Here is a 144,179-nt window from a genome sequence, read left to right on the forward strand (position 1 = left end):
TCCTGGCATTTTTTATTGTTCATATTATGTTTCTATTTTATTAATTTGTTCTTATAGCCAATGATTTACATCATATTTTTAGTTTTGATATGTTCATATGAAATGAGTAGAACTGACTTTTTCACTTATGGACTACAACTTTAAAAGCAAATGCAATCTTCAGCACATTCTTTTTTAATTGGAAGTACTGGTGACAGGTCATGTTTCCTTAGAGATCTGTTGCCTGCATACACAAGGATTCTTAGGCATAAATACCGACAATTAATAAGGTTAATTACATCAGTACAAATAGAGAAACAATACAAACAATGAATCGTAATGATTTTCCTCATATACAATGAAGACATATTTATGAATACATATTCACATTTCATGATTACATGAATAACACATGCTTATTGCAATAAACTATAAATATCAGTAAAACAAAGGAGAAAATAATAGAATATTTTACCCTAATATACCCATAATTTACATTGATGATCATATTTTTGTTGATCACTTCCAGTATGTGTGTATATTGTATACAAGTTAGGTGTGTAATATCTGTGTTTTTATAACAGATATATATTTTTAAAGATTTTACTTACGTATGTATTTGAGAGAGAGAGAGCATGAGCAATTAGGGAGAGAGGCAGAGAAGAGAGAATCTTTTTTTTTTAAAGATTTTATTTATTTATTTATTTGACAGAGAGAGATCACAAGTAGGCAGAGAGGCAGGCAGAGAGAGAGGGGGGAGACAGGCTGCCCGCTGAGCAGAGAGCCCGATGTGGGACTCGATCCCAGCACCCTGAGATCATGACCTGAGCCAAAGGCAGTGGCCTAACCCACTGAGCCACCCAGGCGCCCCGAGAAGAGAGAATCTTAAACAGATTCCAATCCTAGTGCTGAGGCTCATGCGGGGCTTGATCCCACCACTGGGAGTTCACAACTCAAGTGAAGCCATAATCCAGTGTTCAACCAATTGAGCCACCCAGGTGCCCCTATAGTAGATATATTTTATAAAATTTTATTCCTTTTCCCTAATTTTCCCATCACACTATCCTCTCTAGAAAAGTATATTGAACATACATTCCCATAACTTTCTCACCTCTTTTTATTACAGGCAAATATTTTATTTTATTTTTTTTAAGATTTATTTATTTGACAGAGAGAGATCTCAAGTAGGCAGAGAGGCAGGCAAAGAGAGAGAGAGGAGGAACAGGCTCCCTGCTGAGCAGAGAGCCTGATGCGGGATTTGATCTAAGGACTCTGAGATCATGACTTAAGCCAAAGGCAGAGGTTTAACCCACTGAGCCACCCAGGCAACCCACAGGCAAATATTTTAATAACAATATTTACTTTTATCAAATCATAAAACTGTATTACATAGAAATGGTTAATCTGGTAGTAGCATAAATTGTGTTTAATATTGATTGGTATTAGTGCACCAATAGTTTATAAAACTATGTTTCCAGTGAAAGGTGCATTTTTCTTTAATAATTTTTTGTAGAGTCATTGCAAGAGATACATATTTATTTATTTTAATGTTTGTTGTCGAGCCAGTTCTTAAAGCAAAAGCAACTCTCAAAAGCAACTCTGCGGAAATGAATGATATGATTTTCCGTAAGTGAAGCAACAAAGCCCATATTACAACTAAGTTCATTACATTGAATCTTGTCAAAAGTTCTTACTGAGAGAGGAAAATAAAACATGAGAAAACTATGAAATTACCAATGGAATGACTTGTTATTTGATAAAATGTGCACAAATATATGATTTGACACATTAGAACATTACAAGTAATTTTTAATTTAGAAAAAAATTACCATTGTATAGACAGATATTAGAAATTAATATAAATATCTGTTGAAATCTCAACACCAATACATAAAGAATCAATTCCTGCAAGTATCACATTTTTAATGAAGTGAATTATTTACGTAGCAATCTTCTCAATGCCTTTATGACTTCCTTGTTCCTTAGACTGTATATGAGGGGATTAAACATGGGAGTCACAATAGTGTAGAAAAGAGAAAGCACTTTGTCAGTCCCTGCTGAGTGACTGGTTTTGGGTCTTAAATAGGTAATAATGGCTGATCCAAAGAACAACACCACAACCATAAGATGCGATGAACAGGTGGAGAAGGCTTTGGCCTGACTTGTGGCTGATGGCAATTTAAGGATTGTGGAGATGATTTTGCCATAGGAAATAAGTATCAAAAGAAAGGGAGCCGTGGCAATCAACACAGCAACTATGTAGACCATCATTTCATTCACAAATGTGTCCCCACAAGCAAGCTTGAGTATTGGGGGGATGTCACAGAAGAAGTGGTCAATTAAATTAGAGCCACAAAAGGGCAGAGAAAAAATCTGGAATGTCTGCCCTATCTGGACTGGAATTCCACTGACCCAAGAGCCAGCCACCAGCTGGATGCAAAATTTGTGGTTCATGACTAGAGGGTAGTGCAGAGGGTTACAAATGGCCACATAGCGGTCATAGGCCATCACTGTCAGAAGAAGGCACTCTGTGGCTCCCAACACAAGAACACAGCACATCTGTGTAGCACAAGCAACTAAAGAAATTGTTCTTCTCTGGGTCCAAAGGTTCATAAGCATTCTGGGGAGAGTAACAGAAACATAACAGATTTCCAAAAAGGAAAAATTGCCGAGGAAAAAGTACATAGGGGTCTGGAGAGCAGGATCCAATTTTGTTATTAGAAATATGATGCCATTACTCATCACAATAACAATATAGGTGACTAGGAAAATTCCAAATAGAAGCCACTGGAGATGGGGAACATCAGCAAAGTCCAAGAGAACAAATTCTATCAATTCAGTCAGATTTTCTTCTTGTGATTTTCCTTGGTGTTTCATCTGCGGAAAGGGTCAATTGAGCATGTACTTTATTTTACTTTAATGCATCAGTACCTATTCTCTAAATTGTATTAGAGTATCTACATTGGTTTTCATAATCACTGTAATTGTTTCTAATTTAATAATATTACTATTCGTGTAATTCTCACTTTCTCAGTTTGGATCCTGTGGATTATCACTGTACACACTCCCTTGAAATTTCCTTTAAGATCATCCCATATACTTTCTGAATACAGCCCAGGATAAACCAAACTCTGCCTTGCTCAGCACAGACACTGGAAACATTGGCAATCACTGAAAACAGATCTCCTGCTATGCCATATGATCCCATTCTTAATTACATTCCTTGATGATGCTATTGTACTTTCCTATGGTTTCCTCTACCACACTTCTGTAGAACTACATCAGACTTTGTCTTCCCCATATATTTTCAACTGCCTAATTGAACTCTTCAATATCCTCTTATCACTTTATTTCTTGCTCATTTATTTTCTTATTATACAGTTAATATCATTAGGAAATTTACAAAAAAATAGAGGAGTATTTTATCACACATAGGGAAATAAAGCAATGTTTTTGGTAGGATACCAAATGGGGACTATAAAACAGTTTCATTCAGGAGAATTTGCCTGGGAGCATGGATACAGATACAAATAATAAAAAGGGTGACCCTGGGAAAACAAGGATAGCCTGGAGTGTGTTCTTTCCTTGTGGGTATGTGTGTGGGTGTGGGGGTGGGGAGGTATGGGTCTGTGTGCTGTGTGATCTCCACTATCTCTTTTGTTCCTCAAAAAACACTTGACAAACAGTTTCTAAACTCACTTCTCAGAGATAAGAATATTGAGACTTACTAATGATAGATAATGTGATCATGTATACATAGGTGTTATGATTACAAGTCAGTGCTTCTTTTCTAAATATTTTATTTATTTATTTGAGATAGAGAGAGAATCAGGAGAGGGGCAGAGGGAGAGGGAGAGAAAGAATCCCAAACATATTGTGCCAGGCTCAGATTCTGATGTGGAAATCAATCTCACAACCCTGAGATCATGACCTGAGCCAAAACCAAGAGTCAGATGCTAAACCAGCTGAAGCACCCAGGTGCACCAGTGGCTTATTTATTTATTTTTTTTTAGTTGGACTTGAGTTTAAATCCTAACTTCATGATTTATTATCTGTGTGACATTAAGCCATCATTTCGATTTTTTAAAGTTGCTTTCTTATTTGTGATAATTAAATGAGATAATATTGGTAAAATTACCTATCAATTTTGTTCTGGTTTATTATTAGTTATGGTCTTATAACTATAATTAATATGCTATGAGTATGGTAATATGTTCTTAAGTCCTTAGTCTTAAGGTCGTAACACATTGTTTAGCAAAATTGTATTTAATACAATTATTGCATTACTTGTTGGTCATCATGTCTATTTTTTCATTCTTTCCTTTCATCAAGCCCAGGACGAAGGTAAGGTGAGTGAGACAGCTCAGGTACAAAATTGAGAGGCACTCACTCATTCTCAGAGCTGAATCTGTGTTGTTGAATCCTGAGAGTGAATGAATCCTTAGATATTGTATCCTTGGAATTTCTTGGCTCAAGGTCAGTCGCAGGTCTGCCTTTCATTTCTCCATTCTGGTGGGTTTGGACTTTGTCCCCCAAACAGCATACTATAATGTCATGTATATGGAATTCACTGCCAAGATGGGCTGGATTTAAATCAAGGTTTCACCACCTGATAGTTCTATGACCTCATGAGAGATGCTTAATCTCCTCATGCTATAGTTCACCCAACTACAAAACTGGCTAAATACTGTGCTGACACTTAGGATGTTTATATTAATGTATTCATTTCACACATGTAAAACAATTTGAAGTCCTGGTACTCATACAAGTCTCTCTAAAGGTAGCTGTTATCATTGTTATTAAAAACTAAAACTTATTCTTCTGAATTGTACTCTCTGTTCTAAGCAGCATGAAAAAATTCTCTAATTTACTTTTTCTTTGCATCAAGTGATTAATCTGGAAATGGAATGAGACCTCAAAGCAATCATCAGAATGTCATAAAAAATGTCACGTTCTGCAGACATGAATTCTCCACCAATAGTTTTGTATATATTATTATCTCTATTCTGTGAACCTAAGTCCTGTAGTACCTATCACTGTTCAGCAAAGATTGCTGCAGTTTGGTTAATTCCTTTAGTAAGCCTTTCTTTATACTATTAGTGTAGGACCTGGGAAGTAAAGACCGTGGCTGTTTTCCCAGTTAGGATCACTTATGGGGGTTAGAAAATGGCTACACGTAAGATCGTGCCAAGTATTTGATTCTGAAGTTGAGTAAAGCAGCAGACACGTTTTAAATAAAACCATATTCTAGAAGAAGGAAAGGAAAAGTGAAGGGGGGGGGAATCAGAGGAGGAGATGAATCATGAGAGGCTGTGGACTCTTTGAGGGGATGGGTGAGCCTGGTGGTGGGCATTATAGAGGGCACGTATTGCCTGGAGCACTAGAAGTGATGGATAAACAATGAATCTTGGAACACTGAATCAAAAACTAAGGATGTATTTTATGGTGATTAACAACACAATAAAAATTAAAATAAAAAAACAAAAAAATCATATTCTTAAAGGGGAGAAATGGATTAATATACAAAAGAATAAAATTCCAATCTTTATGTAGCTCTATTACAAATGGCATTTATTTAATATAAATGATTTCATGTTTATTATGAAGAAAATTACCATGCTAAATAAAATATAATTTTTAGTTGTACAAACTCAGCATTTTGGTGATGAAATCATTGATATATAACATGAAATAGTAAGATTTGTGTATGTATTTCTCAAGAGTGGAGCAAAGCAGAAAGAGCAGAGGTTTGCTCCATGAGCTCTCACAATATTATACTAGTTTCTTTCTTACAAATATTTAAGTTCTTATTAATAAAGGGAAATAACACTTAATGTTGTGGGGTGCCTGGGTGGCTCAGTGGGTTAAGCCTCTGCCTTCAGCTCAGGTCATGATCTCAGGGTCCTCGGATCAAGCCCTGCATTGGGCTCTCTGCTCAGCAGTGAGCCTGCTTCCCCTTCTCTCTGCCTGCCTCTCTGCCTGCTTGTGATCTCTCTCTCTTTCTGTCAAATAAATAAATAAAATCTTAAAAAGAAAAAAAAAACTTAATGTTGTAAGAGTTTTCTTTAAACCCAAGAAAAAACTACATTATGTGAAAAACTACAAATGATGTGAAAAACTACAAATGATTAAGAGAAGGTAAAACAGCACTCTACTTCAACTAAATATTGGAAGCCACACAAGCTTCAGTTATATTTATATATTTGGTATATATTAGCAACTTAAACCTTAAATTAATTTAAAAACAATATTGAATTTAAAACTGTTATTCTTTATCTTGCAAGTCCTTAATTCTATCACTTGTTTTCTTTAAAATAAATGTTCTTTGGGTTCCCCAATGGTTGTAACATGATTTCATGGATTACTGTGCTTTAAATCTCTTATTACATTATCAAGTTGAATACATAAATATAACACTTATTTTTTACAGTGTATTGGTGCAAAATGAAATTTCCAATAATATTACATATACCTAGAAAATTACTTCAGTTATTACAGTTTTCAGTATTTTTAAATGACTTAATCCCATTATTTATTAACATTATTTCATTGTAAATTTTATTTAATAAAATCAGAAACATATAGAAGTCACTGTAACAAAATGATATATGTGTTACTTTGTGTTAAATGCAAGTTTTAAATTTAAAAATATCATCTAAGCCTAGTATCAGTATAAATTAGTTTGTATTTACCTTTCTTCTTTGGGTTGTTGCTGATTTTTTTCACTATAGAGGATTTAATGGTTTCGTTACTGTATTTGAAAATCACTTGTGTCATCAAAGATATGTGAACCACCTTTATAATAATCTGTTCTTTCCAAACATGAACTGTTCTTTAAATGACAGTTATTTAACTCTACCTCAGGGATCTTTTCCACCTGACAAATTTAGATTCTAATTAGAAGTATCACTATGGCATCTCTGATGTGTTGTATTTTAATTTTTCCACATAGTTCTTAGCCTTCCCAGAATACTTTCTCTTCAGCCCCTATATGGACTAGAGCTGACAGCATATTTCATTTCTTAGGCATGGAACAGAGCACTGAACACTACTATCTGAGACCATCCAAAATTGACACACATCTGATTCTTACCTTATCTATTCTATTATAAATGCTCCATTGGGAGTCTGTTCCTATCAGACCAAGATGTCAAATTTGTTTTTCTTATGTTCTCCTCTGTGATAGGTTCCTTGATCACTAGTTAGAGCTGGCCTATGTAACCATTGTGTTAAATGTTCTGATGAAAAATGCTATTTTTATGCACAAAACTATTATACTATTGGTTTCTTCATGGTCACCTGCACAACTTGAGACTTAGATGTTGAGTGAATTACACATGGTTCAAAAATCTAAAATTTTAAGCTAAGGCTAATCTGAAAAGTGGAAATGTTCCCTTCCTTTGGCAGGCATATCAATCTTTTCCCAATTTCCTTTTACATCTTTAAGGTGTGAATATTTTCAAGCTTTACTTAGGGTAAAATGAGAATCTGAAATAAATCTAGCTGAGATCATGGGAAAGATTCAGAGCAAAGAGTCTGTGAATTCTAAGCTTCAATTCTAGGAAAGGCAATTTTGTTCCAACAGATTGTTTAAGAATCATGGTTTGGGAACAATTTCTCACGTCAAACATAGGATGTTGCTTCCAGTTGTTTAGTAAATAGTGATTTCTATGAGTTTAGGATTAGGAAAGGAAACTATTTCAGAGAGAGAACTCCAATAGCAATGTGGTAACAGGAAATGATGAGGAAATTGACCTGGGATCCATCAGTAGCATGTGCCCCAGATCATGGAAGGCGATGAGGAGGAGGGCAGCAGATCTCACAAAGGAGCCAAATGAGAGCTCAGCGAGGGACTGAGAACCCAACCAGGCTGGAGCTACAAGGATGTGTGTCCAAGATGTATCTCTGCTGAGAACTTCAAAGCCGCAAAATCAGAAGGTGTAATACCAGGCATGGGTACAGAGGTCTTCTGATGATATAAAATAGAATATTGAGAAAAAAAAAACAAAACGAAACTCAAAAACAAATGAGTATTTGTCACTCAATAAAGATAGCCTACTAAATTGGTGAAATACAGACATTTAAAGTACATGCTCTTGCAACAATTGGCCAGCCAGTTTCCAGACAACAGGAAAGAACAATGAACTTTTGTGAAGAGCATATATTATTAAAAACTTTAGTGACTGAAGTGATGAAAGCATTCTAAAGAAAAGGTCTTTTTTGTCTGTTTGTTTTTTAATCAATTAATTAATTAATTTATTTATTTATTTATTTTCAGCATGACAGTATTCATTGTTTTTGCAGTGCTCCATGCAATCCATGCCCTTTCTAATACCCACCACCTGGTTCCCCCAACCTCCCACCAATTGTGGAGTAATGAAAGTTTGTGGCTCACAATTAAGAAGGAAGGACACAAAATTTGAAAAAAAAAAAAAAAAAGGGATGTGTCAAAATAAATAATTCGGCATGATAAACGAAATAAGCCACCAAAGTAAAGTCAAATAGAATGGATACAATGGGAAAAATAATTATAAATAATATCTTGGGGAACCTGTGTAGTTCGATTCATTAAGCTTTCAGCTCAGGTCATAGTCCCAGGGTCCTAGGATCCAACCCCACACTGGGCTCCCTGCTTAGAGAGGAGTCAGCTTCTCCCTCTCCCTATGCACTCTCACAAATAAATATATAAATAAATCTTAAAAAATGATATCTCAAATGAAGTGGTCTTGGCTTGTTCTTTAATATAAAAAAAAAGGCCAAAATATAAATAGAAAAATGTACTAAACCTAATAGTGCAATTGTTGAGTCATAGGGTAGCTCTATTTTTAACTTATTGAGGAACATCCATACCATTTTCCTGAATGGCTGCACCAGTTTGCATTCCCGCCAACAGTGTAAGAGGGTTCCCCTTTCTCCACATCTTCGCCAACATTTGTTGTTTCCTCTCCTGTTAATTTTTGCTCTTCTGACTGGCATAAGGTGGTGTCTCACTGTGGTTTTGATTTGTATATTTCCCTGATGCCAAGTGATGTGGAGCATTTTTTTTTTCACATGTCCGTTGGTTATTTGTATGTCTTCTTTGAATAAATGTCTGTTCATGTCTTCTGCCCTTTTCTTAACTACATTATTTATTTTTGAGATGTTAAGTTTTAGTTCTTGATAGATTTTACAGACTAGTCCTTCACCTTACATGTCATTTGCAAATATTTTCTCCCAACCATAATTTCCCTTTTAGTTTTATTGACTGTTTCTTTGCTGTGCAGAAGCTTTTTGTCTTGATGAAGGCCCAATAGTTCATTTTTGTTTTGTTTCCCTTGCCTTGCTATTTAGGTCTTTTATCCATTTTGAGTTTCTCTTTGTGCATGGTATAAGAGAATGATCCAGTTTAATTCTTCTGCATGTGGCTGTCCACATGCACCTATGTACCCAGCACCATTTATTGAAGAGACTGTCCTGTTTCCACTGGATATTCTCTCCTGCCTTGTCAAAATTCAGTTGACCATGGATTTAAGGGTCCACTTCTGGGTTTTCTATTCTGTTGCACTGATCTATTTGTCTGTTTTTATGCCAGTACCATGTTGTCTTGGTTAATCACAGCCTTGTAATATAACTTGAACTCTGGCATTGTGAAGCCACTAGCTTTGGTTTTCTTTTTCTTTCTTTCTTTCATTATTATGTTCAGTTAGCCAACATATAGTACCTCATTAGTTTTTCATGTAGTGTTTAAAGATCCATTAGTTGCATATAACACCTAGTACTCATAACAACATGTGCCAATGTTCATAAAGGCAATGTCCATAATAACCAAACTGTGGAAAGAACCAAGATGTCCATTGACACATGAATGGATAAAGAAGATGTGGTATTTATACCATGGAATATTACTTAGCCATGAGAAAGGATGAGTACTTAGCATTTACATTGACATGGCTGGAACTGGAGAGTATTATGCTGAGCAAAATAAGCCAATCAGAGAAAAACAATCATCATGTGGTTTCACTCATATGTGGAATATAAGAAATAGTGTGGAGGATCTTAGGAAAAGGGAGGAAAAACTGAATGGGAAGAAATCGGAGAGGGAGACAAATCATGAGAGACTTTTAACTATAAGAAACAAACCGGTTGCTGGAGAGGAGGTGGGGTATGGAGTAATTGGGTGATGGGCATTAAAAAGGGCACATGATGTGATGAGTGTGATGAGCACTGGGTGTTATAGACAACTGATAAATTATTGAACCCTATATCTGAAACTAATGGTGTACTATATGTTGTCTAATTGAATTTAAATTAAGAAAAAAAAGGAAAGGAAAAGTGTACTAAATAGATTAAGAATTCACAGAAAAGAGAAGAAGAGCATTCCTTAAATAGGGACATAAATTCCTTTGTTTTGTTTTGTTCAACTTTTTTTTTTTTTCCTGATTGGTGTGATTATGATATTGTGACCTCAATAAGAAATACGTATTGATCTCTGGCCCTGACTGCTGACACCGTGCTCCTGGAACTCTTGTTATTTCCTAAGTGATGAGCACACTTGGAGCACCTTTTGTTTTAATATTTGGTCTTTGACCCTGGTTCCTTACCCTGCTCCTGAAACTCCTATAATTTCTTGGGCAGTAGGAGTGTCTTTTGTTCTAATGAGGCAACCTCGGGTGGGGTACTGGATGACTTTTGCATGAGGACTGATTGATCAACAGAAGAACCAAGCCATGATTAGAAACTTAGAATTTTCAGCTCTCCTTACCTCCATTTTCTTTAGAAGAGAGAGGGGCTGAAAACAGAGTTAATGGCCTGCCTTGCCTATGTGATGAAGCCTCTTTAAACATTCCTAAAGCTGGGGCTCAGAGAGCTCTCAGTGGGGTAAAGATATCCATGTGTCCAAAGAGTGACAGATCCCACTGCATGAGGACAGAAGTTCAGACATTCGGGAGCCTCCTGACCTCACCCTATGTAAGCATCTTTTCATCTGGCTATTGATCTGTACATAAAATGTATCTCCATTCAAATTCCAGCATTTGATATCCTAGCATCAAAGAGCAACACTGAATCCAAAGGCGTATATATGCTAACTCCTAAACAGACCAGCATTGTTAATATATATTAGTAGGTTTGAATTTCACAGTGTTCCAAAGTAAGTGAAGAATATTAATACACAATCATATTGACATAAAATAATTCACACTTTCTGGTGCCTGGGTGGCTCAGTGGGTTAAGCCCTTGCCTTTGGCTTGGGGCATGATCTCAAGGTCCTGAGATCGAGCCCCACATTGGGCTCTCTGCTCAGCAGGGAGTCTGCTTCCCTCTCTCTCTCTGCCTACTTGTGATTCCACTCTCTATCAAATAAATAAATAAAATCTTTTAAAAATAATTCATACTTTCTCTTCTATATTTAGTTATAGCTTCTTTTTCCTCCCTCAGTAGAACAGTGTATCTACATTATATATATATTATATATATGTAATATATGATATAAATATATACAAATGCATATATAACCATATATATGCAAGAAACTTTTGTTTTGGGACACCTGGGTGGCTCAGTCAGTTAAGCATCTGCCTTTAGCTCAGGCCACCATCCCAGAATCCTGGGATTGAGTCCCATGTTTGGCTCCTTGCTCAGTTGGGAGCCTGTTTCTCCTTCCCCTGCTGCTTCCCTTGCAGGTGCTCTCTGGATCCCTCTGACAAATAAATAAACAAAATCTTATTTTTCTTTTTTAGTGTATGAGATTATGGATTGCTAACCTTCGTTGTCTTACAAAAATAGTTATGTTTTATGCATGCATTTACTTTCTCACATGTCAGGAAAGCTTGGAAATTCTTCAGCGAAGGGGATTTAAAATATTGTCTTGACAGGCTGGTTTATATTATATGGTGTAGATGTACTCCACTATCTCAGTATGTTTCAACTGAGAGCACCTTCCCTTTGCTTCTTGTTTCCTTTTGCACTATAAAAAAAACAAACAAACAAACAAAAAAAAACCCAACCAAACAAAAAAAAACAAACAGAAAAAACCTCTTATAAACACTCTTGAATGAACACATTTAATAAAAATTCTTAAACAAATACAGGTAATAATTATTCTTGGAAAATATTATTTCTATAAGATGAGTTTTCATTGATTTTTTTTTAAGATTTTTATTTATTTATTTGACAGACAGAGATCACAAGTAGGCAGGGAGAGAGGAAGGGAAGCAGGCTTCCTGCTGAGCGGAGAGCCCGCCATAAAGCTTGATCCCAGGATCCCAGGATCATGACCTGAGCTGAAGGCAGAGGCTTTAACCCACTGAGCCACCGAGGCATCCTTCATTGATATGGTTTTTAAAATAAAAGGACGAGTACTTTAATTTTTTCATTCAAAAGAAAAAAATGCCAAATTACTTCCCAAAAAGGGTACAGAATTTATTCCAGAGGATTCAAATAGAAGCAATTCAATGAAAAGACTACTTACATGGTGCATTACTTTCCTAGATCTACTGTAACAAAATACCACCAACTGAAGAACTTAAAACAACAAAAATTGAATCTCTTATAGTTTTAGAATCCAGAGTCCAATATCACAGTGTTAGCAGTCTCTCCTCATTCCCTCTACAAGATCTAAGGGAGATTCATTCTTTGTTTCTTCCAGCTCTTGGAGGTTCTTGATCTCTTTTTGGTTCTTGGCTGCATCACTCCCATTTCTGCCTCCACCTTCACATGTCGTTCTTCTCGATGACTCTATTTTTTAAGCTGTGTTTACCTTTCTGTCTCATAAGGCCACTGGTCAAGGAATATAGTGCCCACCTTAAATCAGGATGATCTCATTTCCTTGACTTGATTACATCTACAAAGTCCTTTTTCTCTTCTTTTCTTTTCTTTTTTTTTTTTTTTCAGATACGGCACATTTGCAGATTGTAAATAGACATTTATTTTAGAAGGACCAACATTTCAATGTGTTACACATCCATTTGGATAGTTTATAGTGAAAACTTCAGAATCTTGTAATACTAAATAGATATTATCAATGAAAAACCTGAAGCTACAAGGGGGAGGGAATGATGTCACCAGAATAAAGGGAAAATTATCAGGATTTGCAATCTTAAAGCAACATGGACAATGACAAGAGATAGAAGGACAAATGCAAAGAAAATACTGATTCTCCTGCTTCCACCATCTTGGCTGCTGCTGGATTTTGTCACTGACTAAATTCAATCACAAGTACAAAGAATGGCAGCAAATATATTTGAAGGAAAGGGAAGGTTAAAAAAAAATGATCATAGCACATGACCCTAAACCTTCCTTATAAAACACACTGAGTTAGCTATTATTGTATTGTTCAGGCAATTTCGTAACTCACTAGTTCACAGTAGAGAACAGATGGATCTTCAAATTAGATTGCTGCAATGAGATAAATGGTGCTTTGATTTACAGAGCCCTTAACTTAATCCTGTAAAACTAAATTTTCTTAATATAATGTGAGGTTGCTATGATGACATTAATGATCATTATTGAGAAATAAAACTAGAAGACCTTTTTTTCTATTGTCTCTACATGATGAACAACATAAGAAAATTCCATAATTGCATGTATTTGAGTCACATTAATAACTTTGTTAGTAGTTTTCTCAATGCTACCATGATGTCTTTGTTCCTCAGCGTATATATAATGGGATTCAATGTTGGGATCAAAACGGTATAGAAAAGAGAGATCAATTTTCCAACTCCTTCAGACTGATTTGGTCTGGGTCGTAAATAAGTGATGGTAGCCGTTCCATAGAATAAGACTACAACTATCAGGTGAGAGGAGCAGGTGGAGAAGGCTTTAGCTCTCCCTTTGGCTGATGACAATTTCAGAATGCTGGATATAATTTTGCCATAGGAGAAAACGATCAACATAAATGGAACCATGATGAAGACCACTGCAACTACATAGATTGCTATCTCATTCACAAATGTGTCTCCGCAAGCAAGTTTGAGTACTGGGGGAATGTCACAGAAGAAATGATTAATTACGTTAGACCCACAAAAGGGCAAAGAGAAAATCTGGCATGTTTGCCCAATTACAACTGGAGCTGTACTGACCCATGACACAGTCACCAGCTGAACACAGACCTTGTGGTTCATGACTAGAGTATAATGCAGAGGGTTACAGATGGCCACATAGCGGTCATAGGCCATCACTGTCAGGAGAAGACACTCTGAACCTCCAAACATAAGGACAAAACACATTTGCGCAGCACAGGCAAAGAAAGAAATATTTCCTTTCTTGGTCAATAGGTCCATGAGCATTCTTGGGATAGTGACTGTTACATAACAGATTTCTAAGAAGGAAAAATTGCTGAGAAAAAAATACATGGGGGTCTGGAGAGCAGAGTCAATTTTTATTATCAATATAATGATGCTATTGCACATAAGAATAGTTAGGTAGATGACTAAAAATACTCCAAAAAGAATCCATTGGATATTGGGAATATCAGAAAACCCCAAGAGAACAAATTCCACAATGGCAGTTATATTCAAAATTTCTGTTTTTAATTTGTTCTCCATCTGCAGATATAGTAAATTCAAGATGGTTAATTCACCTTTTTCTTTTTTTAGAGAAAGAGAGAGTGCAAGTAGGGTTGGGAGGGGGGAAGGGAGAGAAGAGAGAGAAAGAGAATCTCAACCAAGCTCTGCATCCAGAGTAGAGCCTGACACATGGTTCTATCTCATGACCCTGAGATTATGACCGGAGTCAAAATCAAGGGTCAGAAGCTCAACTGACTGAGTCACCCAAGTGCCCCAATTCACTAACACTTTTGAACCACATTTTTCTCTACTGTTACCTGGAGTAGACGGATGAATGTATTTATGCAATCTCAAATTATTTCCATTACTTTGCTCTATTTCTAGGAAATGATATGTAAAACCTCAGAAATGAACTGATGTGCAGTTAAAATCAATTCAAGAAAAAAATCCTGGGCGCCTGAGTGGCTCAGTGGGTTAAGCCGCTGCCTTCGGCTCAGGTCGTGATCTCAGGGTCCTGGGACGGGGGGCTCTCTGCTCAGTGGGGAGCCTGCTTCCTCCTTTCTCTCTGCCTGCCTCTCTGCCTGCTTGTGATCTCTGTCTGTCAAATAAATAAATAAAATCTTTAAAAAAAAAAAAGAAAAAACTCCTAATATATAGGTCTTATACTTGCATGTAATAATACTAAAGATACTGAGAAGTGTGCATTGTTATTTACAGCATATTGTGCAGGAATAATCTGTAGTTATTTCACCCCTATTAAAAGTGGAACTATTTTTCTACTGTTTTTGTCTGAGTTCATCTTATTTTTCTGTATTGGTTGACTTATTCCATCTTCTTTCAATTCAAATATTTTCTCTTAAACTTTTGTCTCATTCTTATTCAAAATGAGTTTTAAATCTTCCTATTTATCTTCCAATTAGAATCACTTTTTTAAGCCAATCCTTTGTTCCTGAGGGAATAAATATATGCAATATTATTGTTCTACTTTATGTACCTCTCCATCACTTTTGCTAAATATTGAAAGCATAATCTCATCATACTGTTCAATAACCTTCCTTATTAACACATCCTGTGCAACGCATGATAAATATCAAGTAAGCTTTAATCCAATCCAAAAAAAATGATCCATTCAGTGCAATCTTTTTCCATATATTGCTCCTTACCTATGTAAGGTTCCAGTGCAATCAAATGCAACTCCCTTTCTTTATATTCCTTTTTTAAAAATTTAAGCTATTAAAGTGTAACTTTCATTAAACCTAATTATTATTTATTCTGAACATGCAAATGGTCAGAGCATAAGAATGGGACTAACACACACACACACACTCTCTTTCTATCCTACTTCACTTAATAATGCCATCTAATATTAGGCAGTCCCCAAATCCACTATTTCTGTCTCCACCTTATATCTTTATCAGCTGACATTTTTGCCTTATACTTTGATAAATAAAACTGAGCAAAAAATTTTTAAAAAATAAATAAATAAATTTTAAAAACTGAGCAAATTCTCTCATACTTTCCCATTTTCATTAGAACTAGTTTTCAAAATTACCTTAACTGAATATTTTTATTACAAATATAATAATGATTATTATTTTACATATATCCAATTTTACTTTACCATTAAAAAAGGTAAGAACTATATGGATCATGTTAAGTAATGGGAAGTACAGTGCAGGCTGCCCCAAATTATGCCACAATGCTATAATGATTATTTTGTATTGAAGTTACTTAAGAAACAGCCAGTACAAGAAAAGCACTCTGACAACCTCTCCTTTTGTCTCCAGAAAGCAGGAAATAAATTTTCCATATAAAAGGACCTGTAGCATGATATAGAGAGACATTCCTATCTTCAGAGATAGGCAACTCAGGGTGGAAGAAACCTATTTAAACAAACCTTATTACTTTTACTGATTACTACCCCAGCCCAAATTCTGTTTGGAATCCTTTTGTCTAAGATGCATAAAAGCAACACAATCACTTCTTTAGGTCTCAATTTATTTATTGGGCTTCTGTGGACACAAAATTAATTTTTTTTTTCTCTTCTGTTTGTCTCATGTCAGTTTCTCTTAGACCAGCTAGAAGAACCTTGAGGGATATAGAAAATTATTTCCTCCCCAAGAGTAGGTAACTCATTTTCAGATAAAGATCTCAAAATGTTATGCTTTTCTATTTTGTTCTTTGTATCTTGAGCCTCAATTTTAGAAGTACCCTTAAATAAAATAGTCTAGCAGCACAATTATAGCTTACCTTTATGAATTTGCATGAAGCTATCTATGTGAGTGTAGGTGTTTTGTAACCAATAAAATTTTTATGTTCTTCTTTCGTGTCAGTAATTCACTGTAATTCTACAGTACTCTACCTGGCTTCAAACATTAGCTGCTTATAAATAGGAAGTCGTCATGCTCATCCTAGGGGACATCTTCTCTCGTGTATCATTTTGATTTCCAGAAGACTGCCTCTGTTGAGCAATCATTTGAGTTTATTTTATAAAACTTTCTCTGTAGATGACCTGTCCTTCTCTTCAGGTTCTTCTTGCAAAAAGCTTCCCCACTATGGGGCTGGGGGAGTCCCTAGGGGGAGAAAATGTGTCACTTTGTTGTCTAGTATTACTTTCAGGAAAATAGTTTAATTTTTTTGTGTTTGTTTTTAGATCCTTAATAATTAGTATGGGTTTGCTTTTCTTACTTTCATTCTGTAATTCATCCTGGTCTAGATCCTCCACAACCTTAGAAAAATGTGTTACATGTTTTATCACATGAGCATGGTATTGGTTCCTGAATATATTAGGCAGTAAGATCCATTTTCAGAAGAAGAGAGGTCTGTTCCTAGATTAAATTTTGTGGAAATTGAAGCATGCCATGTCTGCTGACAAAAATCTAGATGGTTTAAAAAAAAAATCTAGATGGTTTTAAGTTACGTCATCTTCTCAGGCATCAGGGAAAATATCCAGCTGATTTAAAATGTAAACTACCTCAGAAATAAGCATTTAAAAATATTTAAGAAAGAAAGAGAGAGAAAGAAACTTTCCTGTCAAAATTGTTTTCCTACTTAGGCTACTTCTAGCTAGGTATGGAGATAAAATTATCATGCCTAAAGTTGCAATATCTACTTCTATTTGCAATTACATTTGTTTCTTCCTTTTGGGGGTTCTTTGGCTATTTGTGAAAATTCTGTGCTTCCATTTGTCAAAATGGTACATTTTTATTTGTCCAGATAGTATATTTTCAAAACTGCCTTTCCTTTCTGTATTTTAAGGCTGCTTCTCTTCACTATAGCATGCTTCCTATACATTGGTTCTCTAGACTCCTTATTGTCACTGATTTGATATTGATTTGATATTTGATATTGCTGAGGGACTTCCTTCATGTTTATATGCAAATGGGAACTTCATTCATGATTTGCCTTGAATAAGATGTCAGTTACTTACAGGCTGGGACATATTGAATGCCCATCCCCCATTGGAGTAGACTGATCTAATACCTATCCTATCCTTAAGACCAAAAATTGAGTGTTTCTTTATTCAATTAAGTATCAACATTACCAGAAAATAGTAATAATAATTTAAAAAGTGAAACAGTGTGTTAGATGTACCAGTTTCTTAACAAAATAGAGAACATCTTTCATTTTTACTACAGTACAATTTTGTGACCAATAATTAAGAAACTATGGTTTCTTTCATCTAATAATCATGTTGTACTCTAGTTTGCAATTCCTCTTCCCAATGGGAGCCATTAAATCAGTAAGAATCCCCAAATATTGTCTTCTAATATTACCTAAAAGGACATATACACTATGTTTATGGTTTATTTTGTTCACTGATAGACTTCAATCAAGTTGAATATAATTGTGTTGTTCATTTTGATAGATCTCTGCTTTTCCTGTTACAATTTTGATTTGATAAGTGTTTGTTCTCATGAAGGTTGCTAAAATAAACATTTCTATAGGGTTCCCAGCACCCATGTGTATGTAATTCTGCTGGATTCGTACCTAAGAGGAGAATTCTGTAGATGAAGGCAGATTACTCTAAATGGGGTAACGACTCACATGCTAGCATCAGAAGAGTTTCTATGGCTCGGCATACTATGATCAGTTTTCTTGTTTTACTTTTATCATTTTATTTTATTTTTTTTATCATGATAAATATACTCTTTCATCCCAATCCCCTGTTTCACACATCCCCCACCTACCACCCCTCTGGTAATCATTGGTTTGCTCTTTATTAGTTAAAAGTCTGTTTCTTAATTTGTCTCTATCTCTATTTTCCCCCTCTTATTTGTTTTGTTTCTTAAATTTTACCTATTAGTGATATCATATGATATTTGTCTTTCTCTGACTGTCTTATTCCACTTAGCATTGTACTCTCTAGCTCCATCCATGTCATTGCAAATGGTAAGATTTCATTCTTCTTGATGGCTGAGTAATATGCCATTGTATATTTATACCACATCTTCTTTATCCAGTAGTCAGCCAATGCACATTTGGGCTCTTTCGACAATTTGACTATTACAAATAATACTACTAGAAATATAGGGGTACATGTGCCTCTTTGAATCAGTATTTTGCTCTCTTTTGGATATATACCTAGTAGTGTAATTGCTGGGTCATAGCATAGTCCTATTTTCATTAAAGCTTTATTATGTTGCATTTCATATTTAGGTTTGCAAACTATCTGGAATTTTTTTTTATAAATGTGAGGTATGGGTTTATTTTTAAAAAATACATTCACTTCTAATTAAATTAGTACAATTTATAAAAACTCATCTTTTCTATATTACTCTGTGGTTTTTATATATTCAAGTGAGTCCAAGAGCTTGGTATGTACTGGGCTCTATATTTTGTGCCACTGATCTCTTTATCTATTGTTGAACTCTTTCCTCTGGTCTGAATTCCCAGTTTACAATGTCCTGATGCCCAGCAGAGTGAGTGCTCCCTCTCTACCTCTCTCCAGCAGTGGTTTGGCTATTGCTGGCTATCTTCATTTCCACAACAGTTTTAGAATCAGGTTGGTACATTACAAACACACATCTTGCACACATACAGATGGGATTTTTTTGTATTGTATTGAATTTGTGGTTCATACTGAGGAAAACTGACACCTGAAAATTATTATTAATATTTTCAATTATTGAAAAATATTGAGTTTTAATCCATGAACATGTCCTTGCAATCCATTTACTTTACTTCTCTAAAACTTTCCTCAAATTATATTATAGTTTACTGGGTAGACTTCCTGCATGTTTTTTTTTTAAACTAGATTTCTCTTAAGAATTTGATATAATCAATCCTATTTACATAGTGCTTTAATGTTAACTTATGTTTGCTTCTTTTGTGTGGAAATACATTGACTTTATTTATTGATTATACATTCAGCACATATATAGGATTAATTTATTAACTCTAGTAATTTCAATGTAGATTCTGGAATATTTCTACATCTACATTTATATATGTTGCCAATAATTACTTTAATACTTATCTTTCCAATTCTCACATTATTTCTTTGTCACTACAGAATCTAGTATTGCCAGTAAAATGATGAATACAAACTGTAAGACACAATCTTTTTCTTGGTCTCAATTGCAGAATGTCATATGTCAAAGAGAAATCAGGCTGACTATAGAAAAAAAAAAAAAAGCAGATTGTAAAAGTTGCATTGCCGTCTTACCAATTTCTAAATATCCATAATCAAAGAGCTTTTTTTGTTTTAGTCTTTCCTTTGGTGTTCTCAAAATCATAACAAAGAAAATTCAGTTTGATGAATGGTAAAATGTCTCATAAAAGTATAATCATGTAGATATTTAGCAAATATTCTCCAAAGGCTTACCATATTTACAATCGAATAATTTCATGAGAAGAAAAAAAAAAGACCGTTACATAAAAGGAAAAGTATCAAAGACATTCACTAGACCATCTTTTAATTGCAAGTTCCTGAAATAAAGTCCATTTGCTCTAAGAAAAAAAAATAAAATAAAGACTATAATTTTTAGGTGGAAAAAAAGTATATGGCAACAATTACTAGATAAGAAAAATTACATTTTTCAGTAAAACGTAACAAGTAGTTACTAGTAATATTGAAGGAGAAGTAGAGTGGTGGCCTGAATATGGAATTGGCTGGATACTTAGTTTCTTAATTTCTTAATTGGCATGACCACCTTGTGGATATAATCCTGATATTAGAGTCCAGCAAAAAACAACAAGTTCAACAATGAGTACAGGTAATTATTGTATAGTTAGGTAGGAAAACAAAATGAATACTAATTTTTGATTGCACAATGGCAGAATTAAATAAGAAAACTGACAATGAGTTCAAATCAGCAACTAATACATTAAACTTCAAGGCAACAATTTCCTCAAGGCTATCATGACATCCTTATTTCTCAGAGTGTATATCATGGGATTAAACATTGGGGTGACGATGGTATAGAAAAGAGAGAGAAACTTGTCTGTTTTGGAGGAATGTTTAGCTTTGGGCCGTAAATATGTAATAATTGCAGATCCAAAAAACATGGCCACAATTATGACATGAGATGAGCAGGTGGAGAAAGCTTTGGTTCGTCCTGTTGCTGATGGCAACCTCAGGATGGTAGAGATGATTTTACTGTAGGAACCAAGAATCAATAGAAAAGGGATCATAACAAAGAGCATAGCAACTGTGAAGACTAACATCTCATTTAGGAAAGTGTCCCCACAAGCCAGACTGAGTAGCGGGGGAATGTCACAGAAGAAGTGATTGATTTGGTTGGACCCACAATATGGCAGAGAGAAAATCTGGCATGTCTGTCCTATCTCGACCAGAACGCCCGTGATCCAGCAGGCTGCCACCAGCTGGACACAGACCTTGTGGTTCATGACGAGAGGGTAGTGCAGAGGGTTACAAATGGCAATGTAGCGGTCATAGGCCATCACCATCAGAAGGAGGCACTCTACGTTTCCAAGCATAAGCACAAAACTCATTTGTGTTGCACAGGCAAACAAAGAGATACTTCTTTTTTGAGTCCAAAGATTTGTGAGCATTCTGGGAAGAGTGGCAGATACAAAACAGACTTCCAAGAAGGAAAAATTACTAAGGAAAAAATACATGGGAGTCTGGAGAGCCTGGTCAACCCTGGTTATGAACACAATAATGCCATTTCCCATCAGAATGATCATGTAGACAAAGAAGAATATTATGAAAAGAAACATTTGAAGATTGGGATAATCAGAAAATCCCAAAAGAATAAATTCCGTCATTGAAGTGAGATTTACTTCTGCTGGGTATTTTTCCATCTGTGAAAACAATAAAATTAGCCAGTTATCTTTTGAGGGCTGTTTTCCAGTTTTTTGTTTGTTTGTTTGTTTTGTTTTATTTATTTATTTATTTTAATTTCTATGGACTAAAGGGACTTGGGGGAATTAGCACATACAATTTCTATTGTTTACTAATTTCCAACTTTTTACATCCTGGGCTCTAAGAACACAACTGAAGTATAATGGAGAATACATGCTAAATTCTAAATATATCAATGTATTTGATATTTAAGGTTAGGTTTGGATTTGGAAGAAAGTGATATGTTCTAGAATTATTAATTTTGAATTTTTGTATGTTTGTGTGTAGACCAAATTAGTCCATTTTTTTCTTCATATCAACAAGCAGAATTCTGAGGCAGAAACTTTTACATCACATTTTCTCATTGGTATATTACTATCATATTTCAAGTTATTATTTTTTTCTTGTAATTTCTCCACTCTTCCAAGTATAAGGCATGCCTTTCTTTCCACACGGTACAGTTGTAACTGTTACTATTCATGTATGCATGTTATTTGAAACCATCTGGTTTCATTTATTTATCAAAATAAATAGTCTTCAGGTATCACAATGCAAGGTCTTTTATTTATCTTACTCAAAGATGCAGTAAATGTTTTAGTGTTTTTTGAGCTATTGATTACTTAATTAATAATGATAATATTAAAGGAATTACATTGATGATATGGTTTCCAAAACTCTGCCTAGTAAATTTATCTTTCAGTGACTTGCTATCTGCCATTGGCCATTTTCATCTAACAATTTTCATTTTAATAATATTTCAGAGGTGAAAAACATAAAAATCATAATGGAATGCTATAAAATATTTTAAAATATCATTATTAGTTTCCAGAAATACCAAAGACAGAGAATATATATTTTAACCAGAGAGTGAGCAAGTGTATTTTGATCATGAGTAATTAATTAATAAAACTTACAGAGACTCAATAATCTCATATATTGAGATATAGGTGGACAATATAGAAATTTAAACAAGAAAGACAATTACATTATACCATCAAACAATATCTGAGAAAACAAAGGACAAAAGTAATTTTAACTAAGGGACCATTGTGTTAGCCAAGAGCGTGCAATAAGATCTCTCATATATTCTAAAATGATCTTGAATTCTATGTTGGTGTCTTCATGGTATATTATAGGTGGAAGTACTTAAGCTCAAACAGTTGTATGACTAACTTAAAAACCCTTCTATTTGGGTCCCAAGATTCATGAGCATTCTGGGTAATGAATACATAGCAGATTTCCAAGAAGGAAAAGAAAATTCAAAGATTTTATTACGAAAAACTTAAAAACCAAAATCTGCATGGTAACCTGGACAATGGGGCCCAGTTCTTCATTTTTTAGAAATAATGGCACCATTGTCCATCAGCATAAGGATATAGACAACTAAATCCTGTGGATTATCACTGTAAAATCTCCCCTGAAAGTTCCTTGAGGGTCATTCCGTTACACTTTCTGAAAACAACCTAGGATAAAGAAACTATATTCCATTCAGCAGAGGCTCTGGAATGTTGGCTGTTGTGGAATCAGACTCTAAGCTTTGCCATATGACCTTACTTTCTTAATTGACTGCATTTTTTGACAATCCTATTATACTTTTCCATGCAGTTTTTTGTTTAGTAACACTTCTTTTTTTTTTAGATTTTATTTATTTATTTGACAGAGAAAGAGATCGCAAGTAGGCAGAAAGGCATGTGGAGGTGGGGGAAGCAGGCTCCCCGATGAGCAGAGAGCCTGATGTGGGATTTCATCCCAGGACTCTGAGATCAGGACCTGAGCTGGAGGCAGAGGTTTAACCCACTGAGCCACCCTGGTGCCCCCAGTAGCACTTTTTCATAAAGTGTCTTTTCACATATATTTTCAGCCGCCAATTTCAGTCCTTCATTCCTCTGTCTTCACTTGTTGACCTTGAGCTTAAATGCCCCTATTATTAGGCTCAAATTATTAGATTCCTTTAATTGTTAGAACTGTTATCATCTCATGAAAATATCTTTTAGAAGGCTTATCGGTGGAAAACATAAGAGGGTTTTATTCAAAAATATTAACTAGAGAACACTGATTCAGATAAAAAACACTAAAGGCGATCGAACTTGGGGAAACAAGGATAGCCAGAAATGTGTTCACTACCAGTGGTCTGTACATGCGTGGGTGCGGGGAGAAAAGATGTCTACGTCTGGTTTAACCCTGTACAATATGCACCCTCCATTGCCTTTGTTGGTCCTCCAAACATACTCCCTCAACACCATTTCTAAACTCACCATTCTTTAAAGATAAGGATATGGGGCCTCACAAAATGTGGGTCCTTGACCAGTTGCACATGTTCATAACTGCAAACTAGTGGGTTTTTTTTTTTTTTCATCTTTGAATCCTTTTTCCAGGATTTATCATTTGTGTAATGTTAAATAATCATTTAAACTTTCTAAATTTTGCTTCTTCATTTGTGAGATATGAATGGGAGATTATTGATAACATTATTAGCTATCAAATTTAAGCTGATTACTTATTATCTGGGATTAAATAATTACAATTAGGATTATATTTTGTTCTTTGTATTCTCCAGTGTCACAGTTCATTGCCAGCAGAATTTCATGTCATAGAGTTATTGCATCCTCTTGTGGGTGATCACTCTTTTCCACTCTTCCCTTTCTCAGGGCCAGACTGGTGAGGAGAAGGAGGCTCTGGAGAGTGATTTTAAGGGGGAAAGGGGGGAAATCATGCTCACGTCTGCTCTCGGGCCTGTATCTCCGTTTGAGTCCCTCCTTGACTGTTGCGCGCCCATGTCTTTTGGCTGACCGCAAGGTCCACCCAGCCTGTCCCTCATCTCTCCATCTCTCCATCTTGATGCAATTGGACATGTTTCATGAAACTTAGCACCTGTGCAATGTCATAGGTGAGGAGTACAGTCCTCCACTGGTGGACGGAACTGAAGCCAGGCCACTCCACTGCTAGTTTGTGACCTGGTGCAAGTTACTCTGTTCTCTCAGTCAAAAGTGATCCTGCTGTTGTTCCAATGCTTTGTGTCATTATGTGAATTAAATCATTTAATATACGCAAAAAGACTGGAAGAAGCCTTGGCATGTATAAAAGTTAACACATGTGGTAGTTATGACCATTATAACTAAAAAATAGGTTTTATTCTTCTGCATTATACTCAGAGTTCTACACAACTTGAAAAATGCTCTGTAAATAACTTTTCTTTGTGTCACACAATTATTAGAGAAATGCAGTGAGATTTTAAAGTGATCACCAAATGTTATAGAAATCCCAAACAATTGGGGTGCGTGGGTGGCTCAGTAGGTTAAAGCCTCTGCCTTCGGCTCAGGTCATAATCTCAGGGTCCTGGGATCAAGTCCCACGTTGGGCTCTCTGCTCCACAGGGAGCCTGCTTCCTCCTCTCTCTCTCTCTGCCTGCCTCTCTGCCTACTTGTGATTTCTCTCTCTCTGTCAAATAAATATAATCTTTAAAAATAAATAAATAAAATAAAATAAAAAATTTTTAAAAAAGAAATCCCAAACAATTAAACACTCACGTCACAAATTCTCCTGAATTCTCTGCCAATATGTAGCGTTTTTAAACTCTTAACCTTGCCTACAGGATGCATAACTGTTCAAGATTTAGTGCTGCAATTTGCTAAATTCCTTTTGTTGTCCTTTCTTTCACCAACACTAAATTATCTGATAGGAAGGATTGTGATCCCTTTCCTATTAGAGATACATACAGATCAAAAAAAAAAAAAAAAAAAAGAAAGAAAGAAAGAAAGAAAAAGAAATACAATATATGTATCAAGATGCTCAATATTTGATTCTACAATGAACCGAAGATGTAGATACTATTTAAGAATCTTCACTCTTAAAAGGGATAAAAGAATTAAAGCAAGAAAGAACAAGAGTCTAATGTTTGTGCATCACTTTAAAGCATGGCAGCATTTGGTTTAAATAATTTCACTCTAATTATTTCAATGTAACAGCCTCCAGTGCTGAATAAAATATAATTTCTAGTTGGACAAACCCTACGTTTTCACACTTAAATCATCAAGGTAAAACATGAACCATGTAAGATTTGCATATGCTACTCTCATGAGGCAACAGAGTAGAAAGAGCAAATTTTTACTTTGTGTCTCTCACAAAATTATCTATATTATTCTCCTTTCCTATAAATGTTTAATTATTTACTCATCAAGAAAAAAATAAAAATGTTCTCATATAGCTATTTTTTAAATTCAAGCTTCTAGTCTCTAGAAATATCCAAATGATTGAGGGACTGGGCAATATTACTCTAAATCAGTTTGATATTTACCATATTAACATCTCTACTGACTTTACTTATGTTTGTATATTTACTATTGATGAGCAAATGAAACTCTGTAATTAATTATAAGATCATTTTTTCTTTATTTTGAAGAATAAAATATTCCTTGAATTCACATAAAATTATGATTGTACTAGCTGAATTATTTTATTTTAAAATCTTTTAGTATAATGTCGTCAAGACTAAAATTATGAAATAAATATGTATTCATTACCAGATCTTGGCTCAAAATTAAGTTTGACCCTATTATGTGTTTACCATACTTAACAGAAGACGTATCAGTTATTCAAGTTTTGAGTATTTCAAAGAGATTTAATATCAGTATTTAATTATTATTTAACTATAAATTCTATTTAATATCAGAAATATGTAGGACTTGCTTTAATATGACACATTTGCTATATATATTAAATCTTAATTTTTAAAATTAAACATATTATAAGTGAAGCTTCCAGCAGTATGAAATAGTTCATATTTACCTTTCTTAGTAGGGATGATGCTGATTTTTTCTCACTGTAGAGGATTTAAATATTCATATTACTTTAGATGATATCACTTAGTCCATCAAAGACATTCAACTATAAATTGTCCTGTTCTTTCCAAAAATAAAGTGCTCTTTAAATAAAAGGTAGTCATCTTTACACTGTGGGTTCTCTCCAACCAGAAATGCTTAACTCTCTAATTACAAGTATCATTTTGTCATTCTGTGATTTGTTACATTTTTTTCCAGATAGCTCTCACTCACTCTACCCAGAATATTTTCTCTTTAGCCTCTCCATGGAATAATGCACACAGTGTGTCTTATTTGTTACTATGAATAGAGTACTGAGCAATATCTACTCTACTGCCATAGAGTAGAAAAATAGAAAAAGATTCCAATACGAATGAGAATTTATAATTCAATAAAGCTCACCTACCAAATTGGCAAGACGTGGACATTTAAAATACATGTTACTGGGACAGCATGGAAAGCTTTGAAGAAAATTGATATACATCCAATTCATCCACTGTTATGAATACTCCATATAGAGCTTCTGTTTCTGTTAGACTCATTCCCATCACTTTCCTAAATCATTTCTTTTCTTACTATTCTCTATATTCAGGGTTCTGCCTGTGTAATAGTTGTAAATGTCCTGATGACAAATACTATTTTAACCTGTTCTTTTCTTGACTTCTTCATGAGCACCAAGGCAGCCTGAGAGCTAGCTGTTGGATGTATTATATCTAGTTTAAAAAACTAATTTGGGGGGATGCCTGGATGGCTCAGTCTATTAAGCTCTCAGCCTTTGGCTCAGGTCATGATTCTGGAGTCCCAGGATAAAACCCCACATTGGGATCCCTGCTCAATGGAGTGTGCTTCTCCCTCTGCCCCTCCCTCGGCTCCTTCTCCCTCTCTCTCTCTCTCTCATAAATAAAGATAATCTTAAAAAATATTTTTGGAACCAATATGACCTTTGGTAGGGGAAAATTCTTTTTCATACAGCATTTTGTCATCTGCCTCTCATTTTATTTCCAGTCTGGACCCACTTGTTTTTTTAAAGATTTTATTTATTTATTTGACAGACAGAAATTACAAACAGGGAAAGAGATGGGCAGAGAGAGAGAGGTGGGGGAGGCAGACTCCCCACTGAACAGATCAATGCGGGGCTTGATCCCAGGAACCTGGGATCATGACCTGAGCCAAAGGCAGAGGCTTTAACTCACTGAGCCACCCAGGCACCCCCTGAACTCACTTTTAAGTAGAAATACTACCAAACAACATGTAGGATAATTATTATTATTATTTTTTTTCCCAGCTGTGTGGGAAAGATGCCAGGCAAAGCATGTCTCTAAGCTTCAATTCTGGAAAAGACAATGACTTCCAACACTTAGATTGTTTAAAAATCATGGCTTGGGTTCAATTCCTCAAAAATAGGATGTTGCTTCTTGTTATTTAATAAATCGTGATTTCTACAAGTTTATGATGAGAAAGAGAAAATATTTCCAAGAGAGAGAACTCCTATGGTAATGTGATAACAGAGAGTGATTAGGAAAACTAATTATGAAATATTAGGAACACATGCAGGGGAACATGGAAGGCAGGGAGGAGGAGGGCGACAGGTTTCACAGGGAAGACAGACATGACAGAGCTCAGGAAGTGAGTGAGAGGAGGGCCAGGCAGGTGTTACTGAGAATGTACATCCAACAAGTAGCTCTGCTGAAGCGTTCGAAGCCTCATAATACTAGTACCAGGTGTGGGTATGGAGATCTTCTGATGCCATAGAGTAGAGAGATAGAAAAAGATTCCAATACGAATGAGAATTTATAATTCAATAAAGCTCACCTACCAAATTGGCAAGACGTGGACATTTAAAATACATGTTACTGGGACAGCATGGAAAGCTTTGAAGAAAAAATACAGATTTTCAGTAAAACGTCATACTACAGTAAGGAAATCTGAGCCAAAGGTTTAAATATTTTAGAAGATAAGATAATGAAAGAATTCTAAGTTTTTATAATTTTTAAAGTTTTTGTAATATCGAAGCACAGAAAGATTATGTAGCTTTGGCTCAAGATTAAAAATGCAGGACATAAAAATTGAACAAAAAAGAAAGCAACTACATAAAAATAAGTAATTCTATGTGGTAGAAACAAAGATGAACCAAAAATAAAATCAAAATACTATTGATAATGTTGATAAATGTAATATCTCAGGTAAGGTGTTATTTGCCATTACAAATAACATCTTCTTACATATCAAGAATTCCAAAAAGAAAGAAATAGGGGGGAAAAAAAAGAAGGAAGAAATGAAGGAAGGAAGGAACTAAAGGAAAGAAGGAAGGAAAGAAAAGAAGGAAAACAGGTCAAGTAAATGAAGTAAAACTTTATAGAAAGGGGAGGGAAATCATCCTTTCAACATATGAAAGAATACTCAATTTCATTCAAGAAAAAGGAATACAGTTTTAAAGGACACAGATATTTAGTTTGTAAGAAACCCTAGGGCACTTGTCCAATGTAATTGCTTGGAAAGCAATATATACTAATGGTGAGTGTGCACAAGCCCTGGGGGGTGGGATGGACACCATCACTTATTCCTTGAACAATACAACTTGAACAGGTATGAATTTGTGCAGTTTTGTCTTTGGAAACATTGTAAGCAATTCTGCTGGATACATACCTAAGAGTAAGTGTATCTAGATGAAGGCAAACTTCTTCAAATTGGAGAACCCATGTTTTAATATCCTTTTATTTATTTTTCTTTCAATTCCTTCAAATTATTTTATAGTTTATTGGATAGACTTTCCACACATTTTTATTAGAATTTTAATATTCAAGTATTTGACATATTTGATCTTATTTGCACAGTGGTTTTTGTACATTTTAAATATCTAATTATGTTTGCTTCTTTTCATAAAAACACATTGATTTTTATTTATTGTCTGTATTCAGCAAACATGTTAAAATCACTTATAAACTATAATAATTTCATTGAAGATTCTGGATTGTGTCCTGTGCATACATACATTTATGTCCTATGACAATTGTAGTGAGTATAAAAATTTTTACTCTGCCTTTCTTCACCTTTTACACCCGCACTTAATTATTTTTTTTCTTTTTTAAAGACTTAATCACATGTAGGATTCTACTGTCTAGATGAAAGTGTCATTGGTGAGATAAATGAGATGCATAATGCCAGTTACAATGGGAAAATGTTTTGTAATCTTTGATTACCCAAAATAAATTAAACATCACTAAATACTGCAAATACAGTTGTTATGCACATGATTGTATTTGATTTATTTTATTATTGTATATAATCTTAACAATGTGTTTCTTTTAATTTAACTGGTTTTCCCCAATAGAATATAAGTTACACAAAACTGGATTTTTGTCAAGCCATTTTGTACATTGTAGATTAGATGCATCACCATCTGAGTACCCCTGAGTGACCACAGTCAGTGCAACATGAGATAGAATGATCATCACCAGCTGTCCCCTGCCTTAATTGCTAACCTCTACATTTATGAGATGCAATAAAGTGATAATACTCTAAGTTAAAAAGTCTGTGTTTTTTTTGTTGTTGTTGTTTTTTTTTTTTTTTTAATGCAGCAATGGAGTACTGGAACAGAGGCATTCCATAACTTATAAAACCAACTTCCTTGGTGAATTTTCTTCCATTATTTCTCTAGATTGGCACCATATATAGACATTTGATCATCAGTTACTATTAACATTCTGAGCTCTGAAATCATGGTCTTAATTCATTGGTATTGTATTTGTAAAATGATATTGGAACCATATCTATCTATCTATCTATCTATTTATTTATTTTTTGTTTATTATTTTTTATTATTTTTTTTCAGCATAACAGTATTCATTGTTTTTGCACCACACCCAGTGCTCCATACAATCCGTGCCCTCTCCAATACCCACCACCTGGTTCCCCCAACCTCCCACCCCTCACTCCTTCAAAATGCTCAGATTGTTTTTCAGAGTCCACAGTTTCTCATGGTTCACCTCCCCTTCCAATTTCCCTCAACTCCCTTCTCCTCTCTAACTCCCCATGTCCTCCATGCTATTTGTTATGCTCCACAAATAAGTGAAACCATATGATAATTGACTCTCTCTGCTTGACTTATTTCACTCAGCATAATCTCTTCCAGTCCCATCCATGTTGCTACAAAAGTTGGGTATTTATCCTTTCTGATGGAGGCATAATACTCCATAGTGTATATGGACCACATCTTCCTTATCCATTCGTCCGTTGAAGGGCATCTTGGTTCTTTCTACAGTTTGGTGATCGTGGCCATTGCTGCTCTAAACATTGGGGTACAGATGGCCCTTCTTTTCACTACATCTGTATCTTTGGGGTAAATACCCAGTAGTGCAATTGCAGGGTCATAGGGAAGTTCTATTTTTAATTTCTTGAGGAATCTCCACACTGTTCTCCAAAGTGGCTGCACCAACTTGCATTCCTACATTTTGGGACTTCATCAGGATCAAAAGCTTTTGCACAGCAAAGGAAACAGTCAACAAAACAAAGAGGCAACCCACAGAGAGACAACCCATATCTTCTCCCAAGAAGATATTTGCAAATGACAGTACAGACAAAAGATTGATATCCAGGATCTATAAAGAACTCCTCAAACTCAACACACACAAAACAGATAATCATATCAAAAAATGGGCAGAAGATATGAATAGACACTTCTCCAATGAAGACATACAAATGGCTATCACACACATGAAAAAATGTTCATCATCACTAGCCATCAGGGAGATTCAAATTAAAACCACATTGAGATGCCACCTTACACCAGTTAGAATGGCCAAAATTAACAAGACAGGAAACAACATGTGTTGGAGGGGATGTGGAGAAAGGGGAACCCTCTTACACTGTTGTTAGGAATGTAAGTTGGTGCAGCATCTTTGGAGAACAGTATAGAGATTCCTCAAGAAATTAAAAATAGAGCTTCCTTATGACCCTGCAGTTGATGTATTTTTTGAAACAAATATAAAGTACATGACAGAGGGGGAAGGAACAAGGATATCCACAATAATTTTTCTTAGGGAAATAGTATTGGGACATAAACTATTAAATAAGAAAGACGAATTACCAGTGCATTTTTTGTTGTGGAGAAAAGACTAGCTCACTAAATATGAGATTTGATGAAAAAAATTAGTTTCTATGGGCAGCAGAAATACTGTGAATATATCAGAAATCCAGCACAAAGCTACAATCTCAGGTATGAGTAAGGATAATGGCTGTACACAGTTTTCCCATTCACTAGTTGATGGAGATTTAGATCATTTCTAGCATTGGAATAAATTGAATAAAGCTGTTATAAATATTGCAATAAGGACTTTGTGTGAACTATGTTTTCTTTTGTCTTGGGTGTGATGTTAAAGCACACAAAATAAAAATCTGCAGTGGCTTGTAGATCAACTAGCTAACTAATAAAATAAATTTGAAGTTGATTTATGATCCCCAAATGGCATATACTCAATGGCTGGCTGATAATTAATTTTTCCACTTAATAAATTTCCCAAATTTTAAATATAGTCATTTATTTCTATTATCTTCATTCTCACTGTTACCTCCCATCAAACAAATTAAAGCAATTTTCTAATTTATAGCTCTAGTGACCTAAGTATAATGGAAGCATTATACTGGAAGCAGTATATGGAAGCAGTTCCCCTACTATGTTCCCTGGAATACAATCATTCAATTCTTAATTCAACAGTGAGTTGACTAGAATTTTCTATCTCAGATCTATATTTAAAATGTAGAATCTAGTTTGACGTTTAAGGTCATAGCTTTTAAAATATTTTATAAGTGATAAAAATCCTTTCCTCTTACCTGTGGAAGTGAACTGCTCACTTGGCTAAGGTACTCTATAAATATTAGGCTTTTGGACTTGTATGCAAGGTTCTCAAGCTTTTCTTGAAGTCCACAACAATGCCTCGAGGACAAAACACAATCGTTCTCTTTTTATTGTTTATTTTTCTTTTATTTTCATATGATTGAGTTATTAGGATCTTTATATCTTCTGGATGTATACAGATATATACTCGCTCTTTATCAGGTAGCTGTCTAGCAAATGTTTTGTACAAGTATGTGGCTGGCTCATTCCCAGGACAGTATCTTTTACTAAGCTAAGATTTTAATTACAATGGACAGTTTATCATTTTTTCTTTTCCTTTGATTCCTTTTGTGTTTCATATACAGAGTTGTGGCTAACCCATGGTCACACAAATATCTTTTCCTCTCTCTACAAATGTTATAAATAAAGTTTTATATTAAGGTCTAAGATCCATTTTGAGATGAGGTTTTTTTATATGGTGCAAGGAATGAGTCACTGTCTCCTTTTTTATGGTGTAAGGTTATTCTTCATATCCAAAATGATTTTTTTTAAGATTATTTATTTATTTATTTGACAGAGAGAGATCACAGGTAGGCAGAGAGGCAGGCAGAGAGAGAGAGAGAGAGGAGGAAGCAGGCTCCCTGCTGAGCAGAGAGCCCTATGCAGAACTCGATCCCAGGACCCCGAGATCATGACCTGAGCCGAAGGCAGCGGCTTAACCCACTGAGCCACCCAGGCGCCCCAAAATGATTTTTTTAAGACTATCTTTCTCCATGGATTTCCTTAGAAACTGTCAAAAGTTAATTTATTATATTCTGTGAATGAAATTTTGAAGACCTAACTTTTCACCCATGCCATACTCTTTATTATTTTAGCTTTGTAGTAAATCTTGATGAACTCATGTGAATCCTTCTACCACTATTGTACTATTTCAAAATTGTTTTGACTACCTTAGTTCCTTTGAAATTATACATGAATTACCCTGTCAACTTCTGCAGAAATGGTTGTTAATTTTAATTAGTGTTACATTGAATGTGTGGATAATTTGGAATTGCATTTAATGAATAGATCCTTTGTTCATAATTGGACTGGCTACAAATACCATCTTCTCAGCTGGGATGCCTATAAAGTTTTTCTTCATTCCTTCATATCTTCCTCCCTCTCTTCTTTTCTCCCTCCTTTCTTTCTTTTCTTCTCTTTGCTTTGTTTTCCTTCTTTCTTTTTTTTTCTTTTCTTTCCTTTTCTTTCTTCCTCCTTTTCTTACTTCATTCTTTTCTTCCTTCCTCCCTTCTTTCCTTCTTCTTTGTCTTCCTTTCTTTCTTCTCTCTCTCCCTCTTTCTTTTTTCCTCCCTTTCTCCCTTTCTTTCTTTCTCTCTTTCTTCTTTTTCACCCAGATTCTATGTTCAACATTCTTTAACTACTAATTTAGAATTTCTGAGTGTACAGTTCAGGCATCCATGTATTGTTTACAATTTAAAAAAAAATAAATACATAAGTAGTTACTAATATATAGATTAGTATATGGGATCCCAATGACAACACAAAACCATATACAATGCAAACCATTTCACATTTATCTCTGCCAGATCTCTAATATTCTAATGTCGTACTATATAAAATATAAAATGGTCTTTACGGTGCACCATATCTCCTGTCCATACTTTCTATTCATATATTTATATCCTATATCCTCTGTTATACTTTCAATGAACTTAACTTCATCTCTTGTACCACTTAGATATATAGCCCTTTAAAAGTTAAGTAAGTATATTAAGCTTTATTAAGTGATTTTGAAGAGTGTTCTAGGTTACACTTTTCATATTTCATTATGTACATGCTTACAGAATTTTGAAAGAATTAAACAGGTGTTATTCCCAGGAAGAGGAAGCTGGATTTTCAGAGAATTAAGTCATCAACCCAATGGTACATACTTATTTAATATCAGAATCAAGATACATTGTGCTGCATTAGATTTCTATTCCAGCCTTATGCATATTTTTTTTTTCCATTAAGGATCAGGTTATTCCAGAAGCCAAAGTGCACCATGTAACCATTTTTCTCATGTAGTTAATTACTCCAGAACTAGTCACTTACTCATTATGGAAAAGAATTAAGTCATCTTGTTACTTCTCTGTCCCAGAAGAGAACTACTGTGTTTTGTCCTCGGGGCATTGTTGTGGACTTCAAGAAAAGCTTGAGAACCTTGCATACAAGTCCAAAAGCCTAATATTTATAGAGTACCTTAGCCAAGTGAGCAGTTCACTTCCACAGGTAAGAGGAAAGGATTTTTATCACTTATAAAATATTTTAAAAGCTATGACCTTAAACGTCAAACTAGATTCTACATTTTAAATATAGATCTGAGATAGAAAATTCTAGTCAACTCACTGTTGAATTAAGAATTGAATGATTGTATTCCAGGGAACATAGTAGGGGAACTGCTTCCATATACTGCTTCCAGTATAATGCTTCCATTATACTTAGGTCACTAGAGCTATAAATTAGAAAATTGCTTTAATTTGTTTGATGGGAGGTAACAGTGAGAATGAAGATAATAGAAATAAATGACTATATTTAAAATTTGGGAAATTTATTAAGTGGAAAAATTAATTATCAGCAAGCCATTGAGTATATGCCATTTGGGGATCATAAATCAACTTCAAATTTATTTTATTAGTTAGCTAGTTGATCTACAAGCCACTGCAGATTTTTATTTTGTGTGCTTTAACATCACAGTGTACTCAAGCTTGCTGATTTCTTAAAGAAATTCAAATACACGTAGATGTTATATTGTATTGATTCTAGGGGATAGCATTTCCGGAATTAGAACATGTCACAATGAGTCTGCAAAATGGACAAGTGGAAGTAGCTTAAAATGTGTGACCAAGACTCCTAGACTTTAATCCTCCTTCTATTAGTAATTTATTGTGTGGGTTACATTAATTTACGATTCTCACTGGTCCATAGTGTTCTCATCTATAAAAGGATCCAAATTATTTACTTTGTAGGTTGTATTAGATGAAATACACAAAATCACTAACCTCTCTTGACCACTTTATAATTTGTGGTAGTTGCCATCATAGTTTGGTTTCTTCTCAAGCTTAGTGGTTATGGTAGAGTTCTCATGGGTGTCCATACGGTCTGTTTCTAACTGTGTTAGGGCTGAGGAACTCATTTGACTTTAGTTTGGGATCTATATTTTTGCCTTTCAAGCTTCTGTCTCAAAGCAAAATCAGCTAGATAAAAACAATGAGTTTTAATTTCTTTAAATATTTGACAGAAAGTCCTGTTTAAAGAGCCATCTTGGATGAAATAAATGAACCTCATATTTTGTGTCTACATAATTTCTCTAATGGGGCATTATTTAGCGTAACATTTACCTTCATTCATAAACTACCTTCCTGTCCTACACATATGATCAGATATCAAGAGTTATGGGAAATTATTATGGATAAAATGATGAGGAGGATTTAAATAAACATACCATTATTTTATTGAAATGCCCAAAGTCATGCAGTGACCTAGATGCATTTTTAAGATATATGATACCATAGAATATTGGGATCCACTGGATTTAGTCTCATGAGAATGGTATTTTAATATGTAAGTGTCATATAACACACATATGACTAATAAAAGAAGAAACACTTGGGATCTTTCATTGCTCAATGCTTGGATGATAAATTGATTTTATAACTCCCTATTTATTTTGCTGTAGTTAAATAAAATCTGGAAGTAATATATCATATGTATGTATCCCTCACATATAACAATCCCTTTACTAAAACATATTTCAGTGCATGTCATATAAAGCACTCTGCAATCCCATGATATTCACGTAGCTGAACAAGAAACGCGCAAAAATTTTGGTCCATCTTACTTATTCTTTGGTTAGGACGATAAAGTTAGTATTCCCCGGTCATATTAGGTGTAAGTCCGAGATTTAAATACAAAGTTTTAGACTCGAAGTGTAATGTTCTTTATCTTCCACAGGTGTGCTACCTGAGACACATCAGTTAAGTAAAGATTAGAATTATACTGAGGCTGGAATTTCCCATATGTATGCCAGTCCACATGTATTTTCTTAATGGATTCCTTAAGTAGACCACCTATTAGTCCAGTTTTTAAAATTTGCTTGTATATTTTCATTTCTTTTCACTCTGCTTCTTTCTATCTGCTTGATTCCCATTTTGTATCTGATTCTTCTTAGTAAGTGTTTTTGTATGCAATACATAAATTCTGGAAAGAGAAAGAGAAAACAAAAAACTTGTTTAAATATAAATGTATATTTTGATGGTTAAACAAACAATACATTAATACGTTTTAATGTTTCTAGTTGATGGTTTTATAAGTTATTTCATTCACATAACCATTTATACTAAGCTACATTTTTTTTTAAAAAGCATTTATGTGTGCATGTGTTCTCATGAGTAAAGTATGAATTATCTGAATTGACACAGATGTCAATATTTACCTTAATTACCTTTTATTGCTCTGTAATTCTCTGAGGATCAGATAAACTTTTTTTTTGGGGGGGGGTTGGTAATCTCATATTTAAAAAGCTATTTGTTCTATATATTTAGAAAAATTTCCACATGAATCTGGGAGAAATTTTTGAGAGAAAATAAAGAAATGTGGATTTCTTCTCTTTCTAATAATAGTTTTAAGCTGATTTGCTCATTCTATCCTTGATGTACGGTGTCTCAATATTACAAAAATAAACTATGTTTCATGTTAGGAATATAAATCATTGCTACTCACTGAATTCAACGCAGTCTATGCACTACAGATTTTCCACTCCTTTATAAATACTGGTCTTTGACATACTGAGGAAAAACAGGATTCACCATGCTAGAGTCTTGTTTCTAAATATGGTAGGTCCAATATTTAATTATGTTTCAGAGTTGGAGGCTTTCAGTTCAGATACTAGTGACACCTCAACATTGTTTGTTATACACTTTCCTTTCTTCATGCTCCACTGAGTAAAAGACAGTCTGACAGCACAGAAAGAGCAATAATCATTACACTATGTTGTGCTTATGTAAGGATTTTATTGTTTTAGTGATCACTTCTATAAGCAGTTTTATTGTCTATTACCAGTTGAAATTTATTTTATAGTAAATATAGAAAGTCTATAAGCAACTGTAACCTAGAAGAGGAGTGACCATGAATTATCTTTCATAGAAACGTATCTGAAAACATACCCAAGGACTTTTCAGGGATGATGACTATATGTGCAGAGAAAAATCTTGAATTAATACTAAGTTAAAATTTGAAAAACAATAACAGTAAAATAAACAGTGACAATAATAAACAGGTCAAGCAAGGGCAACTTACTGTTGTGTGTTTTAAGAAATGAGAAGAAAACAAACACACAAAAAAAAACAGTGCTCTGTTCTTATTTGCAAACAAGGTCCTTCTAGTTTCATAAGGTCTTTGGTTCTGTTAATTACTGTTCTCAAGAAATGCTAATGAAATGACACAATAGCCAGGAAAACAGACATAAAACAGTTTGGTTGGAAAAGGCCGCCCCATATGATAAGTTGAAAAATAAGTCTCTTTTCTTAGCAATCTGGAAAACTTAGAAATTAAATAATTTTCACACTGATTTTTCATGTAAACCCAATCCAATCTTGTGATGTAAGTGTATTTGCTCTCATTTCACCAATTACAGACATTAAGGAAAGGCATTCCATGCACCATGGAATAGCTAGGATTAGGACTCAGATGTCTATTTTCTATTACATATTTTTGTATTCAAAAACTCCTATATTTAAGTGTCTTTCTGAATGTGAAGATGATGTAATATGAAAACAAGAGGTATTAAATTTAATGGAAAATAAACTGGAAGTTAAATCAAGTAAGGTGCCACTATTTTTCAAATAGCAAATTTGGCCAACAATGAAATCAAATAATGTATTTAATCTGTTCATACAGGGTAATGCATCCACTTGGACCACATGTTTTCATCTCTGTCTATCCCTCCAGGACCAAAGGTATCCACACGTCCTTGTAAGAGATGGTTATGAGGATATGACTGAGTAGATTATATATTCAAAGAAAATTGTTTTTAAAACCTATAAATAAAAATCGAAATGTCGGCCGTGCCGTCAGATTTACATTTTTACAGGATTCAGATGGAAAATGTGACTCAAGTCACCACGTTTATTTTGATGGGCTTCACAGATGATTTTAAGCTGCAAGTTTTCCTATTTTTACTATTTCTAGCAATCTATCTTTTCACTCTGGTAGGAAATTTGGGAATGGTTATACTAGTCATTGGGGATTCGCGGCTCCACAACCCCATGTACTATTTTCTGAGTGTGTTATCATTTCTGGATGCCTGCTATTCCTCAGCTGTTACCCCCAAAATGTTAGTCAATTTCTTATCAGAGGATAAAACCATTTCATTTCTTGGATGTGCAGCAGAGATGTTTCTCTTTATTACTTTCGGGACCACGGAATGCTTTATTTTAGCTGCAATGGCATATGATCGCTACGAGGCAATCTACAGCCCTCTCCTGTATTCTGTTAGAATGTCCCCCAGAGTCTACGTGCCCCTCATAATTTCCTGCTATGTTGCTGGTATCCTGCATGGTACTTTACACACTGTGGCTACTTTTACTCTATCCTTCTGTGCATCCAATGAAATTAAGCACGTCTTTTGTGACATCCCTCCTCTCCTGGCCATTTCTTGTTCTGACACCCACATCAACCAGCTTCTGGTCTTCTACTTTGCCGGAACTATTGAGATATCCACAATCGTGATAGTCCTGGTCTCTTATGGTTTCATTCTGTTGGCCATTCTGAGGATGCATTCTGCTGAAGGGAGGAGGAAAGTCTTCTCTACATGTGGCTCTCACCTAACTGGGGTGTCAATTTTTCATGGTACAGTTCTCTTCATGTACGTGAGACCTAATTCCAGCTATGCCTTGGATCATGATATGATAGTATCAGTATTTTACACAATTGTGATTCCCATGCTGAATCCCATCATCTATAGTTTGAGGAACAAAGACGTGAAAGACGCAATGAAAAGAGTATTTGGTAAAAACTGGTTTGCCCATAAAGTATGCTTTTCACGGTAAGCATCAAATTGAAAGAAATTAAGACTGATCTAATTGTCTTCATATCAAAACACTATGAATAATTTCTTTTGTTTTCATTTATTGGTGTCTTTCTATTCATAATGGACATTTTTAAGTAAAGATCAGAGTCAACTCATTGCCAATGGAGTTTTTACACATGCAGAAATTGTGTCATCCTTTTGCTTCTCTGGACTGAATAAAGGGAAACCCATCTAAGATGGAGTGAGGAGGCCAGGAAGAGGAGCATTACACCCTACCACTTGTGGTCAGCAACAGAACAAATGGGAAGAGATGGATCTTGTATTCCCAGCAGAAAGAATTTCACACTTTACTAATCCTAGCAAGAGAAAGAGAGGTTTCCTCCTCCCCTGCAACAGCCCAGCCGGTGAGAGACTGTCACACCCAGCCAATGCAAAACCACTGTTCTTGGAAATCTCAATTTAATCCAATAGACTTTTGCTTATAACAATCCTTCCCAGCTCCCCACTTCCTCTATAAAAGAAGAACTCCTCTCTTTTGTTATCTGGAATTGCCAATGTTTTTACATAGCCTGCATAGCCCAAAGTGCAATTCTCTGCTACTCTTGAATAAACCCATTTTATAAAGTAATCAGCTGTTTTATTTTTATGGTTAGCTCTCCTTAATTATATATGCACATAAACATGCATGCATATAAAATATCATGCTGATGCTGGTAGTACTGGTTTGCTAGGGCCACCATCACAAAGGTACCACAGAGAGGTTGCTTAAACAACAAATTTTTTATTTTCTTTCTCTTCTGGATACGAGAAGCCTAAGATCAAGGTGATGCCAGGGTTGATTTCTCCTAAGACCTCCCTTCTACATTTGTAGATGGTAGTCTTCATTCTTTGTCTTTAAGTGATCTTTTTTTCTCATGTCAGCATCTTAATCTCTTCTTCTTACAAGGTAAATAGTCATATTGGATACAACATCATTTGAAGCTAATTACTCCTCAAAGACCCTGTCTCCATATACAGTTATATTATGAAGTATTAGGGGATAAGATTTCAACGTACATTTATTAGGTTTATTTACAGGCACATACACACATACATACTCATTGAGACACATATGCATGTCAACTTTACATTAGGTTATATAGTATTATCTTTCATCTCCATATAACTCAGATTGGATAGGCACCCATAGTTGCAATTGTAACTAAACATTATACTTTTATCTGACTAACTTGAGCAAATATCACTTCATTCATAGCAAAACCACCACTCACATAATCCCAATTCACTTTTCAAGGAGTCATTCGCATCTGATTCCAGATCAAACACTCTGTTCTAACCTTGAATCTGTGTGTTGGCAGCAATCTGATCCCAGCCTGACTCTGGGTCCACAGAGAGTGTGTTCAAGTGCCTGTGACATTATCATATTCTTTTTTTTTTTTTAATTTTATTTATTTATTTATTTTACAGACAGAAATCACAAGTAGGCAGAGAGGCAAGCAGAGAGAGAGAGGAAGGGGAGCAGGCTCCAGGCTGAGCAGAGAACCTGATGTGGGGCTCGATCCCAGGGTCCTGGGGTCATGACCTGAGCTGAAGGCAGAGGCTTAACCCACTGAGCCACCCAGGCGCGCCTGACATTACCGTATTCTTTGTGAGAATGTATTTCTCCCACCTTTATTATTTCATTCAGAGGATGGACATTGAATGCACTTTTACTTCTACATAGAACACAGAAACCAGGCTTTAGCATTAATCAAAATTATACTTAACCTCAAGAATAACAAAAGACATGAATAATTCAGGGTGAGATATAACCAGATGACAGACTTGGGTCTTGACACAACTAAACCTCAACCCATCTTGACAGGTATCTCTACATGCTTGGTTCAGACTCAGCTTTGGCCCTTCTCCACCACGCCAGCATGCCACTACAGATGGCACCACTCCTCAGGGCCTGGGCCTGAGAACCAAGGCACAGAAGACAGTCTCTTCCATACACACCTTTAGCTCTGCTTTTGAAAGGCCTTATTTGCTCTGTAAGGATATATCACCTCCAAAGTTGATTAGAGACACACCTCGGAGACAATGTGGATTTACTTCCAGACCACTGTAATGAAGAGAATATCACAATTAAGCAAGTCAAATGAGTTTTTTTTTTTTTTGAGAGGGGGGAGAGTTCAGTCCTATAAAAGTTATATTTGTACTATACTGTAGCTTGAGTGTGCAATATCATTTGTCTAAAAAACAATGTTCATACCTCAAGTTAAAAATACTTTATTTCTAAAAAAATATGAACCATCATCTCAACTTTCAACAAGTTATAATCTTTTTGCTGGTGGAGGGTCTCGCCTCTGTGTTGACAGCTGCTGACTGATCAGGATAGTGGGTGATGAAGGAGGGGCGGCGGCTGTGGCAGTATCTTAAAATAAGACAACAATGAAGTTTGCTGCATTGATTGACTCTTCCTTTCATGACGGATTTCTCTGTAGCAGGTGATGCTGTTTGGTAGCATTTTACCCACAGTGGAAGTTTCCAAATTGGAGTTAATTCTCACAAAAACCTGCTGCTGCTTTATCACTAAAGTTCATGTACTATTCTAAATTCCTTGTTGTCAATTCAACAATCTTTACAGCTTCAACAGGAGTAGCTTCCATTTCAAAAGACCACATTCTTTGTTCATCCACACAAAGCATTTCCTCATTCGTTAGTTTGATCATGAGTTTGTTGCGATTTAATGACATGTTCACTCACGCTGCCCTTCTAATTCTGCCTCTCTTGCTATTTCCACCACAGGTGCGTTCCTTCCTTCACTAAAGTCTTGAATCCTGGTACTTCCTTCACTAAAGGCACTGGGAATGGTGAATCTTTTCTAGAAGGCTTTTCAGTTTATTTTGTCCAGATCCATCAGAGCAATCACGATGTATGGCAACTTTATCTTTACAAACCACATTTCTTAAATAATAAAACTTGAAAGTTGTCGTTCCTACCTGACCCATGAGCTGCAGAACGGATGTTGTGTTAGCAGGCACAAGAACAACATTAATCTTGCCCATCTCTGTCAGAGCTCCTGGGTGATCAGATGCATTGACAATGAGCAGTCTTTTCTTTCTGAATAGTAGGTCTCAACTGTGGGCTTAAAGTATTCAGTAAAAACCATGTTATAAATAGATGTGCTGTCATCTAGGCTTTGTTGTTCCATTTAAAGAGAGGCAAAGTAGATTTAGCATGATTCTTAAGGATCCTAGGACTTTCAGAAGGGTAAAGAGGATTGGCTCAACTTAAAGTCACCAGCTACATTCACCCCGAACAAGAAAGGCAGTCTGCCCTTTGAAGCTTGGAAGCCAGGCATTGACTTCTCTCTAGCCATGAAAGTCCTAGATGGCATCTTCTTTCAATGGAAGGCTGATTCATCTACATTGAAAATCTGTTGTTGGGGAGCCTGGGTGGCTCAGTGGGTTAAAGCCTCTGCCTTCGGCTCAGGTCATGATCCCAGGGTCCTGGGATTGAGCCCCGCATCAGGCTCTCTGCTCAGCAGGAAGCCTACTTCCTCCTCTCTCTCTGCCTGCCTCTCTGCCTACTTGTGATCTCCGTATTTCAAATAAGTAAATAAAATTAAAAAAAGAAAGAAAGAAAGAAAGAGAATCTGTTGTTGAGTGAGGTCACGGTCATTAACATCATAGCTAGATCTTGTGGATAACTTGCTGCAGCTTCTCTCTCAGCAGCTACCTCTTCACCTTTCACTTTGATGTTATGGAGACATTTTCTTTCTTAGGTCTCATGAACAAGCCTCTACTAGATTCAGACTTTCCTTCTGCAGCTTCACTTTTCTCAGCCTTCGCAGAATTGAAGAGAGTCAGGGTCTAGCTCTGGGTAAGGGAGTGTTACAGCTGCTTTGATCATCTATCCCGAAAACTCAAACTTTCTCCACATTGGGAGGAAGGCTCTTTCACTTTTTTATCATTTATTTGTATGTTCGCCAGAGAAACACTTTTAATTTCCTTCAAGGACTTTTCTTCTGAATTTACAACTCAGCTGTTTGGTGCGAGACGCCTACCCGTCAGCCTATTTTGGCATTGACCATGCCTTCCTCACTGAACTTAATCATTGCTAGCTTGTTATTTAAAGTGAGAGTTGGGTGACTCCATCTTTCAACTGAATACTTAGAGGCCATTGTAGGGTTTTTAATTGACATAATTTCAATATTGCTGTTTCAGGGGATAGGGAGGCCTGAAAGGAGGATGAGAAACAGGGGAACAGCTGGTCAGTGAAGCAGTCTGAGCACACACAACATTTATTTGATGAAGTTCACTGTCTTATAGGCATACAGTTCACAGCATCCCCCCAAATTACAAATGTAACATCAAAGATCAGATCACAGAGCCCCATAACATTTGTAATAATGGTGAAAAAAAAGTTTAAATATTGCAAGAGTTACTAAATATGATACAGAGACATGAAGTGGACAAAGGCTATTGGAAAAATGGCTCCAAAAGGCTTTCTCAGTACAGGGTGGCCACAAACCTTCAACTGGTATAAAGGCAGTGCCTTGAGAAGCCCAACAAAGCAAAGGACCTAAAGAGAGGTGTGCCTGTACAGGAGCTTGGTAGGACACCATGTCCAGAGAGTTCCCGACTCCACTCCAGAAACATGTTTTAAATGTTGCCTTCACAAGAGGTATTCCAAAGATAAATGACCACAACCTCCTGACCTGCTTTGACATATTCCATCAGAAAATTTTAAAGGCCTTCCTCAGTTCAAATGCTTCAGATTAGTACTACTTGCTCTGTGGAGTCAGCTGAGATAAAAAATGCCTATAAGTTAATGTTCTGTCTGCCCCAAAATTTGGCAGTATTTTGCAGCTAAAGAGCTCATCCTCACCTGGGACTCCTCTCTGGTCAGGCTGGTCTCCTCATTCAGGAATTCAGGCTGAAGCTAGAAACCCCACCTTTCTCCCTGGCATTCATAGGACTAGGGACATCCTCCAGACCCCACAAGGGTTTTGCTCTTTTCAATAGCTTTTCTAGAATATTCCTATTTCTTTCATCCTTCTCAGACTGGTATTCCATACGTAGTGTCTAATACAACAACATGGTAAAGCCACACATTTTAGAAAGAAATGAAATTCTAATGTTCATATATTGACTGAATGCAAAGTTTAGAATACCAGCCCTGTGCACCCCGATACCCATCCTTTCTTCTGCAGCTACAAACATTTTGCAGAATTTTAATATTCCAAACACGATAGACAACTCCAATCTTATTGGGGGAGGAGGCAGTTCTAGAGTTGACATTGATAAAAAATAAAAATGAAAGGTCCTCTGATATTTTTTTTGTTTTGGTAGCACTTTCACATGGAAGTTAAGAACATCTCTAAGATCTATTTTCTTAGGATATGTTTCTCTCTTTCTCAGAGATAACGTTTTTTGTTACAATTGAACACTATTATGACCTTGATAATTATTTCTTAATATATGTGGGTTTTTTTTTTCATTTTTCTATTTTAAGTTGAGGTTTTATGCCAGGGAAAATTGCAGAGAAGTTGTGTTATATGTACTCTCTCTTCCTTCTACAGGACTCTGATGATAAATGTAGCAGGGGGAAGCAGAAGGTAGAGGGGAGTAAAGGTACTCTTTATTTTGAAAAGAATATGATGGGAATCCTGGTGGGAGTACCCAAGGGCCTAGAATCATTGGTGCCAGAAGTTTACAAAATTCAGGATCATGTAGAAGAAATGGTTGTGGAATGGTATTGTTTTATAAAATTTTGTTTCTTTCTTTTTTTATCTTTTTAAAAGATTGTATTTATTTATCTAAGAGAAAGTGAGAGGCGAGCGAGATCACAGAGGGAGAGGAAGAGGGAGAAACAGACCCCCCACTGAGCAGAGAGCCAGATGCGGGGCTGGATCCTAGGACTCTGAGATCATGACCTGAGCCAAAGGCAGATGCTTAACTAACTAAGCCACTCAGGCACCCCAGATTTTGTTTCTTTAATGTTCAAATTTACTCTTTCCTGTCTTTCTGCACAGTTATTTCTTTGTCATTAAGACACTATAGAATTTATTTTAAAAAAAGGAAAAGAGGGGTACCTGGGTGGCTCAGTCCCTAAAGTGGCTGCCTTCAGCACAGTCATAATCCCCAGAGTCCTGGGATTGAGTCCTGCTTGGGGCTCCCTGCTCAGTGGAGAGCCTCCTCTGAGAAAGAAAGAAAGAAAGAAAGAGAGAGAGAGAGAGAGAGAGAGAGAAAGAAAGAAAGAAAGAAAGAAAGAAAGAGAGAGAGAGAGAGAGAGAAAGAAAGAGAGAGAGAGAAAGAAAGAGAGAAAGAAGGGAAATTGCTGATTTCTCTTTCAAGAAGGGAGGAAGAGGTAAGACAAGTAACTTACACAGCCCAGAACAAACATTCTACAAAAAATTTGTTTCAATGACTCAAATACTTTTATCTGCCCCCACTTGTGTCCTCTATATACATTTACAATCTATATATCTATATTGAATTTACAACCAAGTCTCCTAATTAACATAATAAAATTATAGGGGATTAGCTAGTATTGTAGACTAAGACTGGATTCTGGAACAGAGAGATAATGTGCCCCCCTTTTTCATATGTGAATTTAGTTTTAGGGAATTCGCTGATGAATCACCAATAAAAATCAATTCTGTAACACATCAACCCTACTCACTGCTGTGAGATTCATATCCTTCCTTTCTTTATGTGACGCCACATGATGATTCTAATGCAATTGTTGTTCATAAGCAGATAAAATATCAGTAGTTTAGCCTTTGTTATTAATCATCCTTTCAATCTAACAAAGTTAATTAGATGTTTGTTATTTTTCATATAGTATGTCAGGGCTGGAGATATAAAAATGAATAATCCTAAAAAAGAGCAACAATAGCAACTTTTAATAACCTCTATGTGTTATTTTCACTATTTCAATACCGGAAATTAAATTTAAAATTCATTTAATATTTAAAAATAACAGCCAAATTTATTTCACAGGAGATAAAAAGAATGATAGCACTTATATAAAAGAATTAAGAGTTGTAGCAAAAATTAGAGAAGCACCAGCATGAGTATATGGGGACTGTGATAAATAAGAAACAAGTTTTATAAAGTTATGTTTTTGAGTTATAGTACAATCCATTTCCAAGTCATAGTACAATCCATTTCAGTAGGAATTTTTTGAGTGCCACCATAACATCTTTGTTTCTCAGACAATATATCATGGGGTTGAAGGTTGGCGTCACAATGGTGTAAAAAAGAGAAAGAAACTTGTCTGTTCCTGTTAAATTACTGGACTTGGGGCTCAAGTACGTTGTGGTGGCTGATCCAAAGAACAAAAGCACAACCATGAGATGTGAGGAACAAGTGGAGAATGCCTTGGCTCGCCCAGCGGCTGATGGCAACTTCAGGATGGTTGAGATTATTTTCCCATAAGATCCAAGAATCAACATAAAAGGAATAGTGACCACTAGAAGAGCAATGGCATAAACCAACATCTCAATCATAAAAGTATCCCCACAGGCAAGCTTAAGTACTGGAGGTATGTCACAGAAGAAGTGATTCAAATGATTAGACCTGCAGAAGGGTAGAGAGAAGATCAGGTAGGTGAACCCTATGTGTACTGGAATTCCAGTGACCCAGCAGCTAACTGCCAGTTGGATGCAGAGCCTGTTGTTCATGATGAGAGGGTAGTGTAAGGGGTTGCAAATAGCAACATACCTGTCGTAAGCCATTGTGGTCAGAATGAGGCACTCAGTGAATCCAAACACCAGAAAGAAATACATTTGAGTAGCACAGGCCAGAACGGAAATACTTCTATTTGGTCTCCAAAGATCTGTTAATAATCTGGGGGCAGTGTCTGACACATAGCATATTTCCAAGAAAGAAAAGTTCCTAAGGAAAAAGTACATGGGAGTCTGGAGGGAGGGATCGACCTTGGTTATTATGATGATGAGGCTATTTCCCATCAGAATAATCACATACATGATCAAAAACACTCCAAAAAGAAATTCTTGGAGGTCAGGAACATCAGAAAAGCCAAGCAGGATGAAATCCATTAATGGAGTCTGATTCCCTTGCAGAGGATTTTGTTCTGTGGATTCCATCTATAAACAAAATGATTTTGAGGCTTAGAATTCACTTCAATTGCTGGGCTCAGTTGCAGAATGGGACATATTAAATAGACGATTTCAAATCCACTGACAAAGGATAGATATTCAGCTTTTTTGCTTTTTTTTTTTGTTGTTTTGAATTTTTGATAATAAATTTCAAACATAATACCCTAATTCCAGTAGATAAAAACAGAAAGTAATCAACTCTAATCTTCCTGCTAATATTAATAGTATATTAATAACAAAACAAAAGCAAAAATGTCAAATATCCTATTCTCCTGTGTTAGTTAATACAGGACATACTCTAATGAGAAACGTGTCTCCTTCCTTGTCAATCAGGTATCTAATGCACTTGTATGTTTTTCTACCTATCATCTTTTTTATTTTTTAATTAACCTATAATGTATTATTTGTTTCAGGGCTACAGGCCTGTGATTCATCAGTTTTACACAATTCACAGCACTCACCATAGCACATACCCTCCACAATGTCCATCACCCAATCACGTCATCCCTCCCACCCCCAAATCCTCCAGCAACCCTCATTTTGTTTCCTAAGTTGAAGAGTCTCTTACAGTTTGCCTCCCTCTCTGGTTTCACCTTGTTTCATTTTTCCTCTCTTTTCCTGTGATCCTCTGCCTTATTTCTAAAATTCCACATATCAGTGGGATCATATGATAATTGTCTTTCTCTGAGTGACTTAATTTGCTTAGCATAATAGCCTCTAGTTCCATCCACATTGTTGCAACCAAAAATTTGATTATTTTATGTTTGGTTTGATGTTTCCCCTGTGACCTGCATCTCATATAACCACAGGTCAAGGTGGTCAGTAAGAATGCATAGCCAGGCCCAGCTCAGACCAGCATGGGATGTTCATTATCTGGGAAAGAGACTGAGACTCTGATCAGGAAAACAGGGAATATTGTCCAGTGTCCATGATAGAAAACCATTTCATTTAAGATATCATACACTGTTATATTAGAAATCATGCATGATGCATCATAGCAAGTCATATGTTTAGAATATAAAATAAATTATGTAAGATTTAGAATGTAAAATTAATTATCTAAGATTTGACTATAATATGTCCTTAAACCTACCATGGCCCCCCAAATCTTAGTAACTCTGCTTATATTCTAAATGGTATGACTTTGGGGATGCCTGGGTGGCCCAGTCGGTTGAGCGTCTGCCTTTGGCTCAGGTCATGATCCCAGGGTCCTGGGATCAAGTCCCACGTTGGGGTCCTTATTCAGCAGGGAGCCTGCCTCTCCCTCTGCCTGCTACTTCCCCTGCCCTTTCCTTCTCTCCCTCTCAATCTCTCTCTCTCTCTCCCTCTCTATTTCTCTGGCAAATAAATACATATATTTTTTTAAAGATTTTATTTATTTATTTGACAGACAGAGATCACAGGTAGGTAGAGAGGCAGGCAGAGAGAGAGAGAAAGAGAAGCAGGCTCTCTGCTGAGCAGAGAGCCCCATGCAGGGCTTGATCCCAAGACCCTGAGATCATGACCTGAGCTGAAGGCAGAGGCTTTAACCCACTGAGCCACCCAGGTGCCCCAATAAATAAATCTTTAAAAAAAATAAATGGTATGACTTTAGTAACAATTAGATAAGTTTAGGGTCTTTATAGGATAATTAAATAAGGAAAAGGAAAAATAAATTAGGCAAGAGAATTTGATCTTAGGGTTCATATACCTGATGCCAGACAAAATGGACATCCATTTTTGTGTACCCTTTCTTATCTCTGAGTTGCTGAATATATATAATACATATTATTGATATACACTATATTATTCATTTAAATATGTATTATGAACATGCCAATTGATATACATTTTGTATTATGAATATAAAATATCCAGTTGACCCTTGAGCAATGAATGCACCAATCCCTCTCCAGGCAGTCAAAAGTCTGCATATAACTTTTGACTCCCTCAAAATTTAATTGCTAACATCAATAATCGATTCACTCATTTTTTGTATATGTTTTATATGTTATATGTATCATCTACTGCATTCATGCAATGAAGACAGAGAAAAGAAAATGTTGCCAAGAAAATCATAAGGAAGAGAAAACAGTTATGGTGTGTACTGTAAATATCTGAGTAGAGTGGACCAATGACCTTCAAGCCCGTGTTGTTCAAGGGCCAAGTGTGTTCTAAATACCTACAGTTGACTAACCACCAGGAATCACAGGCCTAAAGGCAGAGTAGGTAGATCCCAGCCAGCTCTTTCAAGAATCAAACATTTTTCGTCCGCCTAAGTTAGGTCTCTGCCACGCAGTGCACCTTAGACCCCATATTCCTTTTTGTGACCTCCATCTAATCTTCATTAAGGCTAACCTTTTTCACAGATTGTCACATACTCTGAAACCCAGATTGCCATGGGTTTTGAAGTCTCTTTGTCAGTTTCCCAGGGTCCAAATTTGCCTTCCTTCCTCCACCGTATGGCTGCCCTTTCTTTTAAGACCTGATTCCTTTCACCTGTGACAGATCCCAGATGACCAAAATAGTATGCAATGCCTACTTTATATTTCCTTCTTCTCACTGATCCTAAATGTGTGGTTTATTAAGGATAAATACTGAGCGTCTTCACTACAAAGTAGACTAAGGACACTAATGACAAATAAATGAGCTCAATTTCCATCTTTACAGAGTTTACAGATGGCTGGGAAAGTGCATGGTCTATGAAGAGAGAATTACAAGGTGTTCTGGGAGCACCAGTCAATTTCTTATGAATATGGTATCTAATCTAGTACTTCATTAGATTTTAAGGTATCAGAGAAATCATTTTGTGATTTTTCACTTTTAAGTAAAAATAGTAAAGCATATCCCAGGAACAAAAAGGTCCTCGTGTGCTCCTCAGTTTCATATCCCAATAGCTAATCAATTTCTTGCATGGGTGAATGGTTTTTAAATATTTCTTCACAGGTAATGGCAAAACGAAGTTTTCCTACTGATCTCAGCAGTCATGTTGCATCCAACTAGATTCAAATTCACTGACCAAACAATCTCATGTTAAGTGACTTACAACAGAAATTAGGTATATTCTGGCAATATGTCCTTAGTTATATGACCAGAGTTCATTTTTCCTTGTTGGAAAGTATATGCTATAAAGATAACATGAAACCCAGGGAGCTGTCTTGAGGACTAAGCAGCTTGGATTGTATTAATCACTTTACTTAGACTCTATTACAAGTATCCTCCTCACTGTGTTTATCATTATGACTTAAATTTATATATTTTTTTCTTCTTTTGAATTTTGCTCGTCTTCCAACTTCTCTGGAGTAGAGCTTTCTTAATCCGGGGAGGAGAGGTTGTATGGGGTAGTATTTTACAGGAAAACTAAGATTCACAGTAGACTCTTCTATGCTGGATAGATGCTAACATAGAAATATTAGTAAATAAAGAGTTGAAGTTTTAAAATCGCAAAAGGCCATTCATTGTTAATAAAGAGAAGAGATCAATTTCAGAAAAGAAAGTAGCCAGAAAAAGTTATTGCTGAGGATGCTTTCATATATTAAATGGGATTTGAGTTAAGCTTTGAAATTTAATTTTGCTTATACATCTATAACAAAGCCTACTTTTCTTATTTGCTGAAAGTACAATGAAAAAGTACTGATGAGAGGGGGAAAAAAAAAACCTGAAAATAAAAGTCTAGTAAATTAAAGTGGGTTTCCCCCAGATATTGCTGCTAGTTAGTAAGAATGGGAATAGCTGTGGACAGTAGAGAGACCTGATTTTTTGAAATTCTTTTTATTATTGTGAGGTTTTGAACATTTATTATGTGTTAACCACCCTGTTAATGACTTTCCCCGTATTAGCTCATGTATTACATTCTGAATGAAGTAGGTACTGTTATTACTCCCATTTTGCATAAAGAAGGAGAGGCATACAGGGATTAAGTTAATGTGCCCAATGTCAGGAAGCTAGGATGTGACCTGACTTCAGACTCAGCCATGTAATGTCAGGGTCCATTTTCTTTTCTTTTCTTCCCTTCTTGTCTTTCTTTTCCCTTCTTTCCGTTTTTTTTTTCTTTTCTTTTCTCTTCTTTGCTTTTCTATGTGTTTATTATGATCAGTGATCCAGCATATAGACCATCATTAGTTTTTGATGTGGTGTTCAATGGTCCATTTTCTTAATCAAAACTTAATGGGCTTCATAGAACGGTGTGGTTGGTGACAGATTGTAGCTACACTTGTGATGAGCACAGAACAATGTATAGAGTTGTTGAATCACTATGTGGTGCATTTATAATTAATGTAATTTGTGTGTTTGTGTATCAACTGTATTAAAAAAAAACCTCAGTGGGTATATTTATTAATATATTTTTTTATTAAACAGGGTAAAATAATTAAAGCTTACCTTTTTAGTGGTGCCTGGGTGGCTCAGTGGGTTAAAGCCTCTGCCTTCGACTTGGGTCATGATCCCAGGGTCCTGGGATCGAGCCCCACATTTAGCTCTCTGCTCCAAGGAGAGCCTGCTTCCTTCTCTCTGCCTACCTCCCTGCCTACTTGTGATCTCTCTCTCTGTCAAATAAACAAACAAAATATTAAAAAAAAAATAAAGCCTACCTTTTTGTTTTATGAAAGAAACACTGTGTCACTCTTTTATAGAGACTGTGGTCTTATCTGATGTGACTTTTGGTTTTGAATAATTCAAGGAAAAAATTTCCAGCCATCCTTGTTTTTTTGTGAAACTTATACTTTACTTAGCTTGGTCAGTGGAGCTCTGGTAGAAAATAGCTCCTTATTCATTGAAGAACATCTTCTCTCCATGACATGTTGAATTTTTAAGCTCAACAATCTGTCGAGTAGTAACTTAGAGAGCAACCCAGGTTGTCTCTGATTGGATCAGTGCTGCCTTGAAGGTGTTGTCCCTATGGATATGATCTGTGGAACAGTAGCCTCCTGGCCACTCCTCTCTACTTTTCTCCCTAGCCTCTTCATCTTTGGAGAATAGAATAATTCCCCTACAAGGACATTCAAAGACTTAAAGTTGGTTTATATTTATGCACAAAATCTCAGAATACTAAGTTCAAAATTATTAAAATGCCATTTCTTAAACTCAAATAATGTGAGTGAAATTATCTAGATTCCATGCATCATCTAAATTGTTTACACGTGAAGGTCCTCTCTCTGCACATGCTATAGGTGGAATTTTTTAGTTACATAAAAACACATAAGAAAAAAAAAGTGAATTTTGACAAGAAGACTCATACACTGAATTTCAAGTTTTTCTATATTGTGAAGCTGAAGATGGGAAAATGATATCATGAGGGCTTTAATGCTATTAGGAGAGAAAGATAAATTTTTTTGTTGCTATAGTTTTCAACTTTACTATGTTAGAAATGGTGGCTTTACTTCTGTTTTTGTTTGAACTGTTTTGGCCAGCAAAAATAATTGCTCCAGTTGGCAGAAGTTGAACATTTGCCAGCATGAAAAAGCACTATTTAAAATAATGTTTAGCGGGTGCAGCTGGGTGGCTCAGAGGTTAAAGCCTCTGCCTTCAGCTCAGGTCATGATCCCAGGGTCCTGGGATCGAGCCCCACGTCGGGCTCTCTGCTTGGCAGGGAGCCTGCTTCCTCCTCTCTCTCTGCCTGCCTCTCTGCCTACTGTGATCTCTGTCTGTCAAATAAATAAATAAAAAAAAATTTTTAAATAATGTTTAGCGTAGCATAACATATTTTCTTAGTTTAAAACACAGGTGACAACAACATTTACATTTGTAAAATGTACACAAATGCCCTGGAATCAAGGATCTAAGGACAAGAAGAGAAGGAATTCAGAAATAAAAATGATATGGGTCATGTGTCATGGGATATGACACACTAGAGGAACACAGGTTTGGTAGTCTAGAGAGTACAAAGTTTTCTGTGCTTCATGTAGTGAATAGCACAACACCTTACGTGGTTAGATACTTATGAATGCTTCCATACATAAAGAAAAGCTGAATGTGTAGCTAATTATTTTGATAACATCAGTTTTTATAGAGTAAATTCTCCTCACATTGTTTCTAACCTTTGCTTGATATATAGAGCTCTAAAAATTGATTTAACATTTTTTAGTATATTCTTTGCTTTATTAAAGACATGGTGATTCACAGAGGTCCTTGTCCCCCATTATAGAAGTCCTCTGTAGTCCTTTTATTTCTTCTTTTTTTAATTGAAAACAAATAGATCACTTATTAATATCATTCATCATCACATGGATCCGTATATTTTTAATGCTATGGACAGAAAGCTAATTTAGTACTCATCACTAGAAATATCTTCATATATGTATTATTGGTATGAAAGATTTCCTATAAGCCAAATTGGTGACAAATAAGACAAATGTAAAACATTGCATTTTTTTTTTGATGGTGGTGGAATGTCAAATTTCACCATTGAAGAATTAGGGATATTTTCACATCAAATACATTATGCTCTGTGCATCTGAACAGATCAATAGTAGATAGCTACTTCATATAGGTCTCATATGAAGTTATCAGCCTATAGTAGGGGATAAATTTAACACACATACATTTTTTAAAGGGAAACATAAAAATTAAGAAATAAGAAAAGAATGTATGTTACAATTTTGTTTGCATGTTAGAAAAAAAACTCACTGACCATAGCCACTTAAAAATAAAACTTGTGTCTTGTCACTCTGCTTCTAATATCTGTTGGTACCATTTTATGAGCCTATGTAGGGTGTCTGTATTGGACCCTACCAGTGAAGGTTAAAGTTTGTGACTGCAATCAGCTGTAGAAATATCTTTAGCATTTGCTTCTTAAATATGACGTTCCTTTTGACTATTCTCACCAAATCTAGCATTTAGGATAATTCTGACACACAGTTCTCTTCTGCAATACATGATTTGGGCATGATAATGTTATGATGTGTGAAATCTAACCTCAATCTTTATTTTGCATGTTTTTAATGCTGCTTTTTCTGTTTCCAAACTAAATAAACCTTCTGTTTCCATATCCTCTCCAAATCTGTAACTTCTTTTTATCTAGCTGTTTCTCTCATCAGTATATAAATGAATTTGACACACTCTCAGCACAACCTTAGCTAATAAGTTATATTTTGTTAATTTTACTTTATAACACATGGTTAAAATGTTCATACAACTTCAGGAGGTTGAGGGTTTGGAGCCCAGTTTGGAAACTCAGCTTTTGACATAAATCTTTATCCAGTTGATCTTCTATTTGCAAAAACTCACCATGACCTGGTCCATATTCACTACCTTCCTCTTTAGGGAAGATCTGGGTGTAAAATTTTGTTAAGTTACTGAAATACATCAAGAATTCTTCTGAGACTTTGGAAGGGTACATGGACATACACAATGTTGTCACATTTAAGATTAAAATCACTGGATGCATGGGTGCCTCAGTGAGTTAAGCCTCTGCCTTCAGCTCAGGTCATGATCCCAGGGTCCGGGGATCCAGCCCCACATTGGGCTCTCTGCTCAGCGGGAAGCCTGCTTCCTCCTCTCTCTCTCTGCCTGCCTCTCTGCCTAATTGTGATCTCTGTCTGTCAAATAAATAAATAAAATCTTTAAAAAAAAAAAGATTAAAATCACAAAATTTAAAGAGAACCTTAAAGATAGTACACACCAATTCTCCAGTCAAAATAGTAAATTATAGGGATGCCTGGGTAGCTCAGTGAATTAAGCCTCTGTCTTTGGCTCAGGTCATATTCTCAGTGTCCTGCATTGAGCTCTCTGCTCAGCTGGAAGCCTGCTCCTCCCCTCTCTCTGCCTGCCTCTCTGCCTACTTGTGATCTCTCTGTCAAACAAATAAATATTTTTTTTTAATAGTAAATTATACCTAAGTTGAACAACAATGACCACACTTCTTCTTTCTGTCGCAACACATTCTATTTGATGTTTTCTATGTTTTCAATAAACGTACTTGTTTTAAGATTGTTTCTATAAAGCTGTATATTTCCATGAATTTATACATTTTCTTCTTTTTTAATTTTAAGATTTATTTATTTGTTTGGTGGGGAGGGGCAGAGAGAGAGGGAGAATCTCAAGCAGACTCTTCACTGAGTGTGGAGCCAGATGTTGGTCTCGATCTCATGTCCCTGAGATCATGACTTGAGCTGAAATCAAGAGTCAGAAGCTCAGTAGACTGAGTTACCCAGGTGTCCCAAAGCTATAAATTTTCAATACAGCTCTTTGTACATCTTTTCTATAGATTACATCTTCTCACATCAGCTCAATGAGTTTTTTAAAAAATATTTTCCCGTTCACCCAGCATTTTGGCATTATCTTCTTGACAAAATTTTACTTATCTCTATCCTCTGTAGGCTTATTATGAGTTAACAAAGTACCTTTTATTTTAGCAGTGTGAAATTAAATGAATTATTACTTCACTTGTTTCAGCACCTAGCCTTTACTTAATTATTGTTTACAAATGTATACCTGCCATTTTTACTGGATTAATGGAAATTATATCGTCCATGTTAAATTACGCTTAACAAAATAAATCCAAAATTATTCTTATACATAATATAAAACTGCACAGTTTTTTTTTTTTTTTTGCCCACATGCAGTATTTCAATAACAATAACTTTTCTTCTTTTGGTTGTTTATTTAGACCTATATGATTCTTGAATACTTATTCTTCATTATTTCCAACTTGTCTGCTCACTCAATAAAATAATTGGAAATCTCAGTGGTTTCACAGGTTAAATTTATTTTGAGTTAATGAAAATAAACCATTCTTGGTACATTTTTCACATAAATGTGTTGTACACTAGACAAAAAAATTATGATAATTAAAAATAGTTTTAGTAGTTTATGGGTTAAAGAAATAATCAGAATTTACATAAGAAACCCGTATTTAAGTAATTAAAAAGCAGACAAGACAATTAAGTGCGTATAACCCCCCAAATATAAAGTATTTGTAGACTCTGTGAATAAGAAAAAATAAGTGTAAAAAAGCTGCATTAGAGAGCAGAGAACATGACCTAAAATAGGATGTGTCTAAAAATCAAATCTCAGGATAACTGGATTTTCTCTCCCAAACATTCTTTCAATTATTAAATTTTACTTGAAAATATAACATCTAGTGGAAGGGATATATTATTGCCATTTACTTATGAAATATCTTGGTCTTAGTATATGATCCCACCAAATACTGGGGACAGGGAATGTGGAATGAATCTAGCCAGTGAGCAGCCAGTTGGTGCAGAAGATTGTAGGCAAGCTACTCAGAGGATGGACAAATGATCTCAGAGAACAAACTGTCATTCTGTTGCCAGATGTCCAGGCCAGGCAACCACTCAGAACCTGTGAGTGAGAGTAAAGCTCACAGGTGCGTAGACAACACTCATGACATCACAAACACCTGTCTGGGCAATTGAGAGATATCTATAAGAGGAAATCCATAAGCTTATTATAAAGAATATATGTCAGATTCATCCAATGAAAGTTGACCTACCTCCTATGGAACTATGCACTGATTAAACTCGGCAGCAGTTGAATGCATGTGTATGTAACTTGGTCCTATGTGTCAGCCCAAGAGAATGGAAGGGAAAGAAAGGTTAAACATTTTGAAGACCAGACAAGGGAATATGAGAGTTTTAACTGGTGCATTCTAATGAGATGATACCTTTACTGATATCCCATTTTGTACAAGCTCACATTTCTTTATTAATAAATATATGTATATGCAGAGATTGGTATGGGGGAAGAATATGGTGAGTTGATAGCTGCAATTAAAACTGTAGTCCTGAAATATGATTTAAGCCTCTCCCCGCTAAGATAATTCAATAAATTAAAATGTAAATCTATTTTAAATTCAAATTGTTTTACACATAAGTGATACATAACAATCTCTTACAAACCACAAATGGTGAAATAAAGATGCAGAAGAAAAATAAGTGAACAATTATAAATACTTTATATAGTTAGTTTAGTGTGATATTAGGACTTTTGATACTAAATACTGTGTCTCTTTCATTCTCTAACCAATATTTCATTAGAAATAATTTGAGAAAACCAAGCAAAAATAGACAATAATTACATGAAATCCCTGAGTCCATATATAAGACTGGTGAATCATTTGTACATAATGGGTCCCTGCACTCGAGAATTAAGAGAAAGCAATTACTTAGAAATATCCTAATGAAAACTGTAGGATTCAATCAACTTAGAAAATTCATTTAACACCTAGTTCAGAAAATTTACCAAGCATATCAGAGAAAGGAAGGGAACCTTGTCCTGGTAGTTACATTCCATAAAGCTTTCTTCACTTCCTTATTCCTGAGGCTGTAGATCAGAGGATTCAGCATGGGGATCACCACCGTGTAGAACACAGAAGCCACTTTGTCCTGATCCAGGGAGTAGCTGGAACTAGGTCTCAGATAGGTATAGATGGCAGTGGCATAGAACAGAGTTATAGCTGTCAGGTGGGACCCACAGGTTGAGAGGGCTGTGCGCCTCCCTTCCCCTGAATGCATACGGAAGATAGAAAAGAGAACGTAGGAGTAGGAAGTGAGGATGACCAGCAAAGCCCCAACCATATTCACACCGGCAAATGTGGAAAAGATGCTTTCATTCAGGTGTGTGTCTGAACATGAGAGCCTAAAAAGTGGAGGGCTGTCACAGAAGAAATGATGGATGACATTGGAACTGCAGAATGACAAGCTGCTCACATAACTTGTGTTAACCATGGAGTTCAAGAATCCTGCTGTAAAAGCCCCTGCTGCCATTTTGAGGCAGACAGTCCTGGACATGACCAGGGAGTAAAGTAGAGGGTTGCATATGGCCACATAACGGTCATAAGCCATTAACCCGAACAGGATGCACTCAGTTGTGGCCAAGGCAATGAAAAAGTAGAGTTGCAGAAAGCAGCCAGCAAAGGAGATGGTTTTCTCCTCTGATAACAGATCCACCAGCATCTTAGGGGTGATCGTGGAGGAGTAACTAACATCCACAAAGGACAGGTTAGCCAGGAAGAAATACATGGGTGTGTGAAGTCGGGAATCAATCCTGATTAAGAGGATCATCCCAACATTCCCCAGAACTGTAAGTGTGTAAATTACCAGAAAAAGCAAAAAGAGGACAATCTGTAGCTCCATCGTGTCTGCTAATCCCAACAGGATGAACTCGGTCGGTGAAGAGTGGTTTCTTCTGGTCATTAGTTGCACATATAGTATGCTTAAACTTGCATTAGGTGTAAATATTTTCCTTTCCTAAGTTTATAAGAAATAGAAATGTTAATGAGGTCATTCACCCATGGGGGAAAATCACAAAATAGGATAATACAAATCAGTAAATTGAGTGATGGAGGAAGAGTTAATTGGGCGATAAATAAACCAGCCTTTAAATTTAATGAACAAGTGTCTGAACTGAATCAAGATTGGAGAATCTCTCAACTCACTAGTGCAGGACCACACACTCCCATTCAGTTTCCCAAAAGCTACTTACATGATTCTATTGTCTCGGTACAATCTATGTCCAAATGAAAGGATAAAAATATCCTTGCTGACATCACTCTCATTCACTGAGCAGGTATGTGAGTTTAGCTCTATTTTTTTTTTTTCCTTTCCATTTATCCTCAAAACCACTCTGAATATTCTTCAACTCTAAAATTCATGCATTCCTTTCCAGAAATCACTCGTGAGTACTTTAAGCAGCCACCATACTGACCAATTCTAATAATCAGTATTTAGACTCCTATTATATATTTTAAAAATGATTTTCTTATGTTTTAAAAGTCATCCAAAAATCTGTTCTGATTACAAAGTTCACTTCCAAATAACATCCTTAGCAGGAGACATGCAACCTGTCCAACTCAGTGAGTTACAGTACAAAATCCTGTTCACTTTCTTCCCAGTGTCTTACCTGGGGAGTCTAGGATTTTCTTTTTTTATGAGATGTTCTCCAATCCAATGGAGTTTACAGAAAAAGGAAGAAAATTTCATTTTTAAAAGTAAATTAAATACAGTAGGCATTCAATTTACTTTTTTGTAAACATTTGAAATGGCTTGTGAGTAAATACACATTGCCACACTTTTATTTTGTTTTCATAAGGATGAATGAATAACCATGGGACTAGATTATAGGTAATTGTGAGTCAGACCTCTAGAGATAGACACTCCAGTCTCAAAAGTACACAGTATATGATCACAGGTAGATATATGGAATCAAACATTATATGGGGCTTGCATCACAAAGTAATTCCTGATCTCTTTGTTACTTTAAAAAAGTCTTAAGGGAAGTAAAAAAAAATAAGTAATAATACTTATAATTGGTTGTTGATACTGCTTCTCCCTTTCTATTTTTAGCTTATCCCAAATGGATACAAAATCCAGTACCAGGGTCGCCTGGGTGGCTCAGTGGGTTAAGCCTCTGCCTTCAGCTCTGGACATGATCCCGGGATCCTGGGATTGAGCCCAACATCGGGCTCTCTGCTCAGCAGGGAGCCTGCTTCCCTTCCTCTCTTTCTGCCTGCCTCTCTGTCTACTTGTGATCTCTCTCTGTCAAATAAATAAAGCAAAATCTTTATTTAAAAAAAGAAGAAAAAGAAGAAGAAAATCCAGTACCAAATTATTTTTCTTCCTTTGTTATTTTAGTAATTGAAAAAACATTCTTTCTGTTTCCTTTTGTGTGAAATTGCGTTTTTGCGTGTGTGTGTGTGTGTGTGTGTGTGCATGGACACACACACAATCCTTTGAGTAAGTGTATCTCTCCATTCAACTCTCTCTTGAGTGAAATTAATGAGAAGTAGAAACTACCTTAAGTGCACAATATTTAAGGAAATACTAAACCCTGGGCAAATAAAACAATGGATAAGAAAATGAACTCATGTTTTTATGATTTCAGAATTGTGTTAGATTTTGAAAATATTGCCTATGATTCTGTACCTAGAAGGGGATGAAATGACAGATTTTCCAGAATTACATACAAGGAAATCTAGGTGAAAAAAACTCATATGGGGGTTCATATGCATGGAGAGCCTATTTGCATTGATAACTCAAAACATATAGCTTTTTTCCATTTAAATCTTCAGTTAATTCTCCCTGCCAGTCTTTGAGGTTGACATTATTATTTTATGCATTTTGCAGCTGAAATTTTAGATAATTAAGTGACTTTTCAATAGACAAACTGTTAGAAAGTGGGAGAATCACTGGAACACAATCTTATCAGAAGAAAATAATACCGAGATACCTAATTTCCTTGACCCGTCCCCTTTTATCCTAATCACTTATATACACATACATGTTAATGTGAGTGTGTATGCACATCTTCTATTAAATACCTATTTGTTGTTTACAACTGTACACTTCTTATTTTCAATAGAGCAATAAAAATTACACTGTGCATGTTAGTTTACATTTAACAAACTAAATCAAAATAATTTGAATGCTCAGATTAAACTCTCTGTACACATTTTTTTCTGCCTAAATGCAGGACTTCATCTTCTAATAACATCATCCCATTCTCTTATGCTGTGATTTTGGATGTGTGTGATTGTTGATACTGATTTCTTCATTTCTCCCAAATTGCTTGCTTTTTTTTTTTCAACTTTGTGATGCTAACAGGTTTTGTAAGCTAGCCTCTCTTGGCCTCACCTAATCACTGATGAAAATCCTGGCCAAAACAAAGTCTAAATACATACAATTTAAACATCTTTCATTAAGTTTAGCAAATAAATTACTCAAAAATCATTAAATAAGACAATATTTTTGTTGACAACTATATATTTGGATAATGAATTTGAATTAAAATTCAACCAAAACAAAAGAATGAGGGAGACAGAAAAAGAGAAAAGCAATGACACAGTGTATCAAAGAGGCAAAAACACTATGAAATTCATGAAGAAGAGTTTAGTAAATATAGCCATGGACTTAAGACAAAAGAGAATGATAAATCACCACTCTATATAATAATGAGAAGTCTCAATGTTTTTGTAGTTTAAATTTATCTTGAGTTACATGAATATATATAATAATTGTACATTTTTACATAAATGCAATAAACAATAAATGAGAAATTAGGATACTTTAAAATGTTTTTATAAGTAGTTTTGATTAAAGAAATAATCAAAATGTACATAAGAAACATGTGTTCATCTTTGTCGTGTTCCTGATCTCATAGGGAAGCCTATCAGCTTTTCCCCATTAAGGATGATATTCACTGTGGGTTTCTCATGATAGATTTTATAACGTTGTGGAATGTTCCCTTTATCCCTATACTTTGAAAGGTTTTTATTCAGGAATGGATGCTGTGTGGCAGGACATAAAATCAATGTATAGAAATCAGTTGCTATCTTAACCCTAACAATGAAAATATAGAAAGGGATATTAGAGAATTGAATCCATTTATTATAGCAGCCAAAAACCATAAGATATCTAGGAATAATCCTAACTGAAGAGATAAAAGACCTGTACTCGAGGAAGTATAGAAAACACTCATGAAAGAAAGTGAAGAAGACACAAAAAGATGGAAGAGCACTTCATGCTCATGGATCAGAAGAATAAATATTGTTAAAATGTCTATACTGCCTAGAGCAATCTATACTTTCAATGACATCCAGATCAAAATTCCACCAGCATTTTTCAAAGAGCTGGAACAAATAATCCTAAAATTTGTATTGAACCATAGAGACCCTGAATTGTTAAGGAAATGTTGAAAAAGAAAAACAAAACTTGGGACATCATGTTGTCTGATTTCAGGCTTTACTACAAAGCTGTTATCATCAAGACAGCATGGTACTGGCACAAAAACAGATGCATAGACCAGTGGAACAGAGTAGAGAGCTGAGATGTGGACCCTCAACTCTACAGTAAAATAATCTTTGACAAAGCAGGAAAAAATATACAGTGGAAAAAAGACATTCTTTTCAATAAATGGGGCTGGGAAAATTGGACAGCTATATATAAAAGTATAAAACTCGACCATTCTCTTACATCATATACAAAGATAAACTAGAAATGGATTAAAGACCTGAACATGAGGCAAGAATCTATCAAAATCCTAGAGGAGAACATAGGCAGTATACTCTTCAACACTGGCCACAGCAACTGCTTTCAAGACATGTCCCCAAAGGCTAAGGAAACAAAACCGAAAACGAACATTTGGGACTGACTTCATCAAGATCAAAAGTTTCCCCACATCGATGGAAATAGTGAACAAAACAAAGAGGCACCCCACAGAATGGGAGGAGATAATTGCAAATGACACTACAGACAAAGGGCTGATATCTAAGATCTATAAAGAACTCCTCAACACACACAAAGAGTCACATCAAAAAATGGGCAGAAGACATGAACAGACACTTCTCCAATGAAGACATACAAATGGCTAACAGTCACATGAAAAAATGTTCATTGTCATTAGCCATCAAGGAGATTAAAATCAAAACCACATTGAGATTCCACCTTATATCACTTAGAATGGCCAAAAACAACAAGACAGTAAACAATAAGTGTTGGAGAGGATGTGGAGAAAGGGGAACCCTCTTACACTGTTGGTGGGAATGCAATTTAGTGCAGCCACTTTGGAAAACAGTGTGGAGATTCCTTAAGAAATTAAAAATAGAGCTACCCTATGACCCTGCAATTGCACTACTGGGTATTTACCCCAAACATACAGATATAGTGAACACTGAATCCCGATGTTCATAACAGCAATGGTCACAGTTGCCAAACTGTGGGAATAGCCAAAATGCCCTTCAACAACAATATGGTCCATATATACAATGGAGTATTATATGTCCATCAGAAAGGGTGAATACCTAACTTTTGTATCAACATGGACACAACTGGAAGAGATTATGTTGAGTGAAATAAGTGAAGAAGAGAGAGTCAATTAACATATGGTTTCATTTACTTGTGGAGCATAAGAAATAACATGGAAGACATTGGGAGATGGAGAGGATAAGTGAATTGGGGGAAATCGGAGGGGGAGACAAACCATAAGAGACTGTGGACTCTGAGAAACAAACTGAGGGCTTTGGAGGTGAGGGGGTGGGGGTAAGATGAGCCTGGTGGCGGGCATTAAGGAGGGCACATATTGCATGGAGCACTGGGTGTGGTGCATAAACAATGAATTTTGGAACACTGAAAAAAAATAAAATTCAAACCAAAAAATAAGGAAAGAAATGTGTTCAAAGAATTTAAAAAAGCATACGAGGTAATTACTTAATTATTGTTCTCAAAGTTGCAATTACCTGTAGACTCTGTCAAGGAGATTCAGTAATTTTGGAGAGGTTAATTAGAGAGCAGAGAACATAACCTCAAATAGGATATGTCTAAAACCCAAATCTCAGAATAACTGAATTTTATCTTCCATTATTTCTATTTGTAGGTTTTAAAAGAAATTAAAGCATTGAATGAGAGGAATATAATATTAGTATTTACTTGTGAAATATCTCCGTCTGATCTATGAATCTGTTAAATACCCAGCACAGAGAAAAGAAAGAATCCAGTCAAGGAGCCTACAGCTGATATAGAAGGATGTGAGGAACCCGTCACTTAGTCAAAGGGCAAATTATGTCTATGACAAGCTGATCGTTATCTGCAGGGTGTCCAGGGCCAGATAACCACCGTGGACCAGGCGAATGAGAGTATGGCTGATGGTTGCATAGAAAAAAACAATGACTTCACGAACACCTGTCTGGGCAAGTTCACTTACCTGGGTCATAGGAAACATTGGAATACATTTTGGACATCTTTGTGACAGGAAACAATGCATGTAATATCTACATACCAGAAGACATGGACATCACTACCTCTATCATGTGCAACTTCTGTGGAAAGGGTGAATGCCATGGGGAATTTCTGCAAAAACTATATGTGTTTCTGTCTCCTGTGCAAGCTTTGGTATCCATCAGTTTCTAAATAGCCAAATCCCTGTAACTAAATTAAATTTATTTGCAAATGATGAACAAACAATTTTTGAGCAGAAAATCCAAGAGTTTATTCTAAAGAATATAAATTAGATAATACACTGAACATTGACCTATGCCTTTGCATCTATGTACAGATTAAATTTTGCCACAGTTAAATGTGTATGTGGTATTCTGTTTATGTGTCAGGCAGGGAAAGAGAAAGGGAGAAAAGGCTTAGAAAGTTTTGAAGTGAAAAAAAGTTGAGTATGGAAGGATTACATGAAGATTTTATGGCCTTATATAACTAGTAATTTACCTTATGCCTCACTGTTACATATATTTGAATATTATAGACTAATTACTCAGAAAATATTCTAAAGAAAAACTGTAGTCTTGAAGCAGCCTTCAAAAGACAGGTTACTCTGTTTTGTTCAGAAATTCAACTGAACCACCACAGAAATGTAGAACTCCTGGTAGTTGCATTCCATAAAGCTTTCTTTACTTCCTTATTCCTGAGGCTGTAGATCAGAGGATTCAGCATGGGGATCACCACCGTGTAGAACACAGAAGCCACTTTGTCCTGATCCAGGGAGTAGCTGGAACTAGGTCTCAGATAGGTATAGATGGCAGTGGCATAGAACAGAGTTATAGCTGTCAGGTGGGACCCACAGGTTGAGAGGGCTTTGCGCCTCCCTTCCCCTGAATGCATACGGAAGATAGAAAAGAGAATGTAGGAGTAGGTGGTGAGGATGACCAGCAGACTTCCCACGATATTCACACCAGCAAATGTGGAAAAGATGCTTTCATTTAGGTGTGTGTCTGAACATGAGAGCCTAAAAAGTGGAGGGCTGTCACAGAAGAAATGATGGATGACATTGGAACTGCAGAATGACAAGCTGCTCACATAACTTGTGTTAACCATGGAGTTCAAGAATCCTGCTGTAAAAGCCCCTGCTGCCATTTTGAGGCAGACAGTCCTGGACATGACCAGGGAGTAAAGTAGAGGGTTGCATATGGCCACATAACGGTCATAGGCCATTAACCCGAACAGGATGCACTCAGTTGTGGCCAAGGTAATGAAAAAGTAGAGTTGCAGAAAGCAGCCAGCGAAGGAGATGGTTTTCTCCTCTGATAACATGTCCACCAGCATCTTAGGGGTGATGGTGGAGGAGTAACTAACATCCACAAAGGACAGGTTAGCCAGGAAGAAATACATGGGTGTGTGAAGTCGGGAATTAGTCCTGATTAAGAGGATCATCCCAACATTCCCCAGAACTGTAAGTGTGTAAATCACCAGAAAAAGCAAAAAGAGGACAATCTGTAGCTCCATCGTGTCTGCTAATCCCAACAGGATGAACTTGGTCGGTGAAGAGTGGTTTCTTCTGGTCATTAGTTGCACATATCGTATGCTTAAACTTGCATTAGGTGTAAATATTTTCCTTTCCTAAGTTTATAAGAAATAGAAATGTTAATGAGGTCATTCACCCATGGGGGAAAAGCACAATCTAGGATAATACAACACAGTAAATTGAGTGATGGAGGAAGAGGAAATTGGGCGACAAATAGACCACCTTTAAACTTAATGAACAAGTGTCTGAACTGAATCAAGATTGGGGAATCTCTCAAGTCACTAGTGCAGGGGCACACACTCCCATTCAGTTTCCAAAAGCTACTTACATGATTCTATTGTCTCGGTACAATCTTTGTCCAAATAAAAGGATAAAAATATCCTTGTTGACATCTCTTCATTCACTGAGCAGGTATGTGAGTTTAGCTCTATTTTTTTTTCCTTTCCATTTATCCTCAAAACCACTCTGAATATTCTTCAACTCTAAAATTCATGCATTCCGGGGCGCCTGGGTGGCTCAGTGGGTTAAGCCGCTGCCTTCGGCTCAGGTCATGATCTCAGGGTCCTGGGATTGAGCCCCGCATCGGGCTCTCTGCTCAGCAGGGAGCCTGCTTCCTCCTCTCTCTCTCTGCCTACTTGTGATCTCTCTCTGTCAAATAAATAAATAAAATCTTTAAAAAAAAAAATAAATAAAATAAAATTCATGCATTCCTTTCCAGAAATCACTCGTGAGTACTTTAAGCAGCAACCATACTGACCAACTCTAATTATCAGTATTTAGACTCCTATCATATATTTTAAAAATGATTTTCTTATGTTTTAAAAGTCATCCAAAAATCTTTTCTGATTACAAAGTTCACTTCCAAATAACATCCTTAGCAGGAGACATGCAACCTGTCCAACTCAGTGAGTTACAGCACAAAATCCTGATCACTTTCTTCCCAGTGTCTTACCTGGGGAGTCTAGGATTTTCTTTTTTTATGAGATGTTCTCCAATCCAATGGAGTTTACAGAAAAGGTAGAAAATTTCATTTTTAAAAGTAAGTGAAATATAGTAGGCATTCAATTTACTTTTTTGTAAACATTTGAAATGGCTTGTGAGTAAATACACATTGCCACACTTTTATTTTGTTTTCATAAGGATGACTGAATAACCATGGGACTAGATTATAGGTAATTGTGAGTCAGACCTCTAGAGATAGACACTCCAGTCTCAAAAGTACACAGTATATGATCACAGGTAGATATATGGAATCAAACATTATATGGGGCTTGCATCACAAAGTAATTCCTGATCTCTTTGTTACTTTAAAAAAGTCTTAAGGGAAGTAAAAAAAAAAATAAGTAATAATACTTATAATTGGTTGTTGATACTGCTTCTCCCTTTCTATTTTTAGCTTATCCCAAATGGATACAAAATCCAGTACCAGGGTCGCCTGGGTGGCTCAGTGGGTTAAGCCTCTGCCTTCAGCTCGGGTCATGATCCTGGGTCCTGGGATTGAGCCCAGCATAGGGCTCTGTGCTCAGCAGGGAGCCTGCTTCCCTTCCTCTCTCTCTGCCTGCCTCTCTGCCTATTTGTAATCTCTCTCTGTCAAATAAATAAATAGTAATCTTTATTTTTTTTAAAAAAAGAAGAAAATCCAGTACCAAATTATTTTTCTTCCTTTGTTATTTTAGTAATTGAAAAAAAAAAATTCTGTTCCCTTTTGTGTAAAATTGTGTTTTTGTGTGTGTGTGTGTGTGTGCATGGACACACACACACACACATCCTTTGTCTGAGTAAGTGTATCTCTCATTCAACTCTCTCTTGAGTGAAATTAATGAGAAGGAGAAACTAACTTAAGTGTGCAATATTTAAGGAAATACTAAACCTTGGGCAAATAATACAATGGATAAGAGAATGAACTCATGTTTTTATGATTTTAGACTTGTGTTAAATTTTGAAAATATTGCCTATGACTCTGTACCTAGAAGGGAATGAAATGACAGATTTTCCAGATCTACATACAAGAAAATCTAGGTGAAATAAACCTCATATGGGGGTCCATATGCATGGAGAGTCTATTTGCATTGAGAACTCAAAACATATAGCTCTTTTCTATTTAAATCTTCAGTTAATTCTCCCTGCCAGTCTTTGAGTTTGACATTATTATTTTATGCATTTTGCAGCTGAAATTTCAGATAATTAAATGATTTTTCAATAGACAAACTGTTAGAAAGTGGGAGAATCAACTGGAACACAATCTTAGCAGAAGAAAATAGTACCCAGATACTTAATTTCCTTGTCCCGTCCCCTTTTATCCTAGTCACTTATATACACATACATGTATAGTGTGTGTGTGTGTGTGTGTGTGTGTGTGCACATATTCTATTAAATACCTATTTGTTGTTTACAATTGTATACTTCTTCTTTTCAAGAGAGCAATAAAAATTACATTGGGCATGTTAGTTTACATTTAACAAACGAAATCAAAATAAATTGAGTGCTCAGATTAAACTCTCTGTACACATTTTTTTCTGCCTAAATGCAGGACTTCATCTTCTAATAACATCATCCCATTCTCTTATGCTGTGATTTTGGATGTGTGTGATTGTTGATACTGATTTCTTCATTTCTCCCAAATTGCTTGCTTTTTTTTTTTCAACTTTGTGATGCTAACAGGTTTTGTAAGCTAGCCTCTCTTGGCCTCACCTAATCACTGATGAAAATCCTGGCCAAAACAAAGTCTAAATACATACAATTTAAACATCTTTCATTAAGTTTAGCAAATAAATTACTCAAAAATCATTAAATAAGACAATATTTTTGTTGACAACTATATATTTGGATAATGAATTTGAATTAAAATTCAACCAAAACAAAAGAATGAGGGAGACAGAAAAAGAGAAAAGCAATGACACAGTGTATCAAAGAGGCAAAAACACTATTAAATTCATGAAGAAGAGTTTAGTAAATATAGCCATGGACTTAAGACAAAAGAGATAAAGAGATAAGAGATAAAGAGATAAATCACCACTCTATATAATAATGAGAAGATTCAAGGCTTTTGTAGTTTAAATTTATCTTGAGTTACATAAATATATATAATAATTGTACATTTTTACATAAATGCAATAAACAATAAATGAGAAATTAGGATAATTTAAAATATTTTTTAAATAGTTTTGATTAAAGAAATAATCAAAATGTACATAAGAAACATGTGTTCATCTTTGTCGTGTTCCTGATCTCAAAGGCAAGGCTGTCAGCTTTTCCCCATTAAGGATGATATTCATTGTGGGTTTCTGGAAAATTTTATAACGTTGAGGAATGTTTGCTCTATCCCTATACTTTGAAGGGTTTTTATTCAGGAATGGATGCTGTGTAGCCAGACACAAAATCTATGTATAGAAATCAGTTGCTTTCTTATACCCTAACAATGAAAATATAGAAAGGGAAATTAGAGAATTGATTCCATTTATTATAGCACCAAGAACCATAAGATATCTAGGAATAATCCTAACTGAAGAGATAGAAGACCTGTACTCGAGGAAGTATAGAAAACACTCATGAAAGAAAGTGAAGAAGACACAAAAAGATGGAAGAGCACTTCATGCTCATGGATCAGAAGAATAAACATTGTTAAAATGTCTATACTGCCTAGAGCAATCTATACTTTCAATGACATCCAGATCAGAATTCCACCAGCTTGTTTCAAAGAGCTGGAACAAATAATCCTAAAATTTGTATGGAACCATAGAGACACTGAATTGTTAAGGAAATATTGAAAAAGAAAAACAAAACTTGGGACATAGTGTTGTCTAATTTCAGGCTTTACTACAAAGCTGTTATCATCAAGATAGCATGGTACTGGCACAAAAACAGATGCATAGACCAGTGGAACAAAGTAGAAAGCCAATAATGGACCCTAACTCTATGGTAAAATAATCTTTGACAAAGCAGGAAAAAATATACAGTGGAAAAAAGACATTCTTTTCAATAAATGGGGCTGGGAAAATTGGACAGCTATATATAAAAGTATAAAACTCGACCATTCTCTTACATCATATACAAAGATAAACTAGAAATGGATTAAAGACCTGAACATGAGGCAGGAATCTATCAAAATCCTAGAGGAGAACATAGGCAGTAACCTCTTCAACATTGGCCACAGCAACTGCTTTCAAGACATGGCCCCAAAGGCAAAGGAAACAAAAGCAAAAACGAACTTTTGGGACTTCATCAAGATCAAAAGTTTCTCCACAGCAAAGAAAATAGAGAACAAAACAAAGAGGCACCCCACCTAATGGGAGGAGATAATTGCAAATGACACTACAGACAAAGGGCTGATATCTAAGATCTATAAAGAACTCCTCAAACTCAACACACACAAAACAGATAGTCACATCAAAAAATGGGCAGAAGACATGAACAGACACTTCTCCAATGAAGACATACAAATGGCTAACAGTCACATGAAAAAATGTTCATTGTCATTAGCCATCAAGGAGATTAAAATCAAAACCACATTGAGATTCCACCTTATATCACTTAGAATGGCCAAAAACAACAAGACAGTAAACAATAAGTGTTGGAGAGGATGTGGAGAAAGGGGAACCCTCTTACACTGTTGGTGGGAATGCAATTTAGTGCAGCCACTTTGGAAAACAGTGTGGAGATTCCTTAAGAAATTAAAAATAGAGCTACCCTATGACCCTGCAATTGCACTACTGGGTATTTACCCCAAACATACAGATATAGTGAACACTGAATCCCGATGTTCATAACAGCAATGGTCACAGTTGCCAAACTGTGGGAATAGCCAAAATGCCCTTCAACAACAATATGGTCCATATATACAATGGAGTATTATATGTCCATCAGAAAGGGTGAATACCTAACTTTTGTATCAACATGGACATGGAGATGGAGAGGATAAGTGAATTGGGGGAAATCTGAGGGGGAGACAAACCATAAGAGACTGTGGACTCTGAGAAAACAAACTGAGGGTTTTGGAGGGGAGGGGCCGGGAGGTAATATGAGCCTGGTGGTGGGCATTAAAGAGGGCACATATTGCATGGAGCATTGGGTGTGGTGGATAAACAATGAATTTTGGAACACTGAAAAAAAAAATAAAATTCAAACTATAAAAAAAAAAAAAAAAGAAAAAGAAAGAAATGTGTTCAGGGACGCCTGGGTGGCTCAGTTGGTTGGACGACCTCCTTCGGCTCAGGTCATGATCCTGGAGTCCTGGGATTGAGTCCCACATCTGGTTCCCAGCTCCATGGGGAGTCTGCTTCTCTCTCTGACCTTCTCCTCGCTCAGGCTCTCTCTCACTGTCTCTCTCTCAAATTAATAAATAAAATCTTTAAAAAAAAAAAAAAAGAGGTGTGTTCAAAGAATTAAAAAAAGCAAAGCAAGGTAATTCCTTAATTATTGTTCTCAAAGTTGGAATTACCTGTAGACTCTGTCAAGGAGATTCAGTAATTTTGGAGAGGTTAATTAGAGAAGAGAACATAACCTCAAATAGGATATGTCTAAAACCCAAATCTCAGAATAACTGAATTTTATCTTTCATTATTTCTATTTGTAGGTTTTAAAAGAAATTAAAGCACTGGATGAGAGGAATATAATATTAGTATTTACTTGTGAAATATCTCCGTCTGATCTATGAATCTGTTAAATACCCAGCACAGAGAAAAGAACGAATCCAGTCAAGGAGCCTACAGCTGATACAGAAGGATGTGAGGAACCCGTCACTTAGTCAAAGAGCAAATTATGTCTATGACAAGCTGATCATTATCTGCAGGGTGTGCAGGGCCAGGTAACCACCGTGGACCAGGCGAGTGAGAGTAGGGCTGATGGTTGCATAGAAAATACCAATGACTTCATGAAAACCTGTCTGGACAAGTTCACTTAACGTGGATCATAGGAAACATTGGAATACATTTTGAATATCTTTGTGACAGTAAACAATGCATGTAATATCTACATACCACAGGACATGGACATCACTACCTCTATCATGTGCAACTTCAGTGGAAAGGGTGAATGCCATGGGGAATTTCTGCCAAAAACTATATGTGTGGCTGTCTCCTGTGCAAGGTTTGGTATCCATCAGTTTCTAAATAACCAAATCCCTGTAACTAAATTAAATTTATTTGCAAATGATACACAATTTTTGAGCAGAAAATCCATGAGTTTATACTAAAGAATATAAATTAGATAATACACTGAACATTGACCTCTGCTTTTTGCACCATGCACAGATTAAACTTTGCCACAGTTAAATGTGGTTTTCTGTTTATGTGTCAGGTAGTGAGAGAGAAAGGGAGGGAAGGCTTGGAAATTTTTGAAGTGAAAAGAGGTTGAGTATGGAAGGTTTACTTGAAGATTCTATGGCCTTATATAACTAGTAATTTATCTTGTGCCTCACTGTTACATATATTTGAATATTATAGACTAATTACTCAGAAACTATTCTAAAGAAAAACTGTAGTCTTGAAGCAACCTTCAAAAGACAGGTTACTCTGTTTTGTTCAGAAATTCAACTGAACCACCACAGAAATGTAGAACTCCTTGTCCTGGTAGTTACATTCCATAAAGCTTTCTTTACTTCCTTATTCCTGAGGCTGTAGATCAGAGGATTCAGCATGGGGGTCACCACCGTGTAGAACACAGAAGCCACTTTGTCCTGATCCAGGGAGTAGCTGGAACTAGGTCTCAGATAGGTATAGATGGCAGTGGCATAGAACAGAGTTATAGCTGTCAGGTGGGACCCACAGGTTGAGAGGGCTGTGCGCCTCCCTTCCCCTGAATGCATACGGAAGATAGAAAAGAGAATGTAGGAGTAGGTGGAGAGGATGACCAGCAGACTTCCCACGATATTCACACCAGCAAATGTGGAAACGATGCTTTCATTCAGGTGTGTGTCTGAGCATGAGAGCCTAAAAAGTGGAGGGCTGTCACAGAAGAAATGATGGATGACATTGGAACTGCAGAATGACAAGCTGCTCACATAACTTGTGTTAACCATGGAGTTCAAGAATCCTGCTGTAAAAGCCCCTGCTGCCATTTTGAGGCAGACAGTCCTAGACATGACCAGGGAGTAAAGTAGAGGGTTGCATATGGCCACATAACGGTCATAAGCCATTAACCCGAAAAGGATGCACTCAGTTGTGGCCAAGGCGATGAAAAAGTACAGTTGCAGAAAGCAGCCAGCGAAGGAGATGGTTTTCTCCTCTGATAACGTGTCCACCAGCATCTTAGGGGTGATGGTGGAAGAGTAACTAACATCCACAAAGGATAAGTTAGCCAGGAAGAAATACATGGGTGTGTGAAGTCGGAAATTAGTCCTGATTAAGAGGATCATCCCAACATTCCCCAGAACTGTAAGTGTGTAAATCACCAGAAAAAGCAAAAAGAGGACAATCTGTAGCTCCATCGTGTCTGCTAATCCCAACAGGATGAATTCGGTCGGTGAAGAGTGGTTTCTTCTGGTCATTAGTTGCACATATCGTATGCTTAAACTTGCATTAGGTGTAAATATTTTCCTTTCCTAAGTTTATAAGAAATAGAAATGTTAATGAGGTCATTCACCCATGGGGGAAAAGCACAATCTAGGATAATACAACACAGTAAATTGAGTGATGGAGGAAGAGGAAATTGGGCGACAAATAGACCAGCCTTTAAATTTAATGAACAAGTGTCTGAACTTAATCAAGATTGGGGAATCTCTCAACTCACTAGTGCAGGACCACGCACTCCCATTCAGTTTCCCAAAAGCTACTTACATGATTCTATTGTCTCGGTATAATCTTTGTCCAAATAAAAGGATAAAAATATCCTTGCTGACATCTCTTCATTCGCTGAGCACGTATGTGAGTTTAGCTCTATTTTTTTCCTTTCCATTTATCCTCAAAACCACTCTGAATATTCTTCAACTCTAAAATTCATGCATTCCTTTCCAGAAATCACTCGTGAGTACTTTAAGCAGCCACCATACTGACCAATTATAATAATCAGTATTTAGACTCCTATCATATATTTTAACAATGATTTTCTTATGTTTTAAAAGTCATCCCCAAATCTGTTCTGGTTACAAAGTTCACTTCTAAATAACATCCTTAGCAGGAGACATGCAACCTGTCCAACTCAGTGAGTTCAGCACAAAATCCTGATCACTTTCTTCCCAGTGTCTTACCTGGGGACTCTAGGATTTTTTTTTTTTTTTTTTTTATGAGATGTTCTCCAATCCAATAGAGTTTACAGAAAAGGAAGAAAATTTCATTTTTAAAAGTAAGTGAAATCCAGTAGGCATTCAATTTACTTTTTTGTAAACATTTGAAATGGCTTGTGAGTAAATGCACATTGCCACACTTTTATTTTGTTTTCATAAGGATGACTGAATAACCATGGGACTAGATTATAGGTAATTGTGAGTCAGACCTCTAGAGATAGACACTCCAGTCTCAAAAGTACACAGTATATGATCACAGGTAGATATATGGAATCAAACATTATATGGGGCTTGCATCACAAAGTAATTCCTGATCTCTTTGTTACTTTAAAAAACTCTTAAGGGAAGTAAAAATAAATTAAGTAATAATGCTTATAATTGGTTGTTGATACTGTTTCTCCCTTTCTATTTTTAGCTTATCCCAAATGAATACAAAATCCAGTACCAGGGGCGCCTGGGTGGCTCAGTGGGTTAAGCCTCTGCCTTCAGCTCGGGTCATGATCCTGGGTCCTGGGATTGAGCCCAGCATAGGGCTCTGTGCTCAGCAGGGAGCCTGCTTCCCTTCCTCTCTCTGCTTGCCTCTCTGCCTACTTGTAACTCTCTCTGTCAAATAAATAAATAGTAATCTTTATTTTTTTTAAAAAAAGAAGAAAATCCAGTACCAAATTATTTTTCTTCCTTTGTTATTTTAGTAATTGAAAAAAAAAATTCTGTTTCCTTTTGTGTGAAATTGTGTTTTTGTGTGTGTGTGTGTGTGTGTGTGTGTGTGTGCATGGACACACACACACACACATCCTTTGTCTGAGTAAGTGTATCTCTCATTCAACTCTCTCTTGAGTGAAATTAATGAGAAGGAGAAACTAACTTAAGTGCGCAATATTTAAAGAATACTAAACCTTGGGCAAATAATACAATGGATAAGAGAATGAACTCATGTTTTTATGATTTTAGACTTGTGTTAAATTTTGAAAATATTGCCTATGACTCTGTACCTAGAAGGGAATGAAATGACAGATTTTCCAGATCTACATACAAGAAAATCTAGGTGAAATAAACCTCATATGGGGGTCCATATGCATGGAGAGCCTATTTGCATTGAGAACTCAAAACATATAGCTCTTTACTATTTAAATCTTCAGTTAATTCTCCCTGCCAGTCTTTGAGTTTGACATTATTATTTTATGCATTTTGCAGCTGAAATTTCAGATAATTAAATGATTTTTCAATAGACAAACTGTTAGAAAGTGGGAGAATCAACTGGAACACAATCTTAGCAGAAGAAAATAGTACCCAGATACTTAATTTCCTTGTCCCGTCCCCTTTTATCCTAGTCACTTATATACACATACATGTATAGTGTGTGTGTGTGTGTGTGTGTGTGCACATCTTCTATTAAATACCTATTTGTTGTTTACAATTGTATACTTCTTCTTTTCAAGAGAGCTATAAAAATTACATTGGGCATGTTAGTTTACATTTAACAAACGAAATCAAAATAAATTGAGTGCTCAGATTAAACACTCTGTACACATTTTTTTCTGCCTAAATGCAGGACTTCATCTTCTAATAACATCATCCCATTCTCTTATGCTGTGATTTTGGATGTGTGTGATTGTTGATACTGATTTCTTCATTTCTCCCAAATTGCTTGCTTTTTTTTTTCAACTTTGTGATGCTAACAGGTTTTGTAAGCTAGCCTCTCTTGGCCTCACATAATCACTGATGAAAATCCTCGCCTAAACAGTCTAAATGCATACAATTTAAACATCTTTCATTAATTTTAGCAAATAAATTACTCCAAAATCATTAAATATGACAATATTTTGGTTGACAACTATATTTGGATAATGAATTTGAATTAAAATTCAACCAAAACAAAAGAATGAGGGAGAAAGGAAAAGAGAAAAGCAATGACATACTGTATCAAAGAGGCAAAAACACTATTACATTCATGAAGAAGAGTTTAGTAAATATTGCCAAGGACTTACGACAAAAGAGATAAAGAGATAAGAGATAAAGAGATAAATCACCACTCTATATAATAATGAGAAGACTCAAGGTTTTTGTAGTTTAAATTTATTTTGAGTTACATAAATATATATAATAATTGTACATTTTTACATAAATGCAATAAACAATAAATGAGAAATTAGGATAATTTAAAATATTTTTTAAATAGTTTTGATTAAAGAAATAATCAAAATGTGCATAAGAAACATGTGTTCATCTTTGTCGTGTTCCTGATCTCAAAGGCAAGGCTGTCAGCTTTTCCCCATTAAGGATGATATTCATTGTGGGTTTCTGGAAAATTTTATAATGTTGAGGAATGTTTGCTCTATCCCTATACTTTGAAGGGTTATTATTCAGGAATGGATGCTGTGTAGCCGGACACAAAATCTATGTATAGAAATCAGTTGCTTTCTTATACCCTAACAATGAAAATATAGAAAGGGAAATTAGAGAATTGATTCCATTTACTATAGCACCAAGAACCATAAGATATCTAGGAATAAACCTAACTAAGGAGATAGAAGACCTGTACTCGAGGAACTATAGAAAACACTCATGAAAGAAAGTGAAGAAGACACAAAAAGATGGAAGAGCATTTCATGCTCATGGATCAGAAGAATAAACATTGTTAAAATGTCTATACTGCCTAGAGCAATCTATACTTTCAATGACATGCAGATCAAAATTCCACCAGCATTTTTCAAAGAGCTGGAACAAATAATCCTAAAATTTGTATGGAACCATAGAGACACTGAATTGTTAAGGAAATGTTGAAAAAGAAAAACAAAACTTGGGACATTGTGTTGTCTAATTTCAGGCTTTACTACAAAGCTGTGATCATCAAGACAGCATGGTACTGGCACAAAAACAGATGCATAGACCAGTGGAACAGAGTAGAGAGCTGAGATGTGGACCCTCAACTCTACAGTAAAATAATCTTTGACAAAGCAGGAAAAAATATACAGTGGAAAAAAGACATTCTTTTCAATAAATGGGGCTGGGAAAATTGGACAGCTATATATAAAAGTATAAAACTCGACCATTCTCTTACATCATATACAAAGATAAACTAGAAATGGATTAAAGACCTGAACATGAGGCAGGAATCTATCAAAATCCTAGAGGAGAACATAGGCAGTAACCTCTTCAACATTGGCCACAGCAACTGCTTTCAAGACATGGCCCCAAAGGCAAAGGAAACAAAAGCAAAAACGAACTTTTGGGACTGACTTCATCAAGATCAAAAGTTTCTCCACAGCAAAGAAAATAGAGAACAAAACAAAGAGGCACCCCACCTAATGGGAGGAGATAATTGCAAATGACACTACAGACAAAGGGCTGATATCTAAGATCTATAAAGAACTCCTCAAACTCAACACACACAAAACAGATAGTCACATCAAAAAATGGGCAGAAGACATGAACAGACACTTCTCCAATGAAGACATACAAATGGCTAACAGTCACATGAAAAAATGTTCATTGTCATTAGCCATCAAGGAGATTAAAATCAAAACCACATTGAGATTCCACCTTATATCAGTTAGAGTGGCCAAAATCAACAAGACAGTAAACAATAAGTGTTGGAGAGGATGTGGAGAAAGGGGAACCCTCTTGCACTGTTGGTGGGAATGCAATTTAGTGCGGCCACTTTGGAAAACAGTGTGGAGATTCCTTAAGAAATTAAAAATAGAGCTACCCTATGACCCTGCAATTGCACTACTGGGTATTTACCCCAAACATACAGATATAGTGAACACTGAATCCCGATGTTCATAACAGCAATGGTCACAGTTGCCAAACTGTGGGAATAGCCAAAATGCCCTTCAACAGCAATATGGTCCATATATACAATGGAATATTATACGTCCATCAGAAAGGGTGAATACCTAACTTTTGTATCAACATGGACACAACTGGAAGATATTATGTTGAGTGAAATAAGTGAAGAAGAGAGAGTCAATTAACATATGGTTTCACTTACTTGTGGAGCATAAGGAATAACATGGAAGACATTGGGAGATGGAGAGGATAAGTGAGTTGGGGGAAATCTGAGGGGGAGACAAACCATAAGAGACTGTGGACCCTGAGAAACAAACTGAGGGCTTTGGAGGGGAGGGGCCGGGAGGTAATATGAGCCTGGTGGTGGGCATTAAAGAGGGCACATATTGCATGGAGCATTGGGTGTGGTGGATAAACAATGAATTTTGGAACACTGAAAAAAAAATAAAATTCAAACTATAAAAAAAAAAAAAAAGAAAAAGAAAGAAATGTGTTCAGGGACGCCTGGGTGGCTCAGTTGGTTGGACGACCTCCTTCGGCTCAGGTCATGATCCTGGAGTCCTGGGATTGAGTCCCACATCTGGTTCCCAGCTCCATGGGGAGTCTGCTTCTCTCTCTGACCTTCTCCTCGCTCAGGCTCTCTCTCACTGTCTCTCTCTCAAATTAATAAATAAAATCTTTAAAAAAAAAAAAAAGAAGTGTGTTCAAAGAATTAAAAAAAGCAAAGCAAGGTAATTACTTAATTATTGTTCTCAAAGTTGGAATTACCTGTAGACTTTATCAAGGATATTCAGTAATTTTGGAGAGGTTAATTAGAGAACAGAGAACATAACCTCAAATAGGATATGTCTAAAACCCAAATCTCAGAATAACTGAATTTTATCTTTCATTATTTCTATTTGTAGGTTTTAAAAGAAATTAAAGCACTGGATGAGAGGAATATAATATTAGTATTTACTTGTGAAATATCTCCGTCTGATCTATGAATCTGTTAAATACCCAGCACAGAGAAAAGAAAGAATCCAGTCAAGGAGCCTACAGCTGATACAGAAGGATGTGAGGAACCCGTCACTTAGTCAAAGAGCAAATTATGTCTATGACAAGCTGATCATTATCTGCAGGTTGTGCAAGGCCAGGTAACCACCGTGGACCAGGCGAGTGAGAGTATGGCTGATGGTTGCATAGAAAATACCAATGACTTCATGAACACCTGTCTGGACAAGTTCACTTAACGTGGATCATAGGAAACATTGGAATACATTTTGAATATCTTTGTGACAGTAAACAATGCATGTAATATCTACATACCACAGGACATGGACAACTATCATGTGCAACTTCAGTGGAAAGGGTGAATGCCATGGGGAATTTCTGCCAAAAACTATATGTGTGGCTGTCTCCTGTGCAAGCTTTGGTATCCATCAGTTTCTAAATAACCAAATCCCTGTAACTAAATTAAATTTATTTGCAAATGATACACAATTTTTGAGCAGAAAATCCACGAGTTTATACTAAAGAATATAAATTAGATAATACACTGAACATTGACCTCTGCCTTTTGCACCATGCACAGATTAAACTTTGCCACAGTTAAATGTGGTTTTCTGTTTATGTGTCAGGTAGTGAGAGAGAAAGGGAGGGAAGGCTTGGAAATTTTTGAAGTGAAAAGAGGTTGAGTATGGAAGGTTTACTTGAAGATTCTATGGCCTTATATAACTAGTAATTTATCTTATGCCTCACTGTTACATATATTTGAATATTATAGACTAATTACTCAGAAACTATTCTAAAGAAAAACTGTAGTCTTGAAGCAACCTTCAAAAGACAGGTTACTCTGTTTTGTTCAGAAATTCAACTGAACCACCACAGAAATGTAGAACTCCTTGTCCTGGTAGTTACATTCCATAAAGCTTTCTTTACTTCCTTATTCCTGAGGCTGTAGATCAGAGGATTCAGCATGGGGGTCACCACCGTGTAGAACACAGAAGCCACTTTGTCCTGATCCAGGGAGTAGCTGGAACTAGGTCTCAGATAGGTATAGATGGCAGTGGCATAGAACAGAGTTATAGCTGTCAGGTGGGACCCACAGGTTGAGAGGGCTGTGCGCCTCCCTTCCCCTGAATGCATACGGAAGATAGAAAAGAGAATGTAGGAGTAGGTGGAGAGGATGACCAGCAGACTTCCCACGATATTCACACCAGCAAATGTGGAAACGATGCTTTCATTCAGGTGTGTGTCTGAGCATGAGAGCCTAAAAAGTGGAGGGCTGTCACAGAAGAAATGATGGATGACATTGGAACTGCAGAATGACAAGCTGCTCACATAACTTGTGTTAACCATGGAGTTCAAGAATCCTGCTGTAAAAGCCCCTGCTGCCATTTTGAGGCAGACAGTCCTAGACATGACCAGGGAGTAAAGTAGAGGGTTGCATATGGCCACATAACGGTCATAGGCCATTAACCCGAAAAGGATGCATTCAGTCGTGGCCATGGTGATGAAAAAGTACAGTTGCAGAAAGCAGCCAGCGAAGGAGATGGTTTTCTCCTCTGATAACATGTCCACCAGCATCTTAGGGGTGATGGTGGAGGAGTAACTAACATCCACAAAGGACAGGTTAGCCAGGAAGAAATACATGGGTGTGTGAAGTCGGGAATTAGTCCTGATTAAGAGGATCATCCCAACATTCCCCAGAACTGTAAGTGTGTAAATCACCAGAAAAAGCAAAAAGAGGACAATCTGTAGCTCCATCGTGTCTGCTAATCCCAACAGGATGAACTCGGTCGGTGAAGAGTGGTTTCTTCTGGTCATTAGTTGCACATATAGTATGCTTAAACTTGCATTAGGTGTAAATATTTTCCTTTCCTAAGTTTATAAGAAATAGAAATGTTAATGAGGTCATTCACCCATGGGGGAAAAGCACAATCTAGGATAATACAACACAGTAAATTGAGTGATGGAGGAAGAGGAAATTGGGCGACAAAAAGACCAGCCTTTGAATTTAATGAACAAGTGTCTGAACTGAATCAAGATTGAGGGATCACTCAACTCACTATTGCAGGACCACACACGCCCATTCATTTTGTTCAAAAACATTATGTATTATTCTGTTCTTTCATTCCAGCCAACATCCATATGCAAATGATAAAAATATTCTTGCTTCAAATTCTCTCACTCTGTGAACAGATATGTGTGTTTAAGTGAAATCTATTTTACTTTTTTTCACTCAAGACCACTCTGAATATTCCAAACCAAAACTCCCAGAAATTGTTTTTGTCTACCACAAGTAGCAAATATAATGACCATTTCAAATAAGCAATATTTTGACACCTCTTATTGTCTTATTCATGATTTTGTAGTGTTTTAAAAGGGAAGGGAATGAAGCAGTTTTTCTTGTTACAAATACACTCTCAAGTAAATCAATTAGTATGAGACATGCTACTTATCCAACTCCTTGAATAACTATATCAGATCCTGCTAAATTCCTTCCTAGTGTCTTACCTGTGTAGTCTATTTTCTTTTTTTATCAGGAGTTCTCAGTTGAAGCTTAAAAATCAAAAGTAGAACATTTTTATTTTTTAAATGAAATGCAATGTAATGAACATTCAAATAAACTATTTGTTAGAATTTGAGACACCTTCTTTACAAATACGTATTACCAAGCATTTATGTTGATTTTTATAAAAAGCAATGGGTAACCATGGGAACCAGATTATGGATTTTAATTGTGAGTCAATCCTCTAAAGGCAGAAACTCCAGTCTCAAATGAGAACACATTATGATCACTTGTATATATATGGAATCGAACATTATGTGGACCTTGCATCTTTGTTACTTTAAAGTTTTGCCAAAATAATTGATGCATCACTATATTGCATCCTATATATTAACTACATTGGAGTGTAAAAACAAATTTAAAATAATCTTTGCCAAAGTAAAAAAAAAAATGATAATTTTAATTGGCTATTTATGTTTAATCTCTCTTTGCAGCTTATCCCTAATGGGTACATGGCCCCAAACCAATAATTATTCTTACCCTTTTCAATAATTGAAATGATTATTTTTCTTTTTCATTTCCAGTGTGTGTGTGTGTGTGTGTGTGTGTGTGTGACCTTTCCCTTTGTCTTGGCAAGTTTAACCTTTAATCCAACTCTTTTTGTGAGTAAACTTAATAACAATAAGAAATTAAATCCATTGTACAGTGTTTAAAGTAATAGTATACCATGAGCAAATAAGACAATCGATCAGAAAACCTAACTTCTTTTTTATGATTTTAGAATTGTGTTGGATTTTTACAGTTAATGTCTGTGACTCTGATCCTGTAAGGGAATGAAACAGTAGGTTCTCCAGATCTAAATACAAATAAAGCAAAATGGAAAAAAGAAACACACACACACACACACACACACACGGAGCATCCATAAACACAGTCTATTTCTATAGGGAAGTCACAATATATTAAAATTTTTGGCTTAAATTCCCCATTAATCCTTCACACCAGGCTTGGAGATTACATTATTATTTTACACAATTTACAGCTGAGGTTTCAAGCTATGACATGAAGTTTCAATAGACAAACTGTTAAGAAGTGGAAGAATCAATTTGAGGACAATTTTCAACAGAAAGAAATAATATCCAGCTACCTAACTTTCTTGTCCCATCTCATTTTATCATAGTCACTTAGAAGATTATAAATATATATATATATATATGTATACAAGGTTATAAATATATATATACACACATACACACATATGTTACATATATACATGGGCACACATATGTGCGTGTATCTTCCAGTGAATACAATCTTCCGATCATCAGAACAGGTAGAGTACTCCTGCATCTAAAAAAGTTTTTTAGCATCATGCAATATATTGCTTAAAAACTTGACTTGTATGGATGTCGCTTATAACACTAAAAACTACCTCTTAATTGATCTCTAAAAAATACATAATATTTGTTTAAAATGTATGAAACCTAATTAACAATTTAAGAAATGGAGTACTTCAAAATATTTGTAATTAAACAACCTGAAATGTTAATTAAGTGAGCCAGGAGGGGATGCAGCATAGTGAGTCATCACGGAAACAAGGGAAGAGGAGAATGTTACGAACAAAGAAGAAATCAATACTTTTACACCAAAATTAAAGCAAAGATTGAAAAAGGAGATTAGATTCACTGAACAGAGGACTATCATTAAAAATTTTGAAAAAAGTTTCATTGAGGAAGAAACTGCAACAATTAAAAAATCTTTCAATTTAAAATTTGGTTAAAAATGGTAAAATATTGAGTTGGAAGCTATCCGTTTTTTAAAGTCGGGTTGGATGCGCCACGGTTTTCCTACAGTAAATTATCACCGTGTTTAGGTGCACAGTTTGGTTGAGTTGTGACAAACACAGTCTTACAACCATTACCACCATCAAGACAGGTTCAAGGCTACTGCCAGTTTAATAAATTCCACAAATCCCCCCCTTATGGGCAATCCTATCCCTTTCTCCAGCCTCTGACGACCAGTGGGAAACCACTGATACAGTTTATGTCATGTTTTGCCCTTCTCAGGATGTGATCTAAACACACACAGTTGCTGCATGTGTTTATACAAATACAGTTGCTGGAGGAGGACATTGAAAGGATGTGACCTCCAGTTGACTTGTGAGCTGAACCTAGGCAACTGGGCGCTCCTTACCCCTCTCCTGTCCTTGAAATGCACCTTCTGCCCATTATTTCAATGTTAGCAGCCAATTCAAGGACGTAGCCTTGAGACTGATGTTGAGACCACCTGAATTGAAAACATGATTGAATCCAGGTAAGGCCTCTAGATAAACTTTTAAGATTCTGGTGAGCAGGTGTAGCAGTCTACTTGTTTTGTTGTCTCTCAAGACAAGTACTATACCCAAGTTCCCTTGTTTTTTAAACCTGCCACCAATCTGCAGTGTTCTGCCTCTTGCATAGTTCTATCCTTGTCATCTGTGTCGGGGGCCAGTTTGCAAATCAAGCATAGTGTACAGCATTTTGAATCTGGTTTCTGTTCCTCATTGTAATTTTTGAGATTCAAGGATGTTATTTTTTATCCATTCCCACCCCGCTTATATTACTAAGTAGTAGTCCATTCTGTAGATAATGTCATTAGTTGATGGCTTCCAACTTAGAGCAATTATGTACAAAACTATTGTTCCTCTATGTTTTTATTTGTTTTGAGTAAATAGGGGTAAAATTGTTGGAACTTATAGTCAGCATAAAAGACTGTCAAACTTTGGGACACCAGGGTATCTCAGTCAGTTGTGTTTGCCTTTGGATCAGGTCATGACCCCAGGGTCCAGGGATTAGCCCCAAATCAGGCTTCCTGCTCAGCGGGGAGCCTGCTTCTCCCTCTCCTCTCCATTTGTGCTCTTTCTTACAATCTCTGTCACCATCTCTGTCTGTCTGTCTCTCAAATAAATAAATAAAATCTTTGAAAAAACCTCACAAACTTTAACATAATTATCATGTTGCTTTTTATTGCCAACAATTTTTGAGAATTCCTGTTTCTTCTTCTTTTTTTTTTTTTTCTTTTTTACTTTATAGGGGTTGTGTGGGATCAGTGGAGAAGGGCAGAGCAAGAGGGGGAGGGAGAGAGAATCTTAACCAAGGTCCACATCCAGTGCTGGGCCGCACTTGGGGTCTTGATCTCACAACCCCAAGATCATGATCTGAGCTGAAATCAAGAGTCACAAACCCATCCAGGCGAGGCTCCGTTGCTTTAAATAATCAACATTTGGCATTTTCTTTCTGTTTTTCCTTTTTTTAAAAGTTTTAGCTATTTTAATAGTTACAGATGTATTTCTCATTGTGATTTTAAGTCCATCTAGAGACCATTTTGAACATTTTTCATTTTTCATGTGCTTATTTCTGCTTTCATTTATTCTTTGATGAAATATCTATAAAAATCTCTTGCCTATCTTGTTATTTGGTTTTCTTGTTTATTGTCATTGAGATGTAAGAATTCCTTGTATATTCTGGATACAAATCCTTTAAAATATATGCTCTTTATTAATATTTTTTCTAGTTTGTAGCTTGACTCTTTGTATTTTCATAGTATCTTTTTGAAAATTGATATTATTTTTTATTAAATACAGTTTATTAGCTTGTTATTTATATATTTGTGCTTCCTATTTAATATTTAATCAATAAATATTTGTGGATAAATAAATAACAGTGAATAAAATTGATTATATTTTAAACTATAAATTTAAAAATAATTAAGTTGTTTCTTATAAATGATTAGATTCATAATTCATCACTTCTTAGATTATAAAATTTTATCTATGTAATTTTTCTAAGAATCAATCTCAAAATGCTAAATTTTATTCTAATAACCTTATTTAAATTATTAAAGCAAATACATGTAATAAATTATGAATTGATATTGTAGGAAAACAAGTTTTTTAATTTATTCATTTCTGTCACTGAAATGCATTAGTGGATTTTATTTACTTAGAAGAATGAAAAATATGTTGATTCATTATGTAACTGTAATGTCTATTGATTTCTCTTGAGATTCAATAAGAAATAACAAAATTAGGAAGTATTCTGATGGTGACCCTTATATTTTCCCCAATGCAAAAGGTAATAATTCACAATTTTCAAAGGGATTTATTACAATAAAGTAAAAACAGTTGGCAAGGAATCTACGTTTCCTTATCATACAGTGATTATTTTTCTCTCAGGATAATCATCACCATGCTACTTATCCCTTCAGTAATAATTGAACTGTACATTATTTTAATTTAAGCTAAAAAGTGCACCAAAGGTTATTGTTGATGAGATCTATAGGGCATTTGCTTTGAATGGTCGATCTATCTCAAAAGAGAGTAGGATCAGCACTGTAAATTTGTGGCTTAAAAACCTGAAATGGCAATGCTTTCAAAAATAGTGGACAATCACCTTTAATGACATGTCTTCTTTTGCAATTTTCAAGACTTAGTTGTTTGAATTTTTGTTCCAAAAGTTCTGTCATTGCAAAGGTTTCATTGTTTTTGTTGTTGTTGTTTTTACATCTTCCTTTATGTTAATAATGATGCAAGACAAGCCAGGCAAATTGCATTTGGAAGCTCAGACATAATTTTAATTAAGACCAAAAGTTAAATGATTAAATTAACAACCTATGATCAAATCCAGTAAACAAATTTAGTGATATTACTTTAAAATTAAAAATAAAAGACAATGATGTTCAATGTTGTCAATTTTAGGTAACAATTCAATAGAAGGTATGGTTAGCAGAAAAAAAATGTAAAAGGTATGTGGAATAGTTTCATGGAAAAGAGTAAAATAGCAAATTATGAAGATTAATAAAAACATTTGTCTGAGTTGCTAAATTTAGGATCCATATCTGATCTGAAAATGAGTTGTATATTCTTATCCCTGAAGAAAAAACTTAATGTAATTTTTTAAGTCTAACATTATTAAAGGTCCTTAGAAAAAAATAACCCAACAATAGGTAACTCAAAACATCCGTAAAGAAAATTATAACACATTATTAAAAGATTTTAAATAAATAGGAATAGTGACACCATGTTTACAAAGATGGCTCAATATTTTAAAGATATGTTTTACAAAATTAATCTTTAAATACAGCACAATTCCAAAGAAAATTGCAAAAATATTCTAAAAGTAGCAACTAATTTAAATACTTATTGAATAACCCAAAACTAAAAGACTAAGTCAATCCTGAAGAGGGATCTAATAGATATAATGCCATTATATGATGGCAAACTTACCAAGGAAGAAAGTTTCACATAGGCTGATGATCAGAACAGAATCCAGAAACAGATCCACATGTAAAGGAAAATTTAATATGTTAGACTACACCAAGGATGAAGAGAGAAAAGAAAAAAAAATATATATATATATGAAAGATGTATTTATATGTTTGAGAGAGAGAAAGAGAGAGAGAGGGGGGAGGAACAGAGAGGGAGAAAGAACCTCAAGAAGACTCGCCACTGAACACAGACGGAGCCCAATGCAAGGCTTGAACTCAGGACCCTGAGATCGTGACCTGAGCTGAAACCAAATCTCCAGTGTTCAGCGGACTGAGACACCCAGGTGCCTCAAGACCATATATTTAAAAAAAAAAAAAAAAAAAAAGTGAAGAAAATATACTGTCTGCATTAAAAAAAAAAAATCCCTACTTAATACAATAGGCAAAAAATACTAATTCTAGATGTGATAAAAATTTAAATATCAGGGCACCTGGGTGGCTCAGACATTAAGCATCTGCCTTCAGCTCAGGTCATGATCCTAGAGTCCTGGGCTCGATCCCCCACTATGTTAGCCAAAAAAAAAAAAAAAAAAAAAAAAAAGTTAAGTGACTAACCATAACAATACTAGTAAGTATATGGAATTTAAGATATTATGTGCTTTTTTTGAGAGTATAAATGCAAGCAAGAAATTTAGAAATCATTTTGTTACATTTTAAAGCTGAACATAGGTATACTTTGTATCCCATCAATGCCACATCTAAAGATGTAGCCAGACTTACACCTGTGCACCAAGTGACCAGTAGAGTAGCGTTCACAGCAGCATTAGTCATGATAGAAAGTAAAAGACAATTTAATTATGGCCGTAAGGAAAAATAATACTACAAAACTGTACAATTAAAGAGTGAAGGAATAATCCTAAACATAAGATAGGGTTAGAAAGATAATATTGAGGAAAAGCAAACAGTATAAAGGACAAACTGAATGCCATCTCATTTGTAATATTCAAAAGCAAATAAACATAGATGTATGAAAAATATATGTAAAAGCATGGATGAATTGATTTTTTTAAAGTAGCTAAGGAATGAAGAGTACAGAAGAGTGTCAGTTGTCACTGTCAAGGAATCAGGATAATAGGTATGATCACAGAGAATTTTCAATTTGGACAATACACAAAGTCTTTCATTTTTATTTAACTTGGGAGGTGAGTTTATCCATATTCATTTAATTTGGTTTTCTAATATCTATTTTATAGTTTTGGAATAAGTTAAATTTCACATTTTATGTACTAAAGAATAAAGATGTTTGAAATCTTAATTAAAAGGAAAAAAGAAAATTACTTAAGGAAAATTTTTGAATTTAATACTTATGTCCTAGGTGCCTGAGACTACCAGCAGGATTGGTGATTTGCGTACAAAACTCAGAATCACTGTTATGGTTATGGTTTATTACAGCTACAGAGTTAGATTAAAATTGGCAAAAGAGAAATGTGTACAGGGCAGTGTCCAGTAGAAACCAGGCATAGCTTCCACTTGCCCAGCCCTGGTGAGGTCACACAGACAGCATTTGGTTCTCTGGGCAGTGTTGCCTAACGACTCATGAATTTTGTCAACCAGAAAAGCTTAAACAAATCTTAGTGTACAGGATTTTTTTTTTTTTTTTAAGTAGGCTCCACACCCAGCATTGAGCCCAACATGGGGCTTGAACTCACGACTCTGACAGCAAGATCTAAACTGAGATCCAGAGTCAGATGCTTAACTGACTGAGCCACCCAGGTGCACCAATGTAGAGGGTTTTATTGGACGGCAGGATATAGGTTTGGAGAGCCCCATAACTGCCCTTAGCTACATACTCTCCAGCTTCTCCACCACAGAATTCAAACTGATCCAACCTAGCCCAGAGTATGTTCCGGGAAACCCCAGATGTATGAAAACAGGCATTTATCTCAAATCACATCATTAGCTTAAACTTGTATGGGACTCTAGAATACAAAGATGCTCTTAAAAGGTAGGATATTCCAAGGTTTCAGAAGTTATCTCCCAGGGTCAAATATCAATCTTTGTAGACCTTTGGAATACACAGAGTTCGCGCAATCAAGGCTGACTGAATTGGCCTATTACTGCACAGTTCCAACATGAAAAATGGTGACAGTGATTCTTAGAAAATTGTAATTTGGCTTTTTAGTTTTGCCAGGATAGAAAATGAATGTGTTTTCTAAATATTAATTGTTAATTATTCTTTATGAGTATAATCAGTGGATTACTTTTACTTTTTTTTTTTAAAGATTTTATTTATTTGACAGACAGAGATCACAAGTAGGCAGAGAGGCAGGCAGAGAGAGAGAGAGAGGAGGAGGAAGCAGGCTCCCTGCCCAGTAGAGAGCCCGATGCGGGACTCGATCCCAGGACCCTGAGATCATGACCTGAGCCGAAGGCAGAGGCTTAACCCCACTGAGCCACCCAGGCGCCCATGGATTACTTCCACTTATAACTGCTATTCCTAATATGGTAATCCTACAGCACAGTCCATGATACCCTATATGTAGCTTTTCAGTGATATAATGCTTTATCTACTTCCCTAGCCCACACAGGAAAAACAAACATCCTGAATTGCTTTGTTTTTTTTGACAGGGAAAACAAAGAACTTTTAAACATTTTGTCTCTAAATGTGTAAATCTCAGGTTCTTAAAAAATAAAAATTAGTTTGCCTCTCACTATCCCATGAAAATGTACAACTATTCACAATACTGAAGACCAGAATGTTATATGACATATGCTAATATCAGCAATCTAGAAACCTTGTTTCTGTGGGTCCAGACATTTAGGGAATGTTGATTTAGGGAATCTTCCATTTTGGGTTCTGCATTCAACTACCAATGTATGAAGAGGGGATTCCCCCATACACAAGCAAGCAATGCTCTGGACACCAACAGGGTATAACAAGATATCCTATAGTTTATTTCAACTCTGATACTATCCACTTGGAGAGAGCATCAGATTCCACCGGTTAAGGACTCAGTTCCGTAAGACTGTCCCCACCCTCAAATGCCAATCATAAGCCTGGGTTGTTACCCATGTTTTTGAAAGACTGGCTATTGATTGGAGCTTCCACTGACCCCCTCCTTGGATTATAATTTAAGGTCTGCATCCTATAAATTTCCCACCCACTTTAGATGCCCCTCACAAGTCCAGGTTGTCACCTATACATTTGCCTGAAATGACTATAAATCAGAGATTCCCAGTATCCCCTCCTTGAGTTTTCTTGAACTGCTACAGTGGCTCATAGAACTCAGAGACACATTTCCCTTACTGGATTACTAGTTTCTTATAAAAGGACATAACTCAGGAATACTCAGATGGAAGTGATGCATAAGGCAAGGTATGGGGGAAGGGTATGGCACCACCATGCCTTCTCAGAGGACACCATTTTCCCTGAATCTCCAAGTGCACCAATCTGGAAGCTTCCCAAATCCCATACCTTTCAGTTTTTATGGAAGCTTTATTACATAGGTGCAGCTGATGAAATCACTGGCTACTGTCAATGGACTGACTTAACCTCCAGTATTCTCCCTTCTCCTTCCCAAACTTAGATGACATAGGGACATTCCAAGGGTCAACTCATCAGTACCAAAGCAGAAGACATCTTCCTTGCTCTCAAAACTTAGAAAAATTCAAAGGGTTTTAGAAGCCTTGTGCTAGAAACTGGGACAAAAACATTTCTTATTTCTTATAAATGACAAGATCATACCTTTCCTAAATGGAAGCATACTTTTTTTTTTTTTTTAAGTTTATTTGATAGAGAGAGATCACAAGTAGGCGAAGAGGCAGGGAGAGAGAGTGAGAGGGAAGCAGGCTCCCCGCTGAGCAGAGAACCAGACGAGGGACTGGATCCCAGGACCCTGGAATCATGACCTGAGCCGAAGGCAGAGGCTTAACCCGAGAGGCAGTTATGCGCAGTAACAGAAGCCTTTAGAGATTTTAAGATCAAATGTGGGTTTTTGTTTTTGTTGTTTTTTGTTTTGTTTTGTTTTGTTTTTTTTTTTTTTGCTTTGCTTTTTGCTTCAGCAACTTTACTTTTCCCATTGTGAAAAATAAGCATTATCTTGCTACTGGGTTCTGGTGAGATAGAATACCTGGCCACAGGACACCAGGTTATCACGAGTCCTAAATTTTCCATTATGAACACGGAGTTATAAGCTCTCTGATTGATAAAGTTAGGTATCCCATGAAGAACATTATGTCGTAGAATTCTCATTCATGTAGCTGGGCCTGAAGAAATCCTAAGGGTCCAAATAATTTTCAGGAGACCCTCACTTACTTTCACATCATAGCATGGCACCAAGAGACTTCTCTATGGCTAATTAATGGAAAAGTTCAAACAAAGCAAACAAAATAAAAAACAACAACAACAACAACAAAACTAAGCCTGGTTGCTGGCAGGCTCTACAGATTGTAGTGATTACTGCAAAAAATACATTGCCATGCTATTATTACCCCAGGCTAAGGAATTCCTGAAGAATATTGGAGAATATTGGATAATTTATCCATTAAGTAGAGGTTCCAGAAATAAACATTTTTAACTATGTTGCCCATAGAAGAAATCTATATCAGTTTGGCCAATCAGGAGCATGAAGGAATATGATTGGTAGCAAACGGGAGGTTCAGAGAAGTTATACGGGGATGGGCTTTTTGATGTGGGTTGTGTAGTTAATAACACACTCCGCAAATAACCCTTCCTTACCCTGGTTCAGTGGCTGGTGTGCAGAAAAGCAACACTTCCTCTAAGAGATGGAGTAATGGTTGAACAGAATCAGGATGCCACAATGCCTTTCCAGCCCCATAACGGGCTAAGGAGAGAGAGAGAGAGAGTTCATCTCCAGCTCCCAAGAAACTAAAGCTGGAATATGTGCCCTACTCTTGGCTAATCAAAAATTCCATTCCTAACTTTTGAGTCCTTTGAATGTAAAGCAAGATGAGGATTATTCACAGCAGCTGACAGTGGAAGGGGCTGGCAAGTTGTCTGAAATGAAGCAGACTGTTCCTATGGTGCTACCCTCACTCCTCTATTTCCTTTGGTTCCTGCCAAGTTTCTCAACTCGTCCTCCAACTTCCTTATACTTCCAAGGAGTTAGCCAATCTATTTTATCCTTTTAATAAGCAGAGCTGTTTTACTGTTATTTGTCTCCATATCGCTGTTTGTAAACAGAAGAGTACTCTTTAAAGGGGTAGCTCAGACGGTGAAGCATTTGCCTTTGGCTCCGGTCATGATCCCAGGATCCTGGGATCAAGTCCTGAATCAAGTGCCCTGCTCAGTGGGGAGCCTGTTTCTCCCTTTGCCTCTCATGAATAATAAATAAGATCTTTTAAAATTTTTAAAAAATGAAGTGAAGGCTATATTTTTGGGTTTTTTGTTTGTTAAGATTTTATTTATGAAAGAGAGAGAGAGAGAGAGAATGAGCAATGGGAATGGGCAGAGGAAGAGAGAGAAGCACACTCCCCACTGAGCAGGAAGCCTCATGCAGGGCTGGATTCCAGGACAGAAGATCATGACCTGAGCTGAAGGCAGATGCTTAACCAACTGAGCTACCCAGGTGCCCCACCTTTGTGTTTTAATAACAAACATACACTCCTTATAGAAAGAGATATTTTCTTATAATCACATATTTTTTTAAATTTAATTTTATTTTTTCAGTGTTCCAAGATTCACTGTTTATACACCATACCCAGTGCTGCATGCAATCCGTGCCCTCCTTAATACCCACCACCAGGCTCACCCATCCCTTCACCCCTCTCTGCTCCAAAATCCTCAGTTTGTTTCTCAGAGTCCAATCTCTCATGCTTCGTCTCCCCCTCTGATTCTCCCAATTCACTTGTCCTTTCCTTCTTTTAATGTCCTCCATGTTATTCCTTATGCTCCACAGTAAGTGAAACCATATGATAATTTACTTTTTCTGGTTGACTTATTTTACTCAGCATAATCTCCTCCAGCTCCATCCATGCTGATACAAAAGTTGGATATGCATCCTTTCTGATAGCTGTGTAATATTCCATTGCATATATGGACCATATCTTCTTTATCCATTCATCTGTTGAAGGGCATCTTGGCTCTTTCCACTGTTTGGCTATTGTGGACATTGCTGCTATGAACATTGGGGTACACATGGCCCTTCTTTTGACTACATCTGTATCTTTGAGGTACTCAGTAATGCAATTGCAGGGTCATAGGGTAGGTCATAGGGTAGTTCTATTTTAAATTTTTTGAGGAATCTCTATACTGTTTTCCCAAAGTGGCTGCACCAACTTATAATCGTATCTTTTAAAAATACAACTAAGAGTTTACTATTTTTAAAATTATTTTTCTATTTTTTTTCACAAGATGCTTAGGTTTATTAAATGAAATGGGGGGGGGGGAGAAAGGAAAGTGATTTTGGTACCTTCTCTCTCTGAATTTTTTTAAAGATTTATTTATTTGTCAGAGAGAGAGCACAAGCAGGGGGAGCAGTAGGCAGAGGGAGAAGCAGGATCCCTGCTGAGCAAGGAACCCAGTGTAGGGCTCCATCCCAGGCCCCTCGGATCATGAGCTGAAGGATATGCTTAAACAACTGAGCCATCCAGGCAACCCCTTCAGAAATTTTCAAGCTGTATTTTTCTAGCTCTTAATTCTTCACACACTTGTTGTTTTGATTGATAAAAGAGGCTTTTTTTTTTCTAAATACACTGATCTTTTGTTTATTAAATAAGAAGCCCTCTAGTAGCAATAAAAATGATTTTAATTTTCCCGTTAGATAGAAAAAAAAGCAGTTATTTACAATATCTGGCATACAAGACTTATCCATTCTCCATTCTGTCTACCTTTAGACTCTATACCAATGTCAACAAGTTAAAATCCAGAATCAGAAATTTAAGTACTTATCAATGCTGCTGCAAATGCTGTTATAATTGTTAAAGAAAGCTAACAGTTGTTAAATGAATACAACCTTCTTCATAAGAGGCTAGGTTTTATGCACATTATCCCAATCTCCACAAGAATTTGATGGGATGGGCAATTATTATTCACAATTTAAAAATTAACAAAAATCAGGTTAAGTAAGCAGCTTAATGTCTTACAATTGTGACATGGCAAAACTAACATTCAAACTGAGGTTGCCTGAGATATAAGCTCTCACTCCTGCAGCTTATCATTCAAGTCATAGTTCCTTGTACTCACCTAGAAAACCGAAAACCAAACACAAATCAGGGTGTTAATAGCATTGAGATTGTAGTTTCGAATCGCCTCATATGACTAATGCTTTGAAACGTCTTTCAGTATCTGATAGAAATCATAGCATTTACAGGAGAAAGCACATTTTTTAATATTTTGATTTTACTAAAATATTTTTGTTGTTGTTTTTTAATCAAACATCTCCCAGTGATGAGACATGTGTTTTGCTGTAACTAGCTACATTACAGTCCATTCTGTTACCATTTTTCATCTTTCTCATTTAAAGTAAACCATTCAAGCCACACCACAGGAAAGGAAGTAGTTGCCTATCCAAAGTCCTCCTGGGGTTGGGAATTATCTTGGGGTCATGTCCCACTTGTCACCGCCAAGAAGATAAATAGTCATCCATCATAAGACTCATTTGTAAAATTTGGAGAGAAAGGTTGTTAGCTTCTCACACAAAAGAAATTCCCTGATTCAAAATCCTAGATGGTGCTAAGGTAGATGAATGCTGTAAATGCAACAATGGAACAAAGATAATGTTGTCTTAGCTACAAGGTATGTTCACGGAGTCTCTGTGGTGTTTTCTTAGTTTGTGTGTAGATGTGTGGGCTGGAGGAGTGAATGGAGGTGGTTAAAGATTCAATCCAATGGTGAAGGTATAAGTCTGACCTAAACTTACCCCTGGCATTTCCCAAAAACAAAAACATGGTCTAATTCATTGTGCCCCTTATTGCCAGGAGGCAAAAGCTAACTGTTGCCTATTTTGGAATTTGGGTAAGTCCAATGGTCTAATTAATTGAGTAAGCTTAAGTAACCCTCATCAATTGAGTAAGCTTAAGTAACCCTCATCAGTAAGCAAATCTCTCTCACCATGAGCACATATGTATGTTCACATAGAGTATGACTACTTCGTGTTTGTTGCTGTAATCATCAGTTCTGGAAACTTAGGACTTTGAAGTCAGATATTGAATTATTTAACAATCATAATGCCCTTAAGAGTAATAATAGATAATTATGGATCCATTTTATGCATATATAATATAATAAGTTCTGTAAATGATGCTATGAATTATCCAGTGTAATCATACTTTTTCAACATTATGGAATATTCTGATGCTAATAAACAAAACCAAGACATTCAGGAATACAGAACTTGAATGCCTTATGGAAACGTAGATGCTGCATCTGAGGTTAACATCAGTTTTGCCTCCTTCTGAATCCTGTGTGTTTAACCAGCATTGCACAGTGCCATTTGTTTTGGTGTTGTCAATAAGAAAATAAAACACATTTTAATAAACTTGCCTGACTTTAGAATTTCCATTACTAATCTCCAAAGATGAAAGTTTCCTATATAATCATGAAGCTCTTGAATGTTCTGACTCATTTGTCCTAAAGGACAATTCTATACAATAAATAAAGTAGGTGTGATTTTATAAACAAGGACAGGTTGACCTAAGGATGGAATGACTCGTAGTATAAGAACCCAAATTAGAGCCCAGGTATCCAGCCATTTACTCTATTTTCAATTTGCTGCAGCCTCTTCTGTACCAGTGATGGCAATTTGAGCCCCAATAAGCAGGCAAATGTGATGATCTGGAGATCTCAGTGTAGACTGTCGTTAATCAAACTGATGCTAATAGTGAGAGCTCATCTGATACAATCGTTGAGAACCAATGGCATGAAATCTCCTGAATTTTGTATATTTTTGTTATTTAATTGATTCTCTTTTTTTTAAAGATTATTCAGTTTTTTACTTAGTTGTCAGAGAGAGCAAGCACAAGAAGGCAAAGTGGCAGGCAGAGATAGAGGGAGAAGCAGCACCCGCGCCCCCACCCATGAGTAAGGAACCTGATCCAGGACTCGATCCCGGGACCTCGGGAACATGACCTGAGCTGAAGGCAGTTGCTCAACCGACTGAGCCACCCAGACATCCCTGACTGATTCTAATGTGAATTCTTTAGTTAGAAGTTTGACAAAAATGATATAGAAGAAACCTTTTTGTGATTATTGGATTGATTCTTTAACCACTGAATCTGTGTAGATTGTTTATTTAAAGTTTATACAGCAGGTAATTAATTATATATTCTCTAACCACTTTAATCTCTGCATTGGCTTTTTAGCCACAACTTCAGAGAAAAAAGAAAAAACAGATTTAAGTGAGAATGTGAATATTATATAATATAGGAATTCGGATTGCTTCACCATAGTTTCAGCAACTTACTCACCTTACTTCCTCACCTTACTACTTCCTCTTTAAGATCTGGTTCCCAAAGAAGACTGACCTCTCTTCTCAGTGTCTCTAGAAGATTGCAGACCATTTTACTTAAGGGTGGGGGGCATCAATTCTGAGCTTAACCAGCATGGTAGACAGAATAGACCTCCGTTATTCATTTGCCTTATTGCTCACTGTAGTGTTACTCTAGTATTGCTAAACCTTAACTGCTTGTTGAATATATTCCATCATGCCATAATTTATTTTCTCTTTGCACTCATCCTATCTTTTTTCCCCTCAAATAATCTTCTTCAGGGTATTTCTTATATAGCTAGTTTAGAAGCCCACTAATAAGAGCAGAGTTACAGTTGTTCTTCAAGACAGTTTATGTTTCAAGGACCTCACATCAGAGGTTGTCTTACCTCAGAGTTGAGATAGAGACATAAACCCAGGGAGACAAGGCAATAATATAGGACAAGTGTAAGAGTTACTACTTCCAAACAATATATTTGCATAGAACACACACAGACACACAGACACACACACACACACACGCTGGCTTTTCTCTATAAAAGAGCACAGATCATATATCCAGGATGAAAAGATAAGATGTATTTTGAGACACTTGAATATTTTATTAAAAATTAATTAAGGGGGTGCCTGGGTGGCTCAGTCAGTCAAGCTTCCAAATCCTGATTTCAGTTCAGGTCTTGATCTTAAGGTGGTCAGTTCAAGCGCTGCATTGGGCTCCATGCCCAGTGTGGAGTTAATTTATAAATAAAATAAATAAATAAATAAAATTCAGTATCAAGCAAGCAATTAAAAAGAAACAAAAAGGTCAATATATTTGTTTTAATTATTTATATTTAATACATGCTCATATTAGTGTTTATTATATGCCAGTAACACAAATGTTTTACAAATATCTACTCATTTATTCATCTAGCCATCACAGAGCAGTTAAATAACTTTATCAAGCTCACACAACCCATAAGTAGCAAATCTGAGATTTGAACCCAGTCATCTCTTACAGTAACTACTGTGTCTTAACTGTTATGTTAACTACTTCTCAGGATCACAGATACTCTTCTGTAGAATTAGCTAGCTTACCCGCAGGCACTTTTTTCCTACAATTTTTCCCAACTCTCTTTTATATGAAAGAATGTGATTTTAAGAGGAAAAAATAAAGCTTTGCTTTAAGGATTTTGCCAATTTTCACAATTCTACTACATCTTATCGACCAAGCCATATTCTTTTCCTTTTAGCTTGAAAGGAACTGATTTCATTTCTTAAAGAGCCCAGATTTTAGAGAGTGACTGCTCCTCCGAACACCAACTCAGAATAACATCCCCTGGTACCAACAAAGAAGACGTTTAACTACCTCCTTTAAAGAAAATGATAAGAAAAGTAAACAAACCAAATAGATCACAGAAAATGTCATAGCTGTGATTATATTATCCTTCTATTGGCTTCCTTAAAAAGGAGAATAAAGATATTCTCGCTTCATACATCACTCAAGTCAACTCACGTATTCTGATAGCGTCTGTTTTGGACAAGAAAAACAAGAAAACCAAGATGTTGGAGATGAATTATACCATGCCAACTGAATTTCTCCTTGTTGGATTCACAGATTATCTCCCTCTCAGAGTTACACTATTCTTGGTATTTCTCATAGTCTATACACTAACTTTGGTGGGAAATATGAGTTTAATAATCTTAGTTAATATCAACTCAAGTCTTCACACCCCCATGTATTTTTTTCTCAGCAACCTGTCTTTCTTAGACATCTGCTATTCTTCAGCAATCGCCCCTAAAATGTTGGTGAATTTCTTAGCCTCCCGGAAAAGCATCTCTCCTTATGGCTGTGCCATACAAATGTTTTTCTTTGGTTGTTTTGCTGATGCCGAGTGCCTTATTCTAGCAGCAATGGCATATGACCGTTATGCAGCCATCTGCAACCCCTTGCTCTATTCTACACTTATGTCCAGGAGAGTCTGTGTCTGCTCCATCGTGTTGGCCTACTGCAGTGGAAGCATGACTGCGATGGTACACGTGTGCTTCACGTTCAGGCTGCCATTTTGTGGCTCCAATATTGTGAATCATTTTTTCTGTGATATCCCACCTCTCCTAGCTTTGTCGTGTGCCGATACCCATATCAATGAGCTTTTGCTCTTTGCCTTGTGTGGCTTCATTCAGACGAGCACTTTTGTGGTCATATGTATCTCTTACACCTGTATCCTTATCACTGTTTTGAGCATCAAGTCCTCAGGGGGCAGGAGCAAAACATTCTCCACCTGTACTTCCCATTTCATAGCAGTCACGCTATTCTACGGAACGCTCCTGTTTATGTACTTACGTCCCACGACCAGCTATTCCTTAGACACGGACAAGGTCGTTGCCGTGTTTTATACTGTTGTCTTTCCCATGTTTAACCCGATAATCTACAGCTTCAGAAACAAGGATGTAAAGAATGCCCTCAAAAAGCTATTAGAAAGAAACTGGCTTTTAAATGAATAAGAATTTAAATTATTTAAGAATATTCAAGATATAGCTTGCCCTTCCACTGCCATCATGCCATGAATGCCTAGTATGTCAACTCTTCGAAATCCGTTATCATTTTTCAGAATTAAAGATAACTCTTTCATCCCCAATACGTTAAAATATTTTCACCCTCTCATTCAGAAATAGGCTCTCCAAATCATTCTACTCTGTGAAAGATACTTGAAATAGAATCAATAAAAATAATTGCTTTCTAGTTAGTGTTCACTAAATACTTTGTGCAATACTTTGTGACTCATTATGTTCTTTATCATGTTATATCAAAGATATATGTTGAATTGTCTGTCAACCGCCCCATATGAGAAGCTCCTTGGCAGCGGGGGCTATTTTTCTTGGTTTATTATCCCAACTCCCATACACAGCACATTCTCATTACATGTGTGTTTAAAGGATGAAAGGCTGGAATAAATAGGTGATATAAAGATGAGTGAGTGAATTTAGCTTTCTTTGGGAAACTGAGTCTAGATTCTGCACCCACAGAACATTCTTCATCAGGGACATTTGATGTCATTCATAATAAGCAATGGTTTCACTGGCTCTTAGGAAATCAGATAGAAGTCACATACCAATGGTCCTTTTAATATTAGGACAGTGTGAAGTTATAAGACTCTGATTGTCTTTGGGCTAGATTGATTAGTGTAAGAGATCCTCTAGTGTTCCATTCATAGTGGGTACATATGAAAACCAAAAAAGTTTGTGGAGACCATCAAGATTATAAGCTGTATATATTACTAATTATTTGGCCATATGTTACTGAGTTACTCTTTGAGTCCCTGTCTTCAAGAAGAGGTGAACAATTGTTCTAATTATTTTATTCGGAAAATTGACAATGCAAACCAATTGAAATGTAGACACTCCTTGCTCTGGGATCACTTTTGATGTTTAAATTATCAGACATTTTCTGCGGTTGATTTTGCTCCTTCAGTCTCCATTTCCGTTGTTTTATCTTGACAAAGGTGAAAGAATAAATTGTGTACATGTGAATATATAATATTCTGCATTTTCTGGTAACCCTGAAAATATGAATGACTGGATTAGTTTATACTGGTTGTAACCCTATAAATGTAAATAAGTCAATGATAAGATATTGCCCATTGCCATGGGTTGCTTTGAGGATTAAATGAACTAATATTTATAAAGCTATTAGAATATGTATGATTTGAGAATTAGGTGATCAAATATGTACCAATCTCCTAGAATACATGTAAAGCTTATACTGCCAGTTTTAATGTAATGGTATATCATTGTTCATTATTTTTCTACTAGTATATTACTATTTGATTTTAAGAAACAGGGAAAGTTGATTCCCAGAAGAAATTAAGCACTTCAAAAATATCTGTGAAGCATTCCAAACATTCTGTGATGTTGCCAGAAAGCAAAAAAGAAAAACAAAACAAAACAAAAAAGAAGGAAAAGAAAAAAAAACCCAAAAAACAAAAATGTAGAGCTCAATATTTAAATTAGTGACCTTCAGCATGTTAAACACCTGTCCTACTATGAAGACTGTCCAAGTGCACAGTACAATACCATTAATTTGTTCTTATTTTTTAATAGTTTCTGAAACTTACGGGCTAGTTCAAAGTTTTCTTTTTAATTTTAGTGTGATTTCCTTTTTTTTCCTTTTTTAAAATTTTTTCCTTTTTATTTTTTTAAATTTTTTTATTTTATCAGCGTAACAGTATTCATTATTTTTGCACCACACCCAGTGCTCCATGCAATCCATGCCCTTTCCAATACCCACCACCTGGTTCCCCCAACCTCCCACCTACCACCCCTTCAGAACCCTCAGATTGTTTTTCAGAGTCCATAGTCTCTCATGGTTCATCTCCCCTTCATTGATGGGAGTGTTGTGGAATGAATTGATTTGTTCTCATCATCCGTCCATTGTGTTATGGATATAAGGTTGCATAAAAACAATGATCAATTTCCTTAATAGGGCCTATTAAATCTGAGACTGTTTTCATTTTTTAAAATAAGTTAGTTTAACATAAATAAACTATAATTTATTTGGCTTTGTTGTTCCTGCTGTCATTGATTTTATTTTTTTGAGTTTTTGTTTAAATTCTAGTTAGTTAACATACAGTGTAATATTAGTTTAAAGTGTACAATATAGTGATCCAACACTTCCATAGGACACCCCGTGCTCATCACAGCAAGTGCCTTTCTTAATTCCCATCACCTATTTAACCTACTCCCCCTGCCAATCTCCTGTCTGGTAACCTTCTATTTGTTCCCTATAGTTCAGAGTCTCTTTCTTGGTTTGCCTCCTTCTCTCTCTCTCTCTCTCTCTTTTTTCTTCTTCTTCATTTGTTTTATATTATAAATTCCACATATGAGTGAAATCATATGGTATTTGTCTTTCTCTGACTGACATATTTCACTTAGCATAGTACTCTAGCTCCATCACATTGTTGCAAATAGTTAAGATTTCATTCTTTTTTATGGCTGAGTATATCCCATTACATATATATCACATCTTCTTTATCCATTCATCAGTTGATGAATATTTGGGCTGTTTCCATAGTTTGTTATTGTTGACAGTGCAGCTATAAATATTGGGGTACATGTATATCTTTGAGTTGGTGCTCTTATATTCTTTGGGTAAATACCTGGTAGTGCAAATGCTGGGTCATAGGGTAGTTCTATTTTTAACTTTTTGAGGAACCTCTATGCTGTTTTCCAAAGTGGCTGCACCATTTGGCACTTTCAACAACAGTGCAAGAGGGTTCTCCTTTCTCTACATCTTTGTCAGCACCTATTGTTTCTTTTTTTTTTTTTTTTTTTTTTTTTTTTTTTTTTAAAGATTTTATTTATTTATTTGACAGAGAGAGATTACAAGTAGGCAGAGAGAGAGAGAGAGAGGGAAGCAGGCTCCCTGCCAAGCAGAGAGCCCGATGCGGGACTCGATCCCAGGACCCTGAGATCATGACCTGAGCCGAAGGCAGCGGCTTAACCCACTGAGCCACCCAGGCGCCCCCTATTGTTTCTTATATTGTTGATTTTAGCCATTCTGAAAGTGTGAGGTGGTATCTCATTGTAGTTTTGATTTGTATTTCCCTGAGCATCTTTTCATGTGTCGGTTGGCCATTTGTATGTCTTCTTTGGAAACCTGTCTATTCATGTCTATTCATGTCTTCTGCCCATTTTTTTACTAAACTCTATGCATAAACTATAAAATTGTTAAAAGTTTAATGATTTTATTAATTATTAAGAGTTTATTAATTGTTAAGAGTTTATCTAACCTAGAGTTCCTATTGACATTTTGGGCCTATATTTCTTTACTGAAGAGGACGAGAGGCCTATACTGTACATTTTAAGGTGTTTAGAATCATCCTGGATTTCTATTCACTATATGTCATTAGCATTCTCCCAATGTAGGACAACTAAATGTATCCAAACATTGCCAAATTTCTATTTGGAGGCAAAATCACCCCCTGAGTGAGAACCACTGCACTTAGTCAAGACTATTTCTTTGTCCATAAAGCAAGTGAAACACATAGGAGTGAGGTCACTGCCTGAATATATCAGAATAATAATTTGCAAAGAATATCTCAGATGAGATTTTATCTTCTTCTGCATTATTTCTCTAATGTTGATTTATTTCAAAGATCCACTCATGAACACAGAAAATTAACACATAATTTAATAAAGTAAGCACATAAATTTAAAGCTGAATGAATATATATTAAGAAGTGATCTATAGTTGAGAAAAATTATAATAAAGTGGTGTATTTTGGTCATCACATCTTACGAGATTTATTTGTCTGCTTTTATGTTGAGAGAGAGAGGATGTTACCAGAGAAGCTATATTACATTTCAGTTTCAAGAAAGCAAAATAGTATACAAGGTTAAAATCCTAAAAATATTGTTCCTTCTGTAATAATATCTGCATATTTAATGCAGATCTTTTTTCAGGTCAGAAATAAAGTCTATGTGATAATTCTACATATTTATTTACATTGAGCATTGGAGTGAATTTCATGGCAGGAGTTTAAAAATACCATTTTTCCTGTCACATGAAACCAAAAACAATTGTTGGTCATATTTAAAAGATATATTTTTTAATTTAATTTAATTTTATTTTCAGTGTTCTAAAATTCATTCTTTATGCATTACATCAAGTGCTCCAGGCAGTACGTGCCCACCTTAATACCCACCACAAGGCTCACCCATCCCCCCAACCCTCTCCCTTCTAAAACCTTCAGTTTGTTTCTCAGAGTCCACTTAAAAGAAAATACAACTGTAAGTAATTTTTGTCTAAGAAATAAATAAAAAATACTTTTCTGAAATACATGAGATGTATGTCAAGTTGATAGAGACTGGGGGTGAGTATTAATTGAGAATCTATGCTTTTTCTTAGTCAGCTGCTAAGCATGGTGAAGACATGCCATAATTTATAAATGATACATTGTTATTTGTTCTAATTAAGTATGTATATGCCCCATTGCATTGCTATATAAACATAGACATCATTGTTTATAAAAACCAGGATTTTATCATAACTTATCATTTTTCTCCTATAAGAAGGTAGAAGATTTTATGCTTCATAAAAATAATTTTTGTTTTATGTGTTCTTGAACAAACTAAAGGAAAATTTCTTTTTTTCTTGGCACCACCTCCTGGTGTCATCCCTCCTCACAGATGGAAGCAACATCAAGTATACTGTTCTCATCAGCGTTTATCCCATTTTGAGATAATGTATGATAATCTGGCTGGATCAGCCATCATTATTTGAGAAGCAGGACATGTGGCTTTTAACGTGTATCCTTAGGGAGGCAACAATCTCTCCTTCTTCCCATCAGAGGACAGGGTCTAATACCCATATGTCATGGCCAAACCCTGTTTTAGCCCTTTCCTACAAACTCAAAATTCACTAGCTGGGGAAGCACCAGTTTCTAAGGCTTGATTTTGAGGCTGAAAAACAAGCCTTATAATTGAGGACATGCAAGAACATGAAGTCCTTGTATTTCCACAAAGGGACACTACCACACATCAGGGTGAGCCAGAGCTGAAGTCCAAATCTTTCAGGTGTAGCTATAGAAATAATGTCAGAATATGTGACCTGAATTGCCCTGTCAGCATTTGTTCTGGTTGTATATTGCTCTAGTGACTAAAAACAACCACCATTCATTTTGCTCAGGAATCTATCATGTGGGAAGAGGTAGATAAGGATAGTCTCCTTGCTCCCCAATGCCTGATGTCTCATTTGGGGTCACCTTAATAGCTGGAATTGGAATAGCTGGACATTGGCAAGGCATCTCTTTTCCATGCAGTCTTAGGACATCTTGTTCTGGTCTTTCCAAGTATTCTCTTCAATAAATGGTCTTAGGATAATCCAAGAGCAAGTGTTCCAAAAGCCTAAGGCAGATGCTACTAGCTTCTCATGTGCTAGCCTCAGAAGTCCCAGAACATCACTCTTTTTGTCTTCTGTTAAGAAGTAAGTCAGGGGGGCAGTTGTTTAAGCAACTGCCTTCAGCTCAGGTCATGATCCTGGAGCCCCAGGATCAAGTCCCACATCAGGCTCCCTGCTCAACAGGGAGCCAGCTTCTCCCTCTGCCCCTCACCCCTTACATGCTCTCTCTCTCTCTCTCTCTCTCTCTCTCTCAAATAAATAAAATCTTTGAAAAAAAAAATAAGTAAGTCAGGAAGGTTCCCCCAGATTCAAGGGGAGGTGTGTCCATGAATTTACAGCCATCTTTGGCCCATCACAGCATTGTATCATAATTGATTTTCTTAACTTCTCAACCCTATATACTTTTCATAGCCAGCAAAGAATGTTTTGAACAAATTGGCCCTTCACCTAATTCTTTCTTTCCTATTCCAATGTGGTGTCTTCCATGATTTCTACCACACTATGTCAGTGATCCTTTCCATTTCCACTAAAAAGTGCTGTCGACATGTTCCCTGACATTGCTGCAGGAGCACGTATTTAGGATTTAGGATTGTGAACATAGCAAAAAACGGTGTAGTGACACTTGATGTCTTTTACTAAACCAGGAACCAACCCATCTAAGATTCCTCCAAGAGAAGATGTCCAAGGATGGTGATGTACACTTTAGACAACCATCTGGGTTTTTTCCCAATCCAGAAGGCTGCTGATGTTGATCTATATGCAACACAAGTCATGAACCAGGATGCATATACCTCCTTGGCTGCTTAACAGAATAATTCTGAAGTATCAAATTTTGCAGGCCAAGCATTCTAGGCTAAATCACTTGCCCCCCACAAAAACTGGGTGGTCTTCTTGATTATATGGTATAGCATACCAGGCAGACTTCAGTTGTTTTCATCAGCTCACTTACTTCATCTGATAAAAAGACCACCACCGAGGTTATAGTTAGATCTTTTTCATTTCTTAGAAACCTAAGAAGTACCGCTCCTTAACATCCAAACCAAAGTGTGGTGTTGAAATTGTAGGTCATAGAAGAAGTATGGAAACATGAGGATAGTTAAGCGACAAGTCCTAGGGTACAGACCATGTTCACATGTGGCTGACAGGGGTGGACACTTGTCCACATAAAGAGATTAGTCTTATAGGAGTAAATCATCCAGTAAGTAAGATGTCCTGTGAGTCAAGCAGCCCATAGCTGTTATCACCATCATGAAAATAAACAATATAAACAAAGCTAAAATCTGTGGCTACAGTGTAAAACTGGGTAATTTTGCTTAGAAACATTTTCCAATGACCATCTGGGCGGGGAAGGTACACAGAATAATGGCCACCCAAAGATGTCAGCTCAACACTTATATGTCGGGAAACATCAGCATCCTCGTGACTTGTTGAAGATCAAGAACCTCTGATCCAAACCTCATAAGTGAAAATACAATAAATAAGGCAGGAGCCTAATCTACTAGCTCAGGCTTTATGGTTAAGGAAACACCATCTTTTTTTCCTGGCTTAATCAGGGGAATGGAGTCCAGTTGCTGATGTTGAACATGTGACTTCCCTGCTTCCTCACCTCAGCACTTTCCTTTACTGTTTTCACATTGATCTGTAGCTGATTTCCATATAACACTGCAAGAGGACAGCCTGTAAGGAATCACTCCTGAATAAGTTAACCCTGACCTGTCATTTCTAATAGCCCATCTGTCTTAGCTTTTTATATTAACAAGTACCACTTCACATTTCACTAGTGAATATATTTTCACAGAACTTATGTCAGCTACTATGATCAGTTTGAATGCTGGCATCCATTTATAGAGGAATAGGCAGTGGTTGATTATTCTGCTTATGGTGCAAATTTTTCATTGATTATTCTGGAATGCAACTCAATTATTCATTTATATCTGGCACCTTCAGTTATTCACACATGCACAATCTTAATTGATCCCTTCATATTTTATAATTTTTACAACTGTTATTTCTACCTAAAACTGTAAAGATGGTGAGTACAGTAATATAAAATAGATTCAGTTTTTCACCTAATCGTTAATGTACAATTTGATACACCAAGCATTCTATTAGGCACTACTAGAGAAAGACATAGAAAGATTTTGACTATGGTGCTCTGACAAAAGTCTTGTACAAGGAGGTAAAGTCTGGCTTGATCTATAAAACAAGGTTAAATGTCTGTGATCTTGAATGGGAAGGAAGCTAAATGTAGTGTTTCTGATCTATAAAACAAGGTTAAATGTCTGTGATCTTGATGGGAAGGAAGCTAAATGTAGTGTTTCCCAGACATAGGTCTAGATATTGAAGAATGCTGAGTATATTCTAAGAACGGCATGCTAGTGGTTCTTCTTAAATTTTTCAATTTCCAATCCTTACCCGAATAAAAAAATCATTCTTCATATGCTTGATCTTGAAAGTGAAATCACTTTCACTTGAAAGTGAAGGTACTTGAAAGTGAAATTACAAAAGCTTTTAAACTAATGATGGAAATTCTAATGTGTGTTCTAGGGCGCCTGGGTGGCTCAGTTGGTTAAGCATCTGTCTTCAGTTCGGGTCATGATCCTGGATTCTGGAGGAGTCCCTCACCGGTGCACCCTCTCTGCTCCTTCCCTCTGCTCCTGCTGCTCGCTCTCTGTCTCTCTCTTAAGTAAAAAAAACTGGTTTTTTTTTAAACCTAATATCTGTCCTAGAGTATCTATTATTCTACAATTTATATTTAGAATCATATGGATATTCTCTCTCACCCTCTCCTCTCACTCTCTCTGTCCCTTCCCCTCGCCCTTCCTTCCTTTTCCCATTCTTTCCCTCCTTCCTTTTTTCATTCCTTCCTTCCTTTTGTCCTGTCTTTCTGTCTTACTTAATACTGGATTTCATAGATGCATATAGAGAGATACATTTTTTAATCCAATGTCACCAGAATTCCATAAATGATGTGTGAGAAGCTGAATATAATGAAGTTTTCAGTGTGTAATCAGCAATTAATAGAGTGATAAATCAGTATGTCAAACTTCAAATATCATTTATCTAAAAGCTAGAAATTAAGGTGAACAGTTATTTTGTTTTGGAATATTGAGAAAATTATTCCCCATCTATTTCGTGAAATGTGAATTATTTGTTAACTTCAAGAAACACTTTTCCACACAGAAATGTCTTTTCACTACCAATTTTCTATTATTTTATTCAACAAGCAATGTTTTGCTGTAATAGACATAAAAAATCAACTTTTCTTCTTGCATTTTGATTCAGAGTGCAAAACAGGATAGTCTAATTATAAAGCTAGCAAATTATAACAAACGCTTCTCTAAGGGTTCTTTAAAATTGCCATAGTATATAATCTTACTTAATTAAACTGATTTTGTTTTCAATTGAATTTATAGATTTCTCTTTATTTTCTCAAGCATATTGGTCAACAAATTAAATCAACACAAGAATACGAATGCTTTATATTTTAATACATGGCTATATTAATATGGTGAATTCCAAACTGTCTTATTACTTTATACCCTCTAAAATAATACTAACATTCCCTTTAATTTTCAACAAAACACTCAGTTCTAGGTCAGTTTCTGATTATGTATTTGAAGTTGGTTTAGCAAACATGATCAGTCTGATAATATAATATAACAAGTTTTCTTAAACTGTGGGTTTTGTGAATTTAAGTTTATCATTTTTATAATAAATCTAACCTTCCTTGTATCCAAAATACTTCCCCATTTTTGAAGGAACTAACCCATCTCAAGAAAGTCAGAGATTCCATTTCAGAAAACTTAAGTTGTATACCAGCCAAGATATTTTTGGCCAGCAAATATAGGATTTTCTTCTTGCCATTGACACTGATCCCTTGTTCGAGTTATTGTAGCAATGACTTCACAAGTTATGAAACAGTTGGTTTTAGAGTACGTGCCATTGATTTGGCTACATTTAACCATATTGCTTTTTTCCCTCCTGCTTCTAATTTGCAACTCTAATTCATTATGTAGCTAATTCCATTCCTCACTTACTGTTTTGTTGGATTCCAAAATTCTTTTCTCTCATTACATGGCAATATATTCTATTTTGTATCTAAAGACACTCTAATGTTGATTTATTGGAATCTTCACAACTGCATATAACTTGTGATAATTATTTGGTTTTTGTACAATATTTGGATTGACATGACTTCATGCTTTAATCTATCTGTATATATTGTGACTTATTCTGCTTTCATGTTAAAATTAACTACACACCTTCACAAAACCAACGACCACCTTCTCCCAAACATACAGTAATAAATATATTATTTATATAATTAAAAAAGCTAAATATAAATTATGCAAAAAGCTAATAAAGCTATGTGAAATATATGTAAAATCTTCACAGTGTCTTAATGTGTCTACTCTTCAGTAGAATGGAAACTACAAAAGAATTATAAGACATAATCCACAGTTCTGTGATGTCTATCGAATTATTAGAGAAAAGAAAAGCATACTGTTTTATACAAATAAACCGAAAAGAGAGTATAAAGTTCAATTAGCTCTGTATGTGTGTAAAATCTCATAAATATGTAATGCAAATTATTGTTAAAGTTTGGAGAGTATGATATCCTCCATTAATATATATCAACTTCATAAGGAACCAACGAGGATGATAGAACATGTGTGAATGTCCCCATTTTATAGGAAAAAATATATAATCTTGGCTGTTTCATCATTAGAACATTTGAAGATTTGTCTGGGTAGCATATATTTCTTTAGTTCCTGCATTGTATTTATTCTCTGTTTTGTGTCTATACCCCAAGGTGTATGAGTGATTTATTTATAAAAGAAAGAGTGGGGGCGCCTGGGTGGCTCAGTGGGTTAAAGCCTCTGGCTTCGGCTCAGGTCATGATCCCAGGGTCCTGGGATCGAGCCCCGCATTGGGCTCTCTGCTCCGTGGGGAGCCTGCTTCCTCCTCTCTCTCACTCTCTGCCTGCCTCTCTGTCTACTTGTTATCTCTGTCTGTCAAATAAATAAATAAAATCTTTAAAAAAAAAAAAAAATAAAGAGTGAAGTTTTATCAAAGTGTAGGCAAAGGCATCTAGAAGACCTTCAGGGGAATGATTATCTCCAGTCTCCAGAGACCAGAAAAGATGCTAATGATTCAGCCTGTGGACATCTAAGATTTACATCCGCAGATAAGCTACAGTTCATGTCCCCAAAAGAAAAGCAACCAAACATTAAAACATCTCTACCCTCAGGAATTAGTATTTAAAAAATCACGAAAACCTGGTCTTCTCACTAGATATTCTGCTTATTCTGGACTTCGTTTTGTTGTGAATATGTTTGAGAAGTGGTGATGTAGGTTTATTTAAAACTTTTAATATTTCTTATCTCCCTATACTAAAAGAATCTCTCATTAGCTGTACGATTTCAGTATTGTTTCCAAATAGCCAGAAAACAATGTCCTTACTTGTGGGTTATTTATTTTTCAAAGTTTTCAAAGGTTCCCATTTTATGGGAAAAAGAGCAATATTTACATAATACCTACATTCAATATTTTCATGTATGCTTGTGTATTTATAGTATTTAATATTTTTGTATGTAGTAATATAAGACTAGTTAAACATTTATGGAAAATTCTTTTTAAAATAGAATATCTGAGAATTACAATGTATTTTAACTATACAAGGAAAGCCATTCCTTTCATATCTATATAATAGTATTTGGGAAGTGTTTTAGATATAATTTTATTTTATAAGTCCAATGGTAGTATTTTAAGAATTAGTTTCTATTTTTCTTGAATGTGTCACTGTATCCTGTCTCTAGTACAACCAGGGCATGCACACAGACATTTGATTCTCAGAGCTTAAGACTGTTTTTGCTACAACAAGCTGATACTTCCCACTACAACCCCAGTGTGCTGGGATACAACAGACTTAAAATCAATGTGTATTGTTTTTAAATTAGACTACCTGAGCTATAAGGCTGTTGTTGATAGTGGATTTTTACATTTTTATTTGTAATTATTGTTTAAGTTTTATTTTGGGGGGTGTTATCTGATTTTTTTGCTTCTTTTGTCTTATAAGCAAATTTTAACCATGAACTATTCAGTATATGTCATTTCAAATTATAAGTACATATATATACTTATGAGGTTATAAAATTATGAATTTAAATATGTAAAAATATTCCATATAATGCTTAATCAGTTATATATTTATTTGTGTATAATATTTTATAATAACAAGACCTATCTGATTGGTACAGTTTCAGTATCTTGCTCTCACACCCTGCCTCTTGACATTGGGTTTTTGGGGGGATTAGAATTAATGCTGATAAAAAAGCAAAGATGCAAGGTGAAGTTATCCAAAGATGCAAAAGAGAAGTGCTTTCAAATCAATTTTTTGATGGGCCCTAACAATATTAAATGAAGAAAAGATTGTTTTACCTCTTCCTCTCAGTTCAGCTCTACGGAGAACACAGTCATTGATATTCCAAGTGCAGAATCTGAGAGAAGGTGAGTCATAAAAAATTCTGAAGTTTGAGATTTGGAAAAGAAAGGGGTTGGGCTGCATGTTATGAAAGTCAGCATCGTGAGTTAACCGGGTGTTGAAAAGTAGCCACAGTTTGGCCAGAAGATGGAGGAATAATTTCTATCACAAAAAGCCCCAGTATATACACGATATAAGCAGAGAACTTGCCTATGCCCTAGCATGAAATAGAAGTTTGGTATAAGGCATATTTGGGTTTGACTGTCAATTTTACCAATTAATATTTTCTTGATCTAAAAGAGTTTCCCTCAATATTTATGATGTGGAAACTAAGAAGCTGGGCATGAAAACATTTCTAGTTCCAAGAATTTGAGTCACTGTAAGTAGATTGCCTAGTACATGTATACCCCACTGCTGAAGTTAATTTCTTCTCTTCAACCAACTGCAGGGTAATCATAAACACCCCAATACTATTACGGATATTGGATCATGGAGGAAACTGTACGTATATCTTTTTCATCTGAGTGATATCACCTTGTTCTGCAACTGAAAAGCCATATAAACCTGAATGCATGGCAGGTTGGAACCATACAGGGGTGAAGGAATTCCTTCTGGTAGGTTTAACTGAAAACCCTAATTTGCAGATCCCTCTCTTTTTGCTTTTTACCCTTATTTATTTCACCACTCTGGCAGGTAATTGGGGGATGATTATCTTGATCTGGTTAAATACCCAACTTCATACACCAATGTACTTCTTCCTTAGCAACCTCTCTTTTTGTGATATCTGCTATTCTACTGTCTTTGCTCCAAAGATGTTGGTCAATTTCCTATCAAACCATAAGTCCAGCACATTTGCTGGTTGTGTTCTACAGAGTTTCTTTTTTGCAGTATACATAACCACAGAGGGCATCCTCCTGTCTATGATGGCTTATGACCGCTATGTGGCAATAGCTAATCCCTTGTTGTATACAGTCATAATGACCCAAAGGGTTTGTGTTCAGATGGTCCTTGCATCTTACCTGGGTGGGCTCATTAACTCACTCACACACACAATCGGTTTGCTCAAATTAGACTTCTGTGGTCCTAACGTTGTGAACCATTATTTCTGTGACATTCCCCCTCTTCTGAAACTCTCTTGTTCTGATGCCCATAACAATGAAATGCTGCTTTTAATATTCTCTGGGGTCATTGCAATGTTCACTTTCACTATCATTATGGTCTCTTATACATGCATCATCATTGCCATCCAGAGAATCCGCTCCGCTGAGGGGAGGCGCAAAGCCTTCTCCACTTGTGCCTCTCATCTGACTGCTGTGACATTGTTCTATGGGTCTGTGACCTTCAGTTACATCCAGCCAAGCTCTCAGTATTCCCTGGAACAGGAGAAGGTCTCTGCTGTGTTTTATACGCTGGTGATCCCCATGCTAAACCCACTGATTTATAGCTTACGAAATAAGGATGTGAAAGATGCAGCCAAAAGGTCAATATGGTGGAAGAGAACTCCCACCTGACCCAATCTTTTCAATGGATTTGTTAACCTAACATTAAATAGACAGGCTTTTCTTAAAATTGTGTCACAGACACAAATGCCCAAAAACTGTAATCAAGGTAGACTCATGAAATTGAAGATGTGTTGAGATTGACAGGAAGACTGAAAATCACTGTATTTTATGATTCGTTGTTTTGTGACTTAAAAATTTCATTCTTTCAAGAGCTAGTACATCTTTTTTTCCCCTAACGAATTCTGATGCTATACTATGAAAGAACTCACCACAGATTTAAAAGACTCTGACATTGATTCAAATGAAAAGAACACCCCAACAATAGGGATTTATTAAATGCATTCTTATCTCAGAGGAACAGTGAAATAGCCTTTTGGCATGATTTTCTGGCATTAGATCTTTGTTGTTGTTGTTGTTCTAAAAATGCTATCATCCAAGTAAAGACATATATCTCCATTTTTGTATTTGAATTATATATCTTAGTGGTATCCTAGAATAGCTATAGAAAAGAATAACTGTCATTAGTTATGATTTATTCCTTCAACACACTTCTGTTTAGTAACTTTACTTGTACCAGTTACTCTGTGAGAGCCAAACATTAAGACATGTAAGATAAGGGGCAAAAGCTGTTAGAGGAACAAATAATGGAGGGATACAGTAAATGAGTTTTCAAAATATTGTGTGAAGATAAAGGCTTTACCTGATGTTACATCTCAAACTTTTGGAAAGTATGACTGTGTACTGGATAATATAAAATAATAGTATGTCATTACTGTTATAAAGAAAGGTATGTGTATATAAATGAGTATATGCACACACACATACATATATACGTATAGTAAGATAGCGATTAAGAGACTGGTGAAATAAATAAGCAATTGCAGTTAGTATCTATAGGGAAGGAACACAGGAGACATCATTTAAATATTCTTGCAAATCTCTTATTCTTGATTCTGTTCTATAAGTTTAAAATGCTTCAAAATTTTTTAAAAAAGTTAGGAAAATATGCACTTTTACTTCTGTATCAAAAGAACATCTATGCAAAAATAATGAAAAAAAGCAAGAAAAGTTAAGACATCTGTTGAATGAATTGAATGGGTTTTGAAGAAAAGAGAATTGGAGGGCTTTATATTTCAGAGAGACGTGAACTTGGAGATGCTGGCTGACTTAGCCTCCCTGATTCAGGGTACACTTGAGAATGCAGGTGAGGACTTGCATGGAGGGCTCTGGAAAGGGTTCAGCAGACTCAGGAGAGGTCCAGACAGAAATTTTCCAGGTTTCAGCACACAGGGACATTTCTTCTCAGGGAATTAGCCATATTCTGGGTCTGATCAGGCTTGAAGACCAGGTAAACAAATAAACAGAAGGATGCGCATGTAATAAACTAGATAGATAAATTAGATATATGATAGATGAGGATAGAAAGATGATAGATGATAGATAATGATAGATGATGATAGATAGATAGATAGATAGATAGATATAAATGAGAACTTCTAGGGGCACCTGGGTGGCTCTGTTGGTTGAACATCTGACTCTTGCTTTCAGCTTGGGTCATAATCTCAGGGTCTAGAGATGGAGTCCTGCGCTGGGCTCTGTGCTGAGCATGAAGCCTGCTTAAGATTTTCTCTCTCCCTCTCCCTATGCTCCCCTCTCCCTTAATAATAGATAAATAAATAAATAAATAAATAAACAACTTCTGAGAAGCAGAGATAACGTTTGGTGTTCTCCCAAGCAAAACAAACATTAAAATTGCTATCTATCAAAAGCAGGGGCTCCTGTGCCCTGTAGCTGTTTTGGGGGAAGAGAAAACAGTGGTCTTCTCTGCAGTTATTTGGCCGGAGGAGTTGAGCTGGATTATATTGGAGCTTAAACACACAGCTGTTTCCCTCTCCTCCCCTGCCCCACCCCAAGAAACTGGATGGGATGGAAGGTGGAGGGTGTAAAACACTGGTTTGGGTCACAGGGGTCCATGGAAATCCCCCACACTCTTGGTGTGCTTAGAAAACACAAAATCTTGCTGGAAGGAAGAGCTACCAAAAAATGTAATAAAGGTTTCCTCCCCAGAACGTTTGCCAGATTCTGATCTTGCTGTAAGCCAGGCGAAAAGGGCTACAGTTTTCTTTGTGTGGCACTGAAGATTCAGATGTTTGCAGATTCAAATGGAATTGGAAAGAGAGTGGTATTTTTTCTCAGTCTCTAGGTGCTTGGTTGATAAGGTCTCATCAGAGGTAGAGGGCTGTGTCAGACACAAGGCTGGCAGCCTCCTCTAAACATTGGCTGCAGTTGATGTGTAAGCATGCCTCCCTTTATTATGCTTCACTTTATTTAACATTACAGCTCCTGTGTTTTTCTTACAAATGGAAAGTTCATAGCATCCCTGCATCAAATAAGTTTATCAATGTCAGTTCTCTGACAACATTTGTTCACTTTGTATCTCTGGGTCACACTTTGGTAATTCTTGCAATATTTCAAACTTTTTCAATATTGTCATATTCATTATAGTAATCTGGGATCAAGGATGACAATTCACTGAAGGCTCAGAATGGTTAGCATTTTGTAGTAATAAAGTGTTTTTATTTTTTATCAAGCTTTTGTTTTAATTTTTTAAAATTTTTCTTGTGTTGTTTTTAAATTAAGGTGTGCGCACTGGCTTTTTTAGATGCAATGCTATTGCACACTTGCTAGACCACAGCATAATATAAACATAACTTTTATGTGTACTGGGAAACCAAAAATCTCATTTGACTCACTTTATTGCAGTGTTCTGGAACCAAACCCACAATATCTCCAAGATATTCCTATATAGGACAGGGAGCTAAGTTCACACCACCAAAGAATTAAAGCTTAATTTTCTATAGTGTTTAAAGCTAGAGAGAGAGAAAAGTGCAGCTCTTAACCAATATCTTGGGAAAGCTACACCCAAACAGGGAGAAGGCAGAAGAAAAATGAGGTCCAACTTCAACCCCATGCAGAACCAGCACAAATAATATTTGAATTAACTTAGCTTTTCATCTGTTATGCCTTTTTAGAAAGAATGAAGCCCTCCCAGGTGGAAAGTAATGCCATCTTCACTTCTATGTACCTTTAATCACATGCAAAGAATGAGAATTATTTTTAAGAAGAGTAAGAAAGAGTGGGAAAACATAGCAGGGTCACATAAGAGCTATGAATCTTAATTTTAATTCATATCATACATGAAGATTGATTTAAGATGGATCATAGAAGTAAATGTGTAAAAGATGAAAAAAAAGAGCCTCTAGCAGTAAACATAAGTCTGTGTTTTCATAACATCAAAATTGGCAAACATTTTTCAGTAAGGATATACAGGGCACTCTGGGTGGGTGAGTTGGCTAAGCATGTGCCTTCAGCTCAGGTCATGATCCCAGGGTCCTGGGATTGAGTCCCTCAGCAGGGAAGGGAGTCTGTTTCTCTCTCTGCCTGCTGCTCCTGTGCTTATGCTCTCTCTCTCTGACAAATTGTTAAAAGTCTTTAAAAATAAAAAAGCATATACAAATAGTAAAATAAAAAGAACAATGGGGAAATATATCTCTCATTTATTCTTTCTTTCTCCAATTTTAATTTACACTCCAGTTGCTTAACATACAGTGTAATATTAGTTTCAGGTATAGAACTGAGTGATTCAACACTTATATACAATACTCAGTGAGGTTTTGTTGGTTTTAAATAAAGATTTCTGTCCCTGGAAATACATCATTACAAGACTAAAAAGGCAAGCCACAGAATAAGAAAGAATATTCATAGAGTGTATACTGGCAAAAGATTCATCCAAAATATATTAAAAAGAACTGCCAGTCAATAAAAGACAAATAGGACAACTGAATATGGAAAAAAAACCAGAAAAATGTTTATATAAAAGTCATTCAAAATAACCAGTAAGCATATGTAAAAATGTTTAATCTCATTGTTCACACATTTCCAAGAGGAGTATGAAAATGGTTCAGATATTTTGGAGAACTGTCTGATGGTAAATTGAATATATAGCTAACTCATGTTTCAAGATTCCCTAGATATGAGTGTGTATTCACAAACATACATGAACAATAATTTTTTCAGAAGTTTTATTCATAATATTTATACTTACAAACTAGAAACAAAAACCTGATCATTTAAGAGAATAAATTAATTAATTTTGATATATTCACAAAATGGAAGACTAAACAGCACTTTTTAAAAAAACCACTGATGTACACTAGGGTAAATGAATGTCATAATGTTATGCTCTGTAAAGGAAAGCAGAAACAAAAAGTTCATATGTTTAAAATAAAAAAAGATAGAAAAGTCCATGTGTAGGATTCCATTTGCGTAATGTTTAACAACAGATAAATTTAAGTTATGGTAATATAGCTATGAGGGAGCATTCTGTAGTGTTGGAAATATCTGTATCATTATGATCGGTGTGGTGTTTATGCTCACGTACATATACAGAAATTTGAAATAAATTGTATACTTAATTTCAAGGTGTTTTACAATGTGTGTGTATGTGCATGCATGTATGTATAATTCTTGAACAAGTGCTCAGAGGAAAAGACAAAAAATGGAATTTCAGTGGAAATATGGAAAGCAAAGGGAATGGTAAATTGGAGATTTGAGGGTAATTATAAATTGTAATTGAATTTTGACTGTACAATAATATTTTATTAGGAGGTTTAAAATGAATACAACATAAATGCATAGAAACAATAATCCAAAAGCAGTGTAAATTAATGGGACTAAACCTTCTAAGGCTTTAATAAGAGAAATGAAATAAGGAACAGAGTGCATTGTATTTCCTATTTCAAATTGCATAACTTAAAACAGAAGGCAATCCATAACACAGCAAATGCAAAAGTTAGAACAATAAAAAATACAAATTGAGACATCTTAAAAACTTAATAGATAAAATATTTCTTAAATAGGACCTAAAATGTTCTGACGATTAAGGAGAAATTAAGGAACACTGAATTATATCGCTACTTAAAATATATTTATAGGATGAAAAAGTAAACCAGAGTCAGTGAAAATAGTTTCCCTACATATTTATAAAGTATAATAAAAATATATAATGAAATCTTACAAACAAATAAAACTAAACATAACAGAAAAAAATTGGGGACAAGGGGGCAAAGTACTTGTAATGCACATGACACAATAAATACCAAAAATCTCTCAACTTCCAGAAAAATAAAGGAAAGTTGCTCAGCTTTATTAGTAATCTGGGGAAAGAAAATTAACCACAATAAGATATGGTGATACAAGCTGTATATGGTATCAGGGGCACGTGTCATTCAGTCGGTAGAGCAAGTGACTCTTGATCTCAGGGTTGTGAGTTTGAGCCCCGTGCTAGGTGTAGAGATGACTTAAAAAAACAAAATTTTTAAAAAATATATACAATATCAAGTGCTGAAGAAAGGAAGCAGCTACAACACTCATAAAGCAATGATGGAGATGTTACTCACGACAACTTCAAAAAATAATTGTCGGTCCTTAACAAACCTGCACATATGAAATGCAGAGAGTCAATGCTGTGTTATATATAAAGTATAGCTCTTAACAGAAATTTACAAGACCTACAAAGAAGCAGAAAAATGTAATACACTGGACTCGAAAAAAAAAGAAGTCAGTAGAAACTGAATGACCCAGATATTTGATTGAGCAGAAAGAGTTCAAAGTACTATTATAAATAATATGTTCAGATAACTAAAGAAAATATATAAAAAATTAAAGGAAAGTGTTATAGTAGATGCTCAAATAAAGCATCTCAATTTTTAAAAAGGATTAATAAAAATAACAAATGAGAATTCTGTAGTTAAACATACGGTAACTGTAATGAAAAATTCCACTAGAAGATCCAATGACAAATATGAGGTGATAGAAGAAAGAATCAGGGATCTTGGAGCTAAACCAATGGAACAAATATGAAAAGAATGAAGGAAATATGAAAAACAAATATGAAAAGAATGAAGAACAAATATGAAAAGAATGAAGGAAAATAAACAGCCAGGGATTTGTATGCCACCATTCAGTGTATCAAGAGATACATAGTGCAGTTCCCGAAGAGGGGGAGAAAAGAAAGAAGTGAAAAGCAAAGAAAAACAAAATAAATCAAAACCTGAAAACAAAACCTGGACAAAACTGCGTGTGTTTGGATTAAAAAAAATAAAATAAAATAAAATAATTCCAGTCAACATTTTACTGGAGATTCCTATCACATAACATATAATACACTAAAATACATAAAAATAAGTTTCAAGAATCACAGACCTGTACCCCTAAGACAAAAAATACATTATATGTTAATTAAAAAAGAGTATATACTTAAAAAAAAAAAAGATGAGCTTAAATGTGAAAGATAGAACAGTTCAAAAGTGAGACAAAAATACATAAGGAATAAATGAACACTACCAATAATGGAACATATAAAATGAATGAACAATACAGAAGAAAATAATACAAAATAAAATGAATAATACAAAACAAAATGCTAAAGTCATCCAGATAGAAAAGAAGCAGCACAATTCTCATTATTTTCAGGTGAAATTATCATGCATCTAAAAGACAAAACCGTGGCTCCTGGGTGGCTCAGTGGGTTAAAGCCTCTGCCTTTGCTCAGGTCATGATCCTGGGATCGAGCCCCACATCCAGCTCTCTGCTCAGCAGGAAGCCACCTTCCTCCTCTCTCTCTCTGCCTGCCTCTCTGCCTGCTTGTGATCTCTCCCTGTCAAATAAATAAATAAATAAAATCTTAAAAAAAAAAAAGACAAAATCAATATACAAAAGTGAACTGTTTCTGTCTATTAATAGCAAATGATTTAAAAACTAATAAAATATTTCCATTTTAATAGGACATAATAGAGGAATAAATTCAACAGCAACAAAAAAAATCAAGACAAGAGTAAAATCATGAAAAGTATAAAAAATTGCTGAGAGGAATAGGAGATCTAAATTAATAGCAATTCCCTATTAATGAATTGGAACACTCCATTCTTGGGTATTTATCCGGGAGACATGAGTAATCATGCCCATTCAAAACTTCAACTCTAGTATTTACAACTGCTTTAAAAAAATTTTTTTTTCTTTATTTATTTGAGACAGAGAGAGCATGGAGGGTAGAAGAATAAGAGGGAGAGACTATCCAGCAGGAGTCCAATGCAGGCCTCCATCTCAAGACCCTGAAACCATGACCAAAGCCAAAACCAAGAAGAGGATGCTTAACTGACTTAGCCACCCAAATGCCACTACAACAGCTTTATTCAAAGTAGCCAAATATTGCAAATAATCCAAGTGTCCATTAAGAGGTGAGTAGATAAACAAAGTATACTAATTCGTACATTATCAAGCAATAAAAAAGAAAGAAAGAACTAATGATTTATGTAACAATGTAAATGTTTCTAAAAACATTATTCTGGGTGGCTCAGTGGGTTAAGCATTTGCCTTTGGCTCAGGTCACAATCCCAGGGTTCTGGGATGGAGACCTGCATTCTGCCTCAGTCTTTGTCTGTCTCTCTCTCTCTCTCATGAATAAATAAATAAAATCTTAAAAATATATAAAAATAAAAATATCATTCTGATTGAAAAAATATTCAGACCAAAAAAACTGTATTACCCCAATTTTGTGAAACTGCAAAAACAAATCTCACAAACATAGATAAACAACTGATCAGCAGTTTTTTGAGGTTGAAGGTCAGAGATTGGGGTTTCTTAGAAAGAGAACAAGATATTCTGGGGGTTATGGAAACATTCTGTTTTGATTATAGTAATAATTGGTCTGGAGCATATATTTGTCAAAACCCATAAAATTATACATTTAAACTGAACACTGCTTATTGGATCATAATTATTCCTCTTTTATTTGAAAAAAGTTATTTTCAAAAATATAACACTTCAATATTTTTGTTGAATAACTTATTTATAAATTATTTATTTAATAACTTAAATAAATTTTCTTTATTTATAATTTATAATTAATTAATTTATAATTTATTTAATATTTACAATTTAAATAAAATTATTTAATAATTTATTTAATAAATATAATTTATTTAATGCATAATTTGTATTCATTAATATAATTCTGAATTATATTTTCACAAGAAGTCTTATTTCATGACAGAAAATCAATAAATATATACTAAATTCATTTCAAATAATGCTGGGAATTTTTTCTGTATGTCAAATTCAATTGTACCTCTATTTATGTGCTAAATATCAATTTTTAAAATTTAACATGTCCATTTCTATTGTTAATAAAGCCATTAGATCTTATCTGGGTCTCCATTTAAGTATCTGATGATTGGTATGAGGCCATTTCCCAGAAATAAATGTTTTAAAGACAGCATTGTATGGGACTCCTGGCTGACTCAGCGGTAGAATATTTGACTCTTGATCTTGGGGTCCTGAGTTTGAGCTCCATGTCCGGTGTAGAGATTACAAAAAAAAAAAAAAAAGAAAAGAAAAGGGAAGGAAGGAAAAAAAAATAAGAAAATAGTATTGCATATAATCTCAGGGGGTTAATAGATCTGCAGAAGATAGAGAACATGATAGGGACTTTCTAAATATAGTGTTTTGTTTTTTTTTTTCCCCTATACTGAGTGCCTGTGTCAACAAAGGAAAGACAAAACAGCAGGTTTCAAAATAAAGAATCAAGTATGTGTGTTTATTTGGGGATTTAGGGTTTGCAATCCGAGGGAGAGATTTAACAAAATCAAAAGTGTGCTTTGGAGAAACAAAGGAGGTTAAAGTTTTTAGAGAAGAGAGAGGAAATTCACATAAGTCATTTTGAAGGAGATGAGATCCGTATGCCAGAAGCACTGGTAGAGCTACAGTTACACTCGGCTGCATGGGACAGGCTGCTAGGCAGAACTGTATTAATGCAGAAAGCCCATTTCTGTCCGTTTTAACATAGAACACATCCCTGGCTTCTAGCCCCACCTTTTCAATGTCCTCCCCACTCCATTTAAGATAATCCTCTAAGGGGCGCCTGGGTGGCTCAGTCCTTAAGTGTCCGCCTTCCTCTCAGATCATGATCCCAGGGTCCTGCTCAGTGGGAGGCCTGCTTCTCCCTCTCCCACTCCCCCTGCTCCTGTGCTCTCCCTTGCCATCTCTCTCTGTCAAATAAATAAAATCATTTAAAAAATAAAAAATGTAAAAGGTTAAAAATTTTTAAAAAGTACTAGTTTTCATTTTCTTTGATTTCCTCTTCATAATCCAAGAAAACAAAGGCGTAGATTTTTGTTAACCAGCTGCTCTTCTCCTACCTTCAAGCCCACTGGTGTTTGCGTTTTAGTTTCACGTGTGTGTGTGTGTGTGTGTGTGTGTGTGTGTGTACGTGGATGTGTGCACATGCATTTTCTGACAAGCAGGCCCAACTACTGGATTTTCTGAGAAGCTTCTCTTGCTAAAGTACCGAGCAGGCATTACTACCTATTCTTTGCACTGTTGTTCAGAATTTATATGTTCTGTTTTGTTTTGATTTTTCCCCTATACTTACTTGGCTCTTCATTTCCTTCTATTCATTCTAACATTCAGGAAATTAAGTGCTTTCAGGGAGCCATTAAGGTCCTGAGAGTTTCCTACGTCCCTCAAGAAACACAGAGGAACTTTTAATCATGTATTTTTATATCCTTTTGATTAGAAAATTAACTCTGGGGACTCTATTCCCATTTGTACTAAAGTAAATATATAAATAAAATTTTTGACCGTCTTGCTCTTGCTTTCATACGATGGAGGCCCTGCCTGTGGTTATCATATATTAAAGAAGTTTGAATTTCAGTCCTCCTGCCTGAAACTACCATCATTTATCCAATTTTTGTATTACTGTAAGTGTTAAACAAATACAACTTTTGTGTATGAGTGATTAATTGTTTTGGGAGGAATATAGAGAAATATCCATTGGAATGAGCAGTTATAAGGTTCCTAAATAAGCTAATGTTTTTTTTTTTTTTCTCTTACTGGTAAGTGAAACTCACTTATTTCACTTTCTCATATAAATATGTTTTACAAATCAGTTAAAAATGAAAAAAAAAAAAAAAAACCCAAGATGAAGAAGACATAAAAATACAGAGTATGGGGAATTTATAACTTGGTCATTTATTCTTACCCCTTATCCTACACATCAATTTCTTTTTCTACATTAACATCAAAATTTTTAGGTAACATCTACTGAAACAATGAAAAATCAATGTTTTTATCAGTGTGGAATGTTCTTCCCTGAAGGATGAATTACATCATGTCATAATTAGATATTCCCATAGGGATTACTTACCTATCAGTGTAGATATTCTATGTCTAACAGTTACCTCATTTTCTTGCTATTTCAATAATTTTGTAATGTTTTGCTGAGTTTTACCAACTGTATTAAGGAAATAGTGTCTCCCAAGTAAAAGAATAATGAAACCATCAAAAATCTCTCCCTTTATTCTCAAGAGGTAAAACCATAGCCTTGTGAACTGTTTAAAATATTTATTTTTATTTTCCATAAAATGTAAAAAGGTAGTTATATTTTTTCAGACAAAATGTAATAATCAACCATTGTGTATTCAGTGGAAAAGACATAGTATATTTTAAGAAATGTGTTGCGACATCCAAAAAAATTATAAAAAAGTATCTATATGTTTTATAGGTTTGCTTTATTTTATAGGTTTACATTGCTCTTTATTAGAAAAAGGTTAAAAACTCTGTTTTCTGAGTCTTTTGAGTAAGATATTTCTATTGGATTTCAAAAGCCAATCATTTCTTTTTTAAGATTTTATTTTTTCATTCGACAGAGATATAGAACAAGCAGGGGGAGCTGTGGGAGAGAGGGAGAAGCAGGCTCTCCACTGAGCAGGGAACCCCACGTGGGACTCAATCCCAGGACCCTGGGATCATGACCTCAGCGGAAGGCAGCTGCTTAACTGACAGCCTCCTAGGCGCCCCTCAAAAGCCAATTATATAAGTTGTTGTTCACATTCTAGCTCAGACTACCCTCTCCTCTCATTCTCCGTGGCATTTTTCTCAGAAACCAATACTTCTGGCTATTTTCTAAGGATGACCTTTTGGATGCTAAGGCTTTGTCTTCCATCACATTCAACTTTCAAAAATATTGTGGTATGTGAAGTAAACATGAAGACATATCTGGAATTTCACAGTTCAAATGCTATAGTACAGTTAATTCTTTTTTTTTTTTTTTTTAAAGATTTTTATTTATTCGACAGACAGAGATCACAAGCAAAAAGAGAGGCAGGCAGAGAGAGAAGGAAGCAGGCTCCCCACGGAGCAGAGAGCCTGATGCAGGGCTCGATCCCAGGACCCTGGGACCATGACCCAAGCCGAAGGCAGAGCCTTAACCCACTGAGCCACCCAGGCGCCCCAGTACAGTTAATTCTTATATTTTGATGTATTTGACATTAGCTACCATTAAATCCAAAGTGAGAAGTTGAAAAGAACTCCTGTGAGAACACAGATTAAATTTCCAACCTTGGTTATTATGCTTTAAAAACCAGATTTTGCATAACATATATTTTAGAATGAATTTCACTTTTTTTTTTCCCTTTACATAAAAAGAGAAACATTTAAATGCACCTTGAAGCTTAACACCATAATGTTTTATTTTTTTCATTCATGGAATTTCCTTTTGGAATAGCCTTATAAACAGTACTTGAAGAGACTAGAGAGTTACTAGTTAAATTTTTCTAGTTTTATAGATAAAACAACTGGGAAAGAGAAGTCAACAAGTTGCAAGGCGAGTTAGGGATTCCAAGTAGTCTTGATGGTGTGGCATGATTGTTCTCAATTTCATTTTTCTTATCATTAACAGGTACCAAGAAAAACACACACATGACTGATGTTAATTTTACATTGGTTACGGAATTTATCCTTTTGGGACTGACAGATCGTGCTGAACTGAAAGTGGTCCTCTTCGTTTTGTTCCTGCTGATCTATATCATTTCTTTGGTGGGGAATCTAGGAATGCTCTTTCTAATCCAAATAACCCCCAAACTCCAGACACCCATGTATCATTTCCTTAGCTGTCTGTCATTCGTTGACGCCTGCTATTCGTCAGTCTTTGCACCCAAAATGCTGCTGAACTTCTTTGTTGAACGGGAGACGATCTCTTTTTCAGCGTGCATCGTGCAATATTTTTTATTTGTGTCACTCCTTACCACCGAGGGCTTCTTGCTGGCGGCCATGGCTTACGACCGCTACATGGCCATCGTGAACCCGTTACTCTACACAGTGGCTATGACTAAATTCGTCTGCATTGCCCTGGTCATTGGGTCATGTGTAGGAGGCTTAATCAACTCATTGACACACACAGTTGGTTTGGTGAAATTGTCTTTCTGTGGGCCAAATATCATCAGTCACTTCTTCTGTGACCTTCCCCCACTATTAAAGTTGTCCTGTTCTGACACATCCATGAATGAATTGTTGCTTTTAATCTTCTCTGGAGTTATTGCTATGATCACTTTCTTGATTGTGATGATCTCCTATGTCTTCATTGTTGCTGCTATCCTGAGGATCCGCTCAGCAGCAGGCAGACGGAAAGCCTTCTCCACCTGTGCGTCACATTTCACGGCGGTGACTATATTCTATGGCTCCATAAGCTTTAGTTACATCCAGCCAAGTTCCCAGTATTCCCTAGAACAAGAAAAGGTGGTATCTGTGTTTTATACCCTGGTGATTCCTATGTTAAACCCGGTGATTTACAGCTTGAGGAACAAGGAAGTGAAAGAGGCTGTGAAAAGAGCTATAGAAATGAAATATTTTCCTTGTTAATTTCATGCCATATGTGTCCCATAATAGCATTTAAGAAGTTCTCTGGATAAGAATATTTATATGAATTTATTAAAGTTTTGAGTCCAAAGGAATCTGAGAGTTTACTTAATTGGAGCCTCCTATTACACAGCAGAAGGAAAACGTCTAGAAGAATAACTACAGGAGATATGACTGGTTATTGTGTAAACTAACCTAAAAACCATAGTAAGATCTAGGCTACTTATCTCTGGACAGTTGAAGATATTTTTGTTCCTGTACATGGGTACATGGGTAGGAATAAATACATACAAATAGATATGCAGGCATATAAACAGACACACAAATAGAGATACAAACACAAGATTAGTAAATAATAAAGTATCTCTTAACTCAGTATCTCTATTAAGCACAGAAATAAGCAAATACTTGTAAAGCAAAGAGGATTGGTATGTGAATTATCCACAAAGCTAGCATATGCATGTTCTGAAATTAGCCTGGATTATTTAGAGCTTGACTTTTTTCAAAATAAATGCAAATACTCAAAAATAGTCTGAAAGAGAACTTGGGTTCTCTTTCGCCTGTGTGATATCATTCCCAGTGCTTAGTCTGGACCATTTCCCTGATCCTGACTTTGATTTCCATCACTACATATAAAACTGAACAAGACTGAACACCACACTTTTCCTACCACTCCACGTGGTAGGGTTACTAATACTCAAAGAAAACACTCAGTGAAGAATTTGACTTCGTGTTTAGAAAGGAGGCCTCCAAGATACTTTAGGAATCATAAATAACCAGACCCATTTCCCTTTTTCCATTAAACATCTCCCAGAATCTCCCTTAGACTTTAAAAAGGAAATTTCCTTTAAAAAGGAAATAGTATTCTATTCAGGAGGAAATCTGTGCTGTGTATTCCAGGTAGGGAAAATATCTGAACCCGTTGTTTTCCCTTTGATTCAAATTGTACATATAGATGGATAGTGATGAAATCGGGCCCATAAATATTGATTTTTCCATAGTATCTCTTCCCCCTAAATTGCTATAAAGTCTCCTTTATATGGAAACAAACCAATGTTCTAGAGAATATCTCCATTTACAAATAAAATTATGTTTGAGTTTTTGAGATTCTTTTAAATATTGAATATTAAGAAGCAACAACGCCAAGCAGCACAATGAGACAGCTGAATTGTCTTTAAATATTAATGCATGGTTTTACATGACTCATAGATTAAACTTTTATTTTCTTTCTTCTCAGTGACAGACAAACTCATAAGTGAATGGCTCCAATATCTGTGAAGGTAGCAAATTGAAATGTGAAAAAAGATACCATATCGGCATCCTCATTATGTTAGAAATGCAAGTGAAAAACTTCATGTGAAAGTTTACTTTTCAGAATGAAATAATCACACCAACAAGAACATCATATAACATTTGTGTGGTCCTTTATAATTATCCAAAATCATGTATTTATTTTTTACTTTTTAAAAGATTTTATTTATTTATTTGAGAAAGAGAGAGAGAGTGAGAGCACAAGCAGGGGGGAAGGGCAGAAAGAGAGGGAGAAGCAGACGCCCAGCTGGACAGATTGCTCAATGAAGGCTCAATGCGGGGCTCCATCCCAGGACCCAGGGGCCATGAGCTGAGCCTAAGGCAGACCCTTAGCCAACTGAGCCACCCAGGTGCCCCTAAAATTATTTAATATATTATTTGAAAATGAGTCCCATAAGGCTACATATATGTGACATTTATGTATAAGAGGCATTCCTGTAAATGAATTTGTATTAAAGTTTTGATTTTCAGAAAAAATAAAAAGGTGAAATAATAATGATAAGTAAAACTAATTTTATAACATTCTTCACAATTTTTTCAACAGAAGTCAATATCTTATGTCCTAAAGTATCAAACACAAAGTATAACATACAAGCCAGGTAATTAAAACTCATAAAAACAAATTGAACTCATCCTGTTATAATACTCACCTCATAAAATAAGGGAAGGGACTGGCCAGGATGTAGATAAAATAGTTTACTAAGTGGACATGTGTGGGAGGGGTGTCATTATATGGAACAAAAGTATGATATTTGTTTATGTTTAATATTGACCTTCAACTCATCCTAACAAAGAGTTACTGTATTACAGTATATACAGTAATGATATTATAATATGAACAGTACCTGAACACTCAAATAAGATTTAAAAAAAATCTCTTTCTTAAATTGTGAGGCAGATGAAGGGTGTGTGGAAGATTTGTAGCATGAAGATTGGAAAATGAGTAATATATTTTATATAATGGGTAATATATCCTATATATATACCTGACTCATATATATACATATATGTGTGTATATATAATTTATATATATACATATATGTTTATATATATATATACATATATACTTATATATGTATATACACACACATATTAGTAAATACAACTCAGTTAAGCAGATTCCAAATATCCTTAAGTGGTTAATATACTTACTCAATTAGAAATAAATGAGGACTTCATGCATGAAATACCTGATGCTATTTCTTCAAATTCCACATAAGATATCAGGATACCAAATTGAGAATGGGCACTTTTAGCTCCAATCCTTCTATCCCATCCCTAAAATCAGTTACTGCTCAACATCAACACTTGGAGAAATCAGGACTCAGCAGATGTTTATCTAGCATGACTTTCCTCTCAGCTCACAGAGAATCTCTATTAAATGTGTTATTATTATTATTTTTTTTTATTTCACATGGTTCGACTTGGAGTTTGTAGTTTAAAAATTGACCTAACTCATCAGAGAAAAAAGTTGCTGGCACTATGTGGACAAGTCATGAGTACATTTGCATCATGGTCATGTTTGTTATTTTTTTATTTATTAAGAGACCCACAAGTCACCATTCCCAAGATTTGAGATTTGATCTTGTGCTCTGAATGCAATAGTAATTGCATCAGCCGCAGCTCTGATGGCCCTTTTCAGTTACTCCTTGGTCAGTTATGGCTTGTGAACAAATTGTGACCCTCAGCATTATGGATATCTAAGAAGCATATTGTCATCCTATCAAAACCCTAATTTGCCATAGAATGCCCTCTACAAATGGTCCAATGTTTGTCACCCTTCCCCTATAAAACCAGTTTGTTAAATTTTACCAATTAAATATGACTTTTTTTTTTCAATTTAAGTAAGACCCATCTCTTTCTTTAGAGTTAGTATCAATTAGTCTTAGATAAGTCTTATGAAGTCTTAACATTCATATATTCTCACTCTTCATTCTTAGACTGCTTAGATGTTCCCTGTTTGCTGAATCAGACCACCGTCCAGAGGGGTGCTGAGTGGCTCAGTCGGTTAAGCATCAGCCTTCAGCTCAGGTCCTGATCTCTAGGTCCTAGGATCAAACCCTGTTTCAGGCTCCCTGCTCAGTGGAGAGCCTGCTTCTCCCTCTCCCTCTGCTACTCCCTCTGCTTGTGTTCTCTCTCTCTCTGTGTCAAATAAATAAATAAATAAATAAGTAAGTAAAATCTTGAGGGGGTGGGGAAGAATATTATCCTGAGTCTAATTTTTCTCATACTGGATATTGTCTATCTTTTCCACTATTTTTCATGCAATATGGTTTCAAATTTCATCATTATCGTGTTCACTCCTAGTTTGTTGATATTAAAATGCTGTATGGAATAAACAGTAAAAGCAGCACTAATTTTTACATGAGACAATCATTGTATTAAGATATTGTCTTACCATTTCCCAAAGTCCACACTCAATTATTCTGAGGCATGTATAATGTGAATCATATGGATCAGGATATTCAATTAAATAAAATTACATGATTAGAGGTAATTAGGAGTTGTGAAGTGCCTGGAACATACTAGGCACTTAATAAATAAAAACAACCCCAACGAGTATCTTACTTAATATTTCGTTGCCAGAGAAAAAACAATATTCTTGTTAGTTAAATCAATTATAATGTTCCCCGTGTGTTAGTCTGTTTTAGCTATTGCTTCATTTTAATATCATTGCAAATTCTCGCCACCTTGCTCTTGTACAGTTGTGTTTGTTGGTTTGGTTGCATTTGATCTGTATCAGTGACTTATTTATGCTTATTTGCCCCTTTTTTACTGAATGTAAATGTCTACCATTTTATTCTGATTTACCACCTTTTATGTTTTTCATTCTATCCTCCAAGGAGCAGCTTACTTAGAATTTCTAAAAATTACATTTATGTTCAACCACCACAGTGATAAAAATGTTAAACTTGATATTTATTTTAGTGTCTTAATTTGTTCAATGATCTCTTATATTAAAAATGTATGAACACACACATTTGAACTCTATCTAGTGATTACTGATTGCTTCCCCTTCTTTTGGGCTATCTCAAATTGAAATATATGTCTATTTTCCATAATTACTAACCAATAATAATACATGTATATAGAAGCATATGGTCATCAACAAATGGAATTTAGCCCTCTTTAAAACTAAAATAAAGATATATATATAATTTATATATATAAATAAAATATATATTATACATAAAGATATATATATAACTAAAATAAAGATATATAATATATATTATATATATATTATATATATAACTATATTAAGTAAATTATGATAAACACTGATGGAGTTCATTTTTAATAATTTAGGGGTTGTTCTGCAGAGGCTTATATAGTTGAGACAGGAATTTATGTGACAGTTTTCTCTAAAACTGAGAAATGGCTACATCCATGAATTGCTACAATTTGGAAAGATAGTGCTGGGACTTTACCTTCCCCAAGTCTCTCTTTGCTCTTTTAATGAAACATAGTGTCACAGAATCACTGGGGATTCCATCCTCCAAAGACCCTCAACCAAATAAAAGCACAAGTCAGGAAACTGAGAGAAAGGTCTAAGCGTCATCTCAAAACCAGGTAGGTGTTATATTTATGTGTTCTAACAAAGGAATTACAAATGCCTCTCCAGTTTTCAAAAACAGCAACTCTTAATACATGCTATGAATGGAATGTGAAGAAAAATCATCAGCTTCAAATCCATTCAAATTATTGAGATAAGTGAAATAGAATTAAACCATTACCACATCAGATAGCTCTCTCTTTTTCTTTCTCTTTCTTTCTTTCTTTCTTTCTTTCTTTCTTTCTTTCTTTCTTTCTTTCTTTCTTTCTTTCTTTCTTTCTTCTTTCTTTCAAGATTTTATTTATCTATTTAATGGAAAGAGAGAAAGCACAAGCTGGGAGAGCAGCAGAAGGAGAGGGAGAAGCAGGTTCCCTGCTTAGCAGGGAACCTAATGCAGAGCTTGATCCCAGGACCCTGAGCTCATGACCTGAACCAAAGGCAGCTACTTAACTGAATGAACCACCCAGGTATCTCATCAAATAGTTCTCTTAAAATAATTCCTGGGTCTGGGGTGTCTGGGTGGCTCATTCAGTTAAGTTCCAATTGAATTTTGGCTCAGATCATGATCTCAGGATGATGAGATCAAGACCTTTGTATGGCTCCCTGCTCAGAGGGGGGTCTGCCTGAGATGTTCTCCCTCCCCCTTTGCCCCTCTGGCTCATGCTTTCTCACTCTCAAATAAATCCTTAAAAATAAATTAATTAAAGTGTTCATTCCCTATTTTCTCAGGTAGCTGTATTTAGAGCTTTAGTTATGTAAATTACAAAAGGAAATTTATTTAAAGAAATTCTTTAAAATTTAATTATTACAAGCTGCGAATTGTATTAAATCTGAGAGAGTGGTGATTTTCGCCCTGTTACCAGAGTTAATTCTTAGATTCAAAGATTAATTTATTCTGTACAACCAACTTTACAGTTAAAGAAAAATGGCATGAAAGTCAGTCCGGATGAAAATTACTACTTATTAAATGAAAATCAAAGAAACACATACAAAATCAGTGACTTAAGAGGGACCTCATCGTCAAAATAGCAAATTGGATTGTTTAAAGACAAGGGAGGCAGGCAAAGCTTATCTAAACAAAATGAAACAAACAAACAAAAAAATCAAAGATCCAAAATATTATTTTAGTCAAAAGCCATTTGTCCAGTATGTCAATAGACAGTCTGGTGTCTGTTTTACTTTGATTATACAGCAAATATTTAGGGGCTGTGCCAGACAGTTTTCATATATTTTCTTATTTAATTATCACAGCTACCTTCTGAGAAAGATTCATAGAGGAAATGGCAGTAAAGCTAGAAACTGAGATTTAAACATGAAATCACAATTTAATTGAGCAAAAATGAGTATGCCCTTCTTTTTCACCTCTGGCATTTTAGTAAAGTAGACATGATCAACGCAATCTGGTCCCAAGGTTTGCAACATTTGAATTGTTACTAACTTTACACCACACTGTGAGTAAAGGGCAGAGATCCAAACTCTTGTCATTCTCCTTTTTATTCAATATCAAGGAAATATTATTCCCAAAGCCTAGATTATGAAACACCATATTCATTAATGTTCAATAAAAAGATTCAATTGTCAAATTAATATGAAGCATGCTTTATTTTTATTTCGTTTATTGGAAACTCCCAAAGTGTAACAGTCCACCATGTATTCCTATAAATCTTGGAGTGAAAAAAGCTTTCCTCAAAAATTATTTAATCCTGTGTTTCTCTAATATACCAGCTATTATAACCTCATTTTTTTTATGTATACTGGGATTATATAAGAAAGCTTAAAATAAAGTTAATTTAATAATCCTTTTCTTGGGGCGCCTGGGTGGCTCAGTGGGTTAAGCCGCTGCCTTCGGCTCAGGTCATGATCTCAGGGTCTTGGGATCGAGTCCCGCATCGGGCTCTCTGCTCAGCAGGGAGCCTGCTTCCTTCTCTCTCTCTCTGCCTGCCTCTCAGTGTACTTGTAATTTCTCTCTGTCAAATAAATAAATAAAATCTTTAAAAAAATTAAAAAAAAAAATAAATAAAATAATCCTTTTCTTTTTTTTTTATTTTTTTTTTAAAGATTTTATTTATTTATTTGACAGAGAGAAATCACAAGTAGGCAGAGAGGCAGGCAGAGAGAGAGAGAAAGGAGGAAGCAGGCTTCCCGCTGAGCAGAGAGCCCGATGCGGGACTCGATCCCAGGACCCTGAGATCATGACCTGAGCCGAAGGCAGCGGCTTAACCCACTGAGCCACCCAGGCGCCCCTAATAATCCTTTTCTTGATAAAAATCTGCATCCATGCATGATCTAATGTACCTAAAGTATACGCATTGTCTTTGAAATTAGACTTGAGGTCTTTTGACTGCAGAGATCAAAAACATATTAAGAAGTATCTTGATTCAATCTTAAAGAAAAAAATGTCTGATGGACTAAGACACACCATTGCTAATAAATGCTCTTGGAAATCAGAAAATGAAATAACAAATATCTGTTGGAATAGCAAAGAACAATTTCCTGGAACAAGTGAGTTTTAAGAAAGAAGTAATGTTATGAAGAAAATGATTACTTTTTTTCACTCTCTATTCTAGACATCCTTAATTCTTTTTTTTTTTTAAAGATTTTATTTATTTATTTATTTGCCAGAGACAGAGGGAGAGAGAACGAGCGAGCATAGGCAGACAAAGAGGCAGGCAGAGGCAGAGGGAGAAGCAGGCTCCCTGCCGAGCAATGTGGGACTTGATCCCAGGACCCTGGGATCATGACCTAAGCCAAAGGCAGCTGCTTAGCCAACTGAGCCACCCAGGCGTCCCCATCCTTAATTCTTATTTTCCTTTTTTTATGGATAGTCTATAAATGTAATCATGTTTACATTGTGTATATATTATTGTGTAACATGTATAATATTTTATTTCTTTTATTGTTTTATTTATATATTTCTTTATTTTATTTATTATTATTTTATTTATTTATAGTTACTTATTATTTTGTCTAAGTTAAAAAGATGTCATAGACAGTAGTTTTGCTAGATGTCTCAGAAATTTACCTGTTACATACTGAGATTTTGTGTACTTTGTTAAGGGATGTTTTTCTAAAAATGCAGGGTCCTTGCCTTATGTTCTGGAATCTGGAATATGCTATTACTCCAGGTCCATCTCCTAAGCTCTTTCTGTTAAACCTACATTCGTATGAGGCTTTCCACAGGAGTTTGGATTCCTCCAAAGTTCTCACAGGGCATAAAGTCAGTTTACACCCCCAGAGGAGACTTTGAATCAACCAAAGTCAGTCGGGCTGACTTCTCACTCTTCCTGTGGACTGTGATTGTTAACTAAGATTGTGCAGTTTTCAAAAAATGCTAGTTGACTGAAAGCATATATTCATGCTATACTTTGCTTACTTCCATTGTTTCTTGCTCCCTGCAGATCCCCCATAGTGGGGGACACATAAATGGCCAACAGAAATGTCAGTGTGGTAACGGAATTCATTCTCCTGGGGCTGACTGATAACCCTGATTTGAATATTGTCCTTTTCCTGCTATTTCTCTCAATCTACCTCGCCACTGTGGTGGGCAATGTTTGCATTGTCGCAGTCATCTGGGCTAGTGCCCAGCTCCATTTGCCCAAGTACTTTTTCCTTTGTCACTTGGCTTTCTTGGATTTCTGCTATGCCTCAGTCTTTATTCCTAGAATGTTGGTGAGCTACACAACAGGATGGAAAGTCATCTCCTATCACGGTTGCCTCCTTCAGTATTCCTTCTTCAGCATGTTCCTGACCACCGAATGCTTCCTCCTGGCGGCCATGGCCTATGATCGCTATGTTGCCATTTGCCGCCCACTTCATTACAAAGGCCTCATGACCCGCACGTTCTGCGTCCACCTGGTGACTGCTTCCTACCTGGTAGGTTCCGCCAGCTCACTTACCCACCTAAGTGGCTTGTTCAGCCTGTCTTTCTGTGGGCCCAACGTCATCAATCATTACTTCTGTGATATCCCACTGCTCTTTCAACTGTCCTGTTCAGACACCCAGTACAGCAAGATTTTATTTACTATCCTCTCTGGCACGACATCAGTGACTACCTTTCTGATAGTGGTTAGTTCCTATCTGGGAATCCTCCTCACTGTCCTGAAGTTACACTCCACAAGGAGCAGGTATAAGGCATTCTCCACATGTGCATCTCATCTAATGGTAGTGACTCTCTTCTATGGAACAGTGATATTTACTTATCTGGGCAGCAGCTCTAACTACCCACAGGATAGAGCCAAAATCCTGTCCGTGTTTTATACTCTTTTGTTGCCAATCCTAAATTTTCTGATATACAGTGTGAGAAACACAGAGGCCAAAGAAGCAATGAAAAGAATTATTTTGAGAAGAATATTGGCTCAATGATGGTGAATTTTCAAGAAGAAAAATTTAAGGAATGTTTATTGATTCTGTAGGCAGTTGCATTGCTAAATACCTGTGAGATTTGTTGGAGAAAAAAAAATGGTATTTTCAAATGTATTCATTATTGGCTTTGGAAACACAGATATATATAGATATATATACACACACACACACACACATATATATACACACACATATATATACATATATACACATATACACACACACACATATATGTGTGTGTGTGTGTGTGTGTGTGTGTGTGTGTGTGTATATTATGTATGCATGCATATATGTACCTATATATACACACACAATACATTCTGCCAGGGAGGAAATATATTTCCTCCATCCTCTTAACTTTACTTTTTGATGATCTTTGAACTGACACAAGATTAACAGGCGGAGTTTGTTCATATGTATTTAAGATGCATATAAGATGCACAAAAAAAAGTAGCTTGTTCAATAATTAGAGAATGGGAGTTCATATACTTAATTTAATATGTGAGAGGCTTTTGTAGGAAGAACAAATGGGCTTTTGAGGGAACAAAGGAGAGAGAAGAGATTCTGTGATATTGCTTGTTTATACAGGGGCAAGTGGTCTACTTTGTCTTCTTTCTTGGCAGACAAAACCCCAGGGAGAAAGAAGTTACAGCAGCCTGACTCTTAGAGGTTCCTGCTTTTAGTCAGATAAGGGAAACTCTAAAAAAGCCTCTTATGCAACAATTGAATCCAAAGTGTCTCCAGTTGAAAATAATTTTATGCCACTATGTAATTTGGATCTGTTATATTTGCAAATTATTATTTTGGATCTCTACTAACTAATGAAAATCGGTTACAGAAAGTGCCCTCCATCTTCTTTCTGCTTTACAACTCTAGAGGAGCTGACTTATTTCCCAAATGAGAAAACAAAGGATCAGTAGACATCAACACTCACCCAAGACCAGACAAGATCAACCTCTGAGAGAATTCAAGCACACAGATAAAGAGTGTGTGAGCCGGGGAAGGAGAGCAGAGGGAGAGGGCGAGAAGAAACTTAAGGAGGTTCCGTGCTGACCGTGAAGCTTGATGGGGGGCGCAATCTCATGGCCCTGACATGATGACCCAAGCCACAGTCAGGTGTCAGACACATAACTGACTGAGCCACCCAGGTGCCCCTCCACAGGCTCCTTTTTTGGGAAATTCCATTTCTGCCCATTGTTCAATATTTCTTTTTAAAGTAGGCTCCACACAAACATAGAGCTTGAACCCACTACCTGGAGATCAAAAGCAGCAAGCCCTACCAATAGAGCCAGCCAGGCACCCTCTGTGTCAGTTGTTTAAAAGAAATACCAAACGACAATGCAAAGGTATTCTGTCATATCAGGTTACATCAGGATTCACTTAAAATCAGCCTTTAGGAACCTTCCATAAAACAGTTACTTGAAAATGCTGATAAAGAGGCGGTATATAAATACAATGGAATATCATGCAGCCATCAAGAAACCTGAAATCTTGCCATTTGCAACAATTTGGATGGAACTAGAGGGTATTATGCTAAGTGAAATAAGTCAATCAGAGAAAGACAATTATCCTATGATCTCACTGATAAGAGGAATTTGAGAAACAAGACAGAAGATCATAAAGGAAGGGAGGAAAAATGAAACAAGATGAAACCAGAGAGGGAGACAAACCATCAGAGACTCTTAATCTCAGGAAACAAATTGAAGGTTGCTGGAGGGGAGGCAGGTGGGAGGGATGAGGTGGCTGTGTGATGGACACTGGGCAGGGGATGTGTTATGGTGCATGCTGTGAATTATGTAAGACTGATGAATCACAGACCTGTACCCCTGAAACAAATAATACATTATATGTTTCAAAAAAAAAAAAAAAAAAGAAGAAGAAGAAGAAGAAGAAAAAGAAAATGCTGATAGTTTCTTAAACAGAATGGCTATTAGGACCCATGTTGCATATCTTCATCATTCTATATACTATTTATTGTTCTGCTTACTCAGCTGGGCATCAAGAACTCTGTCCAGTATCATTGTTGTCATCAAAATTGTTAAGCAAGTAAGCAGAGCCTTTAACTAACAGCACTTTTGCAATAGCTAGTGAACAGTGGCTTTGAGTGCGTGAAAAGAATGTTTATTAAAAAAAAGAATGTTTATCAAATGGAATGATATCTAGCTCATAGCAATAAATTTATCCTGTTAAAATCTGTAAGTCTGTGAATTTTTTTCTTAGTGTTTGACAAATTTAGATAAATATGTAATATAATGTGTTAAAGCAAATTTTTATTTTACTGTTTCTATACTGTCCATATTTTCTTCCAGAATAATCCCATTGTCAAATATTTTAATATAATAGCTTTTCAGTAATCACTGTTAATGTTATAATCAAGCATCCAAAAGCAAAACTATAACTTAATAAGGGAGATTTTGGACAATGGTAAGCAGTTTTCTGGATCTCTCATAATCACAGACTATAATTTAATGTTACGTTGGCCTACTAAAGTGTCCATCTCCCAGTGTTACATACTTTGGAGTTTTTTTATAAAGAAATTTATATCATAATGATAAAGTCTGTATATAAATCTTTATTTTTCTAATTGTTTTCATCTTAATGGATTTCTGATAATGAATTTTTTTGGTAAAATACATAGAAAAATTTATTTTGATACTTCATTAAATTACTTTCTGAAAACCTTCTATAAAACCCAATTCTTTCATCAATGCAATTATGTTTATTTAAAAGTTTCATTATTTAACCTCATAGGAATAGATAATAAATGAACATCACAATAAAATTTCATAAATAAGGGAAGTTGAAACCCGTAATGTAAAAATTAATGAAGATAGAATGCATGATTGTGCTCTTTTTCCCCAAATTACTAATTGATTCAGAAGCATTTGAGGAGATAAATTTCCTCTGTTCTTCTTACCAGAACAAAAAAAAAAAGAACTTGAGAACATAGTCAATGGATCAAAATTAAGAAAACAGCAGAATATTAAATCAAATAGAAAGAGTGAAATCAATGGAAATAAGCATTCTGAGAAATTATAGATAAAGGTATTGTTTAGGAATACCATTAAAACCACAAAGAGGTGCCTGGGTGGCTCAGTCATTAAGCATCTGCCTTCAGCTCAGATCATGATCTCAGGTTCCTGGGACAGAGTCCCACTTTGGGCTCTCTGCCCAGCAGGAAGCCTGCTTCTCCCACTCCTGCTCCCCCTGCTCCCCCTTGCTCTCTCTCTCTCTCTGTCAAACAAATAAATAAAATCTTTTTTTTTTTTAAAGGTTTTATTTATCTGACAGAGAGTAGGCAGAGAGGCAGGCAGAGAGAGAGGAGGAAGCAGGCTCCCCACTGAGCAGAGTCCTATGCGGGACTTTATCCCAGGACCCTGAGATCATGACCTGAGTTGAAGGCAGAGGCTTAACCTACTGAGCCACCCAGGCATCCCTAAAATCTTTAATAAAAAAGAAAAGCCCACAAAGAACTTAGATGTATTTAAATATTTGTTACAAAAGTTATAAACTGGTAGAGTGAATTTTCTTTATTTTTTTTTAAAGATTTTATTTATTTATTTGACAGACAGAGATCACAAGTAGGCAGAGAGGAAGGCAGAGAGAGAGGAGAAAGCAGGCTCCCTGTTGAGCAGAGAGCCCGATGTGGGACTCGATCCCAGGACCATGAGATCATGACCTGAGCCAAAGGCAGCAGATTAACCCACTGAGCCACCCAGGCACCCTAGAGTGAATTTTCTTAATAGTTTAAGGCTGATATATAAAAGAGCAATAAAAATTGACTTCTCTGATCTGAAGGACATTAGTTATAAACTAAGATAGTTCCTCCAACAGTCAGTAAAGGACGTTAACCAACCGAAGTTTTCCCTGAAGTTTGCTTTATCAATGGCTGTGCTTTGTGATGATCTTGTTTCTGGTTATGGTTTTTCAAATTAAAGCAGTATAATTTAGCATAATTTGATGACATGCAAATGAATGAATTCTTTCTTTAGATCTATGGCCAATCTGAAGATATATGTTTGATTTTGTTGCTGTTAAAACCTCCGTTAGTAGTAGAATGCTAATGATAGACATCTATCTATAGACATCTAAAGATATCTATATAACAAGCTATTTATAGATAGATACATAATTTGTATGGCAAAATTAAGGCATTAAAGTGTTTGACCCTACTTTAATGAACAGTCAGACAATCCTGAATTAATATACATAGATGTAAATATTACACATTTTAATGTTCCAGTTTATTTAAGTTCTTTTGCAGGAGAAAAAAACAATGCAGATAAAAACATATCATGTTGATGTATACGGAATTGAAAAGGTCAGGGCACAGATTGTAATTGCTTCATTATTGAAAAAATGTCATAAAAAGAAGGGATTAGATTTGTTTTACAGTGTTTAACGATTTAAAAATGTATGAAAAGAAATAAATAAAATAAAATAAAATAAAACAAAAAATCAAGTAAATAAGAAACTAAAAAAAGAAAAAAAAGATTTGAATTAAGTGCATTTGGAAATCAAAGAAATATATCTTTAACCCTAACTGGACTTCTTAGAAGCTGTGTGGAAATATATTCAACTCAATGTAATGAGACTTTGCAATATATGATATCCTGAGTTCAAGGGAGATGCATAGAGAATCAAGATAGCTTGGAAGATTCAAGCCAAAGATGGATAACAATTTGGTGAGAGTTTGAAAGGAGCAGTTTTAATTATCAGATGGATGCTATGTGTATTGACTTAATGTCATTTCAACAGTTAGGCATTGTGCTGATGGATATTAAATAGTTTATAAGTTAGGAATTTCAAAGAGCTGAATATGGCTTCTTTTTTGGTGCCATGTTCTTTTTTCAAAATTATAGAAATGCAAAATTGGACAAGATGTTATAATTTGTTCTTCTGGTGAGAAAACCAAGTACTGAAGAAAAGGAAATGGTTGGGTAATTAGTGGCAGTCTGAATTTCATTCCCATTCCCTTATAACTGTAAATGGCATTATAGAGGAATTTCTTTTGCAAACTAAATAAGAAAACTAAGAAAGTCTGAGAGTCACATTCATACTTTTTTTTAGATATCTGAGCATTTTATACTCACTAAAGAAATATAGTTATTTTTATGAATGTCCTTCAGACTCCTAAAACCCAGCATTTTAAAGTAATCTCACCACTGTACTTGTACCTAATTTCTATTCTTATATTATTCTTTTTCTGGACAAAAGTATTTCCATACATTCAATCACACCAGTTGAGTATCTAGCATGTCAGCATAGATTCGTCTATCTTACTTTATTCAAATACTTATTGTTTTGGGTATTATTGACTCTGGTTCCCAAATACCCTTAAAATCAGTTTCCTCTCCTCCATTAATCATCAGTGCTGCTGTCTCAGTTCAGGTCTTGTGTTCTTGAACCCTAACTGTTGAAATAGTCTTCTGACTTCTTCCATCACTTCCCTGCCCTCCCCTGTGTCTCTATTCTTCTGTCAGAAAAAGGTTTGGTCGTAATTCTTTCCTTAATGCCACATACTTTCTCCCATTTTAATAATTTATACTTATCTTTAATCATTCGCCAGGGCCAAGAGCAAGAGCTCCCATCTTTCTGAAGATCTTCTTGATAACATCCTTGAGAAAATTGGATTTCTTCCTCCATTTTTCTATGATTGCATTGTATTGTGACAATGGATTGTGAACTTCTGTTTTTACTCTTCATTCCTGTTCTTTTTTTAATTTTTTAAAATATTTTATTTGTTTGACAGAGAGAGAGAGAGCGAGAGAGGGAACACAAGCAGGGGGAGTGGGAGAGGGAGAAGCAGGCTTCCTGATGTGCAGGGAACCAGATGTGGGGCTCCATCCCAGGACCCAGGATCATGACCTGAGTTGAAGGCAGGTGCTTAATGACTGAGCTACCCAGGCATCCCTGAGCTGTTTAGTCCTGTAAGGAAAAGACTGCATCTTATTGAACTTCACAGTCTCAAGATTACCGGGACAGTGATGATCACAATAGCAGGTACACAATACTTATTTTTTGTACACAATACTTACTTACTTATTTAATAAATCAGTGAGTTAAGTATTTCAAAGAGTGTTTTTGTTTTTTGTTTGTTTTGTTTTTACTTATGATGTAATAGTATATTTAATACTGAGGAGTAAATAAAGACAAATTTTAAATTAGGAGATTTTCCATCTAGTACAGTTAAAAGAATTCAGATACTTATAGGAGTCAGGATTTCAATAATATTTAAAGTGGTGGGCATATAAATAGTAAAAAAAGGTATAAGGAACTATTCCAGATGCATAGTAATGAAACATATACCTAACAAAATAACCTTTGATTTATTGAGCTCTATTATATAAGGCGCTTGAAAAGATATAAATGGTCAATGGAAGTAAGGTATGATGACACTGATGATCAAGGACAGTCCTCATTGAAATTAAAATTTGCCAAACCACTCTAGACTGTCTTCCACTAACATATAACAAAAAGTTGTAAGTTGGTCCCAAAGCAGTGCTTCTGGTACTTAGCTAAAGGAAACAATTAACATTTACTCTGAATTACTTAAAAGAGAGAGAGAGAGAGAGAAATCATGATGAATGTAATGTCCAATGTTGGAGAAAACAGTTTAATAAACGTGGGTGTACAGATGTAATAGATTATTGCAACCTCATCTATACAAGATATTTTGTATATAGTATTTAATTCCATCTTGACAAACACATGAGGCAGGTACTACTTTGTCTTTTTGTAGATACGGATGCTGAGGATGAAAGAGATTAAAAAACATTCACATGGTCATAAGGTAGTAAATGGTATTTCAAGACATAAACTCAGAATTATGTTTCTTAAATCTATGCATTTTTAACTATAGCGCAGTCTTCATTTGAAAAGTTATAATTACAGAGACTTGGAAATTCAAAAGCATCAAAAATATGTGTGACATATTCTTAAGAGAAAAATATGGGTGCACACATAAAAATAGGATATGCAGTCCAGATTCTGGTTTCCAAATATCATACTCCCATAAAAGATGGCAAGGCTCCTTGAAGAAGTAGTTGTTTCTGGAGCTGAGTCCAGGAAAATATAAGATGAGCCTGGAGCTTATTGTGCTGCCAGAATGTAAGAGGTTAGAGGATAAGAAAAGCATGACCAAAAAATTAAGTATGTAAGAGTTAATTCAATGATGGTTCCATAGCAGACCTGAAATAATTTAAGCAACAAAGTAAATGATGGTAGTGCTGGATAATCCAAAGAAAAAGTAATTATAGTGAGTGCATATCCATGTAACTAGCTAACTAAATAAATAGACACAAGAAAGAACAACTCTTCCTTACAGAATAATTTCATTTAAAATAACCTCATTTAAATAATTTTATTTAAAATATGTCCTTTCACAAAGGTGGCAGGGAAGGTGAAGAAAGAAGACCCTTGCTCCTCCCAAAGCTGAAGCCAAAGCAAAGTCTTTGAAGGCCAAGAAGGCTAAAAGGCAGCCACAGTCACAAAAAATGACCTGCACATCACTTGCCTTCTCAAGGCCCAAGACACTGCTCTCTGAAGGCAACTCAAATATCCTCCAAAGAGCACCCCCAGGAGAAACAAGCTTGACCACCATGCCATCATCAACTTCTCCCTGACAACTGACTCAGCCATGAAGAAAATAGAAGACACCAGCTTGCTTGTATGCATTGTACATGTCAAGGCCAATAAACACCAGATCAAACAGGCTGTCAGGAAGCTCTATGACATTGATGTGCCCAAGGTCAATACCCTCAGGCCCAATGGAGAGAAGAAGGCACATGTTCCACTGGCTCTTTGAAGATGATACTTTGAATGTTGCCAACAAAATCAGGATCATCTAAACTGAGTCCAGAAGCCTAAATCTAAATATTTTCCCCAAAATAAATATATAAATAAGTAAAAAAATTGATTCAATGTAAATTTTTTTAGTGGCAATAATTGTACTGTGATTAAGTAAGATGTTAACTTTATAAAGCTGGATAAAATACAACTCAAAACTGTAAATCTAAAAGTATCTAAATAAAATACTGAATCTAGCTGGCAACTAGAACTCAAAATGGCTGATATAAGTAAATATGAATTCAACTGAGATGACATTCATTAAATTTATTAAATGTCCACTGACCCTATACCATGGTCAACCATAAGCCTAGAGGTTCACCACATATCAGACTATCAAAGAACTGAGCCAAATTTTGAATCTTGAAAGAAGCAACTAACTCTAAGTGATGTGAAAGTAGAGGCAAGACCATTCTCATCTTTGAAGTCTGAGAAAGCTTAATGTATGCACACCTCAGAGATATTGCATGTTTGATTCTAGATCCGTACAATAAAGTGAGTCAAATGATTTTTTTGGTTTCCCAGTGCTTATAAGAGATATATTTGCATTATGCTGTAGTCTGTTAAGTGTGTAATACCATTATGTCTAGAATACCAATCTGCACACTTTAAAAATGCTAACGATCTTCTGAGCTTTCAGTGACCCTTTTTTGTTTGTTTGTTTGTTTGTTTGTTTGTTTGTGGTGGAAGTTCTTGCCTTAGTGTTGGTGGCAACTAATTGATCAGGGTAGTAGTTGGTAAAGTTTGGAGTCACTGAGGCAATTTCTTAAAATAAGATGACAATGAAGTTTGCTATCTCAGTAGATTCTTTCTTTCACAAATGATATGATTTGTGATTCTTTTTTTTTTTAATCTTATTTATTTATTTGACAGACAGAGATCACAAGTAGGCAGAGAGGCAGGCAGCCAGAAAAGGGGAGGGAAGCAGGCTCCCTGCTGAGCAGAGAGCCTGATGTGGGGCCTGATTCCAAGACTCTTGGATCATGACCTGAGCCGAAGGCAGAGGCTTTAACCCTCTGAGCCGCTCAGGTGCCCCTCCATGTGATTCTTTTTGATAACATTTTACTCACAGTAGAACTTCGTTAAAATTGGAGTCAATTCTCCCAAACCCTCTCACTGGTTTATCAACTAAGTGTATGTAATATTCTAAGTCCTTTGTTATTTCAATAGTCTTTGTGGCTTTTTCACCATGAGTAGAGTCCGTTTCAAGAAATCATGTTCTTTGCTCATTCATAAGAATCAATTCCTCATCATTAAAGTTTTATCATGAGATTGCAGCAATTCATATATAATGATGATAACATTTCAAGTATTGCAAGAATAACCAAAGTGTGACGAAGAAACATGAAATGAGTAAATGATATCGGAAAATGACACCTACAATCTTGGTGACACAGAGTTGCCACAAACCTTCAATTTGTTAAAAAACAAATAAACAATAACAATAACAACAACCTACAATATCTGTGAAGCCCAATAAAGTAAAATACAATAAAACAGTCTTGTCTGTACCTGTCACTTAATAGATGCTTAATAAATGTATGTTGAAGGGTCTGGATGATTCAGTCATTTAACCATTCAACTCTTGATTTCAGCTCAGATCATGATCTCAGGGTTGTGAGACCCTGAGACCCACATCAGGCACAGTGCTGGGCACGGAGTCTGCTTAAGATCCTCTCTCTTCCTCTGCCCCTCCCTCCCTGTTCCTTCTCTCTCTCAAAATATATATATATATATATACATACATACATAAAAATGTTCATTGAAAAAATGAGTAAGAGAATTGGAGGAAAAATGAGTTTTCAGGTATATAATCCAAGTCTTTCAAAGTGTTATTTTTTCAGGATACATAGAAGAGCAAAACCAAACATCTACTCCATTTCTTTTGTCTCAATATCTGAGTACACCGATTATCTATAAATTGTATGGTACATATATAATAGATTTTATTCCTTCCTAAGAATCTCTGAATGATAAGTAAGATTAGAGACGCATTTTTCCCTTTCCCAATGAAGTATCTGTCTGGTTTCATCGTCATAATACCAAAATATAAGTAAACATAAGTAAATAAGAGACTATAAGAATTACAGAAGAAAAATAATTTAATTAGACAAGTCTGTGAGATCCTTCAAACCTGAGGTTTGTCAATCATCCATGGACATGAGACATTTTTTAAAAATTTACTTTTGTGGGTCTGATCCTACTAACCCAGAATGCTTTTTAGGGGTGGGTCTAGGAAGTTTCTTCAAAAAAATAAACAAACAACAAATGAGATAATGATGTAAATTGAATTCCTATCAGTCTATCATGAAACTCAGAGCAGAGTGTAGAGTCTGATTTTTTTACTTCAAGTTTCTTATTTATTTTCCTAGATAGCACGCTTGTTCTCAATCAGGATTTTGTGCATGCACCATTGAACACAGTCAGCTAAAAGTCACTCAGTGCCTGCAATAAAAATAAATATGTAGATGATTTGTTGACATCGTAGTAGCATAATTTCAATATAC

At 35.7% G+C, this 144,179-nt stretch overlaps 9 protein-coding genes across 9 annotated transcripts in view; 4 read left to right on the forward strand and 5 right to left on the reverse strand.

Moving 5' to 3' along the window:
* Nucleotides 1–1,914: 1,914 nt before the first annotated feature.
* LOC309840374 (uncharacterized protein) lies at nucleotides 1,915–47,591 on the reverse strand (the record flags this gene model as incomplete). Its single annotated transcript, XM_082682427.1, has 4 exons — nucleotides 1,915–2,865; nucleotides 13,677–14,501; nucleotides 20,832–21,731; nucleotides 46,644–47,591. 4 exons carry the CDS (start codon nucleotides 47,589–47,591, stop codon nucleotides 1,915–1,917), a joined length of 3,624 nt encoding a protein of 1,207 aa, XP_082538553.1.
* Nucleotides 34,637–40,118, forward strand: LOC309872825 (olfactory receptor 5T1-like). The gene is made up of 2 exons (XM_082747795.1): nucleotides 34,637–34,692; nucleotides 38,359–40,118. Exon 2 carries the CDS (start codon nucleotides 38,517–38,519, stop codon nucleotides 39,507–39,509), a length of 993 nt encoding a protein of 330 aa, XP_082603921.1. The 5' UTR covers nucleotides 34,637–34,692; nucleotides 38,359–38,516; the 3' UTR covers nucleotides 39,510–40,118.
* A 10,199-nt stretch (nucleotides 47,592–57,790) lies between the features above and the next one.
* Nucleotides 57,791–58,735, reverse strand: LOC309872863 (olfactory receptor 5F1-like; the record flags this gene model as incomplete). Its single annotated transcript, XM_082747829.1, has 1 exon — nucleotides 57,791–58,735. The coding sequence occupies one exon, from the start codon at nucleotides 58,733–58,735 to the stop codon at nucleotides 57,791–57,793; it is 945 nt and encodes a 314-aa protein (XP_082603955.1).
* A 6,135-nt stretch (nucleotides 58,736–64,870) lies between these two features.
* Nucleotides 64,871–65,821, reverse strand: LOC309840375 (olfactory receptor 5F1-like; the record flags this gene model as incomplete). Its single annotated transcript, XM_082682428.1, has 1 exon — nucleotides 64,871–65,821. The coding sequence occupies one exon, from the start codon at nucleotides 65,819–65,821 to the stop codon at nucleotides 64,871–64,873; it is 951 nt and encodes a 316-aa protein (XP_082538554.1).
* A 6,485-nt stretch (nucleotides 65,822–72,306) lies between these two features.
* Nucleotides 72,307–73,263, reverse strand: LOC309840376 (olfactory receptor 5F1-like; the record flags this gene model as incomplete). The annotated part of the gene is made up of 1 exon (XM_082682429.1): nucleotides 72,307–73,263. One exon carries the CDS (start codon nucleotides 73,261–73,263, stop codon nucleotides 72,307–72,309), a length of 957 nt encoding a protein of 318 aa, XP_082538555.1.
* Nucleotides 73,264–79,641: 6,378 nt separating this feature from the next.
* On the reverse strand, nucleotides 79,642–80,598 carry LOC309840377 (olfactory receptor 5F1-like; the record flags this gene model as incomplete). The annotated part of the gene is made up of 1 exon (XM_082682430.1): nucleotides 79,642–80,598. The coding sequence occupies one exon, from the start codon at nucleotides 80,596–80,598 to the stop codon at nucleotides 79,642–79,644; it is 957 nt and encodes a 318-aa protein (XP_082538556.1).
* Nucleotides 80,599–97,515: 16,917 nt separating this feature from the next.
* The window catches only part of LOC309840378 (uncharacterized protein), a gene marked incomplete at both ends in the record, with an annotated part of 49,948 nt that continues 3,284 nt past the window's right edge, over nucleotides 97,516–144,179 (forward strand). Inside the window, 3 exons of the mRNA XM_082682431.1 lie at nucleotides 97,516–98,441; nucleotides 110,315–110,365; nucleotides 132,885–133,815. Of these exons, the coding sequence (XP_082538557.1) occupies nucleotides 97,516–98,441; nucleotides 110,315–110,365; nucleotides 132,885–133,815 (1,908 nt within the window). The remainder of the gene's footprint in view (nucleotides 98,442–110,314; nucleotides 110,366–132,884; nucleotides 133,816–144,179) is intronic.
* On the forward strand, nucleotides 110,912–111,850 carry LOC309872875 (olfactory receptor 5J3-like; the record flags this gene model as incomplete). The annotated part of the gene is made up of 1 exon (XM_082747840.1): nucleotides 110,912–111,850. The coding sequence occupies one exon, from the start codon at nucleotides 110,912–110,914 to the stop codon at nucleotides 111,848–111,850; it is 939 nt and encodes a 312-aa protein (XP_082603966.1).
* Nucleotides 121,553–126,401, forward strand: LOC309872879 (olfactory receptor 5J3-like). Its single transcript, XM_082747844.1, has 2 exons — nucleotides 121,553–121,659; nucleotides 123,639–126,401. Exon 2 carries the CDS (start codon nucleotides 123,659–123,661, stop codon nucleotides 124,595–124,597), a length of 939 nt encoding a protein of 312 aa, XP_082603970.1. The 5' UTR covers nucleotides 121,553–121,659; nucleotides 123,639–123,658; the 3' UTR covers nucleotides 124,598–126,401.

The sequence above is a fragment of the Mustela nivalis genome (genome assembly GCF_964662115.1).
Source record: "Mustela nivalis genome assembly, chromosome: 9".
NCBI lineage: Eukaryota > Metazoa > Chordata > Mammalia > Carnivora > Mustelidae > Mustela > Mustela nivalis.

What these genes read in the sequence shown, in the direction of transcription:
- LOC309872825 (XM_082747795.1), top strand. Translation starts at nt 38,517, where the DNA reads ATGTCGGCCGTGCCGTCAGATTTACATTTTTACAGGATTCAGATGGAA.
- LOC309872879 (XM_082747844.1), top strand. Translation starts at nt 123,659, where the DNA reads ATGACTGATGTTAATTTTACATTGGTTACGGAATTTATCCTTTTGGGA.